The following is a 144,179-nucleotide window of genomic DNA, read 5'->3' as shown; positions in this document are numbered from 1 at the left end:
GATGAAGACAGGTGTGATAAATGCCGTAGGTTACCCAGATCTGCAAATGCACACCTTCTCCCTGGTGGGACTCCCAAACACGAGTAATGCAGCAAGACAGCAGCTCTGCGTTTGCACCACAGGATGGTTAGAGAGAACTGTTAAGGCGTTCTCTCCGCGGAGAAGCTTAAATCTACATGCAGAGCTTCCCTCATGCTTGAAAACAGTCCTGTAACTATTAAGACAAATCTGCTGCAAAACAACTGCATGAAATAATTCATATCTCAAATTTGTCATCCTCTAGCATTCTCATCCACATCCATCTTTGGACAGTATCTCAGGATCACAAAAAAGACCACCATCCTGTCTTTTTTTTTTTTTTCAATTATTCTCAATGCTGAAACATGACACTGAAACATGAGATATTATTAGCCTAATTTTTAAGGCATTGTATGGTGTTTTAGTCTTAAGGCGTTTTCACACTTGAAAGTCCGCAACAAGATCCGAACCAAAGTTCATGTTTTGATACATTTTATAGACCTTATGTAGCCCTGCCCCTTTTCAGCGCTGCGCTCGTTGTCTTTTGTCTTCAGGTCTGTATTTTCACAGCGTTCTTGCGTATTTATGAATGAATGGCTCGTTTTAAAATCTTCCCGGTCTACTGACATTTGTTAAGACATCTGCTTTAAACATTACAATCCTCACGATAACTTTCATGAACTTTACATTAAGTAAATCCACTTCAAAAGCTAATTACTCTTGGACAGCAATGCCATAGAAATATACAGAGCGACCGCAAAAATGGAAGTTCAAAGACAATATTCTAAAGATGGCTGTGCCCTTGTTTCTCTGGCGCATAAGGTCTATACATTTGCTAAGTTTCGATTTGGTTTCACATTGCAATTATGCGAGCGCACTAAAGCACTTTACATGACGTACTTGCGTCTTGTCGTCATCATCTATGTGGGCTGCATCTTGACATTGATTGGTTTGTAAACGGACGTGCGTCTGACGTCAGCGTGTTGTCAATTCGGTGGGTAACTTTGACAAGAATGAAAAAAATAAAATAAAACTTTGACAAGGATGAATGAACAGACGCATATCGTTGCTATACTCTTATTATTACGGTATTACTCCCTGCAGCACCAACTATACGCGAGGCTAGTTCAAATTCGCCAAATGAACGTCCAAGTTGTGCGAACATTTTATGGTCTCCGGCAGGAGAGGAGGAGAAGACGGCAAGCAATCCTGCGGGAACCACCGGAACTTCCTGTAAATGGTCTGAAAGTCCAAACCAAACAGAAAATGCTTTCACACTAGAAACGAACCAAACCTTTGCTCAGTTAGATCCGGACCGAGACTACCTCTTTTCGTCTGACCAAATTTCGTCTGTTTGGTCCGGGGGAGGTTTCACACCTGTAATTTTGATTCGGATCAAACTGAAAAGTCAGAAAATCCGGACCAAACAAGGTAGGTGTGAAAGGGCCCTTTAGAATAGCATTGCCTTCACTTCTTAAATGCATTACAGTGATTATGTACCTAGAAATTCTTAATTTTATCTTATGTATCAGTGACATTCAAAATTCTTTACAGTTTTAAGGTTAATAAACAATATTTTATGCATATTAATCATTATGATTTTTTACATTGTTAGGGATGTGAACTACAAGGAACTGAATGATTCTAGCACTTTTCAGGATTAAATACTGATTAAGCGTTTCTGATTCCAATAAAAATAACTGGTTCACTTGAGTAATTCATTCAGGAATCTGACTATACTGGTCATCATGTATGTTTCAAAAACCATTAAAGGAGCCAAATTATCTATTTGACTATTTCTCTTGACTTTAATTGTGTTACAAATGTTCATATTATCACAGAAGTACTGGAATAAGTTCATAGTTTGGATAAAAACACTGATGTCTGCGGTAGCGATCAAAATACAGCAAATCACCATTTGAAAGTAACTTGGTGCTTTAAATAATGATTAAAACGATGGCAACCAGATGGCAACAAGTGACTGTTAAAAAATGTATTTGTCATTGAATCCTTCATTCAAGAGATTCGTTCAAAAATGCTGATTGATCCAGTAATGAAACAAGTGAAGTATTTATGAGTGAATCAAACCCATTTTTTTTTTTTTTTATAATTCAGATTAATAAAACATTTTAAATAGACTGCAGCAATTAACATTTTTGTCAGAAGCAATGGTAGATTACGTTATTTTGTTTAGTTGTTTGTTCAGAATCATGGGAGAATAGTGATCTCTGTTTGAAACAAAAAAATCGTGATTCTCAGTTTACACAGAATCGTGCAGCTCTCCTGCATAGAGGAATATAAGACAAGCATTGCTTGTAATATGTATCATTTACCATATGACAGCAGTTTATTTTGTATATTACCAAGGAAAATAGTATGTCTTATGAAAATGATGAGCTATCTGTGCATAATACATTCAAATCACTGATGCAGTTTAACACCGCAAAGTTAAAAAAACATCAGTGCTATCCCTTTTGACCAGAAAGGACTTGTAAACATGGTTGGGATAACAAAATACAAAAGAAATAGGCTTAATTTACAAAAAAAACAAGCTCTAACCTTCAAAACAAGAGACCTAGCACCTTTTTCCTCTAATGCTGTAGCTGCCATTACAAACTTACTGCACCAAATTCCTGCGACTTCCTTGCGTTTACCAGCATCGGCCCTGTGAGCGACACCGTCCACACACAACCTAACAGGAAAAGCCACTTCCTCTCTAGCAGACAGTACTCATAATACCATGACAACCATAACACATCTTCACAATATTATCTAGCACCTGCTATAATCGAAGCCGTAACAGTACACATATCATCAATGTCGGACTGCGACTGCGTTAGCCTGCATTTGTGGGCAACAGATGGGCACTGCAGCAGGTGAGAGCATGATGCTCATATTCAGCCATCAAATGCTTATTCTTCAATGAATTTCACAGATATCACTCCTTTCAAGGCACAATTTTTGATTGTTATGATGCCAAATGCTAATTTAAGCAGAAACAGCATGCATTAATCATGGAGCACAAAGGGAAACAGGCAGGAAGAATAACTCCCTGCGCAATATGGTTATGCCTCTCAACGCAGCAAGCAGATGCCGAGACAAGGAGACGAAAGACAAGGAGATTCCCTTTCGCCCGCACAGTACACGTACACACACACACACACACACACAGACTCACGCTTAAGTGGGGAGCAGGATGAGAAGGAGAGCGTCTTGTTGCTTGACTACCCACCTCTGCGATGCCTGATGCAGCGTGTCCTGCTCGGCGAGGCTGAAGAAGAGTTGGGTGTGTGCAGCCAGATTGCCTCCGCCGAGCGTCAGGAACGACTGCGAGAGAGAGAAGGAGGGGAGATGAGACGGGAATGGTGAGTGGGTTTATCCTCCACGCTACCCTGTCAATGTGTGTGCCTGTATGCCTGAGTGCATGAGTGTGCGCGTGAGAGGGGGCGGATGGAAAGGAGAGAGAGACCAAAGCAGCGAGTATGTGTGAGCAAGTCTCCCGAGACAATGCCGGAGAATAGAGACTGTGGAACACAGTAGATGCATTAAACGCAGGGTCCCTCCCTCTTACATCACTCGAACACAGCGCTCTGCACAGTCAGCGCAACATAACCATATGGAGGAACAACGGGTGCAAGGAGGAACAGAGAGAGAGAGAGAGAGAGAGAAGAAAGCAGACACAAACAAATTTAAGCTAGCATGTTTAAAATGTCTTCATATAAACCCACTGCTAAAATGTGTTTGGACAGGTAAAGGGTTCTGGAAATGGTTCTACACTCATTTCTTCACCATAATGTTGGACTTGATATTAGGTCGAAGGACACTGACTTCTCTCGAAAAAAAATTCAAAAGATAACATTAAACAGCATTTACAATGCATTTAGCTTCCATAATCGGAAATGTATCCTTGTGAAACAGAATTTGTTGGGAAAGAACATACAGTGGGACATTATTTTCTCATTAAAACTCATTATTTTAAACGCTTTTTGTAATTTTGACAGATTAAAAAAAATGGTTGTTAATTAAAATAAAAGGCATGATTTCACAGACAGGGCTTAGATTAAGCCAGGATTAGGCCTTAGTTTAATTAGGACATTTATAAGGGTGGGAATCTCTAGGCACCTCACGATTCGATTACGATTCAGAGGGCAATGAGATGACAAACGATTTTTTTCTATACAGATTTTTTTTCTTCTCACTGTGTGTGACTACTTGCTACTTTTAAAGCAAAGAATTTGTAATGATCCATAATGAATTTACTTCCAATATATTTTATTGATCAAACAAATGGAAGTGATTTGGCAATAAATGTTGCGATAGTTTGTAATTCGCTTAGCCTTTTCCGAGTTGGTTGGAAGCTTTAAAGGTTATCCTGGTTTCCACGTCAGCGCTGTTTGATCTGACATGTGTGGTTTATAACAAAATTCTGTGCCGAATTTGAATGCTCCAAATTGGATCTTGCTGCGATGTTATTAATTCTGCTGTGAATTCAAACGCTTTCACACTGGATCTCCCAGGGCTGTGTAATAACAGTGTTGTGTGATTGAGATCGGCCCACGAGTAAACCTGTTCTGAGCTCGCGTTGCGCTAAAAGTTCTGCGCAGCTCAAACGAATAGGGCGGTTTCGTTTCACTTTAGTTTCGTTAGCCGTTTGATGTTTCTCGTATGTAACAGAAGTTGCAGCTCTTATCAATTGGACAAAGTGGTGTCTCTTGTCACCCATTTGGTTGCAGTTGGGAGCCCTACTTGCATAAAGTGTGGCTCTCGTCCAGGTCCTTTTTCCCTTCAACTTCATAGTCAAAGTTACGCTAGATATTAATGCAGAGGGTGCCGGTCGGGTTTCTCGCTCAACCATCATGCGTCTCTGTTATGTGCACAGAAGATGCATGCCACAGACTGTCCAGGCACCTTTTGCGTTCTGTCAACATTACATTATCAATTAACATTTCAAAAAAATGATTTTTTAAATTTGTGATTCGATTCAGAATTGTCCACATCGCGATGCATCTAAGAATCGATTTTTCCCCCACCCCTAGACATTTAAGTAGCTTTTATAAATGTGCAATAGAAAAAAGTCAAATACTGGTGTGCATCTCGAGACAAAACAATGGCACTGACATATTTTTAGATATGTCAGTGCAAGTTGCGTTCAGTTAAAACAGCTCAAACATGCTTAAGCCTTGTCTGTGAAACCAGGGGAATTTTTTTAAACCATCCCTATTACTACTATAGCATGAAATCCCTTATAAAAATAGACTGTATCCAATGGTCCTGCCTTTCCTTTATTTCAGTTTCTGCACTATAGATAATCATCTCATTTTCCACACAGATTGTATTAGCACATGCTTTATTATGAGACGCTTGCCCGGAGCCTTGGGGACTGCAGCAACTCTAGCATTGCAAACTACTGTGTCGCTGGTCCTTGGCTCACGTCCAGTTTATTCATACTACAGCAGATCTCTATGCCACCTTTCTATTCCCATCTTTGCAGCTTGGAGACCATAAGGAAAGGAAACACCTCAACATTTAGCCGAAGCACTATGAGTGCTACGTAGAAGAGTGTAAGAATAAATGCATTCTTGAAGAAGAACACAGTAGTCTATTAAACATTCACAAATGTATGTGTATATTTTGTGTATATTTAGAATGGCCTTTTATTGTGGCCAGCCTAAGGCACACCTGTGCAATAATCATGCTGTCTAATCAGCATCTTGATATGCCACATCTGAGAGGTGGATGGATTATCTCGGCAATGGAGAAGTGCTTACTAACACAGATTTAGACAGATTTGTGAACAATATTTGAGGGAAATAGGCCTTTTGTGTACAAAGATCTTTGAGTTTAGCTCAAGCAAAATGGGGGCAAAAACAAAAGTGTTGTGTTTATAATTTTGTTCAGTGTATAAATTCAATGCTTGGTGGACAAGTTATAACATTAAAAACCAATGAGGTTTCCTTTTAAATAGAAATCCATTAGCCATCATTTTAATAGGTCCACAGGCAAAACAGCTCAAGAGGTTGTCTTCAGCCACATCAGGAAAGGAATAAATCCTTTCAAATAATTGAAATCTTTTGTTTAGTATTTTTTTTTTTTGCAATAGAACCACCACAGAAAATTCTGTAGGTTTTCCTGAAAACTATCTTTTCAGTTATACATGTGATGGAAACTTCCTTTGCCTCAGAATGTCACAAAAAAAACCCCAGCTACAATTACAACATGGGACAAGAACAAAGCTTACACATGAATGCCCTGAAGCATTTGTCAATACATTTCTCAAATAATAGCACATTGAACAACTTACACTGTTCTTTCCCTGACTCGTAGATTAAAGAGCACTTAGAAAAAGCAATAAATTGTCACAGCACCAAGCAACATCCACAGCCTTCCCACTGGGATGTGCACTGGCATTCTCGTGATGAAAAGAGATGTAGGCCTATTTCAATTCCTGCAGGACTGTGTCCATTTCTCAGCTGGAAACCAATAGTTTGAGAAAGAAATGAAGCAGGTGAGCTCATTTTCAGCAAATTGCTGTAATTCTAAGAAAGATGTTTAACACAACCTTGACCTTGAAAGGTACAACAGTAAAGTGCATGCTGGGAACGACCAAGTCATTTTTGCCCGTTATGTGTAGAGTGTTCAAAGTCCAAGTCCCTCTAGCAATAGAAATATTGGAACTAAATTTGCACAGCTAATATACAATTGCACAGCTATTATAATGATGATCATCTTACCATCTGACAGGTTTCTAATTAACCCCTGCAATTGAAAATGTCACGGAGATAAAATATGACAAATTACAGCAATCAACTATCCATAATATTTCAGAAAACACTGGATATCACATCACTCTAGGAAGCTCTACGCACATTAAGGGCATCACAAGGACAGGTGAGAGAGTATCAATGTCCCTTACACTAAGTAAAAAAAAAAAAAAAAAAAAAGTAATTTACTCTGAAGTAGCACAAACATGCTCCTTTGCTCACGCTTTGAGACACCATTAAAATAAAACCATTACACTGGATAAGTGTTTCCTATTAACTATTTAATTTCTGAAAAGAGGGTTTTATGTTTCTGAGAAGGAATAGTCAAACTATTAAACGTGTAAAATGCTGAAACCTCAAGTTTTTGTTCTATTTGGAAATCTAAAGGCACATTCACACCAAAAACAATAACTATAAAGATAAGTATAACGATAATTCCATTAGCATCCGCACCAATTCATGCTAAAGTTGTATATTCGAAGCGCGCTGCAGTTTTGTCGTCTGCTGCTTTAAATGCTCGAGCTCTTTAATGTTGAGTGGACTCTGATTGGCTGTCAGTGTTTATCAGCTGAAAAAAAAAATTCTGAAAGTGATTCCAGCGATATAGTTCCTCTGTGTTGTTAACGTCATAGTTGTTTGGACTTTCCTATTCTCAAAGAATTAGAAAGATCATTAAACTGTATAGTTATCATCCTTGATGTGAATAAGCCTTAAAGGGATAGTTCACCCAAAAGTGAAAATTCTATCATTCGGCAGACGCTTTTATCCAAAGTGACTTACATTGCATTTCAAGGTACACATTTACATTCTTATCAGTTCTTGCTTTCCCTGCTTCCCTGCGTTGCAAGCACCAACGCTCAACTGTCTGAGCTACAGGAAAGCCTAAATTTACTAATTTACTCACATAGTATGGAGAAAATAATACTATGGAAATCAACTGTTTGGTTTCCAAAATTCTTCAAAATATCTTCTTTTGTGTTCAGCAGAAGACAGAAATTCATACAGGTTTGGAACAACAAGGGTGAGTATGACACAATTAACATTTCTGAGTGAACTATCCTTTTAAGTGCTGGGCTCGTCCTAACCAACGGATATGGTTAAAAGGGAAGATCCAATCAGGGAAGTCAGTAAACGCTCCCATAATTGCATCACTGAACCAATGAATGACTCAGTCTGGCTATTAGCGCCACTCTTTGCCAGAGTCTAGCCGCCAGCTCTGTACTGTACAGCTACTCAAGCAGGAAAATGTGCCGCAAAATATGCTAATTTTCCAGAAATATCTTTGAGGAAGAGAGTGGAATTAAATGTCCATCTTTTCTAGATGAATTCACATTATTACAATGCCTCCATCATGCATTCTTCAAGGGCAATCCTCAACAATGCCAACTATGCAAGCTATTATATATCACAAACACTGTGGTACCAGCAATACTCTTTGTGCTGGATTGGTGTGCAATGTTACTCTTTTGTTTGGATGACTCCTGGCAGTACTCTCGTCCCAAATGCAGCTTGTTAAAAGATGAGTAAGACAGTGGTTTCTATTTATACACTGGTTTGCAGCGCTGCAGTGGAACGGAGCAGAGGCCCGCAAAAAAAAAAAAAAAAAGAAAGAAAAAAAAAAAGAAAAAGATGCACTTTCATGCAGCCTGTGAGGAGAACTCTTGCCTCTTTACTCACCTTCCTGTTCCTGCACTCGAGTTGAGAAAAGCACATTCACATGTGGCTTGAGGGGCGGTCTCAAATAACTGCAGCCCAGCTGAAGTGTGAAAGCAGGGGAAGCCAGTTTTAAATACTTTTTTGACAGAGCAAGTGCATTTCTCTGCCTGCCAAACAGTTTGGACTGATTGCAGTATTTTTGAAAATTAAATAAAAAAAAAAAGTGAGAATGTTCTAACTCTATACAGCATTCTATTGTAGCACCTTAAAAAAGGTTAAATTATAACTTCTAATTATATTCATCCAACCTGTGTAAAGACCATTTTCACACTACACTACCAGCAACAAAATGACCAGAACACATTCACTTTATGATTTGACTTTTCTAACTTTAGTTAGTGTGTAATGTTGCTGTTTGAGCATAAACAACATCTGCAAAGTTACAACACTCAAAGTTCAAAGCAAAGGGAGAGATTTTCTTTTTAAAAATCGCTTTTTAAGGACTACAACAAACGGCTGGTAGAGACTACACCACATTCCTCCCGGGTTAGTGACATCACTAACCCTAAAATTTACATAAACCCCGTCCCCGGAACACGATTTATAGATTATGAAGACAGAATATGCTAATCAATGACTAGAAGATTAGACATAAGCTACATAAATTCATCAACTAACCATTCAGAAATGTCCTGTTGCTTCTACATGTTGTCACTTCTTCTTGAGTCTCTCCATCATTGTCTGACTTCGGTTTGAACATAAAAGGCTAAAAGTTTTTGAAACTTAAAAGGACACAAGCTGTTGAGGCTCCGCCCCCTGTGCTGGGAGCAGCAGCTCATTTGCATTTAAAGGGACAGACACAAAAACAGTGCGTTTTTGCTCACCCTCAAAAAGAGACAATTTTAACATGCTAGATAAAAATATCTGTGAAGTATTTTGAGCTAAAACTTCACATACACACTCTGGGGACATCAGAGACTTATTTTACATTTTGTGAATAGGACATTATACCACCCCTTTAAAAGAAAGCTTCTAGCAGAATATGAGCAACTATTGCAGACAGGATGTGGCCGAATCCAGAAACTCGAAGAAAAGTAATTTTATATGCAAATTGTCAAAATGCAGAGCATCTTGTTCCAGCAACTACCAATGAGAGTGATGACATCCTTGTTGTGTGAGCGTTTGCAATCTTTTAGTATGCATTACTTCACCGCAGAATCCAACTGCATCAGGCATTGCTAGTCACCACATTATGTTGGCTGCTCATTAGCATAAAGTTGCATTTGCATAACTGTCACATCACCAGTGTCAATAATGAATCCTTATTGCAAATTCTTAATTCTCACTGAAAATTATTGATGTCTGCTTGGGTTGCTGCAAATCTCTGTCAGTGTGAACGTCTCGAGTGCATTTCAGAAAGCTTAATTCAAGTCTGCTCAAAAATCCAGGTATATCACGTAAGCAAATGCGCAAAACTCTCCTCAATATCCTTGAATGCATTCCTATAGTTCAAAACAGTAGCGTTAGACACCAAGGTCATTGGTTCGATTCCTAGGGAAGGCATGCATCCTTGAATGTAATCTAGGCCCAAGTCACTTTGTACAAAAGCCGGCAAATGTATAAATGTAGCCTAAATGGTTAATATGTGCATATGTTTTCTAATGCAGTTCCCTCATACAAAAAACAAACAAACACCATGATAACCATAATTTCCACCAAAACACCATAACACAGTGTTTGTTATTTTAATTAAACTAACTTTAGCCAATTATATTATTATTATCATCATAATATTATTAGCCTATTGACTATTAGCCAATGACATCGAACATAAAAAATGAACTAAATTAAATATTCTAACGCTATAATGTTTTACAGTAGTAACAGTAAAAAAGGTGTTTTAGAGTAAACTATAGTAACCATGGTAAATACTGGTAAAGGGTGATGCGAAGGATATTCTACAAAACCCATTTCTACTTCGAGTATAAATCACATTTAAAAGATGGTAAACAAAAAGCTGGCATGTTTTTAGTATTGTTATTATTATTATTATAATATGGAAGCAGATGCTGATCCCGCAGATCCCAGATGCTGTTCATCAAAATCAAAACCAAAATCAAACCTCTCTGAGACGATACACCAGCTAAATAGAAGGCGAATAGTAAAATAGGCTACAACAGAAAGTATCGTTTCCGAACTTTATAAGCTGTAGCCTGACATAAAGTCCTCATATAAGTTACATGCATAGATAACGGCAGTTTAACGTCATGAAACATTCAGCGATTTACCGCAGCAAAAAAGTATCTAGTCGTGATTTTTCTTGCATAACAGACGTTAAACATGGATATCATATCTTATTCTTACCTTGCAGAGGGATAAGGGTTCATTAAATGTGCCGTTTTTTCGATTTTCACCTTTAAAAACTGCTTTTTATGGGATGTCGCGCGTTCGTTCAGTCAGAGTGACGTTGGTCAAGATGCAACGAATGACTTTTTTTTCCTGCCGCTTTCACAATCTCGCCACGCGCTACAAAAGAAACACTCGCGCTGCGCAAGGACGCTCCTATTGGCTGGTTGAGACGCACCGCGACAAGACAGCGGCGGTTGATTGGTTGGCCTTGCAGTACGTCACTGGAAATATGTTACAAGCGACCAATAGTTATGAAGGCCTGATCAATACACTATCCTCAAACTATGCGGTGCATTAAAGACGAATAGATTAAATATTTTAATATTTTTTAAAAAAAATGCACACACACACACACACACATATATCTTAGCTGTTGTGGCGTCAAAACACTCAAGATTTTAACAGGCAACATAGATCTATTAATGTTAAATGTAGAAGTTGAGACTTCGTGAGTTTAATGCACTATCCTTTATTCTGGTACAGAAGTTTACAAGTGCAAAGCAAGAAAACTAGGAATCTGACAGAAAGCTCCAAAAAATTTTTTACTTTAATTGCCATTTAGATAATCTATGGCCAATCTCCAATAATTCTCTTCAAATATGTTTGTTTAAGCAATTTCATTAAATATTAATTTTTCTATGCATCAGAAAAAAAAAAAAAAAATCACATCCTAAGCCAATTAAAGTAAACTCCCTTTCATATTGGCAGAGCAGCACAATTGTAAAAGCAACTTTAAACAGTGCGGATCTTCACAGTCTGATGATTAGTCTTTCAGGATGAGCGGGGCTTTGACTTGGGCAGCGACGTCTGCACCCATGAGCTCCTCCACTATAGTCAAGGCAAACTCAAAGCTGGTGCCTGGCCCTCTGCTGGTGATCACGTTTCCATCCTTCTGAACTCGAGCCTCTGAATATTTATAATGATCTAGAAGAAGAACACAAAATAATTCATATGGCTAAAGATATCACCACAGTCTACAAGTACAAACTTTGTTCTCCTGCTGCAAAATACTTTGGCTGTTTGTCTGCATGAGATGCCATACTACTTTTACATTGAATATAGTTTGTAAACTGTGCACTGTTTTAAGTATGCACAGAAATCCTGGATGACCAACAGCATTTATAGATATATGCAGTAGCCTACATAATATTATATAGGCTACATATCACAATGCAATAAACTGTTTGCCCATAGATTTCCAGTAAGATGATCAGTGCATATTATGCATTAAGTTCACCCACTGTTACTTAACTTATAATTTTCCAACACTTGTCATTGTGCGGTTCCCTACAGCACCCTCTGTTGGATGTTGATCTTGTGATCTTTTCCATGACATGCCTTTCCAAGTATGCACGTTTCCATCACTGACATCAATGCTTGTGAGAAAATGACTAGGTATACATAGAGACATTACCTCCAGCCATCATCTTGTCCTTGGCACCTGGATGAGTGGTAACTGTGCTGCCATATGCAATACCGTGAGCCAAAAGTGCCGTCGGGCCTGCAACAGGTCAAAAAATGATAAAAAGTTAGATAATCACTACAGTTTTCTCTTAAAAGTGGGAAATAATGAAGTAAATAATTATCCTGTTATTCTTATTTTGATTTTGATTTGATGTGATTTTTTTTTTTTTTTTTTTTTTGGGTGGTGTTGCTGAAAATCTGTCTGAAGTCATGATTTAGTGTTCAGTGCCTGTGAGGGGCAAAGTGACTTTAACATGGTGTTCATCATACCACCATCAGCCAAACATCAAAATATTATTATCCAAAATTAACCAGGTATACAATTTCCATCTAATTCTGCAATCCGCAATGGAAGAACGAACGGAAGGAAGTAAAAATAGGGTCTAAAAATAACAACAGCCGAATTTGCAGCCCTGACTGTGCACTAAGCTCATCTGAACATTAATGAAAAGAGAGCTCTTAACTATTGATTGTGCACTTTGGCAGACGCCCAGTGCGGTCTAGTGATTACACTTTCTCTGGCAGGACGTCTGCTGACCGATCTGACCCTGGCATCTACTGTTACAGGTCTTGCTTGTCAGAAGCTCAGTGCACAAAAGGAAATAAAAGACAGGCAGGTATAATAGACCTTTATGTCCCAATCACAGTCTCAAAGGCTATCAAAGCCTCACTACATGGAACATACAGCATTTGAATAGTCAAAATGTCACGTTCAGGGTTATTATCGTTAACTAAAGCTAAAATCATATTATATTTTTATAATACACTTATAATCATAAAAATATTTTTCATTCCTTGAATGAAAAAGATCCATCAAATAAAATAATCCATCAAATAAAATAAAAAAAAATGAAGAAAAAAAACAAACCACTGGGCATTTATGGCATTGCAACATAATATATTTTTGTTCCCAAAATATAAAAAAAGGACGAAGAGCCTATGTCCTCGAAACGTTACCACTTGTGTGTGTGTCTATCATTACATTTTTCATATTTTTTGAGCAGTGGTGTGCTGACTTTTTTTCCTTTTTTATTAATTTCCTTGTTGAGCACCAAATTTGAGCAACATATTGCTTTGCTGTGGATGTGCGTGCTTTGGATCTGATTTTACTTTGTTCCCAACATATAACAATCATTTATGTGGATATATGTGTGTGTGTGTGTGTGTGTGTAATATAGAAGTTTAGTTTGCCAACTATTAGGAGTACACTAGCATACAGTATATAAAGGTTACACAGATGGACTGAAGCTAACAAACTTGGATGCAGATTTCAAATTAGACAGAGTAATTACCAGAGAAATTGTGTCTGCTAATTTAATCTTGACAACGTAATCATGCATTCTGAATTCCCGAATATATAGACTCCATTTTAAAGGTATTCCACGGCACTAAAAGAAGCCGTTTCCTGTTCAGTACAGATCTCTTCAGGGACATCTGCCGTTTTCTGGGACGCCTTCCACTCTCCTGCGCTCTCTACGGCCACATGGGCTCACTGTCCTCATTCACCACGTCCTTCACAAGCCCTTGAACAGCCGATAGCACACGTCTCGGTGTTCAATACGCTTCCAAATGAAGATGGACGTGCTTAATACCGCCAATTATTACAACTCATTATCCTCATAATTTGTATTTCAGATTTTTAGTTTTACAGATCGGCAGTCATAATTATAATCCACTGAGCTGTGAGCATCATATTGACATAGATATGTGGCACAGAAATCTTCCAGAAATTATCCAGACGGTTCAGGTGTACAAACGGGGGCAAAGGCCCTCAGGGAAATTCACACTGGAGGGAAAGGGTAATATACGACTTCTCTTCCCGACATTTTGCATAATGGAGCAGCACTGAAACAGTTGAAATAAATGATGTTAATTCAGGGAAAGGTTAATGTGCGCACAGAGGTCACGATGTGAAGATTACCTGCACAGATTGCAGCGATCAGACCCTTCCTGCCCTCCTGGTCCTTCAACACCTCTTTCACAGCGGGAGACTACAAAACACGCACGCACACACACACATAACATGCATTACTGAAATCACTGTCACACTGTCACAACACCTCTTGAATTTACATGATTATGCAATGTTTGCATTTCACAATACGTCCGCATTTCTAACCTCAGCAGATGACTCAAAGATGTTATCTGTTTATTTGAGGGACACGGCATAATGTCATGCAAGATGTGCATGGCGTAAAACTCTCCTATGGAATCCGTTCAACCGTTAAATACACATAATTAAAATGTATTTGTACCTCAGAAAGGTTCTGAGCTCCAAGCAAACCTCCAGGCAGAAGCACGACATCATATGGACCCTGTCAGAAAAATGACATGCATCTGCATTAGGCGGAAAACCAGGAACGTTTTCCTTATCAAGATTTTGTTATATAGCTGATGTGCATTTGTACATGTCAAGGGTAAACTGAAAATGTTTTAAGAAAGTCTAGTTTAAATCAAGTTATAACAATTTAAATTAAATTTGAATGGTAACCAGTGGTATGGTTTTACTGGCAATGCATTATTTATCCAGTAGATGGAGACAACACTCCATTCATCTTCTTCTTCATCTTCATCTTCAACTTCATTCAGCCCAAATCAGTTCACAGAAGAATAGAGATTCAGACTGATATTGAATTTAGAAGAACAGCAGCTACTTATGATGATCTCTAGCCAACTTTGAAGTTATGGGGACCAAGCTAAAGCCGAACCTGTTTGCGGGCGTCCTCCAGACTGGAGTCGGGACAGATCATGACCTCACGGCTGCATTGCACTGGCTCTTTACCCGCCAGACCTGCCACAGTAACAGCAATCTGAGAGAGAGAGATGAGGGCATATCTGTGTAATAGCTGGCAGTTGACAAAATCATACATCTAAAGCCAAACCTAATTGTGAAATTTGTTTAAGATTGAATGATGTATAAATAAGAGATTTTATGTCTCAGCTTTTCTTAATCAGTATATTTTTACATTTGAAACTAATGTGAAACTTTTTCTTTGTTATAATATAATATGCAAGTTTACAGGCATATTTAGTTTCTTCTAGAATGATCATTTTTATAAAGCTTGTATATTTAAGTTCAGTAATTTCACTTAAATGACAATTAATAGGTAATTTGCAATGCCATTTAAGTGAAATTACTGAACTTAAATATACAAGCTTGATAAAAATGAGCATTCTAGAAGAAAATTTCAGATGGCACTTAGAGGCTTTTGCATCTGAACTCTTCATATTATATATATATATATATATATATATATACACACACACAAATATACATAGATAGATAGATAGATAGATAGATAGATAGATAGATAGATAGATAGATAGATAGATAGATAGATAGATAGATAGATAGATAGATAGATAGATATGAAATAGTGTTTAAAATGTAATTTATTCCTGTGATCAAAGCATTTTTTTATGCAATTTTAGCATCATTACTCCAGTCTTCAGTGCATAGGCGTAATTCTATGGGGGGACAGGGGGACACGTCCCCCCCAATATTCAAAGAAGGACAATTTGTCCCCCCCAATATTTGATCATACTGTATGATTATGCGGGCGATATCGATGTGACTGCAAATACGTCTTTCTTTCGAGCTCCGAAAATATAAAATCCCGGCCGGTCCATTTCCCAAATTCATTCGACTGGCCTTACACTATACATTAACAAAACCTATTTCTCCTGAAATCCATGTCATGTTTTCCCTATACCTTTAGTAGCTCGTGCACCGTCAGTGATTTAGGAAAAACCAAACAGAAGAAGAGTTAGGAGCGCGAAATCTGACAGACATTTGGCCATACCTGTCAACACTCCCGTTTTTCCCGGGTTTCTCCCGTTTTTTAGCCCTATCTCCCGGACCCCTCCCGGTTTGTTATTTCTCCCGGGAAACTCCCATAATTTGCATGGCCCAAACTGAGTAAAGCCTCTGTTTAGGCTATTAAGGAAATATAATTTTGGCAAAAGAAGAACTTTTATTTTAAATAAATGTTCATTTTAAATCAGCCTATGTCAGTGTGATATGTTACCATATTATCAGAGCCCGCCATATTAGACATTCTCTGATATTATCATGCTTAACACTAAGAATTTGAATAATTGTAATGTGATGATCAGATGCAGATATCTAAATCAGAGAATATCATAGGTTCGGGCGGTTTGCGGGTGGATTATTTATTTTTAACAGTGGATTCGGGTGACTCAAAGTGCACCAGATTAATGAACTTACCTTTAAAATGTACAAAATTTTCTTCCGGGGGAGCAAGCCCCCGGTCCCCCCTAGAAGTACCAAGTACACTTAACAGCATGACTGTTGTATGCTGGTAAGTGTTCGGACTCTGACTTTTATTTTATTTTGATTAAAAAAATGTGTGCATGGGCCAACACAAAAAGTCCCACAGCTGTCCCCCCCAATGTGTGATTGACAATTTCGCCCTTGCTTCAGTGTCACATGATCCTTCAGAAACATTCTAATATGATGATTTGCTGCTCAAGAAACACTTCTGATTATTATTAATGTTAAAAACAGTTATGCTGCTTAATATATTTGAGCAAACTATGATATGTTTTTTCCAGGATTCTTGAAAAAGTTCAAAAGAACAGCTTTTTTTTTTTTTAAATAAAAATCTTGTCTAACATAACAAATGTCTTTACTGTCAGTCTTGATCAATGTAATGCATCCTTGCATTAAGTTTCACCTTCTACCAAAAAAGTACTTATAAAATCTGATTATGTAATAATGTCACAGTCCAGCTGACTCTCTGCAAACTTTGGCATTTACACAGTGGCAGCTCAGAGTCTGGCAGCTGTGTGTGTGTGTGTGTGTGTGTGTGTGTGTGTGTGTGTGTGTGTGACCATATACAGTTGCACATGAGCAATATCCATGCAAAAGAAACACCTGATCACTGCATTCGCTCAACAAAGAACACCGCAAAAAATGAAGAGCATGCATAATATATAACTAGATGCCCACAGACATGCATTCAGTGGCACTCAATATAACATGTGTGTGTTTGTGTGTGTTGTACAGACCCCCGCTCTGCGCATGACATCCACCGGGATCACCGTCTCCATCTCCTCCGCTCCCTTCGCCAGAATCACTAGAGCTCTTTTCCCGGCCATTGCTGTGAGTCCGAGGGCCTGTGTCTGTCTGCAATGCAATATAACCCCACTCACGTATCACACATTTATTATAAAATGTGTTTCCGGGTCTAGTTCCTTGTGGGGAACTACCAGGCAAAATAAAAGTCCTCTTATATTCTTCTTGAATATACAGTTAGTGCATTCATTTATTATATTCTTACGTTTAATCATGTACTTTATATTATTGTCAAAATAGAATCATGCGTATTAAATCACAAAGAAAAAAAAGCTTTATTTATTTTTATTTTACAATAAAAGAGTAATTATAACAAAATAGAATGTATCAGCATCTGAGGGGTGAAAATCAATTTTATTAGAAAAAGTCACCATATAGATGGATGAAAATGTAGGCCCATTAACCTAAATATACCCTAAAATGCATAGTGTTCACTACAGATATATTTTCAGTTATGGAAGGAAAACTAGAACAATAACGACAGATCAATAGTACCTGAATAAAAGGGTTCCTTGTGTATTTTATATCTGTTTGGATCTCCTGGGAAAAAAATATAGAGGTGGATATTCTTAACTTTTTAACTACAGGGGACTATATCACAGTAATGTTACATTTGAAGAGTTTCACTTGGGTTAAAGGGTTAGTTCAACCAAAAATGAAAATTTGTCATTACTTAGCCTACTCTCCCTCAAGTTGTTCCAAACCTGTATGAATTTCTTTCTTCTGCTGAACACACAAAGAAAAAGATACTTTGAATAATGTTGACAGTTTACAGCACTCATTGACTTCCATAGTATGGGAAAAAAATACCATGAAGTCTTTGGGTGCCGTAAACCATCCCTTTAATGTTTGTTTATTTATTTAAACTTAAAATAGCATAAGTAAATGTTATTTGCTTTTAAAATGGTAAAACATCACTGTTAAAAGCCAGTGCATGTATTTTTTGGAGAAATGCAGCTCTTGAGCCACTAGAGGACGCTATAGACCATTGTATTTGTGACTGCATTCAGTGTCATCATCACCTATGAGCAACAAAAATGTTGACACCAGATGCAAATTTCCAATCATTTCAAAAGAATTGTATCATGAATGTGTTGATTTTAATGAGATGTAGATGAAGGTTGGACTGTTCCAACGCCCAGTGCAAAAATATCTAAATCCTACACCCTAAAAAGAAGTACAAGTCTCAAGCTGTTACAGAAAAAGCATCTGGAGATTCATATTTGGACCATGATATATAATGCATCAGTCAGAAGGACACACACACTGCGCAGGGTCCTGGCTGAGGCCTGTTTGTTGCGTGCCTGTGTGCAAATCCAGCAGGCAGTGGTGATTACCAGCATATGCAACTGGGATCAACTGAGCTCACCCTACATAGTAGCACTAGCTTATTTTCCCTCTTTATTTAATTATTTCCCCAGCTCTTTACCCAAGATGTGTATAGTGTGCCTGTGCTGTAAATACAAAATGGCAATTAAAGTTGTTTGTAAAGCAGGTGACCCTGGTATCCTGAGGGATTAGGCTTTGAAACACTGGCGATGTGGAGTCTCCCGCTGAACCATCTGTGCACAATCCTCAACATACTCTCTGCTGGCAGCCGCTCGCGCTGGTTAAGATGCACTGACACATTCTCAAGACAAAAGAGAACATCCTTGAGTTTGGACTCAACACAGCTTCTGCTGTCGCCTTGTAAAAGCGGCCTAGCAGAGTTATGCGTGCTTATGCTGGGTTTGGAGTTTAATTGTTCTCCCTGAAAATAAGGGTTATTGCACCAAAACAGTCTTAATTTAGTGTCCATGACTACTTTCAATCTCTCTGATTTTACAGTTAAGACTTCTATATGTAAATGACATCTGTTATGACTGGCTCCTCATACCGGTCGAGCTTCTCATCCAGAGTTGATAATGCTTTTATTCAGCAAGGACGCATTAAATTGATCAAAAGTGACAGTAAAGACATTTATAATGTTACAAAAGATTTCTGTTTCAAATAAATGCTGTTCTTTTTAACCTTAAAAATATTCTTGAAAAAAAAATAGTTTCTACAAAACACTGATAATGATGAAAAAAAAAAAAAAAAAAAAAAAAAAAAAAAAAAATATATATATATATATATATATATATATATATATATATATATATATATATATATTTATTTATTTATTTATTTATTTATTTATTTATTTTTTTTCTTGAGCAGCAAATCAGCATATTAGAAAAATTTCTGAAGGATCATGTGACACTGAAGACTGGAATAATGCTAGCTTTGATTACAGGAATAAATTACATTTCAAAATATATTAAAATAGAAAGTTGTTATTTTAAATTGTTATAATATTTCACAATATTACTGTTTTTGATCAAGTAAATGCAGCATTGGCGAGATTTCTTTCAAATACAGTAAAAAATCCAACTGACCCCAAACTTTTGAACCATATGTGTTTATGTTTCAATAACTATTCAAAAGTGTGTTTCAGTGATAATTAGCCAATTCTTGCTTTCAAAATATGGACTGGAGAGAAAGTTTTGAAATTAAACATTCATGTCAGAGTGATTTTATTTACAACAATTTGCAACAAAACTACATTTCCCATCAGTCTCTGTGGCAGCAGGGGAAGGATGAAATACAATCATCTAAAATATCAATTAAACACCTAATCATATTTACATTTAGTCATTTAGCAGACGCTTTTATCCAAAGCGACTTACAAATTAGGACTAAATTAAGCGAGTCATCATGAAGAGGCAAAAACAACGCAAGAAGTGCTCAAAATACAAAGTTCGGGCATTATTCAGAGTAGCAGAAGCCCGCCCGATAAGTGAGGTTTTAAAGGGAAAGGGAAGGTTTTTTTATATACTTTGCTCTTCATTATGGTGGCACTAATGCTAAAAAAACGTTCTGTGTTGGTCAGCAAGTGAAAAAAGAGAGAATCAAATATAAAATTACACAGGACAGAAACCAAAAAATAGAGGCCTTGGTGATGTCAGCAGAAAAGGAAAGTCTCTTCAGACTTTTCTTCGGCATCACATGCATATGAATCGTGCAGTAAAGTCCAAGAACACACATTTAGAAAGCAGAGCCAGTTTAATGTTGACTTTTAGTTTAACGCATAATCTGTTTAAACAACTCTGCTTTTCTCTTCTCTGATTTACAACTCAACAAGCATGTCATCAGGCTGCAAAGACGTAACTTTTCAATCGAGGTTCAGTCAAGGAGCAGAAAGGAAATGTGAGCAGATTAAAACTTCCACATTCAGTCTGTTTCCAGTTAGCCGTGTGTGGACTTCAGGAAGAAGTCGAGGAAGCTCGAAATGGTGCGTCGCTGGCACTCTCGAAAACCTCCCAGAGTCATGTCCCACAAACACACAGCTTAAGAGGAGTAATGCAAAACACATTTACTGTAGAACAAGGGATGAGAACAAGTGTGCTGGGCCTTTCATCTGGGTTTGGCAGCAAACACAGCTCTTCTGATATAGCGGTCTGATACGTTCCTACTCATCTGCGATGAGATCGTCTGACTGACGCAGGAGCGTAAGGGCCCTTCGTGCAATTAAAGGAACATGCTTTATTATCTGCCAGACCCTCTGCAGACTGAAGCTTTATCTAACGCTGCGCAGAGGTTCCCGCTCAAACCTCAGGGGCTTCTGGAATGTTCCCACTGGGGATTCTTTAATACTGAGGATTTTTTCTTCCTTTAAAGAAGGCAACCAACAGATGCAAGAAGTCAGGGAATCCCACAAATTCTTGTTTGTCACTGAGTAATCCTGTTACCAGCCCTGTGAATATGAAACGGTGTAAACATGAAAATAAACACTTTCTTTTTTGCCTTTTTATTTATTTATTTATTTATTTATTCCAGAGGGGTGAGCATGCACAAGAAGACCGTGCTTCTATAGGAGACAGACCTGTGTGACATCTGCATCAGACGGCGGAGGAATACACACAATGTTAGCTTATCTCAGGCTGCTAAAGTGCACGTAACTTTTCAATTGCATATCATAAGTACATATTTACATGTTCATATTTACAGATCAAAATAGCTCACTCATTTTCCTGAACATTTTTACTCATTGCAACCAATGCTTGGGCATCCATACACATCCTAATGGCCCAGGTTTATATACAGTACATGAGTAAATATTTACATTTTCTTAACATATTTTCTCATCCCAACCATAAGCACATATTTTAAAAATAGATTTACTCAATGCAACCATAATGATAGTGTGTACTGGGTGGTTACCAGGGCATTGCTGCACAAATGTTTTTATGACGTTCTGGCTCGATTTGGGGAATCATGCATAACACAAATGCTTCAAAGTTAAAAACTTTAATATTAAACCATTTTAATCCTATAGGCTTTTCATTTAAGGATGTTGAGGTCTGCACAGACACCAGACAATAAAATGTGATTTGGTAACATGCATGTAACTTTTTTACGCGCAGATGTTTTACATCATTACTTCTTGAGGTATATGTCATTGATTTTTTTTATTAGTGATGATTGACTTACAAACACTGCAAACTTTTCTGTCATATCTACCAGGTGAATGATTTAATTTGCAGTAATCATAATGAACAATAATGTTGTCAGTCTAAAAGATGCACACAATAATTTGTGACATTCATTGCCATTTACCATTAAGAGCTTTGAGTCCATTTTTCTTCAAAGCAGTCAAAGTCAGCTTAGATAAAGTGCATTGCATTAACACCTGGTATCTTAGTTGTCTGTCCGTCCCATGCATATATGTTAATATGCCTTTCTAACACACACACACATGACATGATTTCAAATGCATGTGCTGCTCCCAGGCCATGGGTGCACGGAGATACGTGCGCGGCCTGTAGACTGCAATACTCCCAGTGGGATTTGAAGGTTCCACTCTCCTTTTGCTTTCATTAGCTCATAATAACACACAGGGCCTATCTTCAAACACAGCACGCTGATGACATGCAGACCTGAAGCAGGGCCCTATGGGGGCCAGCGCTCCGAGGTGGGTGTAACAAATACGGGGATTATTAGAGTGTAGAGCGGCTGGCGCTGGTGCCCACCAGCTGAGCCCATCCTCGGCTTATCTTCACAAACGTGGCCCTCCGGTTCAGACAGCTTGAGGTGTAGAATATGCCAGGGCTTTTGCTTGAGCACCTATTTAATGATTTTCTATTGATTTTTAGGGGCAATAGTGAGTGGGATAATCCACAGCTACGGGGAGAACATGCCACTAATTGCACAAGAGTACATATCTATAAGTCGCCAGGAACGTTTCTGTGATTTGTCACTTCATTAAAAAAGTTTTATTGAAAAATGTACAGCTAGGGAAATGCAAATGAGATATTTTTTTGAAATTTAAAACGGAATTTGGCTTCAGTGTGGCCTCTTGAGAAAAACACCTGATCTCTCCTCTGGAGTCTCGAAAAGAGCTCAGATAAACTCAGTATGACATGAGATCTCAATACAAACAGCAAAATATTCAGACTTCATTATCTGAGCTTTTCCATCCACATCAATAAGCTAAAACGTGCATTGCTATTGATCACACTTCTAAGACATTGTTGAGAATATCATATTTAACTTTTGTGGCTCATATGATACAGGAGGAGAATATGAATCTCATACTTGAGGAGGAAAAAACAGCTTAGCTTTATTCAGAGGCCCAAACTGAGCAAAAATATGCAATTTGGTGCTTATGCTGATATTTATAAGACCAAAAAGTAAGATGAAATTCTGATCGCTTGTAATGTACTGTAACTCAGTGTGTATAGCAGTATAACAGACTGCTAACATAAAATGCATATAAATATCAGATGCTATCCTTCGGTTTCACAGGCGAGGTTTAAGCCTAGTCTCAAGAAGACTAAAATGCATGTTTAACTGAAAGTAACACTGGCATATCTTAAAATATGTCACTGCCATTGTTTTGTCACAAGATACACACATTTCTAAGGTACAATTATAAAAGCTACTTAAATGTCCTAATTGAATAAGGCCTAATCCTGGTTTATTAAAACCAGACCCATTTATAGTCAGGAGGTCAAAACTGATATTAAAACTTTGTCGGACACTTTTTCAACCTATCCAGTATTAATATTTAACCCCTCAACATGTGTTCTAGCCAGGTTGTCAGCTTAGAAAATGTTTTTTTGTCCATTTTAACACTATATTCTTAATAAAAGCGGATTTTTCCCCCAAAGTGCTTCCATTTTCTTCCATGTTACCTACTGTAATTTTGGGTAAATGTGCAATATAATCCAATTTATGTGCAAGCATGATCATTAAAAAATAATAATCAATAAATACCACAAGAGTATCTTGCACTGTTGTGTCAGCACAGCTGTGATTTTATATTGTGATATTATCCCAATATTATATCTTAGCAAGATTATATTTATGTGTAAATTTCAGCAGTTTTTGTGTGAGGTCAAAATGCCCCCAGACATCACCGATTGTGTAAAAATGTGTACATGCATTATCAAAACTCTGTAACACGAGATGTGCATGTCTATGACTTCTTCTAATAAATACAATTAGCATATTTTTCAGATGTCAAAGTTGCTTTGGGGTCTTAAGTTTTAGTGTGGGGGGCAAAACCAATACAATGATGATTGAGATTCAAAGCAAAAAGACACTTCAGCCTGAAGGGAGAGGTTTTTACAATTAAAGGCCTCATCCTACATGGTTTGAGTTCTGTCATGTTGTGCTGTGGTGCTCGTGTGGGTGATGCAGGTTCGAGTCTGGTGTGCGTTGGTTTCCGATCTAGAATTTCCTGCCAACAATCCACTCTCTAAACAATAAAAATGGCACGAGGTCAAAAACAAAGACGCAGCCGTCGATGTGCTTGGGACGGGTTGGAGACAGCTGTGTACGGGATGTGGCAGGTGAGGCGAGCAGCTGTGTCCTGAAACCAAGTGTGTGACAGATCATGACATCACCCTCCCACACACAGACGCCCATCACACGGTAGCTGTCTTCAGCCATGTAACATGCTGGCTCCTCTTGCTTTATGTTGTGCTAAGACTGATATAATTTGCTGTAAAACTCCCAACCTAAACACATATGGTGTGTATCAGCGGCCGCCCTCAACGTGGCATTTCTTTCAGACTAAAATCTGTTGCCGTTTTCTTTCAGTCACGCTGATCTGATGGGGTGAGATACGAGAGGATGGACAGAAATCATTCTGTTAATACTGGGCTATATTTACATGTTCATTCACAGCTGATTATATGGCGGAGAGACCTAGTTTCCTCCACTTGTCTATCTTAAAATATAACCGTTGCTGTGGTTTAAGGCCTATATGTACAATCAAAAATAAATAGATAGGTTAAAAAAAACTTTATTTAGATCAGTGGTTCATATCCTTTTTGACTCAAAGGCCACTCTTCAAAAAGAAAGCTTATTATTTTCAAACTTTTTTGCTGATATACTGTACCGAATTAATAACACAGCTAGTTATTTACATATTAAATTAATAAACCATGTTTAATTTTGTGATCAGAAGTTATGCTCTGTATTACAGATCTGTATGTTCTTCAATAAAACAGCATTTAAATATTTTTTAATATGGTTTAATATTAACCATGGTTTTCTTGTAATGAAGCCCTATGTGATACCATTACTGTACCATGGTACACCAAAGTACTTTTTTGTTAAGTACATTTTTTTTTCATTTAAATTCAATGCACTATATAAAAAAGGGCATTTGCACAGATTTTCATATTGCACCATATTGTCACCACAATAAACATTTAATTAAACAGTATGTTTCTAAAATCCTCATCTATTATCCTCTAATTCTAATCCAAACGCTTTAAACTGGGTTGTAATGTATGTAGGTCTATAATTAACGCTTCAGGGCTAAAACTTAACTTTAGGCCTGGGGTATTAAATATTCCCTCGATCACATACATATGCACACACAATATAGCGGATATCTTAATTATGTCTTCAAAAAGTAGAAAAGAAGAAAGAAAAACGACTCTATATTTGGATTTCCACTTTAAAGACACGGACGATGCAAGTCCTCGATTGGAAATGTTCAATGCGGCGACAGAAGCCGGCTCACTGTCTCGAGCAGATAAGAGAACTGAACCATCAGAACTCTAAAAAATAAACTCAGATGATCAGTGTCCTCCTCAAGCACACAGTGGGAGTGGATCAGAAACAAATGGAAGTCTTTGAATCTCGCTCTCTTTAATATCTCCCGCACTGTAACATCAGTAAGGTGACATTTCAGCGGCGCCATCAAGATCCAACACCGGCCCCGACGCTTCAGAAATCAATTCTCCGTGCATAATAGCCTGTGTGTATGACATGAATCAGGCCAGACCAGCCCTCTTCTCCACCCTCCTTTAAAGAGGAGGACATCATTTATTCTGAAAAAAAAAGAAAAGGGTCTGATAAGGCAGAAAGCAGGGAACTCTGGTAAAGAGTGGACAGATATCAAAACTCTTTCTTTACCTTCCTTTATGAAATAAGTGCAAGTACTGTAAAATAAAGTGCAACCCAATCTATTTCCAATTTGAACCCCACAGGAATGTTTTTGAAAGAAGTCTTTTCTGCTCACCAAGGCTGACTTTATTTGATCAAGTTAAAACAGCAATATTGTGAAATATTATTACAGTTTAAAATAACAGTTTTCTATTTGAATGTATTGTAAAATGTAATTTATTCCTGTGATCAAAGCTGAATTTTCAGCATCATTACTCCAGTCTTCAGTGTCACATGATCCTTCAGAAATTATGATTTGCTGCTAAAAAACCCATTTCTGATTATTATCAAAGTAGAAATCAGTTGTGCTGCTTCATATATTTCCATACCATTTTTGCTGAATTGAAAGTTCAAAAGAACAGCATTTATTTGAAATATTTTTCTTTACTGTATGTCTTTACTGTCATCTATTTTTTAACCATCCTTGATGAATAAAATTATTAATTTATTAAAAAAAATCTTCATGACCCCTGCTTTTGAATGGTAGTACTTATAAGAGTGTACATGGTTAATATAAGGTAACTACATAGGTTTATGGATAGGTTCAGGGTTATTACCAAGTTATTAATAATAAGTACATAGTACATGTACATGGACTGTAAAATAAAATCTTTAACGATCTGAAGTTCTGGTATTTTGATTGTCCACTTTAAACATTCTTAGAGACGTGCTGTGCTTTCTAAATGCTTTCTTACATGTCATATGATTTTTATACGGTTGACTTGCTGGTCAGGTGAATTATGTCAAGGAGCGAGGAATACCAACCATCTACCAGCGGCATGTTTAACAAACAGAGCCACTCTTCCTCCTTATTTCCATCTGTATACTATCGCAGGGCTGTCAGCACACGGATTGGCCTGCGGTTCAGCGGATGAAAGGGGAAAGATCCTGTTGAGTGAATAATCTCGGCAGTTTACAGAGAGAGGAGCTGGTGTCAGCTTGACAGAGTCTGGGTTGCACACAGGTTTGAGGATTCACACACAATCCCGTCGTCTCTTTAAGTTTGGACGGGGGAATGTGAAATCAATGGTACATCCATGTCAGAGATTGTTTGTGTGGGACTCACTGGCTCAGAAATGGAATAAAACTCACATTTTTCGGAGGGTTGAACTTGCTTTTTTTTTTTTTTTTGTACAAACTTGCATGGATCTCTGTATTGATTTGACATTTATGAAGTTTAACAGCTCTTGATGTCATAGGTTTACTAAAGGAATGTAAAACAACAAATAGTAGTTTAAAATAGTATTTTAAGGGATTACACTGTGAATTTGCAACACTTTTCAGAAAACATAATTTTTTGGGGGAAATCAGGCAATTTTAAAATATATTAATTTAAAGAGTCTCAAATCAAAATCCCAATTTCAAGCATGCATAGCATTAATAATGACTTATTATTAGACTAACTAATTAGGGTGAGATTCGTTGATTGACCTGCAGGTGGCACTATTACAAAATGTCAAGTTTAAAATCTAAGGGATAATTAAATGAGTAACATTTTAAGATTGCATTTGTGCTAACAATAAGCTTGGCTATCACTTCAGGACAACAATTAAAAATATGATTTGATGTTAACATGACGCTGAGCTAACAATGTGATATATAAAAATACAGTCCATTTGAAGACTAAACTTTCTATTGATAGCATAACCAAACAAAAACCATACTGTAAACGCATGAATAAATAAATAAATAAATAAATATTAGGCCTAATAAAACAATATAATTCTAAAATATAAATCAATTCTATTAAATCAATTATTGCAAGATTTCTTGACAAGCAGCGCCTCAAACGGCCTCTATAATGAAACTTCTCCGTTAGACACGCCTGTCACACGTATTGCGCAATGATCTGCGTGTTGTAAGTCTATTGACACCCTGGTGTGTGAAAGCAGAGTTCTAGAAGAGCTCAGAGCATCTCTCTCTCTCAGTAGGGTAGCAGTTTAAGCTTGGCTTCTCATAGCCTGCCTCCACTTCATATGCAAAGGAGAGAGAAAGGCGCTACAGTCTTTGGCTAAAGCACTTTCCTCTTCATATAACCTAAAGTGACAACAGCGGCAGGATCCGGGCCAAGTGCGTGGTGCCACTCGCTGATGGATAATGCATTTAGCCTCCTCTGTGGCCTTGATTGTGCGCATTATCCAACAGGCGGCAAAACAAATGTTACTTTTCATTCTGTTTTACATAGTGGGAAAACACAAGTCTTTTAAGTTGCCTCTCTCTCTCTCTCTCTCTCTTTCTTTCCGTGCGTCTGTCTATCTGTTCACAGAGAGGTGAATGAACAGAGGAGATTAAACCTGGTAAACATAGACAAACTGAGCTACTTCCGAATATAGTGTCCCTACAATGTGTTTGGACTAGTGTAGACATTATGCGCCAGAGAAACAAGAATTTTTGTGTTTGAACTTTCATTTTTGCGGTATTGTATATTTCTATGGCATTAAAGTTAGTAATTAACTTATGAAGTAGATTTTCTTGTAGAGTAATGAAAGTTATCATGAGCATTGTCATGTTTGAAGCAGATGTCATCACAAATATCAGTAGATTGAGAAGATTTTAAAACAAGTGATTCATTCATAAATCCGTAAGATCTTACTTTCAAGCTGTGGAAATACAAACAGGAAGACACAGCGCTGAAAAGGGGCGGGGCTACATAAGTCCTACACATAAAACTATTTAAAAAATTTTTGTTAATTCAAATAAAGTTGAAATAAGTTCAAATAAAATATAGGTATTAGATGAAAAACAAACTAAGCGAAATTAGAAATAATTTTAAGGGGCCGTTACACATCACTATTTTCTGTGGAAGCTTGTTTCCGCCACAGAATAAAACATTTTAAAAGATAATTGCGACTTTTTATCTCACAATTGCGAGTTTACATCTCGCAATTCTGACTTTATTTCTCAGAATTGCGAGATATAAAGTCAGAATTGCGTGAAATAAAGTCGCAATTGCGTGTTATTAAGTCAGAATTGCGTGAAATAAAGTCGCAATTGCGTGTTATAAAGTCAGAATTGCGTGTTATAAAGTCAGAATTGCGAGATATAAATTCAGAATTGCGTTATAAAGTCAGAATTCTGACTTTTTTTCTCGCAATTGCAACTTTATATCATGCAATTCTGACTTTATATCTCGCAATTGCGACTTTATTTCTCAGAATTGCGACTATATATCTCGCAATTGCGACTTTATTTCTCAGAATTGCGACTATATATCTCGCAATTGCAACTTTATTTCTCAGAATTGCAACTATATATCTCACAATTGCGACTTTATTTCTCAGAATTGTGACTTTATTTCTCACAATTCTGACTTCATATCTTGCAATTCTGAGAAAAAAGTCACAATTCTGACTTGATATATCGCAATTGTGAGAAAAAAAAGTCAGAATTGTGAGATAAAAAGTCGCAATTATTATTATTTATTTATTATTCAGTGGCGGAAACAAGCTTCCATAATTTTCAACTAAAAACAGAAAACTTTTTGGCCATTCATTTACACAGCAATGGCGTTTTGGGGGCCTGAAAACGCAAACTTTTAAAAACGGATATTCGAAGTGCAAGCTTTTAAAAACGATACCGTTATCGTATCCGTGTAAACTACAAAAACATGAATTTGTGAAAAAAATTATGTCATGCTCATGCGTGTTACATGTTCAGTCTATAGACGTGTAGTGTTTCTTTACAAAATCACATCGCCATCTACTGGCCTGGCAGCAGAATACAGTGTTTTTAGTCATTTTTGTGGATCCGTGTGAACAGGGATCGTTTTGACAACGCAAAGGAAAAACTTTTTCAGTTTTTAGTACATTGTTGACGTGTAAGAGTACCCTAAAAACCATACCATTATCGTCTCCGTGTTAATTATTTACATTGTCGTCTATACAAGTAACTTTCCAAAAACAAAAAGGAGAGATTTTTAGTGGCTTATATTTTTGTCATGTAAACGCACCCTTAAATGGAGCTAAAACTAAAACTGAAATAAAAAATAAATTAAACAAAAAACTTTATATTTAAAAAAAAGAAAGCTAATTCAAAACTATAAACAATACTAAAACAATTTAAGCTGCTCCTAAAATCATGAACGTTATTGCATTATTAGACAACAAAATATCAAACAAAGTGTTCTATATTTGTCTTTTTATTATTTTATCATTTCAAACCTTTATTGAATTGTTTTTAAGTCGGCATGAACCAGAAGTTGCGACTGTCTTTCTTCCCTATTGTGACGTATATCTGAGTTAAACAGCTTCTCAAATGAGGAGAAATGAAGGGCGGGACTTGATTTTGTCAATGGGGAATTGATTGGATGTTTGTGGTTTGCTATTGGTGGATCTGATGTGAGTGACAGGTTGCCCCGCCCACATCATCAGAGAAGAGATGTGACTGCAAGAGGCAGGGGAAGTTATTTTAATTAAAGATTACGATCACATGAAAAATCATTTGTAATAAACACTGCAATATTCCATAAAGACATTTGATTTGAATATTTTTTATCTAATGCAATGAAAATCAGATAGATTTAAGTCTGAGTTTAATGGCCACCATACACTGTCCGTATATATCTTTGATCTAATGTGATGGATCATTCCTTATATCAATCCGGGACAGAACGCCCCTCACCAGTGGCTTTCCACACGCAGGACGTCCCGCCCTCGGAGCGTCTCTTATTAAATAAGCACCGCTGAAGGCCTGCAGGTAGCTCCCAGGACCACGCCAATTTAGGGCCTGTTTGGTTTGAGTCTTTTTTATTAGAGTGGATCGAGACTTAAGCTCCATAACGGTGCCGTAGTGATTCTCCCAGACAGAGGCCCCCGTTCCCCCGCACAACAGACCCTCGACCAGCCCATATCAAAACACTGGCCCCTTTCAATCCCACAGCCAGAGCTCTCTGTCTCTCCCGCCTTTATCCCACAATAGGAGTCCACTATCTTGGAATTCAGTCATTTCCTTTATTAATAAGTGCGTTTAGCCATTTTTATGATTGCTGAACCAATAGATCTTCATTTTCTGAATTAAAAGTGGAGGTTTTTGCCTATGCAAGGGTGTTCTGGGTGGCTCTATTATATTCCCTCCTCACTTTTATCATGTAAAGATGATCTAAAAGTCTAGGGTTGGTAAGATTGTTTAATGTTTTTATTGTCTTCTGCTCACCAAGGCTGCATTTATGTGATCAAAAATACAGTAAAAACCGCAGTATTGTGAAATAGTACTAAAATAACTGTTTTCTATGTTGATATATTTTAAAATGTAATTTATTCCTGTGATCAAAGCTGAATTTTCAGCATCATTACTCCAGTCTTCAGTGTCACATGATCCTTCAGAAATACTTTAATAGAATGAAACATTTCTGGTCATTATCAATGTTGAATCAGTTGTACTGCTTCATATTTTTTAAGGAAACTGAGATACATTCTATTTGCAGGAATTTTTGATGAACAGAATGTTCAAAAGAACAGCATTTATTTGAGTTAGAAATTAGAAAACATTATAAATTCCAAATACTTTGATCAATTTAATGAATCCTTGCTGCATAAAATTATTAATTACAATACATATACATATACTTATACATGCAAAAAGCATCATTCATTTCTGTAGCACAAACTTGCTAACTATGAGGCATAATAACAGTGATTCTTGATTTAGCACTAATAATTATTACTACACACACACACACACACACACACACAAGAATGCGCAATAACATGCCTATGATTCGGGCCATGGGAGCTCATTGGGAACGGGCGGCGTTCCAGAAAGATCTGTGTGGCCGCCCACTTCTTACATCACCGTGCCATTCTCATCACACTCACTAATGCTCTCAGCTGCCCCTCTATGACATCATTTCCTGCCCCAGCTGGGTCTGCGCGGTGACATAAACCTACAGCAAAACTTCCCTCTCTCGTATAGCTTTGGATCAGGCTTTTATGGCAGGAACGGCGGGCATGCACAAGGGTTGTGGGAAAACACAACATGCCACGGATAAAGAAAGTAGGAAACTGAAAGATCCAGCTGTTAGATTTAAAACATCATGGGAAAATGCTTGTTCTCTTCGCTTCTCATGTCAATGTAATTTTACAGATTCCAAACAAAAATACATTTCAGATTTATATAATCAGTTCCTGTTTATATCATGAGGTGTGACATCAAAAGTTCATTTCATTCTCCAAAACAAATAGGGCACTGAAAAAAAAATCTAAAACAATATATTTGTTGGCATCAAACATGTATTATATATAGGCCTACTCTAATGCTCAACATGTTTTTGAAAGTCTGCTCACCAAAAATATATATTTTTTTTAATATAAATTGAATTTATTATTAACTTATTACTTCAGTCTTCAGTGTCACATGATCCTTCATAAATCATTCTAATATGATTATTATCAATGTTGAAAACAGTTGTGCTGCTTCATATTTTTCAAGATTCTTTAGGTTCAAAAGCAAAGCATTCATTTGAAAATGAAAAAATGTCTTTACTGTCGCTTTTGATTGTTTGAATGCATCCTTGTTGAATTAAAGTATTCATTTCATAACTGAACCATGTTCACCAGCCAAACCTTGACCTCTTGGTGTTTCTGATATAAAGTGAGACTTTTTTTGGTAATAGGATAAAGTTTCAGTAAGGGAATCATGGTCAGAAGTCACTCCTTTCCTTTCAAAACAAATATTTATCTTTTGAATGGAAGTCCTTTAATTTGAGACCCAGCTATAACACATTCTCATCTCAGGCATGTTATGCAGCTCAGATAAACTAGTTGCCTCTTGATAGAACACAATTACCATCCAAGACAGACAAGTCGGCCACTTCAGCCGAAGTTGGTAAACTTCACAATTTCCTTATTGTTCCACGGCATGAAAATAACTCCCTAACAGCCATACGTTTTCATTCTCCTGCCTCTGCGAAGGACTCGAAAATGAGACTTTATGTTTCATACACGCCGCATCTCAGTGGCTTCAATAATCCTGCAAATGAAATCGATTCTCTCTCTCCCTCTCACCAATTCAGATCCCAGCTGGGTTTCCCATATGTGGCCGTAATGAGGAACGGCAAAGTCAATCCCTTATATCGGCATACCTGCTAAAGCTCGGCCTCAGCAGAACATCCAATCCTTCTGTAATTACCCATAATGCAAACAGACGCACTGTGTCAGCCCCATATTTTTTATTTTGAATAACGTCGTCTGTATTTCCATAAATATTGACGCATGGATTTAATGCAGTTCATTACATGCTTCTCAGAGGTGTGCTGTGTGTTATTCTGAAAAGAAAAGAAAAAGGTAGTGAATCCAAACAGTGTAGAAAGTAAACGAATAAACATGCAGAAATGATTTGTTTCATCTCAAAATTCTAAGTGTAAATCTCAAGATATAGTCAATAATGATATTTCAAATTGTTAATGGTGGTCTCTGAATTGGGAAAGAAACGGATTTTCTTCACAATTATCAGCGAGGTCTCCCTAGAAATGGCTCGTTTCATGTGTATTCCGCCAGCTGTGAACAACTGTGTCATTTTTTGGCCGCTCCGTCCACCCAAATTAGATTATGCCGGCCAGCCCACACTTCAGCATCATACAGATCTAAACTCCAGGAACAGACGTCTGCATGAAAACACTTCCCACTCGTTCATGTTCTCATCTCTGGGCTTTCGGCAGGTGGAAGTGCAGGTCAAACGCTCCAGAACATGTCTTTTGCTTATATTATAAAGATCTGATCTTCAGTATTAAGTGTTTTAATGTGAATATTACCTTGAAAAGTGAATTATGTGTTGCTGATTATTAAAATATTACTCTAAAAGATCAAATCCCCTCATTTAACTTTTTTTGTTTTGTTTTTGGTAGCACTTTACAGTAAAGTCCCAATAGTTAATATTACTGTAGCTAATGCATTTACTGTGTTTGCTGATCAATGTTTATATGTCAATAAAAGCCTAAATTCTCTTTGTTCATCATATAAAGCGTTTGAGTATCTTCAGAAAATTTGGAGTAAACCGCTCAATTCATATGGATTAGTTTTACGATCTCTTTAGGAACTTTAGGAAGCATCAAAGTGTCAGATGCATGTCAATCGAAGGACAGAAAGATTTCATCAAAAAGATCTTCATTTGTGTTCTGAAGATGAGTGAAAGTCTTACGGGTTTGGAACAACATGAGGGTGAGTTATTAAAGGGGTGAAATAATTTTTGAATTTGGAGCTTTCTAGACTGAGAAAATCCAGAAAATGTATTTTTGGCTTATGTGGATGAAAGACAACAACTCCCAGAATGCACTTGCTTCACTGCCCTAGGAAGCCACTCCCAAGCCACGCCCACCAGTAAGAGAGCGCAGTAGTTAAACAACAAGGCTAGGCTACTAGTGAGACCTAGTGACGAGTTTGCCCGGGATTTCGAGATCGCCCAAAATGTCCGGGATTCGGCTTTTGCGTTCTACAGTCGCCATTCATCATGTTTACTGTGGCGAGCAGGACGAGGCTGAGGGCCGCGGGAGAACGGCGCGAGGCCGGTGGCGTGATTACTGATGAGCGACACCTGTGAGACGCACCGGTCTCGTATCTCTCTCGGAGGAGCGGGAATTTTCTTAGCAATGTTAAAACGCACATCAACCGATCACTTGTTTAGCGTTCATGTAAACACTACATTCAGATTCACCAATCGGAATGAATTCATTAAGACTGAAACAAAAGGTGTGCATGTAAACAATGAATGCCGACTGCAGAAAGCAAAAGCTGAATACCGGACATTTTGGACGATCTCGACGGCCGGACATCTCCGGGAAAAAGAGGATGGTAACCCCTATACTCAGCTTTCTCCTACTACTCAGCTTTCTCCACAGAACAAGAGCCTGCTAGCTTAGCTTCCAAAAAAAGACGGCTGACACTATGTGTACATTCTGTGAGTGAGATCCCACCCTCTATGGGCGGGTTGAAAACATGCGGGACATCTCCTCCTACTGGCTGTAGTCTTTAGCCTCTGGCCAAAAAATCCTCCGATGACGTTAAATGACGATTTTTGCGTCATCGGAAGATTTTTTCCAGACAAAAAAATACATAAATCTCTTGTCTCAGGGGGATATGAGGGTAGAAAGCACGGTAATTCGAAAATACTACAGGTTTTCTACTAATACAAAGCTTAATGCTAAATCCTGAAGTAACCCTTTAATGACAGAATTTTCATTTTTGGGTGAACTAACCCTTTAATATGTCAACAAAATGAAACAACATTTTTGTCCAATGTTTGGATTTATGTCCTGGAAATAAATGCAAATGAGTGCATATTTAATTAGATAATGCATAATTTGCATATTTAAATATAACATTTCAGAAAACTTAGATTTGATTAATTAACTGTGAAGTATGGTGATATCCATAAGGAAAGATTTTAGTGTCTTGCCTGATCAATTGCTTTTATCAATTGTTTTTAATTAAAGGTAGCTGAACTCTTTCTAGTGAAAGGTGTGTGTGTGTGTGTGTGTGTGTGTGTGTGTGTGTGTGTGTGTGTGTGTGTGTGTGTGTGTGTGTGTGTGTGTGTGTGTGTGTGTGTGTGTGTGTGTGTTTATTTTAGTAGGCTTTGGCAGTCAGTCACCTCAGGTGTCTCAGGTGTTTGTTATCTCTGTGATCGTCCTCCACTCATCATGTGCTCGATCCGTTAAACGTCCCGTTGCTGGATTCTGCTTTAAGAGGGCAAATCGATTATTCGACCCCCTGTACATTTCACAGCGCATTTTAAACACGATCGGGTCAATTAAAGCCTGCCAGTGAAGACCACTCTAAATGCATTTCCCACGATAACCGACCGCCATCGCGCCGCAACACTAACTGGCACTTCTTCCCTTCCCAGCGCTAAAGACGCGGCTAATGTGCTTCTCGGTGACAGGGTGAACATTCCCTGTCCACTGCAGCCGGCGTCCTGACAGCAGGGATGTGACAGGCCTAATGGAAGATGATTACCGGGAGGCATCTATTAATTTAGCCCTAATCACAACAAAGAGAGAGGCAGCACTTAACAGCTGTGAAATGGCAGCCGCTGTTCGGAAATGAAGCCCGGGGAAAGGCAGAGGACAGGGGTTAGCGCTGGTGCTGTTATTACCTGCTGCTATTGTGCGGATCGCCAGCCTGGCTTAGCCGTCCGTAACTCTATAGGTTACATTCGCCATCCACTTTAACAGCGAGCTCTCGGTAAGCTGAGGGACGGTGGGAAAAAAGAACATAAAGGCGATTGGTTTGCATGCGGAGTGCCGGAGAGATTGTGATCCAGGTGAAAAGCTGACAGTAACAGGTTTAAGCTCTCTGGCTTTATTTGTGGAGGAGAAGGGATTGTCGCTCTGACCCGATTGCGAGTGCTCGACTTCCTATCAGTTTAGTTTGAGAACAAAGTATCCAGATGACCTTTGCCTAGCGAGGATAAAGACAAGAAAACACTTTTAACAAGCACATGCCAAGCCTCCTCTTCACATGACCAACTTAGAGTTCACCTACAAATGAAAATTCTGTGCTCGTGTTGCTTAAAACCGACACTTCTTCTGTTTTTGTTGCTCTTTAGTTATCTGCATAATACAAATGCAGTGATACAAAAGAACAACAAAGCATGATAAATCATCATATTTGCATTCTAAATCTTCAGTTTTCACATAATAGCTGGCAGCATGTACTTAATTATAATTGCAATAACTGGATAATAACTAGGGACTGACCTAAACCTAACCATAACCCATTACCTTATATTAACCAGTACTTTCTTAGGTAAGTACATGTAAGTGCACGTACTGTAAAATAAAGTGCAACCTAATAGCTTTGCACAAGGAAACAGTTTGAAATTAAAGTCGGTTTACAAATATAATTTAGGCCTACATACATTTCAATTACTGTTGCCATTGCCAAGATGCATTGCACCAGGTCTTACATCAATATTGGCAAATTATGGATAATTTGGCCAGATCTGGACATTAATATGACTAAATAAATTAACAGAATTTTCATGTTTAGATGAACTATTTCATTAAATTCCAAGATGGGCTAAAAAGATTTTTTTTTAATGTTTGTGAAATGTCACCTTATACTCATCAAGACGTTTCTATGATCAAAATTACCAAAAAATCTGTAATATTGTGAAATATTATTAGAATTTAAAATAACTGTTTTCTTTTGGAATTTACTTTAAAATGTAATTTACTCCTGTGATCAAAGCTGAATTTTCAGCATCATTACTCCAGTCTTCAGTCTCACATGATCCTTCAGGAATCACTCTAATATGATGATTGATGCTCAAGAAAAATTTCTTATCATTATTAATGTTGAAAATGGTTGTGCTGTTTAATATATTTTATGGAAAACATGATACATTGTTGTTTTCAAGATTCTTTGATGAATAGAAGAATCCTGTCACTTTCGCATTAATTGAATGCGTCCTTTGCTGAAGAAAAAATATTTTCTTTCAAACTTTTGGACACTGTAGACCAGCTTGACCAGTGAAAACCTGACTGGAAGCTCATTAAATACTAGCAATATCATGTTATCCAATATTTTGTTTAAGTCTCACACTAACCCTAACCCTAACCCTAACCCAACCCTAACCCTAACCCACACAAAAAAAGGTTCCAAAAAGTTTTTTGTTTTTTTTTGCAGTAATGCCATTTATTGAACCATTTATGGTTCCCCAAAGAACATTTCAGTCAACAGTTCTAAAAGGAACCATGTTTTTCTTAGTGTGAACAGCACTTTAATCATCTAAAGAACCCTTTTCTACTATAAAGAACCTTTTGTGGAATGGAAAGGTTCCATGGATGTTAAAGGTTCTTCATGGAACCATTGATAAAGAATCTTTATTTTTAAGAGTCAGCATTGAGGAATGTATAAGTGACATTTGTTGTGCCAATGTCGTGCGTACTCCAGCCCATCCCTAAAGGACATTTCCACAATTCGGGATCACAGGACATCTCTTCCGCTGTGTTTGTATCATGCAGACACTGTAATACACTGGCTAATAGGTTTTACGGGGCCTTTGGGAGCCCTCTTGTGCCAGCTATTGTGGAAGTCATGAGTTGTATGATCTTGCAATTATAAAAATACACTAAACCAGCACAAGGCGGATTTCCCTTTCTCCTAATTATCTTCCTATTGTGTGTCGCTTGGCCAAGGAGGGGCACTGATGCCATAAGCTGGAGAAAGAGAGAAAGAGACAGAGACATCCATAGCCAGATTTGGCTTGTTGGCAGCGGCTTCCAGCCAGAGCACAGTTACCTTTTATTATAGTCATAATTAGAAACTCACGCTGCCAGCATCATGAAAAGAGGCTTTTGAAGTCATGCGCTCGCAGGGTGTCGGCTGGAACCAACCGGAGGCCCACAAACTGTTCAATTAACACAGGGAGCCAGAGCTCTGGGCAGCAATAATATGACAAACAAGCCAGAACATTCCGTTTGGCGTCATATGAATTAATCAGTCAAACAGCGGTGGACATGTTGGGCTTACAGACGTTTGATTCATTCCTGGGGACTGATGAGGCCCGTGATTAAATTAGGGAGCTCTTAACCAGCCCGTCTGAGGGGGGCAACAGAGAGGTGTTTGAGGGAGTTCAATACAGGCTGACAGGCAGATCCACTGAAGGGTTCAGACCCCACTCAGAACCCCACTAATTACCTAATTACTGACACACATGAACAGCTGCATCTGCTTGACCACACACACACACACACACACACACACACACACACACACACACACACACACACACACACACACACACACATTCTTGTACATCTATCTATATGAGGACATTCATTGACACAATACAATCTCTAGCCGCTTACCCTAACCTTACCCATCACAACTAAGTGCCTAACCCGAACCCTGACCCTAAACCGACCCTTATCCTAACTATAACCTTATCCCTAAAACCAAGTCTTGACCCTCAAACAAGCCTTTAAAGGGCTCTCAGAAAGTCAGGACCGGCCAAAATGTCCTCACTTTACTCTCTTTGTCCTCACTCCAGTGGTCTAAAACTCAAACTGGTTCTCACAAAGATAGTAGTACACACACACACACACACACACACACACACACACACACACACACACACACACACACACACACACACACACACACACACACACACACACACACACACACACACACACACACACACACACACACACACACACACACACGCATTAAGGTAAACACAATATATATTTGAAACTCATTTGGTGTTTATTTGGTGATGACCTCATGCATTTAAAGGGATAGTGCACTTAAAACATGAAAATTCTGTCATCATTTACTCACCTTCGTGTTGTTTCAAACCTGTATGAGTTTCTTCTGTTTCTTTGTCTATCTTGACTAACCAGGTTTATAATCGTTAACTAAAATAATTAAAACAGTTGTGTTAACTAAATAAAGATGAAATAATATTATTAAACATTTGATGACAAACTAAATGAAAATTAGAAATATTGCCTTTGGTAACTTTTCCATGTTTCTTTTACATTTTGACTGACCATGGTTATTATCGTTACCTAAAACTTGTTAATTAAAATAAAGAGGAAATAATACATTATTCTAAAACTAATGTAAATATTAGACTAAACAAAAATCTGATATGTTACATTGGTAACCAAGTGAAATAGGTTTAAGTTCAAGCACTAAAATTATTAAACGGACATGAAAGTGATAATATTTTAAAATTAAAATAAATAAATAAATAAATATATACATAAATAAAATTACAAAAGCTCATAATGAAATTTATTAAAATATAAACTAAAATGAAAATTTAAACTGAAAAATAAATAAATAAATAAAAGCTAATTCAAAATCTTGATTATAAACTATAGTATAAATAACACTAAAATAACAGTGTTATTCTAAGGAAAAGATTGTGAATGATCTGAAGAGATCCCTTGGGATACTTGACAAATCACTGACCCTGATGTAAATGCAAGTAATATATTTCGTTACCCAACAAAAATCAATAAATGAGGAAAAGTGATCTTGGTTGAAATATGAGCTCCTCCCAGTCCAAAGGGCAAGTTCATTATTCAGCTCATTTACATTAATTATGCATGTTTTCATTCAGCACTGCTCAATTATGATTCTAAACATCATTGGTGTCATTTTGGAATAATTTTACCTGACCGTATCTAATTTCCTAACATCCCAGATCAATATTAGCCAAAAGAAGAAATTGCAACCATTAACAATATGGAGTGTGTCATTATATTTCTAATGCATGATTTGTCCCAATGTATGTATCTCAATATATCATAAAAAAGTGACTAAGATCAAATATCAGTACTATCCAAAATGAAATGACAGTCCTTAATAATACCTTAAATATATGGAAATGAATTTTAATATATTAAGGACTGTCATTCCAGCCCTTCAGCTGAGAATATATTCACAATATAAATATTTACATCAGTATTTAAATATGACGTAATAATGGAGCAGTAAACGTTTGGTGTGGTAAATATTGTGTACACACTATCTATTTACAATGCCATTCTTGCGGATCCTGCTAACAAACACACTTTTGCCATCTCTAATTGAACATGGGGCAAATTTAAATAATAATTAACGTGATGATTTTTGCAGTTCGAGGGCCTTTTGCCGTCACACACACACTTATGTGCTCACAAACACACACACGTAGTGATTTACCTTCATGTGATGCTCCAAGCTCACTTGAGCGACCAATAAGCCACTTAAGCCTGGTTTCCATGGCAACCGCACACAGGCTTTTAACAGGCTGTTGCTTCACCATCCGTGTCTACTGTATTAATGAGATAATTACACGAGCATACATCCCGACTGCTGTTTAGAAACACTGGATAACGATGCCTATTTACATAAGTTAATTACGACAAACTGAGAAGTCAATGCCTCAGTTAGTTTGTGCCTTTGTAAAGCGCTCAGCCTGAGTGGAGCCGAGAGTCTTGAATATTGAACGGCTGATGCATTTAATGCAGCTCTGATAAAGGACTGTTAAGCATCTAAATGGGAAATTTGCCCTTTTGAATTGTCATTTTAAATGTTGCTTTTTTTAGAATTATAAAATGAAGAGTTCCAGTTCTAAACTCTGATTGGATGAAGCAAGATAGACAGTGTTTCTAAACAGGAAATACACACACACACACCTGTGATCAGTCAAAGAAAAACATCCCGTGCACTACTGGTCAAAAAAGTTTGGATTTATTACCAAATTTAATAAATTTAAGTTTTAATTTATTCCTGTGATCAAAGCTGAATTTTCAGCATCATTACTCCAGTCTTCAGTGTCACATGATGCTTCAGAAATCATTCTAATGTGATGATTTGCTGCTCAAGAAACATTTCTGATTATCATCAATGTTGAAAAGAGTTGTGCTGCTTCATATATTACCATGGTTTCATTCAAAAGTTCATTCACCATGGTTATTTCTCATATAGGCTAAAGGCACAGCTGTGTTGCATGGCCTCCTGTGTCTTACTGCTTTATAGGATTTGCTTTTCTAAATGCAGATTTTTTTCTAAATGCAGATGGAGTTTTTCCAATCAAAAAAGGTAGAGAAGGAATCTATATGGTCTATATCAGAAACAGACTAGAGCAGGGGGTCGAGGAACCTTCCCATGATGCCCCCATGCTGTGCACCCAAGCACTGCATCTACAGCGGCGAGAGACGCTCCCCTGCTAAGTTTGAAAAGACCAATTTTCGGCTAATACGGAGGTCGTGACAGCGGCATAAAGGGCCTGGTAGGACATTATAGCGGCGAAATTGTAAATATTAGTTAGAGACAGACACAAATGGAGGGGCAGGCTGTGGGAAATTTCCATACGGCGCACTGTGGCACCACTGGTGGCCCACCGCGGCGGAATAGATTTTCCATTCTAGTGTGTCACATTAGATTTTCGGAGGTGCTGGGTGGCAGGTACATATCATTAGTAACACTTTAGCGTGGTAATGAACCTTTTTATTTATCCTCCACTCTCCTCATGAATGCATAAGGAGTCTCTCTGCCGCTACCCCCCAGAGAGAGAGAGAGAGAGAGAGAGAGAGAGAGAGAGAGAGAGAGAGAGACAGCATGGCCTTCTGAGTGACTGTTTATAGTGAGCCAGTTGGGAACAGCTGAAGAGCTGCTAAAACACACAAATAACATACACTACATGCCATCACACACTTCTCGGCCTTCATGCATAAAGCACAAACGCTGCAAGATGAGTTACACACCAAATTTTAAAGTTCCCCAATTATGCTTTTTCGAATATTACCTTTCATGCAGTGTGTAATATAGCTGATTGTGAATGTAAAAGGTCTGCAGAGTATCAAAGATCAAAGTGCACTATAAATAAAGTTATTGTCTCCTAAAAGAAAGAATCGATTCTGAGCTGCCGAAACAGGTCGTCAGTATTGCAGTTTCATTTCCTGTTACATACCAACATAACAATGTAACATTTGCATAATGGTTGTAGCTGAGACTGGAAGAGTTTGTTTTGTGTTGTCCTCATGTCGAGAAGACGCTGTTCAAAAGGATGAGGACTCACGCTGGAATCGATACAAAAAATCCGACGCCATTGTTACTGTTCGTATCACTGTGTATCAAGTGCTGAGGAAGATCTGGAGCTGAAGTTCAGATATGGTAATAAGCAATTCATTTTGAAGCGGTCTTGGTAGGTCAATCACAGCAGACTGTGCCATCTGACCAATCAGAGCAGAGTAGACCAATCACAACAGACTGGGCCATCTGACCAATCAGAGCAGAGTAGACCAATCACAACAGACTGGGTCATCTGACCAATCAGAGCAGAGTAGACCAATCACAACAGACTGGGCCGTTTTACCAATCAGAGCAGAGTAGACCAATCAGAACAGACTGGGCCGTTTGACCAATCAGAGCAGAGTAGACCAATCAGAACAGACTGGGCCGTTTGACCAATCAGAGCAGAGTAGACCAATCACAACAGACTGGGCTGTTTGACCAATCAGAGAAGAGTAGACCAATCACAACTGACTGGGCCATCTGACCAATCAGAGCAGAGTAGACCAATCACAACAGACTGGGCCATCTGACCAATCAGAGCAGAGTAGACCAATCACAACAGACTGGGCCATCTGACCAATCAGAGCAGAGTAGACCAATGACAACAGGCTGGGCCGTTTGACCAATCAGAGAAGAGTAGACCAATCACAACTGACTGGGCCATCTGACCAATCAGAGAAGAGTAGACCAATCACAACAGACTGGGCTGTTTGACCAATCAGAGAAGAGTAGACCAATCACAACAGACTGGGCCGTTTGACCAATCAGAGAAGAGTAGACCAATCACAACAGACTGGGCCGTTTGACCAATCAGAGAAGAGTAGACCAATCACAACTGACTCGGCCGTTTGACCAATCAGAGCACAGTAGGCTTGCAGAAACAAGGGGTTTAGAGAGACTGAATCTTCGAACGACTCTTCGAATGAAAAATTAGATGATGTGCAATGTATATTATGAGAAAATTAAAGTGTTTTTTGACCTTGAATGCATATAAACGTCATCCAAAACTACATAGGAACTTATATAATAGCATAATAGGGGCACTTTAGTAATTACACTGTAAAGAAAGGTTGTAAATAAAAAATATTATTAGAGCATATATACTATATACTATATTAGAGCAAGAATATACTAATTCAGTCTTTCTACTTTTCTTCAGTCTGTTACTTGCGTTTCTATGTAATTAATTGTGAAATGTACTAGCAATTTCTGACTGATTGTAAGGATTTGTCAAAATCAAATCAATGACCTTAAATTGAAATCTTATATATAAAGGTTACAAAAGGACGTTTTCGTATAGCAAAGCAACAGAAGAACCATTTTGGGTATCAAAAAGAACCTTTCAGTCAACAATTATTAAAAGAACCATTATTTTTCTTTTTGTGAAGAATATTTTAATAATCTAAAGAACCTTTTTGTACTATATAGAATCTTTTGTGTAATGCAATGTTTCCATGGATGTTAAAGGTTCTTCATGGAACCATCGATGCCAACATCACTCTTACAAACACCGGTTCTTTGTTGGCATCGATGGTTCCATTAAGAACATTTAACATTGCACAAAATATTCACAAAACCTTTATCTTTAAGAGTGTAGGGTCATTTTGGTTTCTGATTTTTGTTTTGATGTGGACTTGAGAGTTCCTTGGTAAGCTATAATTGTAAAGTAGCTCCCCAACACTGTTAACAACCACTGAAGCAATTTCAGCTTCAGATCCAGTAAAAGCACCCCAAAACAACCCGGCCACAAGCAATCAACTGACCTCATTGTTGTGGGCAGATCACTGGCTAAATGCCCCCTGACAGCACTCAGAGGACTGATGACCCCCTCCGTGAGGGTTTAAACGTGTGAATAGATCCCCTGCCTCAGCATCTCTGGAGAATCAGGCATATCACAGCCGTTACATGAGAGTCTGTCTGCCAGCAGCTACACACACACACACACACACACACACACACACACACACACTCTCTCTCTCTCTCTCTCTCTAAAGACATTTCACAATGACAATTGAAATTAAAGATATATATAACTGACAAAATTTATAACAAGAAAGGATATATCCATATTGAAGGGCCTTTTAATAAGCATTTGTTTTGGTCAGGACAAAAAAAAAAAAAACATATCATCTTAAAATAAAATAAAATTAGGGGAAAAGTTCATAATCTACATGTTACAGAAACATTCAATCTCTTTAAATACTTTCAGTTGTTCAGTCTCAAAAAAATAAATTAAAAAAATCATGACTTATAGAGGCCTAACTGAATTGAAAGCACAGTGATAAACAGTAATATTTAAATATGTATTTCAAAATAAAGAGAAAAAATAAAATGCTATGAATGAACACTATTGAGGGATGACTCACATGTTCAATGATGAAGGGTTAGTTCTGTTATTAATTACTCACCCTCATGTTGTTCCAAACCCGTAAGACTTTTGTTCATCTTCGGAACACAAATGAAGATCTTTTTGATGAAATCCGAGATCTTTCTGTCCCTCCATTGACAAGCCCTAGAAAGGCAGTAATGACATCATTAAAGTAATCCATGTGACTCCAGTGGTTTAACCTCGATTTAATGAAGCGACATGAGTGCTTTGTTTGCTTTGTCATTTTGTCAAGCATACAAACTAATGCCACAAAACAGCGCACAATACATCATATCCATGCTGATACTACTGATTTTTTGTTGTTGATGTTTCCCCTCCAGAATGATGTCACTTCCTGGATGATGATGTCTTATTTTTTTTATTTTTTATTTTTTATTTTTTATTATGGCTTAAACAACATATACAGAACAATACAACAGACAATATAAAGCCAGGGAAAAAAAACATGCAAGACCTTTACATTACTCAAATATTTTGAAGACAGAACATAAATGGACAGTTTTAATAGCCTTTCTATTAGTGCTACTTTGAATAGTACAAAAGTAACTTTCCAATTCTTTAAAAAAACACTGTAAAACAGGGTTTTCTGTTATAAAATTTACACTTATGGATGTGAAACTTAACTAGAAGAATAAACAGATTAATAACAAAAGCTTCGTTATTCACATTATCCTGAGTAAAATATCCAAAAACTACATTTTCAAAAAGCAAAATTAAATTAGAGAGCACCTTTTCTTTGATAAACACAGAGACGTCATACCACAACTTTTTAACAAAACTACAGTGCCAAAAGACGTGAGATACAGTTTCCAATTGCAAAGAGCAAAAAGAGCAGATAACATCAATATCCTTCTTAAATTTACTAGGAACTGTGTTTATGTTAAAGGAATACTACTAAAGACTAAAAGGATGACAATTTATATTGTCAGGAAATTTATATTATATTAAATACAGTTATTAGCAATTCAATATACATTTTGATTAGAGTAAAGGAAAATTTGAAGAAACCCCTGAAATACAGTATTTTTTAAAGGTACGCTATGTAACCTTTTCATTCACAATTAACAACATTTAAATAATGAGTCAATACACCATACATTTTTCTTCCAAAACTTGTTTTTGTCTTACCCTGATTCACTATGGTACTATGGTGACGTCACTCGCCCGTGTGTGTCTCGTCATATCTATAAATAAAGAAAAGTTGCTCCGGCTGCTTTGATGCGTGTCTGGTGTGTTTGTGTGTGTGTGTGTGTGTGTGTGTGTGTGTCTGGTGTGAGAGGTCAGAAGTAAGTGTCACAAGGAGCGAGAAAGGGTTGACATGGAGCAGTGAAATCTCCAACCTCCGGAGAATCACCCATTTTAAACAAACACTGAACAGAGGAGAGTCTGCTGGAGAAAAGAGATCGAGACAAAGCTCGTAGTTAAAAAAGAATCAACATCGGCTTGGCTTTTCAGAAATGGAGAACTGAGGGATCTGAAGTGTTGTAAAAGTGACGTGAGATGATGGTGTTTTATTCCTCAACAGGAGAGTGTTTTATTTTTATTTGTTTATTGAACAGATAAACTGTCATATGTATCTCTCTAACAGAGTTCATTAAGCATTATTTATTGTGAAGGCTCATTCATTTTCTGTGCTGGAGTTTATTTTCAAGGAATTATTGTCTATTAATGGGTAAAGCGACAGTAATGTCTTCAGCAAGTCAACTTGAGATCCTTTCCATCTAAACTGGTTCGCCTAGTAGTGAATGTTTTATGAGCAGAAGGATAATAATATTCATTCAAAATTCAAGCACAACCAAAACAATGTTCTTCCTCAAAATGCATGCAGTTTTGTTTTTAACCTCTAGAGGGTAATAAAATGCCTTTAACTTTTTTCATGTGAGAAATTAATGCAGCACTTGGTGACATGATAAAATGACAACATCCATTCGATTTACAAACAAAAATACTAAAAGATGTCAATTCACCCCTATATTGTAGTAAAAAAAACTATTATTGAAAAAGAGATTTTACCCAATATATTAAGGCACACATGACCTTGACTTGAAAATGCACTTCACACTAGTAGTAGTTCCTCCGCAACACTGGTTGTTATAGTGTCTCCATCCTGAGGTGTGTTACCCTGCTGTGGCTCTAAAGGCCTCTCCGTGTCTCTGTCCTGTCCTGATGTTAGCAGGTCAACACCCTGAGCCACGAGTGCACTGGAGCGGCTCGGACTGCACTTCTCCGTCACCCCAGCGTCCCGCCTGTTCATTTCCCTTTCATCTTCAGTGTGAAATTGTTGCCGGTGCGGCGCTGACCCCGGGCATTAAGAGGTCAGCTATTGAAATCTGATGTGCACCTCTGGACGACAGAATCTCCTTCACAAGGAGAAAAGAGGAGGGAGGGAGCGGAGCAGGGTTTAATGGGCCCGCTGTCCACATCACTGTCAGAGCTTTAGTCCATTTTGTCCAAGCATGTGATAAGGAAGAAGGGGAGACAGAAGCTTCTGGAGATTCAGCGCAGGGGTGACTGGAGAAGCAATCTACTTCAATGGTTTCCTACTGCTTGTTTTCTTTCTTTCTTTCTTTCTTTCTTTCTTTCTTTCTTTTAAATATAAAAAATACACTCAATAAATACAAAAGCACTAAAGAATAATATAATAATTCTCACTCATATTGTTTCAACCTATAGAGGAACACAAATGGAAATATTGAGAAGAATGTTTTATGCCACAGCTAATAAAATTCATTTATATTTCTGCATTGTTAAACTTGTTGCAACGTGATTAGTCACCTTCATTTATGTAGCGCTTTTAACAATATGGATTGTTTCAAAGCAGCTTTACAGTGATAATAGGAAATGAAAGTAACAGAGATTGTTTTGGTTTAACAGCACCTCTAGAATAAAGTTATTGTCCAGCTACAGTTAGTTTTGATTGATTCACTTCCGTTGCAATCATTAGTTATTAAAGGTGCTCTAAGCGATGTTGGGTGACGTCACTTCTTGTTGACGTTCAAAGTATTGTCAAACAAAACGGAGGCTAGCTCGACCCTCCCTCCCCTTCCCTCCCGTGCTTCCTGAAACAGTCATGAACCATTTAAAAAAACCAAACTGGATTTACCCTGTCCAGCAAAAACAAAGCCTCCTGAATGTCAGATCGGAAGCTCTTCTGCCGGCTGAGTTCTCGCCACCTTCTGAACACTTTTCCGATGTAAATTCGAGACTTTGCGTTCCTTCTCCTTTTCCCTATTCTTTGTTATTTGTTCATCGGAACGTCGTCTCTTTGGTCGTGTCGTCCATATCAAAATTCTCAAGAATATACCATTTTAATGTTAGTCGTTGTTAGGACATCTCTCCTCTAGCTAACTTCCCTCTTCATGCTTCTCTCTCCTCCACTCCCCACACCCCCCTTCATGTGCACGCGCACTAACCCCCCACCCCCCACCGCAACATCATTCTTGTCGGTTATTGGCTGGAACACTGTTTGTTATGTTTCATGGTCCAGGCTGGGCCAGTTTGTTTTTCTTGCCGTTTGTGGAGACTGAGCTGTCTACAGAGACCGCGATTTTTTACAGTGTGTTCAGGGGACAGGCAGCTAACGGATAGTGAGGAGATGTTTGCCGGATGTGACAAAAACATTTTGGCCTAAAAAACGCGTGACATCGCTTAGAGCACCGACACCATTCTAACAGAAAACCCTTAACGCGCTCCGGCCCGCTCATTCGCACAACAACAGTGCCTGGCGGCTCGAGAACGCAAACCTTGAAAAATAGGTTCCAAGGAGCAAATTTTTTTCTCTGCACAAGCTTTAAAAGCACAAACCTATGAAAACTCTGACGGCGTGCACATGCGTATTACGTGTTTAGTCTAATGGTATATGCACATTTGAATATATATGTGCGCAGGCGTGTAGTCTTTCTTAACATATTGACCACAACAAATTACTTGTCTGGCCTTAAAAATTTATAATACAGAATTATTTATCGCTTTTGCGTAGCCATGTGAGCCGGAACTATTTTGACAACGTTTTATCTGTACAGAGGATTAGTTACAAGTCATCGGATCTTAAGGGTCAGGGTTTGGCTGGTTAACCCCAGCTGGTAGATTCTTGTAACTACATCATCTGGAAAAAGCATATTTTTATCCATTGATGGACATTCACAAATAATATTTTATTTATGTATTTATTTATTTATTTATTTATTTTTAAGCCTACACAAGCACAAATATTCGAGAGCTTCTGCATTGACTCTTTTGAATTGAATTCTTTATTGTTATTGATGGTTCCATGAAGAACCTTTAACATTCATGGACTCGGTGGAAAAGTTTTTTTTAGATTATTAAAATTATATTTTCACTAAGAAAGTTCTATGGCATCGCTGTGAAAAGCCCCTTTTGGAACCTTTATTTTTGAGTAAACTTAAATTTAAGTCTGTTTCTCACACAGCTAACGCGTGGATTGTCATATAGTAGCCTACACAATGTCTGTTTTATGATGACTTTTATTATGTTTTTGTTTGTTTGTTTGTTTTTTTGCTTGTATATGGAAAACAGCAACATAAACATTCTTAGTTTTTTTCCCACTAAAACAAAAAACTCATATGAGTTTGAAATGACATGAGGGTTAATAAATGAAGACAAAATGTATTTGATTAACCATATAAACCAGGATGATGATGATGATGATGATGATGATGATGATGATGATGATGATAATGTGTGCCTTCCTGTATGGTTTTTGACTGAATTTCACAAAACATGTTTAAAATTCTGAAAGGGGGAAAAAAATGAACTGAAGATGTTAGATAACGAACAAACATGAAGCACACACTAACAAATAAAAGAAAAAGAGAGAAAGAAAACGAGGCAGCAAGAAAGAGATCTTGCGATGTTGGCCCTGTTACAGATCTGCCTGGAGCGTACAGAAACTTATCTGCCGTCATCTGAAAGAACCTCTAAAGTTCAAAATCCAGGGAAAAGTCTGGCTCTCCTCCACAATTATTTATTTTCCAAAAGGCTGTCCCTAATCACAAATAAATAAGTGCTCAGACAGAGAGAATGAGATATCGGGAGGAGAGGGTGTCTATCATAGTGGCAGATAACTGCTAGATATGATTGCCTTGATAAGAAACCATAATTTGGCTTTTAGAGATAGCCACAGGGGTTGCAGAGCACCGATTCAGTGTGTGTGTGTGTGTGTGTGTGTGTGTGTGTGTTTGCCTACACATTTTATCTTCCCCGTTGAAGAGCTTTTTATCTCTGATGATTTTCTCTCCTTTTTTATGTGTTTTTTTTTTTTTTTTTTTTCTCCGCCAGAAGGTAAGATCACATACCCACAGAAGCCAAGAGTGGCATGTTTTAAAGCGATGGACAAAATACAAATATTTGAAAATGTATTTCATGGCAATTATGTCAAGTTTCATGGCCCCGGCGCTGCACTGAGCCACAGCCTGGATGCCTTAATTTGTATAGAAATTGTAATCATTTGTTCATTTCAAGGTGAAAATTGCATTTTTTAATTTAAATTGTATCCTGCGTGATAGGCTATTATCTAGAAAAATTGTCTCTGTGTATTGCGCTCTATGCCCAGGCGTTACGGCTGTTAGCAGCCCTCTTACGTTCAGAAGAGGCTTATGTGTGAATCCCCAACAAAACCCCGGTTTGTTCTTCCGTAAGGGCCTCCTCTGTCTCAGCTCATTTGCATTTTAGTTATTAATATTAATTAGTCTGCGAGCCAAGCTCACGCAGATTTTTATATGTAAATCGAACCTGGCTTCACAGCGGCGTTATCTCGGCGAACCATCTCTCAGATTCCCAACTTCAGTGGCCCTTTATTCTCACGCTAACCGCTTATCTACAGAGGAGAGAGGTGTGTGAGCGCGCGTGCTTGTGTGATGCCATCCGTGTGAAGAACAGAATGGGAAAAATAAACAATTCCGACGTGAAGATGCGCCACGTTCCTCTCTGAACTCGAGGTGAGACGTGCTCGCGAGAAGTGGAGAACTTCTTCAAGCTCTGCTTTAGAAGTTGAAGATGCACTCGACTTCAACGAGGGGACAAAGTAAGACAGCGGCTGGTCTCCCGAAGACTTATCCCAATCCGGCCCGAGATGACAATGACACATTCAAAACGAATCGACTTGAAATATCTTAATTCGACTTGCTTTTGCAAATTTAAGGCCTTACATAAAAAGGCAATATTGGAAGATGTTCTTTCGGAGATCTCCCGCTGCCAAAGATGAGACTGAAATCCCAGCTTACAGAGGCCTCTGTCTGCGCAAAGCTGGAGTCAAAGTAGGACGTCAGACAGGCCGCGGCGCAGGTACATTATGTATCGTGGAATAATTACGGGATTTAGAGAATTAAGGGTCTCCGTAAGTGCTTTCACTGTGACAGCCATGACAGTCGGAAACAGCGCAGCTCTCTTAAGACACATAAGCCTCGGAGAAGAACACCTCCAGTGTAATCTGACTGGATCAGGTCCTCTGTGGCTCTTTAAAACCTCATTTTCTTACATGTAGATATAAAAAAGGCTCTCTGCCAAGATGTGTTCAAATGAAATCATGCCGATTTGTTGTTTTGTTTGCATCCATAGGCCTAGGTTAAAAAAAAATCACATATGAGATCTCTTTACTATCCTAATTGTGTCGCCTAAATGGGAATGAGATTGAATGGAGAGCATATGGAGAGTTTCAGAAAGGTCTCAAAGGCCACATTTACACTGCAGGTCTTGATGCCCAATTCTGATTTGCTGACTATATCCGATTTTTTCGTCGACCAGCTTACTTTTCTTTTAAAAGTGACCCATATCTGCATTTACACTGGCGAAACAAACTAAGGTAGACGTGCTGACCCTGAAAAGCTTCCAAAAAGGAAGTAAAAATGGCGCTATTTGCAATGGACTCAGACGAAATGATAATACAAGCTTTTCCTTTGTTGCAGCCTGGTCGAATCATTCGCCCGTCGCCTTTTCAATGACGTACGACTCGCATTGATGGGAATATCCGATCTGTCCACTTACATGGCAGAAAATCTGATCTGATTCATATCAGGTTTATTTTCACATATGAATGAGTCCTGAAACTGATCTGAGAACATCGGAATCCATATACTTTTTTCCTGCTTAGACGTTCGTGGGTCGTATCCGATCTGTGCCACATACTGTAGGAGGAAAAAATCGGAATTTGGTCACTTGAACCATGTAATGTAAATGCGGCCTTAATTGTGCTCATATTTGACAACACCAACCTGAAAGATAACACTGTAAAAACAATACACTGCCCTGATTTACTCAAAAAATATAGGCAACGTGTTTGGCAAATTCGACTTTACCTGTTTTCGACATGCATCTTTAAATAAAGCAAACACAATCCAACTCAACTGGGGAAAAACGAAGACAAAGTTCATACTTAAATGAAACTTAACTGAGAACTCAAGTCATCATGAAATTTTGGAAAGTCAGAGATTTTACTATGAACTCAAATCAAACTCTTCCAAGACGTAATGTTTTATACTAATCGGAGAGAAAGTAACTTGAATGAAAGTCTATGTGCTACATGAGCAACCTCTGAAATGTGTTTGCTGTTGTTCGGCTCTTTTTTTCTCCAGAACTCTGAAAGTGGGGCAATAATGGCTTCATTAAACTGTCCTTCACTCAGTTTGTTGACTCTCGCTGGGCCAGGTCCATCAACCTCCTCATTCTCCATGCCTGTCCAGTCCTGCTTCCTCACCGCTAGCTTTCCTGAGCCCTCGCTCTCTTAAATGAGATCCAAATCTATCAGCCGTCCTCTCCCCGAGCGGCCAGCTCAGTCTATGCAGATGCCTCTCGCTGTGGGGCCTGCGTCCTGGGAGATAGGAGTCCACCGGCATGCTCCTCTCCGCGGCTCAAGAGTTTCATTTCCATCCCTCTGATCTAAACAAGCCCATTACCGGCAGGACACAAACCCGGGCCCCTGGAGAAAGCTCGCGGCTAAGCCACCGTGGCTCATAGCCACCTTCAATGGCCATACGTCTGGTGTAGGGACCACATATACGGGCCGGCACTTTATCAGAACCTCTCCAGAGAAGCGAGGGGAATTGGCTCTTGTGGGTCTCGTTGAATCCTCCTCCTGTAGTCAATCAATTACAGGATCAAAAGGGGAGAGAGGAGAGGGTAACAAAGACGAGGACACACGGTCGACTGGGCGGTGCCTCGTGGAGGAAGAGAATTGCAGAAAGAGCAGTGACGGAGAGGTCTGAGGATCGGTGTTAGAGCTGACGGGACAGCCAGAACACATGCTTTAGCTTAATCCAGAAGAGACTTGAAACATCTCACACATGCATCCAAGGGAAGTTGACGATGAAAACACAAAGCGTTTGGGATAAAGAGCTCATTGAAAGACCGTAACATAATCATATGTGGCTGTCAAGAGGTTAAAACTCCAGCTCAACCTATAGATTTATGCTCTGCAAAGCCATTGAAATGAATCACTGTATGGCACTAGCAACGCCAAGGTCATGGGTTCGATTCCAAGGGAATGCATGAACTGATCAAATGTATACCTTGGATGCAATGTATGATGCTTTGGATAAAAGTGTCTGCCAAATGCATGAAATGTCAAATGAATCACTGAGGTATGATGTTCTAGAAGGTACTTTCACTCAAAAATTGCACAATTATTCACAAAGAAACACACTGAATTAAACATTACATTTTTGAAGTAGAAAGGCTGAAATTGTATTTTTGTTTTATTTGTAATCTAAAAAAACAAAAAACATTTTTTTACAGTGTACGTGCCAACTTTGTCAATGGTTACAGAGAAAAAAACTGATGCCCATTCACTAAACAGCTGAGAATCACACTCTACCCGACTCTTCAAGCCGTTCCGAAAACAACAAACTCATTCATAAACTTACTAGAAGACCCATGAAAAATGAAAACAATATGTATTTTAAAATCAGCTCAAAATATCAAACGTGTTTCATATCCTCTGACTGGATGGAATCATAGTCTGAAGCTAATTTTTTAAATTCTGTACCCATCATAAACTACGTGTGTAAAATCCTCAGACTGGTTTGAACTAGTTGTGTAGTGTATTCCAGCCTTTACTAGGAAAGGGCCGAGTTCGGCTTCAGCTTAATGGTTTGAGAGGAATGCATACTTGCATTTTATTAAATAAAAATGAATCATTGTATAAAATATATGAATGTTCAATGTATCTTATGCATTTTTTTTTTGCCAACATGCAAATGGGAAACATCATTGGAATCAACTATGAGCACTTGAGTCTCATAAAGATCACGAAAGGAGAGTGTTTTGTTGAGCTTTATCAATCTGTCACTTATGGGTGCAATTACAGTAGATATTTCCAAATCGTTAGCCTCATAGCATAATTGCCTAAGTCATATTTAAAAAAAAATTGACTTAGGCAATTATGCTATGAGGCTAACGAAATATTTTAGATATGATACTGTCCTTGAAATTGGCTGCTTATGAAAGTTTTAGAAATTAGCTATAGGCCTTAATCGGAGCAATTCTTTTTTGACAGGAATGAAAATGAGGCTGTGACTTACAGTCTTTACAATGGCAAGCACTAAGGATCCCAGATCACATCATTTTCACAACTCATAACTTTCAAAACTGTTTAATGGAGTTTTTGTCTACTGATTTCTTTTTCCAGAAGGCATTTCGTAAGATGAGCAATCGATATGTTGTTAAAAAACAGTAGAATCAACTGTAAGTCTATCCCTCACAGTCTCGTTTTCACTCCTGTCAAAAATGAATGGTGACTAACCTTAACTAAGTTCTGTCATGTGAAACTCTATAAATATTCAAAACGGCATTATTTTTGAAGTTTATCAGAAAGCAACAATGGATGCATTGAGCGATCATCAACATGATAAATTGAAATCACCTACAGTGTGTGTAAAATCGGTGTTAGGACGGCAGCAGCTGGTTTTGGTATCATGCGGTTTGGAATCGGCATCCATGCCATCAGCATACCAGCAGTTCCTATGTGACAGCGTCTCCAACATTCATTCTGCAGAACCTGCCACATGAGTCCAGGCCAAACCAGACTACAGACAGACTGACAGACGTCCGGGAGGAATGTCATAACTGGACAATGAATGAATGACTTCCTACAGCTGTGCATATACTGTAACTTGGGTTCCAGAGTCTATTCATGTGCACAAAGAACCTATTGAGAAAAAAAGATTTTAAATCATTTTAAGGGATGTTCTTGATGCACGTGCTTTAATGCAAATGCACATACTTGATTTTTGATGCACATGCACATGCATTTTTTTTTTTTTTTACCAATTCTAAGTATAATATGTACAGTATAGGTGGCATCCACCGAAGGAAAACTAACAAGCTCTGACAGACCATAGATGATTTAAAGAACAGATCTAGGGGAACCTGATACTCTGATATTTTCTGGAAGGAATGGAGTAATCTTATAGTTTCTAGAAAGAACAAAGGGTGCAAACCTCATCAATTCAATGTGACGTCACACCCTGGGAATGCCCACATGGAGAGCAAAACCACTAAGTGAAAGAGTGATGTTAAAAGATCAAGTTAAATATACACCTTATTGAAGATGGATATGCAGGTAAGCAGACAAACCCAGAATATAAACGCAACGCACAAAGTTTCATGTTAAGTGTTTCTGAGACCCAGGCATAGACTGTTGTCCTCTGGACATTATTTGACCATCCAGTACATGTCACAGATTTAGCTCTGGATGTGCTGTAAATGTTTGGAGGTTTCACCACAACTCCCTCTCTATGGTCTTTAAAAATGACTGACATTGACTGAATGATCACATTTAGAACTCTTATGGAATTATGATAATATTTTGTAATTATCATTTCAATCTGACTTTTTTTTTTTTGTTGAACAAACTGTATGTCATAAATAAAAAGGAAAAGGAAAACGTTATGGGGTTTAAAATAAGAATATGACTTTCCATTACGAAACAGGGCATCGATTTCAACATGCTGGAAGTCCTTGGACTTACACAGAATATTTATCAGGCATTTTGGGGAGATATGTGAATCTGGAAAGAAAATATATATTAATATTTCTATGAAATTTCTATGAAAAAATGTTGCCAAGTTATTACTCCCATTTTTATGTACACTTCTTTTTTCAGTACACGTTGCCCCAAGAACACATTAATATGCAACTGTAAAAATATTAAAAACTTAAAAAAGTAAGGGTTCATGCTGCCTTAAAAGTTTAAGTTTAGACAAATTGAAATGAGAAGTTGTACCAAGTGACAACTTGTATATTTAAGTTGACTAAACGTAAAATTTTAAGGCAGCACAAACACATCTTTTTAAGTTGAATTTTTAATTTTTTTTACAGTGATATGTAGTATAGAATGGGACTGCCCATTTATAACCATGTTTACACACATATTGAATTAAGTAAAATAGTATATCAAATAATTTTTCATAACTTTCATAACATAGTTGAGTATCATCTTTATAGAAAGTTTGGTTAAAAAGTAGCCTGCAACCTAAACATTTATTAAATAATAAATATGAATAAAACATGTTTTTGCCTATACATGTCTTTTACATTTTTAAAAAAAAGAGTTTTAGGTGATTGAAATATGGCTGTTGGTGATGTATATGGATCACAAGTGCCCAAAACTTGCATTTTATTTTTTGAGGAATATTCTTCTAAATATTCATTGCTTGAAACAGATGGAAATTGAGTAATGTGACTGAAAACTATTATGAATTACTTCCAGCCTCTGTATCAAAGTTGATCATTATTATTCATCTACTCTTCAGCTGGACGAAACGTAGAACCTTAACATATAAAAAAATAATGTATGTTAACATTGTGCATAGACATCTTCAGTTCCAACAACAAAATTTCTTTGCATTCTTTAAACCACAGAAAAACATGGAAATATGCATAAAAATACAATCTAAAACCATTTAAATTTTTGTAAAAGAAAACTCAATATACTTTATACCAAAGACAAACTCTGAAAACGGAACGTTTGATCCTTATTTCAGTTTTAGATCTTTAATTGATAACATTTACGCCAGTGTTACAGTAAAGACACCAACAGGCTGAAGGTAGTAAATACCAAATACAAGGTTCCCACTAAAGCTACTACTTCATACAGCAGAATAAATTATACCATGGTAACGTACACACATGCTGAAAGGAAATGGGAGGAAAGCATAAACACAAATGCTAACGAAAGCAGGTCCCCAGTTTGACGTCCCAGAGGGGCATGATGGATCATATTTTTAATATCCAAATGTTGATTAACAAAGGTGTTAGCCATGGATGCTCTATACTAGAAGTGATTTGAGTTTCATTGCTCGTTTGATGAAGATATCGACAGCTGAAAGTGAAGGGGACGGGGTTTTGGGTCAGGTGGATTCATTAAGAGTTCTGGTTCGCTCGAGGATTGGTTGAGTCAGAAGCAGTCAGTTAGCACCAAACACTGCTGTGTTTCCCACAGTCCATTAAAATGAGCCATCGGTCACTTCCATTGCAAAGTTTCAGCTTCCAAACGGTTCGAATGTCAATATTTCATCTTGGATCCACAAATGTGCTCTTCCTCAAGCAGAGAAAATCTGAAGCACAGAATCATAAGCAATACGATTCACATTCCATTCAGTTTTAAGTGTGAATGTCTTTTATCGAGAGCTTCTCACATACACTTTGAATCCTAAGAAAAATGATACATAATAACTATTGAAAGCAAAGAAACCAAAGCAGTAAATATAAACACAAAATTACAATATAAGACTTACAGATATCCCCTGCTTCATCTACCACACAACACCTTTTCTGTTTTAGTATAAAACATATTCTTTATAAACAAACAATAAACGATCTGCTTCATCTACTGTACAATTCCATTTATGTGTCAAAATGTCACCTGCGAGTGCTACACGAATGTCGAACGTTCACAACTTTTTTTTGTACAAACTTGTGAATGCAAGAGATCTTAATTACAGGAGCCCTGGGTGTGTTTTTGTATCAGTTTGTAACATAAAAAAAAAAGAGAAAAAAGGAAAACCGGAGAGAAAAAGAGTAGCCAAGAAAGAGGTTAAGGAATGTTGTCAAAATTATACACTACCATTCAAAACTTTGGGGCCAGTTAGACTGTTTTGGGTTGTTTTTGATAGAAAGTAATCATTTTATTCAGCAAAGATGCAATAAATTGATCAAAAGTGACAGTAGACATTTATAGTCTTAGTTTAGTTTCCTATTCATCAAAGAATCCTGAAAACAAAATGTATCATTGATATAAAAGGAAATCAGCAGATAAGAATGATTTCTGAAGGATCATGTGACACTGAAGACTGGAAGCTTTGATCACAGGAATAAATTACATTCTAAAATATATTCAAATAGAAAACAGTTATTTGAAATCGTAATAACATTTATTGTTTTTACGGATCACATCAATGCATTTTTGGTGAGCATAAGAGACTTCTTTCAAAAACACCCAAACTTTTGATAGTGTACTTGGTCTAAAACGGTAGTGTACTTGGTCTAAAAACCACTTGTGCATTTTAAGCATTCTACATAGTTAATAAATTGTTTGCATCGCTTAACTCAAAATCATAATATGCATTTTTGAAATAGTATCTCTTGACTTGATTTTTTTTTGTCTTCTATAGTTCGAGGACAAAGTGTTGCTTCTCTCTAGAAAATTCAAGAATAAAATTCACAATTGTTTTCCAAACAATGCTGTTTTCTCCCCCCCCCCCCCCTTCCCAGATGATCACTATGGACAAAACGGGCTTTTGAGCGAGAGATAAACGCCTGGTCCTCTAAAAGCACTGCTAATTCCCGGCAGAATGCCTAAAGCCAGACTTCCCACAGAGTGGCCAGGTTTGCATGGAATGTCAAGTGAAAAATGAAGGCGGAGAAGGTCAAACCGCTCGGGAACGTTACGGCTCTCGGGGTGAGGGGAACCTGGAAAGCGGAAAACCAGCAGTCACACTTTCAACACACACTAGCCCACTGCTAGCATTTCACGTAAAAAAAACCCCCATTGTGATCAAATGATTAAAAAATGCTACGTGTGGATCTTGAAACAACGAAACGAAAACAATAGTTACGATAATCATAATTACAACAACTGTAAGGGCAATCGTAATAACAATACCGATAGAAAACAAGCGAGATTATCCGTTGTAATGACACTGATTCATACACAACTATGCACAGCAAGGTGAAAGTACGTTTTGGAAAATGGCTGGGAATGCGTTCTTGCTGTCCGTCGAACTGGTCCTCTTGTCCGAGTTAGAGGTCCATGACGAGCCCAGGATCACGAGAAGGTCACGTCAAATGGAATGGCAAGAGTCTTGTCTTGGAGATCTGAGAAAAACCTCTCGCACGCTTGTGCCGGCTGACGCGGTGAAGAGCTCCAGCTGGTCTCAGGAGGTGTGTGAAGGTGTGTGAAGGTGTGTTTGACTCAGTAAGCCTGTCCTGTCTCCACCTGGAGGAGTCCCAGCACTGCCGAATGATCACCCAGCTTCATCCTTCTCTGAGTCGACAGACTCACATTCTTGGCCAGATAGTCCACAGCGGCTGTAGGACACACACACACACACTGGCATGAGCAGGAGTTCCACATAAAAGCAATCTCACACCAATTTATGCATTAATAAAACACCACTAGCATTCGGAAGGCCTTCATTCTGCTTCCTTCAAATGGTTTGTTTCAACGAACCGGTTCAAAAACTGTCCATTGTTAAAAACATGCAGTTGTTGTTTTATAAAATGGACAGTGCTTTTCATTTTTCGTTATATTGGTTGTTTTTACCGTAAAAGACCAAATTATGCTCACAAAATGAAAAACAAAACAGTGCCAAATTATGCTATTTAACATGTTTTAATACCAAGCACTCATTTTTACCTTACACTCTAAAATGCTGGGTTGTTTCAACACAAATTTGGGTCAAATATGGACAAACCCAGCCACTGGGTTACATTTTTTAACTACATTTTTTAACCCAATGTTTGAGTTTGTCCATATTTGACCTAAAATTGGGTTAAAACAACCCAGCGAGTGTATGCTTCGTGAATCCAGTGTTTTAATAGTTAAAATTTTAGTAATTTTGTTGTGCCTTAGTTTTTCAGATTTATATTTAGGTTTATTTTTATTTGATTTGTTTTAGTTTTAGTAATTGTATTACTTCAACTTATTTCAGTTGATGAGTACAAGTCTTCAAACTACAAGTTTTTTAAGGTTTTCATTTAATATTTTTATTTTATTTTATTTTGTTTCAGCTTTATTTCTATTATTGAAAGCCATTTTTAATAGTTTTAGTTTTAGTAAATAACAACACTGGTTCAACCAAATCGTTCAAATAGAACCGACTCATCATATGAATGACTCATTTGTGATTCAAACATCACATCACCGACACAATCCACCACATGTGTAGAACAACATTACACGTTTAATACCGTCATCGGTTTTAAACCTCTGACCAGAGTGTTTACTCAAATGAAGAGTAATGAAAGATAATGCACACACTAAATTGAGCATATAGCCATTCAAGGGCCAAAGAGACCGAGAAGGTCTGGTGTCATTCATTCAGCTCTCTCTCTCTCTCTCTCTCTCTCTCTCTCTCTCTCTCTCTCTCTGTGTGTGTGTGTGTATATGTCAGTCTTTATTACACTAAGCGTTTGAGATTTCATGCTTCATACTCGCCTCATTTTCAGAAGCTCTCTCATCTGACTCATTAAACAGATCAGTCCTCTCAATCTCACTCATAATTAACCTGACATTCGCTCGTCAGATCTCTTCAATCAAGCCTTCTGCACCTTCTGATGGACCTGACACTACTTCACACACACACACATTTATCTGAAGGCAACCCATAGACCTCTGTTGTTCGTCCCTCATTATAATGACTCCAGACAGACTAACCCAAACTACACCTTAAGAGAAAACTGCATGCATTTTTAACCATTTTTACCATTGAAGAGAGTCCTTAGAGACTCCCTTAAAGAGAGTTTTGCTAGATTTAGATAACCTCCACACTACCATTCAAAAGTTTGAACACAATTGCTCAAGTTTATGTTGGACATATACTTAACGAAACACACAACACACACATCTAATGGTGGTGGTAGAAGCCAGTGACTTCTGTGACAACATCAGCCTCTGATTATGTTAATTCAATCAATCAATTCTTTCCTGTCCTGAAGCTTGTGTGTGTGTGTGTGTGTGTGTGTGTGAGGTGACTAAAAGGACATTAGGACCCTAGGGGTGTAAAGTGGGCTTTGAAGGGCCCGTTTCCCAGTCGAGGAGAGAGTGCTGTGACTAACAGAGGAGCCCGGGGCCGATGCCGGGGTCTTTATCAGGAGCATGTGTGTGTGATGGGCACAGGGGTCAGAGTGTCCTGAGATGGTCAGTGTCGGGCACTGCTCAGATCAACTCAGATGGGCATCAGTGTGATAAAACAACAATGGCTTCCCTACTGAAAAGTTCAGCATGTGTTGTGCTCCAAAATACAGTAAAAACAGCAATACTGTGAAATATTATTACAATTACAAATAACTGATTTGAACTCTATTTGAATATATTGTCAAATGTAATATATCAAAGCTAAATTTTCAGCATCATTACTCCAGTCTTCAGTGTCACATGATCCTTCTAAAAATGATGATTTGATGCTTAACATTATAAATGGCTCAATGACCAATTCCGTGCAGAATTAAAGTTTCAATTTCTTTCAAAAATAAAGAATAAATACAGAGGCAGTTTACGGAAAACAAGTAGCTTGACTTTATTAAGCTGAATCTCAAATGTGCTACATGGCTTTTGCACCAAACACAAGCTATAGACTAAACTATAGTTTTCATTACTTTATCACAACAATCTAAAACAAAAACCCTAAACACTTAATGGTCTTAAAAGTTAAAAAGTTGGGGGTCAATAAGATATTTTTGACAGAATCTAAAACATTTATTCATTAAGGTGACAGTAAACACAATTATAATGTTACAAAATATTTAAATATTTGTATGCTGTTCTTTTAAACTTTCTATTCATCCAAGAATCCTGAAAAACAAATGTATCACGGGCCCAACAAAAAAAAAAAAAAAAAAAGCAGCACAACTGATTTCAACATTGATAATAATCAGAAAAGTTTCTTGAGAAGCAAATCATAATTTTAGAATGATTTCTGAAGGATCATGTGACACTGAAGACTGGAGTAATGATGCTGAACATTCAGCTTTGATCACAGGAATAAATTATATTTTACAATACATTCAGAATAGAAGACTATGGAAGCTTGTTTCTGCCATGGAATAAAAAAAAAAAAGTAATGTAAAAAGTCACTTTTTAATTTTTTATTCAGTGGCGTAAACACGCTTCCATAAGACTGTTACTTTAATATTTCACAACATTACTGTTTTTACTGTATTTTTGATCAAATAAACCCAGGCTTTGTGAGCAGAAGAGACTTTCGAAAACATTTTAAAATCTTACCGGCATTTACAACATTAGACATTGAGTCATATATACAGAGTGTTTGATGGCGGGACAGTACGTACTCTGGCCGTACTGGCTGTACTGGTATCCAGCAGTGACGGGGTCCACGCTGTAGCTGGTGGCGCTGTATGTGGGGGGACAGTAGGACTGGGACGAGGCCAGACTGTCCACACTCTTGATGGTGTCTGAACGCTGGCTACAGCTCGCTGAGATCGAGTTAGACGCCTCCAGACCACCGTGGAGAGGAGAGATGGAGAAATCGTGCTGAGACTGGGACGGGACGGCACTGGGGTTACTCAAAATACTCATCACCTAGAGAGAGACACAGAGACAGAGGCGGGAGTTTAGAGACGGATCCGCAGGTTTGCATCTAATTCTGCCCAACACTCTTAGAAATAAAGGTTCATTATTCTCATGGTTCTATGAAGAATATTTGTGCATACACATTTCTATATAACAATAGGGTGCTTTAGTGGAAAAAGGTTCCATAGATTATTAAAATTCTTCACAGTAAGAAAAACTAAATGTTCCCATAAGGCAACAACGTCAACAACTCCGTAGCGTAAAGGTTGAGAAGTGCCTGGACTTCTATTGCTATTTTCCATGGTCATGGAGTTAGTTTGTGGAGTGAGTAAACTGTGTGTTGATGGCTTCTCTGGTGCTCTTCGCGTGCCGGTCAAAAATGACAGATTTTTTATTTTATTTCAATGAAATGAATGTACTATATTTTAGTTCAATAATGTTTTTTATTTAATATTTTGTATTTTTAGGGGATTTTATGGTACTAAATGATATGTATGCTGTATTTATAATCCATTTATTAACTTTTTGAGGATATACCTGAAAATAAAATTTCCAACTTAAACTGAATATAATTAAATTTTGAATGCTTCAGAGCACAGACTTTATTGCTGAAGTGAAAAAAGTTTAAAAAAGTGAACTTAAAAAAGTTATTAATTTTATGTTTATTGTTATGAAAAATGCACAAAAATACTATTTTAAATTTTTATATGAAATATGTATTTTTAAAAACAGAAAATCAAAAAGAAAATCAAAGCCATTCATCTAAAAAAGTTTGAGGTTGATATATCAAAAAATGAGCTTTCAGTTAGATTTTGTTAGGCCGCAGTACCAAAAGTTTTCACTAGATGAAATTCGTCTCCCATTCATTTCCAATATTTTTTTTTTGTGTGTGTGTTCACATAGCAAGTGGCAAAACCTTTACCAAGTTTCGTACCATTCCGATGAAGTAATAAATTCTAAAAAAACAAAACGTAAAAACGTTTTGGTCAAAAATGACTGAAAAGCACCAGAGAGTTGAAAATGGCAGGTCCCCGTGTTTCAGCCAATCAACGTACACACACATCACTGGTAGTTCCTGTTGTGCTGGGTTAGACCATATGAGCTAATTTAGTCCCCCCAAAAGGCTTCAAAGAGTGGGTACCTCTGCCAGTAGTTATAGGAACTATGAAAACGCCCCCCCTCGTGTAAAATGACCAATAAACCACAGTTGGCTTTTCTGCAGCCATTAGACAGGAGAATATATAGTAGTGCTCAAGAATATGAGGTCATTCTTTGAGTGCAAACGGAGGGAAGGGACAGAGAGTGAAGCACAGAGTGATTCGAAACGGCCAGAGAGAGTGATCCAGCAAAAGAAAGAGACGGGGAGCGAGGCCAGACCCATCAGACCCCTGTACCGAGGCCTCCAGCACAACAAGCACTGAGGGAGAAGATAATTCCGCCCCCAGGCTCCAGAAACACCCCCACGCTCATGAATAATAATGAGCAGCGGTCTGAACAGAGCCAAGTACGTGATCTCCCATCCCGAACACACAGGCCCGGCTCTTAAACTAACACTGATGTGAGCTCAAGCTGTTTGTTTATCTGTTTGTGAATTGAGAAACAATGGCTATTACAAATGCTGGGTTGTTTCAACCCATGTTTGGGTCAAATATATACAAACCCAACAGTTGGTTTACATTTTATTAAATTTTAAACCCAACGGTTGGTTTTGTCCATATTTGACCCAAACATGTGTATTATTCATTGGCAAACTCAATCAATGACTAAGTTTGACCTATTTTGACCTACTAAATTCACCAAAATGTGCATAACATCAGAATATATTGTATTCCACAATGCAATGCACCTGACTTGACCCTCCATTCCTAGTGTCAGGGAATGAACCGGAATCGATAACAACCATGATTTTCACGTTTAATTATTTCTACAATCATTATTACACTTCCAAACGGCATTAACTAAACATGCATATTAGTAAGATTCAACAACAACTATTATAAAGTATACAATTTCACACAATTTATGGCATGCATGAAACACAAACCACATTTTGTGTCAATCGTCCATGAAGCCATTGGTACATAAAAACCATACACAGGAGTGATTTTATCAGCAATTATCACATAATAAATAAATAAATGTTTTTATTCTAGGTTTTTATCACATAATATCCATTATATATATATATATATATATATATATATATATATATATATATATATATATATATATAATACACCTTTAGTAGGTCCCAAAAAAAAAAAAAAAACATTTAAATGTAAAAATAGCAAAATATTTCAAACATATGGTGATGCATACAAAATAAAAGCCCAAAATAAAATATATATTTTTTTTAATTTAAATGTAAAAAATAGCTAAATATTAAAAAAATATGATGATGCATATACAGTATGCAGGAAACAGTGTGCCGTAAACTAGTATTTCATTGCAAAGTGGTCAATTTAGTCAATTATATTCTAGCTATGTTGCTCTACAACATAGAAAAAGGGTCTGGTCAAAAGATCATGCAAACGTATCATGTAAAAAAAAGCATAAGAGAGAAAGCTGAAATAGTGTTTGGGGCTGGAGAAGTGTTTTCCAGGAAGCCTCACACATGGTCTTCCCTCTAAGGCGACAGAAAGCATCCTTCCCAGCATCAGGTTCACGTTGCGTCTCGATACGCTACGCTGCCCTTTGACTCCCTTTGGCTGCTAAACCAATTAGACCATCACGGAGCTGGTTAAACACACACAGACGTGACACACACAAACCCATACATGTGTGAGTTTAAACGCAGTTCACATCAGCTAACCCAAAAAAAAAAAAAAATCAACCTGCAAAACAACCGCTTGTGCTCGGTGACGACGCGGCACACGCAAGCGGACCGGGAACATTAATCACATTAAATATTCCCAAAATGTCTTGCAGGAAATATGGAAGACTTGAGGCACATCGGACGCATAACTCTGGTTAGTGGTTTCCTCAAGCTAATTCTATCAGTATGGAAACCCCTTCCACGCACATGTGACATGCATCCACATAAGTGGGAGATTCATTGCCGTGTCTTTATAAGAGACACATGAGATGTGGCCATATGGCTGGAAGATTCATACGTTTCCTGATTATAGCAGATTAGTGAATGGAAAGCACAAGTAGCCCTTGTTGGTGGCCACACGAGGGGGCCGTGACGGCAGCTGCAGGGGTGGGACAGATTTAGTCAACGGTTAATTGAAGCTTGATTACACTGCTTCCTTCTTTATATGCACATTAAATTAAAGCGGCAGACAATCAGGACTGACTCCTCTATCAGCGCTTCTAATTATAAAGCACCAAATTCCAGCAGCGCTTCCTCAACAGAGCCGCATTGACCTCCTTTAGAGAGCGAATGAAGGGAAATCTCTGGACCTTTGCTGGAAAGATAGAGCTGTTATTTTCTTCACATTTTGTAATGTTACACTCCTCATTTACATAAGATAAAATACTGGTATAGTGCTGCATTCACATTGTAGAAAGCATCCTAAACGGGGTTACAATTCACATCAACAAAAAAAGTATGCTTTCTCAACAAATGCACTGTTGGTTTCAGTTTATATATTTAATCTGCTTTCCCTGGTGAATTTGTGAACTATGTTGTGAAGCAAACTGTCTGCCACCACACACTCTGATTTTGCTATGGATCAGTCCTCAATGTCACATTTTTTAGGATTTCAAACATAGTGCAACAGGCATGCTATAAAAATGGCTGTATACTTGATTCCAAAGGAGAATCCTAACATTAGCATATCGCTAAGCTAATAGCAACACTTTAAACTGATCAATATCTTAGAAAGCTGCACAAATAAACTTTTGGACTAGTCTTACCTAGTCTGTCTAGGTAGGCAGCTCATTATTCAGTCATCTTTTTTTGTATGTGATATGTGTGAATGTTTATGATATGATAGTAAAAACTGCAAAAAGTAATATTTTTGGCATTATCTTCACAGCTAAGCTGTGTGTTTATTGCATTAAGAGCTCTCCAAAAAGGTCTCTGGCAAAACATCTATAACATACTGAAATATTTATCGGTTTATAAGTCGTATTTAGTGACGGCTACTTTTGAATGGACATCAGTGAGGAAAGGCCTAGTTCTGGCATATACCAACGGGACTATGCTAACCAGCCAAACCTTGACCTCTATAGGACTCATTCAAAGCACAAGGGTAAATTAAGAGACATTGGATGCATCATTATTTAAACTGACCAAAACATTTCCTTTGTGTTGTTCTGTGTTCAACTGCTTTTTAAACTGTTCTACACATTGGGAAACTGTGACCTTGACGCACCTTGACCAGAAGAGGCGTAACCGCTGAACTTCGCTGCAGGGGAAAGATTAAGCTCAGCTGAGATTGTATTACAAATCTACCCAACCCAGAACATTAACGCAGCTAAATAAACAAAAATCAATATCATTCAGACTATTAATCTGATATGGGAGTGTGTGACATATCAGACTCCATGGCAAAACAAGCACCTCCGGCAAACGCCGCCTGTAGTTCACCAACTAAATAAACCCTCATTTCACATACTTGAATCCCCCACCCCTCCCAAGTAGACTATACATTTCTTTCCTTTGTTTCTCTATTGGACTATATCTTCCGCAGCGCTTTTCTGGTTTGTTGTGCGTCGTGTGCGCGGCAGATAATGGAAGTCAGGGCTCCAGTGTTTAAAGGACACAGCCCACAGGCAATGCCTTCCTCTCTCCAAATAGATTACTCCATAAATAATAATAAAAAACTAATTAATTCTCCAACTTCTGAGACCCTCCAGCCTGAGGCGGCGCAAACCCAGAATTGTAAATTGATACAATGTGCATCCTTTCAGATAAACAAATAGTGCATGTGCAACACACTAAAAGGGATTCTTTCATACCACTCTAATTTCCTTAACAGTCAAATTATACTTTTTTTTTTGTCTGCTTAAATGTACGACGAGTCCTTTCGTGTTTAGTCAAGCTCTGGAGAAACAGCTCGACAACTGCGGAGCTAAAAGGAATCTGTCTGGTGCAGATGACAATGTTTCAAGAGGCAATTTTCCCAAAAGCCAAACATTAAGCTCGCGCTACAACTGCACATGCACTCAATTTTACATGTTCACCAGAAGAAAAGAAATAGCACTGGAAACGAATCTGTATTGGAAAACGGGACTCTTACTTCCTCTATATTAACGTTATAGTTATTCATTTGTCCTTACTAGAACCTTTTTGGCATGAAGTGTTCTTTAAAACTGAGTCAAGAACCCTAAAGTTCTATATAGAACCCCATTTGCACTTCCGCAACATCCAGCAATAACTAAAACGATATAACAAATGTCTTTTAGTGTCTCTTTCTGACCTCTGTTGTGTTGCCTTATGCTCTTTCAAGAGCTTGTTGTACAAGTCAAATTAAATATGGCATCTACTTAGACTAAATCTGATCACCGAGCTAAAAAACAGATGTACTACATTTCAAAATGAAACATACTAAATATACTAAAGATAAATGAAGCAGCAGATCCGAAGAGGGAAACGCAGGGATGGCAGACAGATAGAGAGGATTTGAGGAGGGGGTTTGGAGAGACAGGGTTTTTTTTTTAAGAGTACAAAGACTCCAGTAGGACTGAGTTTGCCTTAGGGCCAGCCTGCCAACAGAGCAGATAGCACAGGCCTCTGCACCCTCGCCAGGCTCTCGGCCAACACACACACACACACTACTCTTAATCTAGCCCAGAGTGGATTAGAGAGTTCCTCTCACCACTAACTTCCCCCAACCCTAATGCCCTCCAGTGGTACCTTCAAGTTTAGTACAGGTCAGGAGGGCAGACGGAGGGGAATAAGCCCACTCAGTGTGTGTAAGTTATCTGAGACTGACAGAATATCATCTCTTCCCTTCACAGATCTGTGCGACTGATAGTCGCCTGCACTGGAAATCGTGAGCGGTTTTTCACACTCCTGCTGTCAATTGTTTGTCTGTGTTTCAAAGGACAGTCCTGGGGCCAAGATTATGGCAAATAACGCTTTCTGCAATTTATCAACCCCTTCGACTGACACCCATTCAGGATTACTGCAGAGTAATGTAAAATACAGAATCTTGGGAAATAATTCAGCAATCAATTTAGTGAAATTATGAAACATGTTTCAGGCAAACCAATGTCAATATTTAGTTTAATACTGCAATTGATTTAGACCAACATATTGGTCAGTTAGACCAATTCATTGTTCAATATTTGGCAATTTTTTATATTTTCGTCGTCAGCCAATACTCGCGACTTGGTCATTTAACAGAAATGTTAATTCTTACTCGCGTCTGTTACGAAATTCACCAAGAGCCGTATCAAATGACATCTAAAAAAAATAATATTTAAAAACAAAATTTTTATTAAGTTTAAATAAGTACTGAGTAATATTTGTAATAAATATAATTACAAAAAATATTAAAATTTTTTTTATACTTTATTGTAAATATATATTGAGTAACATAAATAATAAATACAACTTTTATTGAGTTATAAGACATTAACATTGTTTAAAAAATAAATGCTAAAAACATTTGTTTTTATTAAATATTAAAATGCTTTTTAATATAAAATATTTATATTGGCCACCCTGTTTTTATAGATATTTAAAAACAATTAATCATGGCCAATTAAAGTAATATAAATTATTTGGGGGGGGGGGGGGGGGGGGGCATTTAGAAAGAAAAAATATATATAATATATAAAAAGCAATATATATAAGCAATATATATATATATATATATATATATATATATATATATATATATATATATATATATATATATATATATATATATATATATATATATATATATATATATATATATATATATATATAACACACGGATTGGCTTTTTAACAAGACTATGGTTTAACCGCTCTCCTACACTTCCCATAGTGGTGCTCATCTGAGACAAAATGACTATTTAAAAATAACAGTGGTTGCATAAATTCAATTAGAGGCTTTTGGTCACGGTGGAAGGGGAGCGAGGGCCAATTAAGCAGCCTGGGAGCCCTGAGCCAGCCTGACTGCTGACACAGAACAGATGACGGGGCCGCTCGCTGTTCACAGGCGTAATTGGCCAAAGCACATTAATCAAAACTGAAAAGAGGCTTCTGAATAGAGGAGGGAAGGAGAGAGATACGAGGAAGAGAAAGAGGGGACAGAAATTGGGGAGTGGGGGTGAAAGTGAAATGAGAAAGATAGAGAGAGGTGAGAAAATGAAGGAGTTGAATACAGACATGCGATATGACACAACTAGAACGTTCCTGTTACAATAAACTAAGCATTCTAGCTTTTGCATTGCAGAAACAGTAGCTCTGTACGTAGCGCATCCTAAAGAGTCAGTAGCGTAACCAAAACGGAACATAACAAGTGACTGATTTGGAACACTCTACAATTGACTTTCAATAGAGTTTAACATTAGCATTTTTCTAAGGCTCAGTGTGGCACGTTCTTCTCACAGCAAGGTTCAAGTCCCGGCTGAGTCTTCTGTGTGGAGTTTGCATGTTCTCCCAGTGTCTGTATAGGTTTTCTCCCAGTGCTCTGGTTTCCCAAACAAAACCCCCAAAAAATGCAGTATAGGTTTGAATTGGATTTGAATTGGAGATGCTAAATTATCCATAAGTGTGAATGCGTGAGTGTGAGTCCCAAGCCATGTAATGGGGAGTGTTGGGGAAAGACCTGGTGACCTACCCCGGAAAAAACATCGCCAAGAAATTCATGGATGGCCCAACGTTATCTCACGACCAATTCGAACGAATTCGTACGAGTGATTAAAAGGTGGCTAATTCGTACGAATTCGTAAGACCTCACTCGTACGGTTTGTCTAAACTCACGTGATGGGTGTGTTTAGGGGCGGGATCAAGGGTAGGTCATTCGTACAAATTCATACGAACTCGTAAAATACGTACGATTTAGCAAAAATCTTATGAATTCGTTCGAGTGAGGTCATATGAATTGGTACGAATTAGCCATCTCGTAAAATTCGCCCAGAGAATCACCAAGAGTCGGATCGGATGGGACTGAATGAATGATGATGATTTTACAGATTCCCCCTTGGATGATTGTTTCCACAGTGCATTCTGGGATTGCTGACTTTGTTTTTTTTTTGTAAGTCTTTATACTCATGATTCCTTCAAATGCTGTCTAGGTAGGAGCTAGTTTGAACCAGGGCGGGAGGTCCTCTGGAGGAGAAGGGAGCGTGTGATAATCCTGCTCAATTACACTCTGATTGACACTGACAGAATCTGGGCTCTGACATACAGGACACAGATGAAAGCCATTATCGGCTGCTGAAACAAGCTGTCAGTCCTCAGAGGATGTTTACTGTACTAAATAGTGTGCATATGCTCTCTACCTCTCTCCTCTGGTCAGTCACACCTCACGTCAGCAAACACACTGACAGCCGCAGACAAACACTGCTCAGAGAGGCATCTAATGCATGATATACTGGCGATCACATCATATCGGCCAGGATTAGCGCTTTAACATTGGAAGCATACAAAAACAGGACTTATTTCAATTCAGTCAGCACACTATTTTTTTATATGTAAACATAAGCATGAATTTGTTTTTCTACTGTACATTATAATATTTTGATACTTAGTATGTACCAGTAAAATTCCAGATAGGATCCTTAGTGTTCATTTACAGACAAATTAATTTTTACATCATTATTGGTTATCGTGACATAATCTGTTATCAATATTGCACCAAATTTCTATATTTCTACATGGGTGCATCCATCTCTGGTCAGATAAATTCAAAAACTGATCAATAAAATAAACTTGTGTAATATTTGGCAAAATCATATTAAATTTTTGCATATTGTATTGCCCAGAATTTATATATTTCTACAATGGTGCGTCTATAATCTGTCGCTGTACATATAAATAAAATAATAAAAAAAACGGACCAATAACTGATCATTCATAAACTGAAAATAGGCTATAAACTTGCATAATATTGGCCAAAACAAAAATTAAAATAATTCAGCATATTGTATAACCCAGAATTTCTATATTTCTACATCTCTGTTCTATCTCTAAGCATGTTTTCATAGAGATAAGCAAGAGATAAGCAGATAAATTCAATAACTGATAGAATGCCAGAATAAGATGCGTTTATATTTACAGTATAAATAAAATAATAATAATAATAAAAATTATTATTTTTGCACATTGTATCACCCAAAAGTCCTATTTGAGTGCATCTATAATTTAAAAAAGCATTGAGTCAGTGTTTTTTTATACTGACCTTATACTTTTTTATTCTGACCTTATACCGTATTTTAAATATCCCCACAGATCATGACCGCAGTCTATCAGCTAACCGAAGGTTAATATGCCTTCTGTTTGGATGCACTGCAACGTGTGGAGTCACAATAGTCTATTCTTCTCCACTGATATGCTTGAGTGAGTATGGGATGGATTCAGCCACCAGGAACAAGCCAAACCACACACACACACACACACACAGAAACGCACACCAAAGCTCTCTCAGAGAGAGAGAGAGAGAGAGAGAGAGAGAGAGAGAGAGAGAGAGAGGCAGGAGGTTTGTTTGCTAAAATCAGCAGGGGATCAGCACAGTGAAAAATGTCAGGTCAAATTGTTCTTGACAGTGTTAATATCTGCACCTCACAGCAATAATTACATGTAAATAAATAGCGAAATAGTGCTCAGCTGGAGTCTAAGAGGAAAGAACTGCTCGTGTGAGATAGCCAGCTGAGACTCCAACCGCTTACAGGCTCATTTTACAGAAACTGAGCCAACATGAGAGGAAAAATAGACAAACTCAACTGAACTTGGGGTTTGCTAAGACAAGCATCACTTTATTATTGCTTATACTTCTGAACAAGCCCTAAATACTAAATATTAACCCTATAAAGCCTACTGTATCATATGTGATATGTGAATTTCTAAAGCCTCTAATTAATCAACATGGTCAAAACTTTGCTTTAAAACCTGTTGCACACAATCTACGGCATGCCTTCTGTCGTCTGATTGATAGTTTATACATTTTTAGCAAGGAAAAGGCGTTTTAGTGTAATTGTAAAAGAGCATTCCCTCCCTCTCCCTTCGGCTTGTGGTTCTCGAGTCTTTTTGCTGTGAAATCTGCACTGATTTTTGTCAAATGAAAGAATAACTTTCATATTGTTAGTAATATTTCAAGATGAACACCTACTGGACTGAAGCAACTTAGGTTTACTTGAATATCAAAACATAATTTAAATTATATATATATTATGTTTTGCCACCCACAATAAAAACTAGAGCTTTGATCATAAAAATAATTATAATAAGACATATTATTGGGATATAAAGAGTGACAACATATTTATATATTCATTTTGTGTAAGTAGTCTGTTATATTGTTATTAAGATCTCCCTGATTTACAAGCTATAGAAATGTCATCTTATTTTTTGACCATAAAACTTTCAGTATCTGCATCAAAAAAATCTTTTCTGTTTTCCTCCTCAACCATGAGCTCAATATTCTCACTATATCATACTATATGAGTCATAAAAGCCTGATGCATCAAACATGATGGGCAACATAAAACACATTTTTTTAATACTTTGTCTAATACTGTTCCATTAAAAACAAAAGTCTTTCACTGTTATTTCACATGTCAGGTTGTACATGGTTAAACTCAGGTGCGTAACTGTTTGTGCTGAATCATCACAGTTCAAATCATTTTCCCAAACCACTTTTTCATGATCACACGCACACCTTTCATCTGGCAGATGATAAAATGGGTGAAAAACAACTTTCATTGAATGAGTGAGACCAGAGCATGGAGACGACAGCTGTCCCATGATGCTGCCAGAGTCCCGGCTCAGCGAGGGTCAGTGCGAAGGCAACCCGAGAGGGTGCCGGTGTTTGGGTGTGTGTGGTTGGCATGGCGGGTGTGAGTTCGGTACACTGCTCATTGGAGTATTAATCACACCGGTGCACCTGTCAGAGTGGCATGTGGAACTAACACAACGCACATTTCACTAAGACGACATCCAAAAAACCAAGGGATACCGAGCGAGGCTTATCTATGTCTGTTTAACCCCACGGTGACCCTGCAAAACCTCACCGGGCAAAGGTTACCTGGCAAAAAACGCCTTCACCTGCTAATAGGTGTTAAAATCCACTTTTACAACAGTGACAATAAATTGTAGCGGCAGCAACCAAAAAGATACCGAACGTGCCTCTGAACTTGATACGTCTAAGCATCGTAAATAGTGTTTTACTTGTAGCTACAAACGTTTTTGGACACTTGAGCCACCCTTAGAAATGTCTGAATGTTAATGCATTGAATATCAGGGATCATTTCTCTTCACTAACATTATTTTTCGTCATAATCAGCTGGTGTTTTGGTGATTTTTAGTGGATGTATGAAGTCAGTTCTCCTCGAGTTCACACAGATGTAGTTCAGCACATTAGCTATCAACATAATCCACGAACCACAAACAAACACAGTCACACAATACTGACTGTCTTCATATTAGACACTACACCAGCTGTTTTAGCATTTCAGATCTTTTTTATCTAATGCAATGACATTCAGACATTGAAAGAGTGACTTTAATGTTCAAATACTTCGTTGGGTCACTATATTAAATGCTGGGTTGTTTCAACCCATGTTTGGGTCAAATATGTACAAACTCAACCGTTGGGTTAAAAAAATATTTTTTATTTTATTTAAACCAATGGGTTGGTTTGTCCATATTTGACCCAAACATGGGTTGAAACAACCCAGCATTTGTTAGAGTGTAACAAATCCAAAAAACTTCAATTACACTATATGAAATAATATATTTGGCCTCTACTAAAACAATAAATATAAGTCGTTCAGCATGTTGTGGTCTCTAAGTAATTGACATAAAAGATACGATCGGTGCATGTGTGTGTGTGTGTGTGTGTGTATGTGGCTATATGCTCTCCATTCTCCATATTATGGGCATTTCCAGTTGCGTGGGACACACGGCATATGAATTGGTCTCAGTCGTTCCCTCCTTTAAATCCCTATCTCCTAGGATTTGCTGAAATTTATATTGGCTGCCTCTGCAAGATAAATGTAAATCGCATTCCCTTATATTTGCTATTTATCAGGATGCGGCAGCTCACTTTCGGCAGGGGAAAATATCTCTCACCCGCATACAAACAGCCTTGCATTTAAATAGCATTTTTATTGTCCGCCGTAGCCTTTCATCTGAACGGCGGGAAAAGCGTCTTCCTCTCCAGGGGAAGGAGAGGGAGGGAAAAAGAGAGACCAACACAGAGTTGTCTTGAGCAGCCTTGAAGGAAGCAAACGGGGAGGAAAAAGTGCAGAGAAATAAATAAATAAAGAGCAGAACTCTTTTTCTTTGAGATGAGAGAGTATGGCAGTATTGGACTCAACGGGTGACTGCTAGAAAGCCAAAGATGGAGGTTAAAGAACACAGACAGGCGTGACCTGAACTCATGAGAATGACCACCTCTGAAAACACCTGACCGATATATTCTTCTGAACTAGACTCTTCAATTAGACACTTATTCTTTTTTGCATTTTATATATACTGTAGTAAATGTGAGTGGTTTTGTGTAAACCCACCGTCACGATGCTAGAGTTTTGTGAGCGGCTCCCAGTTTATAAGATGCTGGTTTCTTTCTGGTCAAAACTCAAAAGTCAACCCTCAAGTCTCCATGACATTCAGGTGCCTCCTTCAATGTAAATCTAATGGATTTTTTTTTCAACCACCAAGCAAAAATTTTAAGCTCAGTCATTTTTTTTTTTTTTTTTTTTATAAATCTCTTATGCCCACAAAAGCTGCATTTATTTGATCAAAAATACAGTAAAACAGTAACGGTGTGAAACATATTTACAATTTAAAAGAGCAGTTTCTATGTGAATATATTGTAAAATGTAATTTATTCCTGTGATCAAAGCTGAATTTTCAGCATCATTACTCCAGTCTTGATCATGATCCTTCAGATCCTTCATGATCCTTCAGAAATCACTCTAATATGATGATTTACTGCTCAAGAAACATTTCTGATTATTATCAATGATGAAAAATGTTGTGCTGCTTAATATTTTTGTGGAAACTGTGATAGGCCTACCTTGCTTGCAGGATTCATTGACGAATAGAAAGTTCAAAAGAAAAACATATATTTGAAATATAAAACTTTTGTAACATTATAAATGTCTTTACTGTCACTTTTAATCAATACAATGCATCCCTGCTGAATCAAAGTATTAATTTCTTGAAATAAATAAATAACCTGACCCCAAACTTTTGAATAGTAGCATATGTGCCAAAGTGTACTTAAAATGTATGATCTGCAAAAATCAGTGCTAAGTTTGAGAAACAGAATAAGTTACCCGAATCTTAGAAAAGAACGCTAAAAGTTTCGTTTGGAACCTAAAAGAGTTTTACTCAGAACTTTTTTAGCTTCCACAAAGACACTTCTAATGTACTGATGCTTTAAAGAACCCAGAAACCATCAGACCAACCTGAAGAACCTTTACAGTACAATGAAACATTAACAGCGTTTGTAATTACAAAAGAAAGGTTCAAGGGCCCTCAAACCAGTGTCCAAGAAAAGATATTAGCCATCATGGTTTGACATTGGCACAATCACTTTCCATTGTCATCAGGCCTAAGACTACACTTACACGTAATGTCTTCTTCAGAGCCGTAAGCCTGACACCAAAACTACAGCTTTTGTTTTTTTGCCTGTGGCGATGATTTTGGCTGTCTGATGTTCTTGGCAGCTGCCAAGCAGGTCTTGTTTTTTTTTTTTTTTTTTTTTTTTTGGAAAGCCTCTTATAGGTCTTTTCCATTACTGCCAAATATAAACAGTATCTGGGCTTCTAATTATTAAGTATCAATTCCCCCTCTCGCAGCGAGCGCGCGCGGGGTGCGGATGAATGCCGCGCGCTCATCCGCTTTGATTCGTTCGTCGGGAGAGCGTGCCAGCTGACACGGTGCCCAGTCTAAGGCTTAATGCACAAGTTTTTAATAATGTGTGGGACTACATGCGTCTCAGCGGCTCATTGATATTCACGTGCCTAATGTCTTGTCAAAACTGCGAGGCGAGGGAGCCGGCAAGAGAAGCGAGCACTTTAAATTTCTGAGGTAGGTTTCTTTCCTTTTTAGTCAACGCCAGCACAGGGTTCTTAAACGTAATTCATCCCCTTTTTTCCAAGAAGGACTAATGGAAGAGGGAGAGGGTTGAAGCTTCTGCGCGCTTATCTCTGTCTGACAGTCGCGAGCAGCGGTTGGCGAGGGCTGGTGTTAGCGCGATGCTGTGCGGTGCGGTGCGGGCGAGCAGGCCCGGGGACAGGGATCAAAGAGAGGCTCGGGTGAGCGCAGTTTCTCTCTCTGATCCCTCCGGTGCCGAGACTCAACCCCGCTCGTGCGCTGCCGTACGCACTCACTCACTCACTCACTCACCCATCCGTCCGTCCGTGAGCAGAACCTCATTCCACAGCACAAACACACTCCCACGGCTCTCATTTACACACGCACGCACACACCTACCCCTAAACCCACCCATCACAGAAAACTTTCTGCATTTTAGATTTTCAAAAAACCTCATTCTCAACCTCATTCCACACAAGGACAAGGATTTTGGAGGATTTTGTCCCTAAAACATAGGGTAGGCTACACATGAATCATGCACACACACACACACACACATACACACCGATCGTATCTTCTATGTCAATTACTTAGAGACCACAACATGCTGAACGACTTATATTTATTGTTTTAGTAGAGGCCAAATCTATTATTTCATATAGTGTAATTGAAGTTTTTTAGATTTGTAAAATGCTGGGTTGTTTCAACCCATGTTTGGGTCAAATATGGACAAACCAAGCCATTGGTTTAAACCAATAAATTGGTTTCCATGTTTAATGGGAACATAGTAGGTAATGATTTTTATACTGGATATATTATCTTCCCCTACACTAACCCTATCCCTAAACCTAGCCATCACAGAAAACCTTTTGCATTTTTACATTTTCAAAACACTATATTTATGATTTATAAGCTGTTTTCCTTAAAAAAATTAAAAATAAATAAAAAGTCCCCATGAGGTCAAAATTAACTGGTATTACTATCCTTGTGGGGACATTTGGTCCCCATAACATTGCGAATACCAGGTACACACACACTGCCACTTCTGCTTCCTACTGTTGATACACACACAAAAAGTATTATACTTACGATGTGATCGTTATGATATGATATTAAAAATTCTCTCTGCAACAACCTTTTCAATCTCTCAACACTATGTACTACTGATAGAAACTGTACTAAAAACTACTGATTAAAGTAATCCCAGTATTATGATATTGCCATGGCATTTTTTATTAGATGTATTTACATGTAGGCCTACCTTTGTAAATGAATATGGTCATTCTGTAATTTTGTGTCAAATTGTCAAAAAGTCAAAGAAAGCCTATGTTAAATATTCTACTTTTATTTTGTAAGCATCCCTCTTACCCCCAATAAAATACATTTTGAAATTCAATGTAATTTTCATAGGGAAATAATGGCTTCCCAGCGGAGTCTGCAGATGCTGTTTCCCTCTCTCTCCCAGCAGGTGTCCCTGTCCGGCAGAGCAGTGGAATCCACCTCAGACGTCTCTGCCAACGAACACATTTCCCAGGACCCCTCTTAAAATCCCATTTAGAGAGGCATAATAGCCAGCATGAGCACCTGACATCATGATGTTCAGCGTGGTCTCTCCGGCGCTACTGTTCTCTGTGTAGAAACAGGAAACTTCTGCCTTATTTTCTCTAGATAACATCAATTAGAGATTTTCTGCTTGGTTACGGGACACTGAGGCATATTAGTCATATCAGTATGGATATTTGAAGGGTCATCGGGAGAAAATATAACATGTTTGTAAAATAAACACAGCTTTTTTGTCTATTGGAAACTTGTTTTCCAGCATCTTCACATACTTTTGCATGTCTTCTACCCAAAGGAAGGGGGGAAAAGCGTGTTTTCCCTGACATCTCCCAGAGCACATGTTCTTATCCATCGCCTGCTGTGCGACAAAATGAAATGGGGCGATATGGCTCACCTCAACCCAAAAGCATACCTGTGGGCCAGCCAACTAATGCCTAATAGACCCCATCTGACACTGCATCACTCCCAGAGCCTAAACTTCTAATCAAGGACTACGACAACAACAACCGCTGGTGGATGGCTTTTCCACTGGCCTGTAATGGGAAAATGTGCGCTGTCTGGATGGGTTACAACAAGACCTGTGCTGAGATCAGCAGGGGTCCATTACCGCCCGCCACTCGGCCACCACAACCCATTTACAGCCAATCGCCACATTTTGGTCAATCTGTACCAGCAACCAGTAGCCCATCAAAAGCAGACGTTAGGAGAAATAGGTCTTTGGTCTGAGCACATGCGCCTATCTCCGCCAGACAGGTGTTGTCTGCAAACTTCCAATATCAGGGAGTTATCTTTCATCGAAAAAATAAACGCATTTTATTTAAAAAATACGCTTTTTTGACATTGTCACAGGAGGCAATGACATCTGATGTTTTGGAAAGAGAAAAGGTTACCGGCAGTAACAGATCCACTTTCTTTTTATTGAACAACCAGCTTTATTTTACTAAACAACTACTGACATACGACCTCAAGTGCCTTAGTGCGTTAAAAACATGGTGGCAAGAGAATAAAAGACACCAAAGTTCAATAAATAGTTCAATTAAATATTATTAATAATATTGAATACAATTCTTCCACCTATTATTTGAACTAATGGGATCATGAACTAATAATGAATAGTTTAATAAATGTTAAAGAATAATGTAACAAATGTATTGCTTACAGTAAAAAGTCAAAATCAGTTGACTTAACTTAAAAAGTGAGGAAACCCATCGCCTTAAAATGATTAATTAAATAATCTTCATGTAATTGAAAAAATTAAGTTATGTGAACTTGACAATTCCACATGACTTTTTTTTTTTTTTGCAATTACGCATGAAGTTTATTTAAGAATTTTAAGGCACCGGGTTTCCTCACTTTTCTTAAGTTAAGTCAACTGATCACTTTTTACAGTGAATGCATTTCTAATGGGAACTTACAGTGTTACCTATATATTATATTACATATTATTGGAACTGTGAACTGAGAATGAATGAAGATTAGGGTCAGGTTAAGTGATGCCTGATATGACCTCAGCAGATGCTCTTGCACCTTGTGAAACAGAGATGAGGATTTTCCATGTGAAAGCTACGCTTGTGCAGACAGTTTGAGTTGTGCCTGAACTCTGCCTCTCCTGTCAGAAACTGCATTTATCTCCTTACAATGAGAGCTTGATGACTCTCCCATATGGACGAGAGATGCACAGAGAGAGAGAGAGAGAGAGAGAGAGAGAGAGAGAGGGGTCCCAGATCAGAAAAATTAAGAAATTTAAAGTGAATAATTAAATTAGAAATAATTAAAAAGCTATTTGTTTTGATAAGGACCATTGACGTACAAATGAGGGCATCCTTAAAAATATTATAATATACACTACTATTCAAACGTTTGAAGTTTGAACAACTCATTCTTAATTATTTTCCATTAAAATAATTGAAATTATATTAAAAACAAGATTATTCCTGTTAATTAAAAAAAAATTATTATATATTTACAAAATGTTAATATATAACACTGTGTCCCCTTTACTATCTATTGAAATTCATACATTTTTTAAATAAAACCAAAATAAACATACAGGTCAAATTTATATGAATCTATAAAACTATCAGTAACACTTTGCAATAAGGTCTAATTGGTTAACATTAAGTAATCCATTAACTAATTAGCAATATATTTTTACAGCATAAGGTTATAAAAATGTTCTTGTTCTTATAGTTCACAGTACATTAACTATTGTTGACAGATGCCACTTCTGATCTTAAAAAATGTATTAGTAAATGTTGAGATTAACATTAGCTAAGATTAGTAAATTCTGTAAAGCATTGATCATTGTTAGTTCATGTTAACTAATGTTAGCAATTGAAAACTTATTGTAAAGCATTACCACACTATATCAAGCGATCAAAACAAGCATTGAAACTTTTGAGTGTTAGTATACAGAAATATAGTGTTAAAACATTCAAAACATGGCCATTGTAGAAAACTTAAATCTATTTAAATCCTGCAGACCTGATCCACAGCATTAGGCAAGAAACATGTACTATTTAGTAAGAGAAAGTGTTTAAGAGCAGCTGAGAAGGAAGCGAGAGCAAGCGTCTCCATCGCCTGTGTTAAATGCTCCCATTAATAGAAAAAAGACCTCCATGTCTGCTGGTATTTACGGAGGTTTGGAGCGAAGGCATTAGAGCTCAAAGCCCCTGTGCCACGATTAACAATCTCTCTCACTGTAAGACGCCCATGTTATCCTTCCGACGTTGTAGTTACGAGGGGAAAAGCTCTTTTTTGTCACCAAATCCTTAATTCTTTCTTCTCTGGAAAAAAGAGGGTAATACAGAGAATGTTTCTCAATCTGCTTTGAGAGAGCAGCGAAGAGAAAAGGAAACCCCCAATAAAACATGTGTGAACGAAAGGGTAATTGTGGACAAATGCAGCATTGAAATTCATTTTCAACTCTTTACACACCATTTCAATCTTATTTTATGCTTGTTAGCCACATCTTGTTGGTGAGGGTCGGCAAGACTGCCCAGTATTGATGGATAATTGTGTATAATTCACTCCTTACATGCGATTTGCATCAATACACATTATTTTTTAATGCCGGGGTATTTAAGACAGAACCGTTTCTGGAGAAAGTCAGCCTATAATACTCATTAATGGGGACCAAAGAGGATAAGTGGGAAATTCTTGCAGAAACAGAACCACAGCAACAACAATCCAGACACGACACAACAAGAGATCCGCAAAACAAAGCAATTCGTGTCAAATTGCTCTCATGCACAAAAACACATATTCTCCAATGCTTTAGAGGAATAACAACTGAGTATGACGTTAATGAATAAAGCAACATAGATTTCACCCAAACAATGTCTTTAGATTTAAATGTTTAAACAGTCGATTTTCTCTTCAAGTCAACATGACCATATTTACTTTCTTTTTGGCACATAAGCCGCACAGGGATAAATGTTGTCCAATAGCGAAATTGCTATTGTTTTAGCGCACTTGATGATTCCCATCAAGTCCCATCTTCCTGTACTTCACATAATGAAAGTAAAATGAAAGCCATTTCATGCTGACTTTGAAGACTGATATAAAAAATGGCAAAGATTTGGGAATGATTATGATAAAGTTTATGCATGACTCAGGTGCTCTCTTTTTAAAAGCTGACTTTAAAGTGCCTGAAAAAGAAACTAAGCAAACTTCACAGGGTTTGTGCTTTGGTTTCTCTATATCAGAGCAAAAATGATCTGTTTCCACACAAGAAGCTGATGCTAGCTTAATTCTGCAGCGCTCTTGATCTCTGAAGCATGCTGGCGTTCATTCATCGCTCTGGAAAGAGGCCTCTGCACTAACCTGTGGCGAAAGGCCGTTGCTCACGGGATTCATGTGGTTGCTTGAAGCTGAAGGGCTCATGAACGTGTCTGAATAGCTGGAGAAGGAGTGCCGGTTGGAGGAGAGCCCGTAGGCAGAGCTGGTGTCCGCCGAAAGCCCACCCTGATGCATGGAGGATGGAGGCAGAGGCTGTGGCCGGTGTAAAGTACTGCTGCCATCTGAGACACACACACACACACACCATGAGACAGGAACAGCTATTCTACAGTATACTTACTGTGTACCTATACGAAAATACAGGGTAACACAAGGTAACTACATGGATTAAGGTCCTTGCACGCTGAGTCCGAAATTTTCGCATGCGTTTTTTCGTATTCGTGATTCGGTGGCTCTGAATTGTCTAAACACCATTCAAAATGCTTGCTACGGATGCGAAAAACGCAGAAAATCGAACCCGATCCAAAAAATTTTATGACGGACGAAAGTTTCGGAGGCAGTGTGCAAGCGTGATTGACATAACGTGAGGTCGTATTTATTTTTTAACGTGCGAAAATTTCGGATGCGAATTTCGGACTCAGTGTGCAAGGGCCTTCAAGGTTAGGTTTAGGGGTAGGTTCAGAGTTATTACCTATTACCCAGTTATTGTCATTACTATAATAAGTTCATAGTATGTACATGCGACTGTAAAATAAAGTGCTACCGCTATTTGTGTTTAACATTAAGTATCAAAATGATAGTAGAATATTTTTGGACCTCTATGGTAAAAAACATATTAATGCAGATATGCACCATTGTATTGAAATTAATAGGGTAAACATTTAGTATAATATGAAACCATAGTGACAAAATTTGTGAAAGCACGTTGTATTTGCAGGGTTATACACCACCTTATTTTGGAAGAAATCTCTTGTACTCACTAAGCCTGCATTTATTTGATCAAAAATGTTTTATTGTGAAATATTATTACAATTTAAACTATATTATATTATATTATATTATATTATATTATATTACATTACATTACATTACATTACATTACATTACATTATTATATTATATTATATCAATATGTCACCTATTCCTGTGATCAAAGCTGAATTTTCAGCATCTTTTGTAACAATTTCTTTGCTGTCACTTTTGATCAATTTAATGCATCCTTGCAAAAAATAGCCTATAAATAAAACTCTTACTGTCCACAAACTTTTAAACGATAGTGTGTATCTACAGGGGGTTATGGACTACTGTGCATTACCTTGCGAGAGAGTGGTGCCTGGATACGTTGACTCTGGAAGCTGATAGGTCGATAAGGTTGGCATGCCGGTGGGCGGAAACCCTCCGGGCAACAAATGGTTAAAAGCTGCCAGCTGATTTGCTCCTGCTTGTTTGCGCCACCTTGCTCTTCGGTTGCTAAACCAGACCTAATAAAAGAAGATGGAAGTACAATTTAGAAGAATAACCAAGACAGACAGTTGTGCAAAGACGAATACTAATCGTTTTAAACAAGATTTCATCCACATAACCTGTAGTGTTCCAGACAGGTTCATGTGCATGTGTGTGGCAGAGAGCGCGTCCTCATGGGAAACCGTCTCTTAGCTCATGGCGAGGTCCCTGTTGTTCTAGTTAAGTGGCTAAAGCTGTGATCTGTATAAACAGGCCGCTTTGAGCTCGAGAGGTCATATACGGGTCAGAGGTAGCCCACACATCTCCTCCACAGACATCTTGAGTATGTTTACCTACCTGTCAGACACTTTAAAGACTTTTCCTGCAGCAGTGTTGTCTGAAACACACATGGACGAGTACACACACATCTTTCACATTTCACATTCATAATCAAGCTACTACTGTGGATGAACTGTTTCGCTTTAATTAATGCAGACCAAGTAAATGAACAGTCATGATTTTGAGCTTCCCAAAAAAGCACTCTATGAACAAAACTACAAGTTTGAGACTTTTTCTCATTTAGTGTCATGAATGTGAACGCAAAGTTGTGACACCTCAGTGTGTTTTGGTAAGGATGTAGAAATGTTCTCCCTATGATGCAGTCAAATTGACATCCCAATGGTTTCCATGAGATTCAACAAAAATCTAAATTGAATATTCTATATGTATATTAGTAAATATCTACTGCAGTAACTATATTATCATCCTGCTCTTTATGGATATGCATGTATGTCTAACTTTATCTGCATATATACATACAGTATATTCATGATATATACAATATTGCATATCTCAACTGCTTGATTTATATTGTTGCAAAATGTGAACTATATTATCGTCCAGCTTTGCTAAATGTGACTATAAATCAGATTTTATAAACATTAACATAAGGATTTTCTGCAAAGCTTTGAAACAATGTGTATTGTGAAAAGTGCTATTTTATTTGATTGATGTGACTTTATTGTAGTTTGTCAAATATGAAATCTATATTTTATAATTTGCAGTCAATTTGAACCCAAACGGACGATATATTTTAATCACCAGAGGCACTTGAATGGCCCAAAAAAGAAGATTTTATCCAAACAATTAAGAAGAAAATTTGAGTGGTGCTTGCCCATGCATTATTTGCCAATTCAAGTCGATCCAACAGATCCAAACAAATGTTTATAAAGCCCCAGAGAGTCAGAGTGTTTACATTAGTCAGGAAGTAAGTCTTCAAATGCTTTACTCATAGTTGTGCACATTAAACAAGAAATTATTTTAACATTGACAAAATTACACACTTTGAGTCAGACCAAACTAACCTTCCATTTCAACCAGACTGACTTCAGACAGTTGTCTTGAAACGAGGACGATTTGCACATTTTAAACAGCTTCTCCTCCATCAAAACATGAATATAATTAGTGTCTCTGAAAGCAGCCCGCTCTATTTCACAGGGACAAGACCGCGGCCCTGCGTATGTGAAAGGTTGGAGGACATTGATCTATGCCATGCACTGGCAATTCATCCGCGTTTAATACACTGTCAGGGCAGTTCATCTACCGTTGTGTTTAAAACGGGCCGGTCCATTGTGCGTCCAGATGAAAGGTGGGGACAAAGGCCTCTCAATACACCAGGCTGAAAAGTGTCCACAAAGAGTGGGCGTCCCTTTTTAAACGTGCCTTTAAGAGCTCCACTTTCATGGTACGCACACAAGGACACACTCTATTCTGATGCAACGACACCGTAGACACACTCTACAAAACACACTGGCCCTTTCTTACAAAGCGTTGCTTACATTGTCCATGTGCAAAACTGTCAGGCCACTAACAGCTAGCATCTCATTCAGATGACTTCAATGGCTCGCCAACGTTTGATGCCACTAAAGATGACTCTTACCCATCTGTCATGCGTCGGATTCGAATATTTCTTTTTTTACGTGAAACCCCCACCCGACCGTCACCCTCGTTTCGGAGGGTTTAGGAGGAGACGCTTCACCCCCTCTGTCCGCCTTGAGCCTAAACCTGGTGTTCCAGACAGATAAAAGATGGTCTCGGGTCTTGAAGAAACTCGGGAATTGTGCTGGGATTCAAACGGATCTCCTAGTGGGAATCGGAGGAATGGTTTACGAAGAATGGAAGAACGCTGTGGCCTTCCCCCACAAATGCAAAAGTTTCCCGTTCTTCTGTGCCTCCTGACCCATGACCTCTGAACCCCACGCTCAAACCCTTCATCCTTTGATGGCCTCTTCCTTCTTTCTTCTGCCGCAAAGTGCAGACACTCTCTCCTGTGACATGAGCGAGGAACATTTAATCGTTCATAGCATTGTTTTTTTCATGCACTGGTCCGTTTTGAGATTTTGCTTCCTTAAACTCATCCTGTAGTCAATCATTTTATCCCTTAAAACTCATCTTTGATCACCAAATTTCATATTTTTTCCTTGAAAAACAAAGTCTTCATGCCTTAAAATAGCTTGAATGTTACTCTACACCCTTGCCTCATTTAGTATACGCGGTTCTATGAATATGCAAATGAGCCCCGCCTCCACTCACTCAGCTCAGAGATCCACTCGTTGACAATCACACGTTGATCTGATTGATTACAAAGTAGTTTGTGACGTCAGAAACACCAGTGATTTCAAAGTGTGTTTTTGAGACTGTCTTTGGTTCACTGCAGTTTTAAGGAGAAAATACTTAGCAATGGTGTCGACTTATGAATTTACACGTGGTTTGTCTTAAAGCATATTAAAAGATAGACATAGACATAAACAAAATTAAAAGCTTGATTTTCACATCAGGGGGACTTTAACTTGTTCTCTTTTAGACAAGTGGAACGAAAACATCCAAATGTACATTTTCTATCTATTTGCGTCAGTAGATTTCAATTACATTACATGTCTTTCTGACTCATTTCTCAAAATGAGTCAGAAATCTCATCTATTTTACGGACTGATTTATATAACATTTTATTCCTATAAACATAGTGATTTTTCTTCTGGTTGTTGACAATATTTTCTGATTTATGGAGTGATAAAAAGAGAAATCCAAAAGCCTCTATGTAAAAACCCATGAACATCTGCTGAGAAAGTCAATTCAATCATGTTGACTTTAAGCAAAAGGTCATTTAATCTCATCAAAGTCAAAGAGGTTTTGTTTTCTGCAGGAATATGTCAAAGCAAACTTTTATCGCCTTAAAATAGTGGTTTGTTTCTTCTCGGCTTTATGTTCGATCTCTTTCCTCCACATTCATCCTCACACATAAACTAATCTCTGCACATGCAAGACCACACAATCTGTAAGATGCATAATGCTTTGACAATTCATAAAGAGATTTCGGATCCATCGTTGTAAGTGATCCGCCTGCATCCCTGTGTCAGAGCGTTTATGACAGCCAGCAGATCTTGTGGCTTTACCATGTGCTCTGCAAAGACTCCCGTCTGCCTTAATCACACCAGCAGCCTGTGAAGCATTTCTGTCTAAGTGAATTTGCTTTTGAAAACAACCTGGCGTCACAGAGGTACACAAGTTAACTCTTATCAAGTTAAACATTGAGCCCAATATGCCTAAATAAATACAGTTCTGTTTTATAGCAGGGAGAGATGCGTCACCGTAGTGCCTGACCCGAGATTATGTGCGAGTGTGTTTTCTGGGTCGCTCCAGTCGTACCCTCTGAGCTGGATTTGGAACCCATCACAAAGTCACCTTGAACAGTCCCAGATTCCCCTTCTCGCTGTCTGCAATCCAGCCTAATTCCTCCACTGAGACGGTTTTCATCCAACCCACACCAAAACCACATGAGGAAGAGTTTCAGCGGCGTCCGCTGACAGCGGGTCTTAGCGTGAGATGACGGGCGAGAGGGAGAATGCTCAAACAATGCGGCTGATATAGGATAAACAGTTTATAATAACGATAAATAAATGAACAGGTTTGGTTTATGCATATGAATACATTTGCACAAGCATTCATTTAGAAGGATAGTTCACCAAAAATGAAAATTATGTCTTTTATTCACACTTATTTTCATTCTAATGACTAATGACTGTCATTTCTGTGAACACAAAAGAAGATATTTTGAAATAATGTCTCATGTTTATATAGCACTTTATACAATATAGATCATTTCAAAGCAGCCTCACATTAATAAATAATAGTGTTAATTTAGTTAAATTCACCAAAAATAATTTCAGCTGTACAAGTCACATTGTTCAGCTCAGTTTAGTTCAGTGTTGTTTAAGTTCAGTTCAATAATAGTGTCAGTGTTGCAAAGTTCATCAATTCTGAAACAAATTCAGTATATTCAGTAGAATTTACCAAAAAGTATTAAAAAAATTCAATTTCAGCCGTTAAGCAGCTCTACAGAAGGCAATGGCGTCAGCATTCAGCTCAAGTCAGCTCAATGTTAATTCAGTTCAGTTCAATAACTGAATGTCAATGTTGCAAAGTTAGTGTCATTATCCAGAGCAATCCAGTTTTGTTGCAGTTAAACTGATAATATTACTGAATATTCATTGTCTTTTAAACTCCAATATCAATGAAAGTCAATGCCAGCATTCTTTAAAAAAAACTTCTTTCGGTTGTGCAGAAGAAAGTAAGTAACAGAGGTTTGAAATTAAATGTGGGCAAGTAAATGATGACAGAATTTACATTTTTGAGTGCACTACTCCTTTAATCAATCACTCAGCTTCTCACACACTTCGAGATTTGAGGTGTGCCGAAGTGATGTGTGTCTGGCTGGTCGTGTGTACATTTGTTTTGATCATTACGGTCTATAAACCCAAAGACAGAGCAGCGTCTGGGCTCAACGCTGTCCCTGTGTCCAATGCGGGTGTCTGTGGAGATTTGTGTTTACTGCACACACCTGTCACGGATAAACGGGATAAACCTGTGTGCACACGCACAATGTTTCTTATTCCTGTCTTTTATAGGATGTTTCCCTTGTTTGACCACTGTGTACACCAAAACACACACAAACACCTGTGCACTCCATAAGTCACTGTCACAGTCGCCCGTAAATCCAGGATAGACTTGGACACGACAACAGTCTCCTCTGAAATCTGTTTCTTCTTTAGGAAAATTTTGTTAAGGGAAGCTTTTAAAAGGTTTCAGGCCGATCACCTCGTGTTTCAAAGGAATAAACATTAAACATGGGCGACATCTGTTTTTATACCAACAAATGCGATTCAGTCTAACAAGCAATGTGTTGACTACATCAAACAATCATTTTTTTCTCTTTCTTCTGTGGCCTGCTTGAATTCTCTCGCTCTCTTTCTCTCTGTCTGGCGCTATGCTAATTAACATTACTGGGAACGCGAATTGCAAAAAGGAGACTGGGATTACTTAGATAAGAATCAACGAACACAAAGCGGCTAAAAGAAAGTAATTTAAATTCTAATAATGCGAAACTGTTAGAACATTCTCACTGATGCATTGCAACAATTTTACTCTTTACAGTCTTCATAAATCCTATTTATTCTTTTATGGTGCACAAGCTAAGACTCTCAGGAACAGAGTTGCCTGTTGGGCTGGATGGGATTTTCTTGCTCACATTTTCCTGGTCTTAGGGTGCAAGGAATTGCTGGAATAATATATGGAATAAGTTTGCATGCAGTATGTATTATAAAAACTGTAGAGGAACCATAAAGAGAAAACATAATGCCTTTACAAAGTGCACTAATAATACATTTTTACTATCTTCCCCATCTTTTTATTTTTGATTAATACATTCTATGCACTTTAAATGCTAAATATATTTAGCTATATCCTGGCCAACACCTCAGACTACACAGCCTCCCCTTCATAGCCTAGCAGTTAGCATTAAAACGCTAGCAATAAAACCGAAAACTTCCAGGTAGAGAATCAACCTCCTGCCAAATTGATTTCTACGCTTCATAAAAGGAAATGCTTAGACCTTATTAGATTCTACTAACTATAATGGCTGCATGGAAAATGCGCACTGCTTGTGAAAGGGGGATCTATGTCAGAAAGCAGGAGCTAGCAGCGTGGCTCTCTTATGACTGCTAACTTACTAACTTCAGACTGAATTAGAACAGAATTCACTTAATCGTATATGATTTATAACAATCACCAGCCTTTCTGCCTCTCCATAGCTGGTTGAAAATTCTCCCTTTGTTTCACCAAGCTTACACTGAGAATGGCCTGTAAAATCGTCTCCTTCTGCTAATGGTCTGAGCAGTGGCTTGGCTTCCTCAGATGTCACATGGCATTAATGTGGTGCTCATTCACCTCATGGAAGTAAAGCAGCAGGACTGTGAAGCCACAGGGAGAAAGATTCTGCTAGGCTACATAACCCTGTCACAACCCTTTAACAACCCGCTTCCATCAAACCAAACTGAAACCGAACCGGGAGAGATATGGTCTGGATTACCTGATTTGTCAGATAAAACCACAGAGGATCTGAGGAAGGTTGGGGTAGCTGGATGTGCTAAGGTCTCAATGAAGATGGACAGGATGGAGATCTTAAAATCTCAATTGGTGCAGTTATTTATCATAACTATCTGATTATCTGTTGTTAGCTTTTTAGAACAATTTAGGAATGACATTCACCAATACAACAAAAATGTTAGCTAAAACTAAACTGATGATCAAACATGATCAATTTATATTCTATATACTCTTTAAAATACAGAGTTGAGCAAAATTCGGAATTGTAGAACTGACTTCCTTTAAATTCATGAGTGTGCATTTGAATTGAATTGGGCACATCCCACAGGAAGTTGGAATGACAGGAAGAGAAATGTATTCAATTGCAATTCAAAGAAATTCAAAACAGGACACACTGGTCAAATTAATTTGGTTTATATAAACTAAATACAATTTAGATCTATAGATCTAACATTCAAACCTTCAAATTTCAAGGCATTTTAACCATTTTCGAAACTTTCAATCACGGCTTTGAAAAGCAAATGTTTAAAGTCTAGTTAATGTAGTACTAGTTAAACCTACTTCCTTACATTCAAATTTAAATTGGAATTCTGTATCCTGTTTGCTACCTCAATTCAAATTTTGGAATTTAAAAGGCATTCTTAGTTTAATTCTGAATGGTGCACAACCATGCTCTTCATTTTACTTTCCATGCATATCGTTGCCTCAAGCCTGCAGAAGGAGGGTTTTCTAACACGCTCTGGAGTTGATGATCCAGGGGTGGAGAGGCCCCTCTTTTGGCCCCTGTCTCACCCCAATGCCCTCTTCTCCACTACACTGACATCTGCCAGATGGGTCTGCACAGCTGTGGCGGAGCAGGTCACCAGCCGGGCCAAAGGTCTGATCTCACTCTGGCCTGGAAGGAATCTCTATACAGAAACCTGCCGACATACCCGAAGCCAAACCAGTGGGAACTGTGCGAAACCCCCCTAATGGTAACTGCATGAAGAAGACTGCATTCTTGCCATGAAACAGCATGTCATATTTTATTAGAACACTTGAAAAAGTCTCTGCCAATGCAGCTGGCATAACTTGGCATGTACTAGTGGTGGAATGTCTTGTTGGGTCTCGTGCCAAACTCGCACACCTCACTGAATTAGTGTTTTGGGTGGGTTAAACGCATCAAGCGCCCTTTATTGTCAGTCCAATGGGAGGTCAAAGTGTGAGCTGTGATGAACTGCACTTTTATGAGTAAATCTACATGAGTACTCCACCAGACTGACTCTTTTAACAGTTAAACGTCAGTGGCAAAACCACATGAAATCCCCATTTGGAGGGGGGCAGATTTGGGGAGGGCAAGAACATTTACAATAGACTCCACAGAGAAATGGCACAATCCCCCCTAAACACTGGACCAAGCGCCGAACAACATTGAAGACCTATGGCTGTTATTTACTGTGCTTAACCAGAGTCACTTTCTTAGGGTGACCTTTTTGGAAGATTCAGTTTGAGTTGACCTTTGGAGATTTTCAAAGTGTTCCAGAATTAGATTATGAGAAAAATTACATTAACAAATTATATCCATGACTCGAATACCTCAGCTTTTCACATGATATCCCTTTAACCCTATTATGTGGGAGGGGGAGATATGTCCTTTTCGTTATTATGCCTTGTTCAAGGTTTTCTTCTGGTTGTATCTCTTGTCATTTATATCAGTTACCATAAATACACCAAGCACCCCCGGGGATTCTTGCGGGCCAAGAAATGCACAATTGACCTACAAATATGGCTCATTCTTTGCCATAACATGCTGGAACAGAAGACGCCTGTCTTTGACAACCATGTGGCTTTTCATTGACCAATTAGAGGTGTTTTTTCACACTCTTGGTCATACGCTCATTATCATCACTGCTAATACGGATCTACCATCCATGTTAGCAGTGATGATAATGAACATAAGACCAAGAAGTCTAGTATTTTAACTCGGGACTTTCCCATTTCACCCTTTAGAAATCCCCAAGACGCCACAATCTTTTGCAATGCTGTTTAAGTAATAATAAATGCTTTTACATACACCAGAGCTTAGCAGACATAAACCTACAATCAATGCAAATCGGTCCCCTAAACACATCATGTGTGAAATATTGCAAGAAAACAGGCATAGCATAAATCTCTCAAAATTCTCCCAAGAGTGTGGAAGCAACCATTTAGACACATATGTCTTCTTTCTTGAATGCTAAGAGACAGACAAAGACATATGTTGAATCAGTTACCCTGCCTATGTGTACGTCCTGGTGAGGAACCTAAGGATAGATTGTCGAGATCTACGGAGGACGACATGATTCGGGGTGAGTTTGGACAAACCTAGACCACCGACCCCCACCTTGCAGAGTCTTTTACAAGCGCTTGATTGATTAATGTTGTTGTCAGGGAACAGAGTCCCCAGAGTAAACCAGAGGGATCCTTTCTGATATGTAGAGGGATTTACAAGTAGCGGCCAGCTTTCAAGTGCTGGGAAGCGATCGCCGGCCAAGGGAAGAGATGAGAAATCCATCAGGAATGCATTTTGTCTGTTCCTCTTTCTTCCCTTCTCTTTTTCCCCCATCCCTCTTTTTGTCTCCCACTAGTTCGGAGTGCAGCTGCTGCTATAATTCTACTGTATTTGCTTTGCGATGTTACATAAAACTATAGGGTTCACAAACTGTCAGGAAGCGTCCCAAAGACTCGGAGTGAAAGTAATCGGGCTCCAACTGACATCTGACCAAGAGTGATGTACTCCCGGAGGTCAAACAATTAGTCTCTGCAGAATAAATAAATATAACAAACACCGCCAGTAGACAGAGCCATGTGGATGACAAGAGAAGAAACGACTCCAACAGGAGGTAAAACAAATGTGATAGTACTCAAACCTAATACATTCAAGGTCAATTGCAAAACTGTTCAGGGGAAATACAACTATCTGTGCAAGTGGGCGTATCTCACCTGTACACGAGCCTCGGTCAGTTTGGTCCTCTGTGCCAGCTCCTCTCTGGTGTAGATGTCGGGGTAGTGTGTCCTCTCGAAGGCCTTCTCGAGCTCCTCCAGCTGCTCCGCCGTGAAGGTGGTACGGCTGCGTCTTTGTTTCCGCTTCAGAGGCAGGTCTGGCTCCGACTCTATATCTGAACCCTCGTCCGTACGATTACCTGTGTGCACAGTTTGGAAATAAGTCTTTGAGTGGCTTCGAATATCAGCACGAGCTTTAAAAAAAATACCACGTTATTCCAAAAAATTTGATGCATACAGCAATTAAAAACCTCAGCTGTCATCCTTAAGCGGCAGTATACCGGCACATTTGTCGACGGAAAACGACCGGCTATCACGACGATATTAATGCTTCCGTTATCTCGACATGTCAATGGAGAGCTAGATACCGTTTTATTGGGTCTTATTCATATGGGAGAAGTCTTCAGACACATAATCCTGCCACTGAGCCCTGGAGAGGCCTGGGGGACGTAACTGTGAGGGTTAGGGTAATCTACACCAGACACCTTGCTCTAGCACGTCCGCCTTATTCTCTCTTCAGCGGCCTGGGGCTAACTCCTAAGAGCAAGTGTTTGAAATAAGAATGTATGAGACTTCTGGGCCATTGAATCCCTCCCTTTGTGTTTCAAGCTAGTGTTCAAAATATATTACAACATATTTTACATTACTTTTTTTTTCCAGACATGCAGTCAAAGACAAGTGCAGATCGCAGTTGGCAGTTTGCATTTTAGCCAGAGGAGAATTTCCCCGGCACAAAGACGAACACTACTACGACCGAGCCAAGAGGAGCGTTTGTAAGGAGAGATATGGAGTGTGTTAAGATATATTACTGAAATACATTACCATGATAATTGATTCTAAAATTGCATCATACTTTATTTGTGAGCCACCTCTGTATATCTATTCACGGCAGCAGAAAGCTTGTGAAAGGTCCTGTCACAAAAATCACACTTCTACATTTGCTTTCTTAAAACGCATGAGTGCTAACAAGCAGCGTAGCTTGAGTCTTGCTCCAGGCCCTTTGGTCTTGCATCATCCATGGGGGAAAGACAGAAAAGAAGGGCTTCGAGCTCCTTCCCCCGCAACGCCACAGCTGCCACGACGGAGACAAATCTCCTTTGAGCCATCGTGCGCGCTCTCTGCCCACTGCTGATCAGCAGGTTCCTGCACCCTGGACCACTTCACACGAGTTTTCCTGCATCTCTGTTTCCTTCTGCCAGACCAGAGCCTGATCATCTCTCCCAAACCCCCATCTGCCAGGCCTCTTCTATGGCTGATAGGCTGCCAGGAAAAGAGGTTACAAAAAGGCCTGTGGGAGTGCGAAAGTGTGTGTATATTAGTATGTGCATGGGCGTGCGAGTGTGTCCGTGCGTATCGGCGAATGCATTCTTCTCGGTGCATGTGCAAGTATTGAGTGCACTTGAAACTGACAATAGAGGAAAAACAACCACCTAACACAATGCAACCATAAGAATAAAAAGAACCAAACTGCAGGCGTACAAGTGATTTGGTGCATGCTTGCGTATCCATGCATGCATTCTTCTTGGTGCATGTCAGTTTAGGTGAACTAAATACTTACACAATAGAAGAAGCTACATTTATAATTATCAACAAAACTCTGCAAGTACAAGTATGTTAGTGCATACTTGTGTATCAAGAAATGCATTCTTTCTGGTACAAGTGGATGCACATGGAAATAATAAATATATAAGACAAAACAATCTAGGGTTCTGTGTATTCACTAATGCATTCTTCTTGGTGTATATGGTGCAACGACATCAACAACAGAAGGAAAAAAACCTTCCGCAATGCAACCGCTTCAAGACGAACCAAACTGCTGCATTCTCCAGACCGGCTCTGGAGTTTAATTAAACAAGGAATTAGCGGATTATATGGAGACTATCATTACAGACCACTCGAGCAGTCTTCACAGAATGTCTTTTTGTCTCCCCAAGCTCTGGCTCAATGATTCTCAATGGATTACATGCGACCGCAGGACATGAGTCCGCATTCATTAAATCAATTCCTCCATCTTCCCCCATTTAATAAAGATTGATTTTTTTACAACACTGCCTGGCACTCCAGCACACGGAAAAAAAAAATCTTGAATATACAAAGTTGAATATGTACATATCCTGGATATCCCTTTGTTGGTTTTCATGAGGATGCGCCAGAGCGATTTGTTGCTAACACACCATGACAACACTTGAGACTGGCGCAGTGGTCTACGGATCACTTTCCAAAGTCACCTCGGCATCCTGAGGGGGAGGGAGAGACGTGCCGCTGTGATTTTTGTTTCACTGCACAGTTTCGCCACATGATTCATGAGGCAAGATTCTGTCAGCGTACCCTGTCCTCACGCCTCTTTGTTTTCTTTCTGTCCACACGTTGGACACATCAAAGACTTTTTGCTTTAACTTACAAACATACTGTAACCGTATCAAATCCCACCGCACGTCTTTTGTACTGAAATATTTTTTCAAAACACATGTAATCAAGGGGCAAAACTCAGAAACAAAACTCAGGTTGTTGTTGCCGTCTCACAAGCTCTAGCTCAGCCGTCTTGCGAGCCCAAGACTGAAGGTCAACAGGCCCCCTGACAACAGCAAAGGATTATGGTAATGAAACAGATGCTGGCAGAGATAGAGCAGTGAGAGGGGCACGATACAGGCCTCATCTCTGTCCCGAAGTGATCCACTGATTGGGATGCTAGCTTTTATCAAGGGAACAGAAGCCCCAAATGGGTTCAGATAGGTTATGGCAGTCATGTAATGTACTACAAGCATATGGTCTCTCTTAGCTGCTAATGTAAGCGTGGAGGATGACTGTTCAAGTGCAAAATGAGATGGCTGAATGTATATGAAAGTTTGAACTCTATTATTATAAACTAAATTATCACCATTACTTCATAATATATTTGGCTTTCATTCCTTGTTTAAAATGCACAATAACCACCGTAATCAGGGGACCAAAAAAAGCAGCAGTTAATTTGCACTTTAAGCCCAAGAAGATGTGAGGTCAATTCACAAGAACTCTTCCCTGTTTTAAAACAATAAGGTACATCCTGACTAATCCTCCACACAATAACCGAGCTGTAATTCTATTTGAGGGTTCTGGGGATATTGATAAAGTCCTCTGCTCATTTATCAGCCAATTAAAGCCTAATTATGTTCCATTCATTCTGTGCTACAGCCTGAATGTTTTTCCTCCAGGGCCCAACGTGATCTTTAACGAAATGTTGACTTTGTGCCGAGTATTTAATTTGCAACAAAATCAGGTGCGTACAGATTGCTCTGACGAATTTTAGATTGTATTTCATTTAAAAACCAAACCCTTTTGGAGCAGAGGGCTAGAAGAAGATAAATCGCTACGAGAAGCCTCTCTGCTTCTTGGATGCATGAATTACTAAAGCCAAATCTTATCCATTTAGGGCCAATTATCTGCAACATGTTAAGCCAACATACACATTTAGCTCAACCGTTTACGTTGGCTTAAAGGGATAGTTCACCCAAAACTTAAAATACTGTCATCATTTGCTCACCCTCATGTTCCAAACTAGTGTGCATTTCTTTCCTCTGAGGAACGCAAACGATATTTTAAAGAACATTTGGTTTTAAACAACATTGAAGTCTTTTGTGTGCAGAGAGTTTTTTAACATTTTGTGTGAACTATCCCTTTAACAGTAATGTGACCATATCACAAAAGTCCTATTTAACTGTTGAATAAAAGACTACTGTATGAAATCATCTTGTGTATTGATTTATTTGTGCTTATATTTCCCATTTTAAGTAGCTTGCATACACTTTTAAAAAAGTGCTAAATGGAGGTTTTTGCAGCATTGTCACATAGAAGAACCATTTTGCGTTCTCAACGAATCGTTCAATGAACAGTGCTTAAAATAACCATTTTGATCATCTAAAGAATCATTTTCCACTATAAAGAAGCTTTTGTCCAATGGAAAGCTTCCATGAACGTTTAAGGTCCATCATGGAACCATCAATGCCAATAAAGAACCTTAAATAGCCACAAGACATTCCTTCTCTTCTCTAAGGGCTTTTAAAAAAGTAATCAGTGAGTTAAAGGGATAGTTCACCAAAAAAATGACATTAGCCATTGACTTCCATAGTAGGGAAAAAAATACTATGGAAGCTAATGGCTACCGTCAACTGTCTGGTTACCAACATTCTTCAAAATATCTTCTTTTGTGTTCAATCAACAGAATAGAGACACTCATTCAGGTTTGGAACAACATGAGGGTGAGTAAATGATGACAGAATTTTAATTTCTGGGTGAACTATCCTTTTAATACAACAAATCTGATAAACTCCACAAAGAGGCCTGACCGAATGGCTAAATCAAAATACAAAAATTTACTCATTTAGTAGGATGGTCTGATACACCACCATGCTATATGCCACAGTATCTTTTTGTACGTGAAACACATTCATGGATAACTAAATCCCAGCTAAAAACAGTCTCTTTGTCCTCATGATCTATCTATGTCGTTTTAATTATATCACCCAACAGCATCAAAAGTGATTTGCGCAGCTCATCTGAAAATAGAGTGCGATATATCATTACCAAACCTAAGATCCTAAAAGGATGTCAAAGATCCTTATAGGAAAAAAAAAAAGACAATTGAAAAGCACGATTGAGCCAGAATTCAAAGTGCAGCTTTTGACATCATCAGAATCCCAGGAATTAGTCAGGGATGGCGGATAATAAAAAGCCTCCATGACACAGTGAGAAGGAGGTAGAGGCGTCTCCAACCTCATCTGCTAAGATTGCCTTTGAATCAGTATTAGCTCAACATTACGGCAAAATTCTATGCAGCCTTTTTTTTTTAATACCGTAACCAATGTCCTCAATATCAGCTGTACCTTGCAAACTACCCAAGACAGAGTGACAAAAACAGACAGGGCTTTTTGCAGTGCGGCATTAGCTCATAATGGCTCATTTTGAAAAGCATATTAGTTCCAGCATAATTACAATCAAGTCTTACGCTTGCTATTTTACAGGCATTCAATAGGACCAGCCTCGGAGCTGCAAATGACACCAGTTGAGTGTAACTGACAACACATCTTCCCCCTTTTCTTCCTTCGGCATCTTCCTAAACCCCCCACATTCCCACAGGACAAAAATAACAGCGTCCCTGCTTAATTTTTGTTTACATGTTTATTTTGTACATGCCTTTGTGAGAGTCACTGGAGCAATTATACTTTTTGTCACTCCAGGAGGAGGAGAGGGGAATCATAATGCCGAACAGCCCGTAATGAGCCGAGTTTTCGCCGTGCGATCTGATTTGATATCTCTGACATCCATCTGCCTCTCTTTGCAATCTCTCTGGCTCGCGGCCTGAATATAAAACTCTGCGTGTTTCCTCAGGTCTGTTTAGGGATTGAACCTTTGATACTGGTATGCCTACGGTGCAGAGGGAGGTGGAGAAGCAGCGAGATCAAATAACTGACAGAAAAATTTGCATTGTTGAAGACGGAGCTTGAACGTACTTTTCCGGTCCTGCCCCCACAGGGTTAAGGCAATCTGACGAAATGTTCAAACAGCAACATTTTTTTTTTAAAAAAGGCCATGAAAAGACTTGGATTAACAAATACATATACATATATATACACTATGATGACATATTGCATGCTCACAATGAAAAGAGAATCCCTAAAGGAAGGTTGCTCATTCTTAGTTCAGTTAGCAATCACTTCACTTCAAGTTTCTCCCAAAATGCACGACTTTAAAAAATCCATGCAAATGAGAGAATTGTTGAGATACATCGAGTAAAAGTGGATGGCAGCTCAGATCATTTGGCGTTGGAAAAATGAACGAGAAATGCTCATATTGAGATCTCTGGCCTTGATTGCAGGCTTTTGAACAGCATTGCTGAGATTTCTTCTAAAACTACAAGAGCTTTTTCTTCAGGAGAACTGTAGGAGAAGCAGGAGATGTCTGCATTTGCCCTCCAATCGATCTCATCTTTTCAACAATTCAGATACTAAAGACATATATGTGAGTTTGCTTTCCTACAGACAATACTGGAAAGAAACAATGCCAATGCCATCAAGCTGTTTACATGCATTATTTTTAATGCGTTTACATGCATTATCATTACACAAGTATTTTAAAATGTAATGTACTGTAAAGTGCAAGTTAGACTGATAGACTTAGATAATGCACTTGCTTTTAAAATACAAATGAAAGTATTTGACCACTCAAAAACGAGTAAACATACTGAGTTGCTCTAATGCATTATTAGGTCAAACATAACTCTTGTTAACAATCCAATTTTCAGTTGCATATGCAGCCCTGTTCCTAATGCTAAAGAGAATTTATACTTTATCAGGCAGTCGAAAGTTGCTTCAAACTTCTGCTATCGGAGTTAAAAGTTAATATTTATACAAGGTAGCCAATGAAAGTCAACGATTCCAATGCGAGCTTTAGTTGAACAGTCTCTTGTGTCTCATTGCCATTGTCAAAAGCAGTCTCACAGGAACGTTCCTCTTTTGCTTCCCTTTTCACAACATTCGGGATAAAAATCACATCCTTTAGAAATGACGAGAGCGGCGGAGAGAAAGACGAGCCCAAAGAAAATAGACGAAAGGGAAAAGGAGCAAAAGGAGGGGAGGGTCTATAATCTTTGGCTCCCACAACAAACAATTAGAGCTTTTTTTCTTTCAGAGAGGTTGAAAAAAGAGGTTTAAGAGAGGCGCAGAAGAAGCAGCTAAGGCGTTGGTCTTTTATAGCTCTTGTCATGTGGGTGAAGGCGCAGGGCGGCCATAGGAACACACGCCTAACGTCCAACAACAGGCTGGGCCCCGGGCCCCTTCGCGCTTTCAGCCTGCATAGACGCTGCACCTCAGGGGGCCATTAGAGCCTGAATAGGGCCCTGACAACCCCGCGTAGCTCAGTGGGGTATCGATAAATGCTGACATATTGACTCCCTATGCCCCAGTGCCAGGGGACAGGCGTGCCGAAATATGAGCGTGAAGGACTTGAACGGCAGGATTTTATACATAAAACATCGATACAAATATACAGTGGAGTCCAAAAGACCGATAAAGAAACCTATACTCTTTTAGTTTTTTTCACTGCAAAATCATATTATCAGGATAAAAATTTCAGTGAGGAGTCACATCATCTGTTTTACTTTTTTTAAGTTGTAAATAAAGCAACGATTAGTAGAGTATTTAAAATACTAGCTCTTTCTAGCTTAAAATTTCACATTTAATTCAACTGCAGTTCCTTTGTAATTATTTGTGAAATTTACTAGTTTCAAAGTTCATCCTACACCATTATTTTTTCAGTGTAGTGCAAAATGTCTTCTTTAAAACAACTTTTCTTTGTTTTAGAAACTTTCCTAAAACTAAAATCTCTGTCCTAAAAATATTTTCAGTGCCCCTTTAAAACAACTATTCTTGCAAACATCGTCTTAGTTTTCATATCATTTTAGCGGTTGACGTCCTAATTCCATTTTGATTCAGTTCACCTGTGGGGAGAAAAATTCACAGAAAAAGCCATTTTTCATTATATACACAATCTCAGGAAAGCAACTACATATTTTCCAGTTTATGGGCCCATACGAGTCACAAATACTAAGAAATGTAAATTACTACATAAAACACAGAATTCCCCTAAATGTTGTCCCAACTAGTCAAACACAGTTGTCTGAGCAAACAAAAGTTTAAACTGAACAAAACAAAAGAGTTTGCGAGTTCCAAGCATGCATTGCAGCATGAATAAACATATAAATTATGAATAATATAAGATTATTGTTTTGCCGTTTGCTGACTTTTCAAAACTGTTATTAAACTATTAAAAAAAAATTTGGTGAACAGGAAAGTTGCCTTGTAGGATTTATTGGCTGAATGCGGCATTTTGTATTTAGTGAATGGACAAATTCAAATGGACAAAACAAAGTAGTGTTACTAGAACAATTTTTTTAAGACAATATTTGAGAGAACCTAGAAATCTGAAGTTGCATAGATTTTCTCGAAAATTCAGTTTTGACAGTGCACACGCACAGTCCGAGCAGGAAAATTTCGAACAGAGTCCTTTTGAATTCCTGTCACCACAGGGAGCGAGAGAAATGAGAAATGGAGGATGCTTCCCCGAGTCGTTTTCTTGAGGGTCACCCTACCTACCTCTGTTCCGAGGGAGCGAGGCTTAGTTTTCTCTACATTCTTCCTTTTTTGCCAAAATGGGATTTTGTTTCCTGGGGTTAGGTCCCTGCTAATTAAGGTCACAGCTAAAGTAATGAAATTAAGAAGGACCACAAAGCAAAAAAGGGAACCCAAGGGGTCCGTGGCGTGCCAATAGTGCAGAAGCCCCTTCAGACAGCTGTGAAGGGAAAAAGCAATGCAGGAAATCAAATACTAACTCTGAGCTCTGAGAAGCGCCTGTTTATTTTATCCAGAATGTAAAAGGATGGAGTTTAGGTAGGAGACAGAATGCACTCAAGGATTGAGATATGTGCCTGAAGGACGGCTTCTGAGTCAAGGCATATAATTCTTTCATCATAAAGTGGTTATATAGTACAGTCAAAACTCAGTGTGAGTTCACTCTGGAGGAGAATATCACCAAAAAAAAATTCTCCCAAAAGATATTATGGGTAAAAAAATCTAATTTCCATACCAATTGTTAATCTATCCTTATCAAAAGATGCTATTCCTGTAAGGTATGAAACTTGCATGGATGACCCATAGGTTGCTCTTTCAAAGCTCAAGAGATGTACTGGAAATGTTATGTTTCATCTATGTATGCTAAAATTTCTCTTAAAAATCTCCTGAAGAAAAAAAAAATCAATTTTAACCATATTTTCCAGAAATAAAATGTTATTTAAATCAGGGGAATGTCATGTGAACAAACTCCTCTGTAAAAACCTTCAGAATATAGATCAGAATAAAACTAAGGTTTGGTTTTCTGACAGCTTTTAAAGATATGAATTGTAAATTGAAATCTACTGGTGCAAATAGATAATGTATGTGTAATCAAATAAACACAAAAGGGATGGTTCACCCAAAAATGCGAATTCTGTCATCATTTACTCACCCTCAAACCTGTATGAATTACTTTCGTCTGCTGAACAAAAGAAGAAGAATATGGGTAACCAGACAGTTGATGGACCCCAGTCTTCATTTTTGGGTGAACTATCCCTTTAAGTGTTTATTTCAGATGTTTTCTTTCCAGTAGCCTGAAATAAGACATGTTGTTGAAGCCCAAAATCTCAAATTTGAGCAATGCATGGAAAAAAAACAGTGTTTTTACCTACCAATTTAATGAGAAATGTTCATATCGAGATCTTTTTACATTTGATTTCAGACTTTTTCTGATACAAAACATCTGAGAAGCAGCAGACTACAGCAAAGGTCTCACATTTCTCTCACTCCTGTTTAACACTATTGAGGTAGTAAATAAATGTAATTTAATGATTAAAAACTTGTTTTTTGGGGGGGGTGTCTGCTTTCAAACATCAATCCCTAGCCTTTTCCTTTTTCCGCTTTTGATTCAATGCATACTAGCCTACATGAAATTCCCAATACATTCTTCAGGACATAAGGAGGTCTTTAATATTTCCTGTTTTTTGAGTTTACATCCGCGAACAGTCACAGAAGCTGATGGTAAAGTCAGAGATCAGCACTCTATATTGCGTCTTTGGACCGTAAGGGCATTTCAAAATGAGAGTGTACAGGAAGGGTACGACAGGGGACGCCTTAAATAAACCCATTAGTTAAAAATGGAAGGCTTGGCTTTTTTCCTTTGAAGTTACAGGGATTGCTCGCTCTTCACCGCTCGCTGTCTCTAAGCTCACCGGTCCACGCTGGCGTATTTTTTAACTTGGTGGAAAGAAGAAACACATTTCTGATTTGCAACACTCTAGGAACGTGTTTATTGTCTTTCTGCACAGCCTTAAAAAACGAGCGGCCACACGTTACATGAAAATAATGAAGAATCCATTTGCGAAGCAGGTCAAAAGCATAAAATGGGCGATGTTATGGCCGTAAGTAGCATGAGCTAATGGTGATTTTAAAGCAGTCGAGCATGGTGTGAATGGCTCTAATTCATCAGCTCTGCGACTGGGCACACGGCTCGAAACTTAATTAGTGTTGCACATTATGTGGGGCATTTTCTCCATTGTAATAAAATTAGAGAGAATGCTTGCTGTACTTTCTAACACGCCTTGCTGTAACGGGGGATGACAATAATCTGCCGGTGTCCGTGCCAACTGTCAAAAACTTTGACATCTATGGCAGACGGGGAGAAACACAGGGGGGGTTTAGACATAGACATTTTTTTAGGCATTTAGCTCTATTATGATCCTGTGTTTTCTTCTAACATGGGTAGTGAAGAAAACAGAAACTCTTTAACACAGAATAACCAGTGTTATGTCTGTCACTGAACATGGCATGCATTTCAAGCGAATCCCCTCTGATATATCAGTCAAGAAATCACAACGTGCCGAATGTTTTCACAAGCAGTGGTTGAATATAAATATACCACAAATATAATAGACCACACAGATCTTAAGAGACACCAGATCCAATCAAAACAAAGCCAACTATTTAAATCTGCTGCTTTGTTTATAAGGGTAAAAACGATCTGATGTTGACAGATGGAGGATGGGTGAAAAGATCTTAGATGTTCTTGGTCTAGTTTTCTAAAAATACAGGACACTGATACATTTATCATTTTTTTGCAGACTTATTTACGCTGTTTGGTATGAGTAGATGCTTCATTGTTTTAATAATACAGCAAATTTCAAAGACTTTTAGTGCATTGAAACTTACTTTCAATTATAAGGTCTATAATGTGCATGAAGTCATGCTTTCAAATCACACCAGACTATGCCAATAAATGACCAAGTTTTGAAAATTACACATTATGCTTTCAGATGCATTATTACAAAACAATGAGAAAATGTCTCTTTTTGTGAAAACAATGAACATCATGCATTGTATCATCTGTGATGAATGTAAAGCTCTGCGTTCAGTATCATTACATCCAACAAGAAGCATTTTTTCGAGCCAGACAATTCAATCACAATCCTCACAATGTGCTTCACATAAAACCCTGGAGAAAACAAGAGACACTTTTCCTTTCTATTTGTTTTCGGAGAGCTATCCTGAGTGTGTGACAAGAAAGGAGTCTAAAACAACCAATTAAAGCAAAATTGCCTTCACTCTAGGAAAAACATCGAGTCAAAGCCCCATGGGAACTACTATAGAGCGCTGAGCACTCTTGTCCTTCCCAATGGCACGGTCAAGATCCACCAGACTAGCACAGATAGATAGATAGATAGGAAGATAGATAAATGACTTTTGGAAACATAGTTTTTCTTGTCAACACAAGCACTTACATGAGAATGCAACCCTGATGTCAACTCATTCCTTAACCAATATCTCCTCCCGCCTTTGAGTAAAACCTTTGTAAAATGAAACAACACTTTCTTGACACCGACCGAGACCGATCGCCCCTATGATTACAGAATTTCTCCAATCTTAAAGTTTTCAAAAAGTCCTGTGCTCTACAAAAATTGCCATTGCAGTAGGGTGAATACACAATAGGAATAGGAAAAATATGAGATCTCTTTAATATGTTGTCGGTTGTTTTTCCTAGACAGCAATTAGATTACATGGACAGCTAATAGAAACCCTAGTGAAAAATAAACATACTAAAATGTATTTGAAATACATTTATTTTACCCCAAGTATACTACATATACATTTACATATTTATGTACTTAAATACCCTGCAATTTGTTGGTGTACTAGATTGATATACTTTAAGTCTGCTAAATTGGAAGTAAAGTAATTTTGTACTTAATGCACTTTAGTTATCCTGAAATAGTGCTGAAGTTCAACTAAAGATATACTTTTGATTGTGCTAAAGTGAAACTATTGCAAGTACACTTTTGGTACACTTTAAATATCGTGCATTTAAAGACTGATATTATACAGAGATCATATACTAATAGTGATATTAAAACACATTTTAGGCTTAATATTAAGAAATGTGCATTGTGAAATAAAGAAGTACTCCAAATAACGTTTAATTATAATATTTATATCAGTAAGTCTCAAGCCATATGTCAGCAAATATGTTAATGGGTTTGTAGTATCGTAGTAGTATCGTTTTTCCACTAGGGAATTTCAGTATGAACTCATTTTCTCATCACATTTTTTTCTCAGGAATAAATTACATGAGCTTCTATTCACATTTATTTTATAGTTCTCTTACTGTAAATTGACTTCTTTGTGTATATTATAGAGAAACTAAGTTAACTGAGAATGTTTCTGAGCTATGAAAGAGCAAACTCTGAAAAAAAAAAAAAAAATGTATTCAAGTGTTATAAACGTGCGTTCAAATAATCAGCTGAATATATCAAATATGATTTGCGCCCAAATTGGATTGTCAATAACAATAATATCAAGAACTACATCTCTAATGAGAATGAAAAAAATAATAATAAAAAAGAAAAAATGGGTACTTGAGATCCATCATAGCTTAGCCTAGAAAACTAACACATTATTGATCTTTTCTTGGGTTTCTTTCTCTCCGCTGTTTGTTTAGAAAAGCCTCATCCCCACTAATAGCTGTCTCAAAGCATAATCTCCCTCCTCCCCTCCGTAACCTCTTCACGCTCCTCTTTTCACACAGTTAAAGTTAGCCGCCTCGCTGCGGTGATTGTGTTGCTAATGTTGACACCTGCCAGAGCGAGGGCTGTTTGTGCTTCACTGCAGTCTGATGCAGATCATCTCTACACTGGGATCTCTTTACCAGTGCCAACCACACACTTAACTCTACAGTCAGATAGAGAAAGAAATTAAGTAAAATAATCTTGCTTCTAATAAAGCATAAGATGTTCTTAGGAAAATCTCAACTAATACTGGAGAACAAGATCATCAGGTTTTCTAATGCTCTGAATGCTGCCACAGAAAATAAGTATAACTCGTACAAATAGTGCGCATTTTCACTAGTAGTCTCAGACTTCATGAATAGCTTTCTTTGTCATCATGACATAAACATGTATGCATCATAAGACTGTAACGCTCAAAATAATTAATTGCTTTGAGTAGAGCCAACTCAAATTAAACATATTATTTTTATGAGCATGTAGAACTTTCTTTTTCTTTTGAGTTCACAAAACTGACACATTTTTAGTAATCTGAATTGTTTCCTTGTTTTGAGTTTTATGAACTTAAATTTAACTGACACTGGGCTGGGATTTCTATTTCCCAGCATGCTTTGCCATGACACTCAAAAGGGAGAGTAAATGCAAAAAATAAGTGTTATATAATGTTTTTGGTACATGATTAATGTTAAATGGGAGATTTAGTAGTGTTTAATGTTTTGTTGTGCTAGTTTAGAAGAGTGTCTGTTAAGTTGGTTCTTTGTAGGGTTACCATCAACGGTGACGAGTGGATAAAGTTTTACTCATTTAGAAAGCGCTCTGCTATGCTAATGATATCAAAGCATTGTGCTACAAATTAGCAAGGTGGCATTTATTGAATTAGCTTCTTAAGTACTAAAAATATTTAAGTTGAGATTACATGATAATTTTAAGCTAAACGTATGAATGAGCTTACTCAAATATTTCAAGTTACAAGTACAAAATAAAAATCAGCAAGTTCTGCTAACTTGATTGTTTTTTTTTTTGAGTAAAAAATGAACATGAACCAAAATTGATCAGTACAACAAATGTAACCATCAGAAAACATCTATGACATTTAAGACATTTATGACTTTACTCACACTGAAATAAAAGGTATAGCAGCAAAACATTCCCTGGACGAGGCCTGGAAGGAAAAACAGCTCTTGGTGGCTTCCATCTCAGTGTGTTGGAGTGGGGATTCACCCCCAGTCCCTACAGATGTACATTAATGCAGACAACACACTGAGCTCGTCTCTTCCACAAGCCCTCTTCACCAAACAGGCTGCTGTCCAGCCCCATCGTGTCAGTTTGAAGCCCCCATTCAAAAGTATTCATGCATCTGCCTTCGAGGCACAATGGCCGCTAGTTTATAAACTGTCTGCCTGCGAACCCAAAAGCTTTAGTCCACATTGTTTTCATACCCTTAATAAACTTTTTGAAGGAGTTCATCAACTGGCCTGAATAGCCTGTGCACTGAATCTCAAGACAGAAAATAACAGAGATCTTTTTTTCTTCTGCTCTTTTCTTTCTTTCTTTCCTTTTTAGGAGCAGTTTCTCTGACAATGGAGAGAGAAGGCTGTTAGACTTCAGAGGAGTCTTAGGCCCAACACACACAAAAAGAAGAAGGCAGCATTCAATTAAAAGAACAAAATGCTTTCCATAAAGGGGAAGGAGACAATTGATTTTTTTTTTCCTCCATTCAAAAGTGAGAGGATGATCCGAGCATCACTTCATATCTTATTCCAAAAGAGAAAAACACACATTCAAATGCACACAAAGTGTGAGAATGCAAACAGAGAGTAAATATGTTCACAATGCACAAATAGCAGACTTGAGTTCATTTCAAATCAACCTGCGATATTTGAACAGAGATCATTTCAAATTTCATTAGGCTATAAAAAAATATTAAAAAGGATGCATAAACCATTACTTGCTTAATTTCATTCTAAGCTTGAGGAATCTGTTTTATTTGTTCATTTTTTGTTCAGTGCTTCCTGTGACACCCGTTAGACAGGCAGGACAAATTTCAAAGAGGCAATAAATTTCAGCATTGGCTATAAGCCATTAATCCATTCTCATACCTTTAAAATGTGTGGAAAACTTAAAGGTCTTAAATGGGTGTCTTCTCTAATGAATTTCATCCCCAATTAAAACGGATCGCCAGAGTCCAAGTTGCGTCTCGCCGTTTCGCCTGTGGGGTCCGGAACGACTCCAAAAAACTCACAAACTTGCTAAATGAACAGGGCGAACAACCATAAAAAATAAGGCGGAAATCTGCTGTCTATACTCCACCTTTCGTGCTTCACTAGTAAAATAAATAATTATATTTATTAATAATAATAATCATCATTCATAATAAAAATATTACTAAAGTATAGTAGCCTATAACAATAAATGCATTCACATATATAGGAATAATAATAGCATGATAATAATAATAATACAGGAGAGAAAATAAAATACTCAAATACATAATCGTTCGTGTCTGTTAGTGAAGGAAGCGTTAAATTAGATTTAACAAGTTCAACGCGTTTGTTTCGGTCTCTCTGAAAGCCTGGTCAAACAGTGTGCCGACTTCAGGTTATCAAATAATAATAATAATTATTATTATTATTATTATTATTATTATAAAGCAATGTATTACACAATATGGTAACACTTTATTTGAATGTGCCCTTGTTACACGTGTTACATGTATTTACTATATAATACCTATAAATTATGCATAATTACATGCAACCAACCCTAAACCAAGCCCTAACTCTATAATTACATGAATAATTACTCTGTAACAGGGACACATTACAATAAAGTAACCTACAATATATTAATAATGAACATGAAAAATGTATTAATATTTCTTATTTGGACATATATGTTGCAGCGGCTTCATTTAAACCGAACGATTATTCAGTAATCGTTCTGCAAATAACTATGCTCATCAATCAGTGCGATTTGACTTTCGGATGTAGAACTCTATGAGTTCAGCGCATCACTTGTTGCTGAATGACTTTCTCAGCGGTGATCCTGAGCTCTATCCGCTGCGCGTACTGAAGCGCGATGACCTGCCCGAGTGTGAGAGAGGTCACCGGTCACTGCCATTTACCGCATCCCGGGATCCTCCATTGTTCCTGAAATCCACTTGAACGGATCTCTAAAACACCGACCAACGGGACTGAAACGCTCCATTAGTTAAATCCACACGCGCGCGCTGGAAAAGAGTGCGTAAATGATTGCTAAGACAAATGCGTAAAATACAACGGAACAGATCACGTTTCTGCCATATTAACGATCCAGACTATTGAACAATTATTGCACTATTTTATATTCTCGAATGCATAAACAAAAATATAATACATGTTTTAATGATAATCCTAAAACTAACATGCCTTTCATCGATGTGGGCATTCAATTATATCCTCAGCAGGCATGTCTTCTGACACACCATTTGGCATAAAGACCTTATTTTTATCACATAAATAAGCATTTTTACACTGCGCATAAGAATGTTGCGCTCTGATTCTGGAACACAAAACTATTGTGTGTTCTGAAGCACAATCCATATAATTTCCATGAGCTATTGACAACAATACAACTGCAAAGAAATAAAATATCTCTGTGAAATATTTTAGCAACGCACGAATCTTAATGATTCATTTGTTCAAAACGACAGCAAAATTAACACGATTGCGCACTATAAGTTTTGGATTCATCTTCAGGCCCCCTCCTCTCTCTCACTCACACACACACACACACACACACACACACACACACACACACACTTTAATGAGGCATGCTCTCATCTGTATCGCAGCTTGTGTGTGTCAAGTGTGACCCGCCCTCGCAAATCAAATGGCTAAAACGGAAATGACAATTTACATGTCAGAATCAATTGTGTATTTAAGCCCCCATTACAAACATTAACCAGATACGAACGCACCAAATACAATATCCATTAGAATTGCTCGAACGAAGAGGGAATTACGCACAAAGATCCAAGCAGATACAGTATTATGTGCGATTCATGTAGACCTATTACATTTGGGGTTCAAAGCACTTAAAAAGTTGAAAAATGAAATCCTCTCTGGTTATTAGCACGAGCAGATAATAGCGTTTATGCGCGTAAAGTCTTCTGCGCGCTCCAGAATAGCCCCGTTAACAACGGAGGAGTGAAAACAGCACCATTACAAGACTTCTCTCAGATATAAGAGAATGATATTCTCCATAACATCTGCGCAGAGATTTGCACTGTCCCAGATGGCAAACCGCATTTAATGAACAGTCAGGCAGACTTGTCAAGCAGTAATGTGAAGTCGCTTTGTACTGCAGTAGTCTCAAGTGTTTCTGATAAGCAAAAGACATCCACGGATCAAAGATCATAAGCTTCTCAATTTCCCTTGAACTGCCTGAGCCCTCATTCACATCATCTTTACCCACGTTTGGTTATTTTAAAACATCAACACATCAAAACTCACGCCCTGTCTGGAGTTCACAGGTCACCGGCAATCTAAAAACGACATTGTTAACTGGTCTATAATCCCTGTATGGAGACCAATTACAGCGGAGTCAATAAAAGACACATTAAAATACCAGCCATGTTTGCATTTTTTCCATTCAACAGTAGCTGGATCACTAGCAAGAATAATTAAGGACTGTATATTGTTCATTTCCTCGCATCTCGTTAAATTTATAGCCGTGCCATGCAGTGATAAGGTCAGTGCTCTGAATTGTTAAAGGGGTTTGTAAACTGTTACCTTCCCAAATACTGCAATCAATCCAAAGCCTCAAGACAAGGCTTTCAAATAGAAACAATTACATTAAAGATAATAGGTTACACTTTATTTTAAGGTGTCATTGTTACAAAGTAATTATATATTTAAGTACTGAGTAATATTAAGTACTTCATGTACTTCCGGGTTAGGGTAATTAGGGTTTGGTTGAGGGTTTGTTGCATGTAATTATGCATAATTTTCTGTCATTACTATAATAAGTACATGTAACGTGTAACAATGACACTGTGAAACAAAGTGTTTCCAGATAATATATTAAGAAACGGTTACACATTTTTTAATGTGTCGCTGTTACAGTGTAATTATACATGTAACTACTGAGTAAAAATAATTAACTACATACTTACTATAGGGTTAAGGTAGGATTAGGGTTTGGTTTAGGGTTAGGTGCATGTAATTATGCTAATTTATAAATAACGTGTAACAAGGACACATTAAAATAAAGTGTTACCCAAGAGAAACAATATACGATAATCAGATATGAATGGTTGTTGTAATTATTATTAGTTATATTAGTAGTAGTAGTAGCCTATGTCAAATTAATAACTAAATAATTATAAAATTCAAACATCTAATGCCTAATAAAATTCAAACATCTAATGTAAAAAAAAAAAAAAAAAAAAAAAAATGATGTCACCATCACAAATGCTCGAATCCAAATCGTAGTCAATTGCATCTGGTTCGGTACATTTTTCGCAATTAGAACTGCCTTTATCTGAATTTTAAGTAATGAGCAGCACTGTAATGGCGAAATCAGCTGCAGTGTAATATTATTATGAGCTTATATCTGTTCTTATTAATACGCCTGTCAACAAAAAGTGGTTAATACCAGAGTATCACACGCGCGCGCGCGCGCACACACACACACACACACACCCTCGTGATATATATATATATATATATATATATATATATATATATATATATATATATATATATATATATATAGGCCTATGAAACCCTGGAGTCTATACACTAAAGAAAATCCCTCGCCAGTCAAATTCTCGAGCTGTGTTGAGACAGGGTGACGGGAGAGAAGAGGTTAATCCGTGTTTAATGCAGTGATGGTCCACACTCTGATGGTTATGTTATCTCTGCCCAACATTTGGGTCTCCTACAATTTCAGCCCAGCCAAAATAGCTGCAAGAAAGTGCAGATGGAGTCACTCTCGACGCCTGAGGAGAAAAAATATTAATAGCTAAATAACTTCCGCTTACTTTCACTTAATCTTCCTCTCTCGCTCTGTGTCCCTGTAACATATTCTATTCCAGATGGATTTGTTTAAAATGTCTCCCTATGCTTCTCTTTCAGCGCGGCTTTAGGCTCGAAAGTATCTGCTTTATTTTCATATAAATGTGAAGCAAGAAAGAAAATGCCCTGCTGGTGCGCGTGTAGGGCGCATAAACCGAAACTATGTGAAACCGCTCTTTTCCAGAATATTCTCGCCGTGCTTTAGCATAGGAAAATGTTGCATTTTAAAAATATTTTTTTCTGTTTTCTTCTAAATATCGCTGAGTTCGTGCACACTGTCTAGCCTACAATAGGCATCAGACTGAGTGAGTCCCCGGCATCAGACTGCGCAACGCTCACAGCCATCTCGCCTACAGGTTTTTGATCACCATTATCCCATAACAACACTCCTAAACCCCTGACTGAAGTCTGTTTGATTAGTCTGAAAACCTCAGGTAATCCACAGATTTGCTGAAGTGTCCAGTGCCACTCTCACAAATGGACGCGCGCTCGCGTTTAACTGATGCTCCTCCAGACAAAAAGAGCACCAGGTGAGCTGTCAGACGCGGGGCTGTAACCCATTAAAGACTAATTAAGTTTGGCAGGTTTGTGCTAACTCTGCTGTCGCTCATCATATTTTTTTATTTCCGTAACGAGGATGGCAGGTGCACAAGATTATTATTATTGTAATAGCCACTAAACCAAATGTGGAAGTCATGGTTAAGGCTATTAAGGTTAGGCACTTGGAGATCTGCTCAGGGTGGAGGCAATTTAGACAAAATAAATAAATAAATAAAATAGACAAAATATGTTTGTTTTTTTAAAGTTTGTCATATGGCAAAAAAAAAAAAAAAACAATCCTACAAGATTTTTTAACTAACTAGCCTACTGCGTAATCAAACTAACGCATAATAAACACAAGCCACTATATAAGTAAATAAAAAGTTTCATGTATTTTATATGCACCAAAAAGTCAAATAAAATAAAAAAATGCGAGTTCTGACTTTTTTGATTAACTAGATTGTCCAATGCATAATTAATTTAAGACCCTATAACGCATGAAATAAATAAATAAATAATGTATATTGTATACACCAACATGTTTACGAGATTCCATCAATGTAATAATATTTGCATGCATTTTGTATGCCAAAAATGTCAGCAAAAATGAAAAATTTGAGTCTGACTTTTTCTATTTAGTCTGTGTAATCAATTTAACACCTTATAAATGAATGAATAAATAATGTATTTTGTACACCCAGAAATGTTTACAAGAACCTATCAATGTAAACATGAAACATAAATAAATAAATAAATAAACAAACAAATAAACAAACAAACAAATAAATAAATGTTTGCATCTATTATGTATGCCACAAATGTCAACAAAAATAAAAAATGTGAAAAAAGTTTGCAAGAATCCATCAATGTAAATAAATAAATACCAGATCATATAAAATAAACACAAAATCTCCTGAATTTACGCCCTGGGCGAGTCACTGTGAGCCGTTTAGAGATGAAAGTGAAAAGAAATAAAGGGGCTCAGTTTAATCAGGGCTTAAAAGCTCTTCTACATTAGGGTTTGTGCGCGAAGAGCTGCTGGAGGATCAGTGTGTTTCTCACCGGTGCCTGCGAGCTCTTACACTCCTCAGCGACACAGACGCCCATTCAACACACCGCAGCTCTAATAAGTCTTAACATTATTAAATGTTATCCGGATGGTAAACTTAAAGAATCCCTTCAAAGAATTTAACAGTGAATTCAGTGTTTGTGCCGAAGATGAGACACTGGAAATGACAGATTTATGGAATCATTAACCCAGAGATGACGCACTCACAGCATTCCCAACAAATTAACAACTACAACCAGTGGACAGCAAAAGAAACATCGGAGTTGGTGTTCATGCATTTGTTTAAAAACGAATACCAGTTTCGCCCTGTGTATAAACGCATAAAAATATGTATGATTGAAGTATAACTTTGTCATAATTAAGATCATGCAATTAGGAGAAAACAGAAATAATCCGATAAATATTTGTATTTAACAAATTAATTGATTGATCATTCTATAGCAATTAAAGAAACTCAATCCGTCAGATATGTGCAAACGAAGCTTTACTTTGTCTTAAACCAACTGCGCAGTTACGCGCAACTAAACCCGCACAAAAGCCGTCGTTTTGCACCATGAAATGTTGAGCTTACAATTCTAAACGCTCCTTCATATTACAAAACTATCTAACAGCAGGGAGCACTGAATAATTTATCTGCCTTTCTTTTCTTATGCCCTTTGTACAAAGTTTTCCCCTCTTTTCTGGGATCTTTGAATGGGGGGTCACCGGTCCAGTTACTCTTTTTGCTGCCCGGCTCCAGTGCTTTTTCTCTTTTTGTATCTCAGTCTAAAGGTTACAAAGGCTTAAAACGAGATTGTTCATAACCACGTTTAGGGGGGAAAAAAAGGCAAAAGCGTATTGTGACCTGTTATAAATATAATATTAAATACATTAGTGCACTATTAGTACAAATATGTCCTTTTAGAATTATAATATTATATTTAGAATTAAAATAGTATGTTTAATTATAGCTACATATATTAAATATATGGACTAAAAATAAAATATAAATATAATATTATAGTAATATGTCCTAAAATATTAAGTCTATAATATATTTTCAGTTTGCTATAGTTGTGCAATTCAATTAAAATGTTTTCAAATAAATATTTTCAATTCACAATATGAAGGTCATGATATAATATAATATAATATAATATAATATAATATAATATAATATAATTCGTATAAATTCAAAATGTTGCCAAAACAAGTCCCTCCATGGCTCCACCGGGTCCACATGTCCCGCGTAATGTAGTTGCTTAAACTGACATCGATTCTCAAATGGGTCAAACTGTCAGTTGTCGTTTAGGGGGTCGTTAAAACGCAAGGGAAATGGAATGTGCCACACAAATTAATTTACCAGGCTAAATACCTGACGTCAGGGCTCACATAAATAATTGAGTAAGTACTGAACAGCTAGCAGCATGAATAATGAGAGCTATTTGTGCCTTTTTTTTCCAAGGGGGCGCACAGATTCCCCCTGGCGAGAATGAAGGACTGCAGCATCTGTCCCTTTCAAATAACTACTTAATGAAATATCAATTGCAACAGCAGCACCAATTATAGCACCAGTCCATCATGATCTGTCAGTACAACTGATCCACACCTCAAAAAGCAGAGTTCGAGTTTTAATACACAACTTTTACGCACCACGTTTCCTCGCATATGTTCACACACAATGAGAAATTTAAAGGCCTCTGACCTTTGTCCCCGAGAATCCCATCGATGCTGTGTTTGGTTTTCTTTTCTCCGTCTTCATCTTTTTTATCACAGTCGTCATCATCATCTTTCTTGCCAAAACGAGCTCTCAAAACCCGACTAATGGAGCTAACTATAAAGAGAGATAATAATCACTGTAACGCCGTGTAACAATCATAACACTAATATTGTGATCTCATTTTTTTTTTTAAATTTATGTATTAAAGCACACTAAAATCCGAAATCCAAAATTACAAATTCAATCAGAACCGAATATACAGAATGTTCCATTATTTAAACATGCAGTGAAGTGCGTAAAGTGCCTCTAAATGTCCGTAAGAAGGAAATGGTGCTTACCGGAAGAGGCCTCACCTGAAGGAACCGTGCCTCTGTCACACACCCCGTCCTTCAGCAACTTATCCCGGATTTCCCAGCTGAACATCCCTGGATTCTCGCGTTTGTATTCCTCGATTCTCTTTTCAACGTCGGGTGTTGCAACTTGCTTTAGTATAGAACAAAAAAAAATTGTGGAGGCGGAGAAAACACAGGGAGAAGAAAGAAATGCGCATTCTGTTTACTATAAATCCTTCGTTTCCATTTAGATTTGAGAACTTTTTTAATAAACTCTCCATTTCGAAATGTTTTAGGGAAGCATTTGTTTTGGTGAAATCGTTCACTCACCCTGGGTTTGCTTCCACCTATTGCTCCCGGACGAATGGAGCCGGTCTCCTGGTACCGACAGAGGATTTTGGACACGCAGCCGTGTGAGACACGCAGTTGTCTGGAAATCACGCAGGGTCGGATGCCGTGATGCGCCATTTCCACTATTTTGTGTCGGATATGATTCGGCAGTGGCCTTCCGTTGATGAAAACTCCACCGAGCTGGTTCACTCGACCTTGACCCAGAGGCGTTGAGACTGCGGGAAAACATTCAGGCCCAAAAAGGGCGATTGAAAGAAGGAAACAATAGCATACTCTGTAAGTTAAAGAAAGTTACACTTTACAATACCCGTGTTAACTGTGCAATTAAATTTGTGATATTGATTACCCAAAACTAATTTTTGTTGAAAATATTACAATTACGCATTAGTTTTGTGCAACGTAAAATTACACGTAATGTTGTCAAAACACAATAGTAGGCTACTTGTGGATCTATTTATCTCAGAGTTTTGAAAATAAACTTACAAATTCTGTGAGTCAGCCAGGATTTGCACCGAATTTATCACAAAAACATCTACATGCTGTCATTCTGATTAATCATATCATATCAGCTAATATAATTTATCACGTAATCGTGCGTATCGCCTTGTGTTTATTGGAAGATGCGAATAACGATTAATCAAAGCCTGCAGAATCAATCCAAAAAAAATATCTCATTCTCACACATTTTCTTTCCTGAAAGAATCCTTCTATACTATCAGCCTATCTGATGTTAGGAGAGGATGTAACACTTGAGGACACTAATTGCCATTCAAGAGGCACTAAAGATGTGCCACTTTAAACCTCGATTATTCCCAGTCATGCAACACAAATATTAGTGTGATGCTTTGAGCCAGTTTTATTTCCCTTCACTGCTGCGAGATACTTCTGCAAATCCCACAGATTGCAGGATTCGTGGGTTAGAAGGCTTTCGTCAAACTGCTCTTAAGCACGAATTCACTCGATCTAGGAAAGACGTTCCCATTTAATGCGCGAGCTGCGCATGGAAATCATATGTCCAGACTGGAGCATTTTACTCACAATGCTGCGAGAAAAATCTCTTTGTCAATTATTAAATCACTGATTTAAAAAAAATAAAAAAAAATCTTTTTTCGGTTTCTTATTTCGTTTCTTTAATTGTATCACTATCGCGTAAAAGAGTGCTTGACATACCTTTTTTTTATTCTAAAAAACCTAAAACGTATTTTAAAATTACAAATATGTGATTTTTTAAAAAATAAAAGTTTATTAATAATAATAATAAGTAGTAGTAGTTTTCGTACCTTCTAATGGGAATCCGGTTCTGGGGTAGTTCTGGCCTGGAGCTGGCCGCATCATTCGAGGAACTGTTCCTGGTAAAGTAGCCATTCCAGCTACTCCCAAAACTATTGAAACTCTCACTAATAAATGAAAGAAATCAATCACACAGAAAGCTCCAGTGTTGTTTGCGCCGTGGAAACTGTAACGGATCCAAATAATTTAAAAAGAAATCCAAACACACACACACACACGCACCAGTGGACAATGCCCAGGGTGCAGAAGAAAAAGTCAGATTTGTTCTTACAGTGAATACCCAAAAACAAGAGCAGAGTAAAGCATGCAATGTGCTCTGAAGCAACTGTGAGTAAATATCAGTGAGAGGATCTGCTAGTTTTGATTACAGCTGCTGTTTGCTGCCTGAGAGGAGTTTAAGTGGCCAACTTTGGCGCACATAGTGGGAGGAGGAAGCGCGCGCTGCCATAGGCTCTTCGGCACTCTTTTACAGCATGGAGAGGAAGGGTAATGCCCGAGATCTGCCGTCCAATCGGGAGGAACTTTGCAGAAAACACACAAGCACACTGCCCTCCCACTCCCTCTCTAAATCAACACAGGAAATGTTACAATGAGTTTTCATTCATCTCTCATTTGAACTGAAACGTCAGTTCAACGCGTTCGACTCTCTCTGTACTAGAGACAGACACACACACACACACACACACACACACACACACACACACACACACACACACACACACACACACACACGCACACATACACAAACAATATAATATAATATAATATAATATAATATAATATAATATAATATAATTTAATATAATATAATACAAAAAAATACTCTTGTACAGGAAAACGATTGTAATCGTGTATTTTAGCTTGACTTTTGTGAATATATCATAACTTACTATTTTTATCAATAGATTCATAGAGTTATGTTTATCAGCATTATTATCTAAGAGAAAGTGATTTGGAGTAGACAAGGGGAAAAGAGAAACACGGCAGATATCCATCAATTTGCAGTGTTATCATGAAGAATCTGATTCTAATGCTATTGTTTTGTGTGAATAAAGAACAGAAGGAACAAGAGTGTTTTGAAAACTTCAGCACACTTACCTGAGGTCAGAGAGGGTCATGATGATGCAAAATAACTGATGAAGATGAAGAAACATTTGACATATTCAATATAGATAGAATAGCCCACTGAATAGTTAATAATAATACATATGCTATATTAGAAAAATAAAAGGTAAGACAAGAATACCTTTTACCTGGATAGAGTTGTTGAGTTGACTGTATGGTTCTTTAGAGATTGAAAAAGTTGGTTACACTTTATTTAAGGTGTCTGTGTAACAGTGTAATAATACATTTAAGTACTGAGTAATATTAATTAACGATATGCACTTATATGGTTAGGAATAGGGTTTCGTTTAGGGTTAGTTTAAACAGTTTAAAGTAATTACTACAGAAATTAAATGTAACTTGTGTAACAAGGACACTGTTAAATTTAAGTGTTACCAATATTTCAAAGGTTCTTCCGTACAGATGCTTTTTCTGAACAACTAGAAAACGTTCATTATGATCGAAAAACCCTCGTGACTCTAGCTGAAACTTCATTTTAAGAGTGTGAGTCACTTCACCTGTTTTTCTGCGAGACCTGGGAGTCGTATAACAGCACATATGATAAAATCCTCCAGAATCTTTAGGTTGAATGGCTGTGCGCGTGTCCGGCTCCGTGGGGCCGCCGCGCGCTGAGATTGTGTGGAAATTGCCGTGGCGAACACTCCTGGTGGAAAGCAATTTCACAAATAATTTTTACAACAATTAGGGAGTGTGGCGGGGTGAAATGGCGATTTCACATGCAGATGTTCCGGTAGGGAAGGACCTGGTGCCCGGCAGCGGAGCTCTAACCCTCAGTGTCCGGCTCTGGTGAGCAGCGCGCGGGTCAGAGACGCACCGGTGATAATAGGTAACTATCAAAACAGAACTTTAGGATTTAGTCAGAAAAAGAAAAAAAATCTTTTCACCATTACTCAACTGCACACTAACCTTTCTCTACCCATACATCATTTTGTTACAACATTGACTTTCCAAAGTGCATATAATTAAAGGTGTTCATAAATTGATTATTGAGTTTTTAGTGTGTGCACTCAAATTTGTTAAAAATCATCTATTTTATTTCTTTACACTGTGTAGATCTTAAGATCGTTCTGCAAACAAGTTAGAATAAAAGGACATGCCGGAGAAAAAAAAAAAAATGCTCAGATTTCTTTCCAGAGACACTCAAAAGTGATGTCATGGATAATGTTATGAAAACATGAAACTTTAAAGTTAATATCCGGCTGACTTGAGCGTGGATAATTTATAGGTTACCTTTGAGTCGATTATTTATAGAGCATATATTTCAGCTTTAAATGTCTGTTTTTTATTTAAACATATTTGTCTAACTACCATCCTGCAATATCGTCTAAAATTGTTCGTTTAAAAGTGTACAAAAAAGTTTTTTCTCCATCTGAACATTTAAAAACCAGCGTTATCTAATGAGTGCATGAACTGGTTTCAAAATCAGTATCAAAAAATTAATATCAATTTAAGTAGATTGAGTCATTGCAAATAAGTCCAAAGACGAACAATGTTAATTTAAAGAAAAATAATGTATGAAAAATAAAATAATGTCCAACACATCTCATTGCAATCGCATGGAGAGTATTGCCACTAGAACTAAAGCCTAAAGAATATATGGATTAATAGTGCATTAATTATTTAATTATTCAAAACCTGAAATAAAGCAAAAACACCTGCACAATATTCTTACAGCCCTTGACAATATTGAAGAGGAATTCACTCCATGTGTAAATGAATGTGTGTCCACTAGCAGGCGATATAGGTTAACTATGCCACATAAGATGTTGTAAATCGGGTTTTACATCCTTCTTGCAATGGAAACATTTTATAAGAACAACACATGAAGCATGATACTATTAGTGCACTGGTTACTGGTGCATTAGACGTTCCTTGAACGTAAAACCCCTTTCTTAAAGGGACAGTTCACCCAAAAATGACAATTCTGTCATCATTTACTATCCCTCATGTTTTTCCAAACCGGTTGAAGAAAAGAAGATATTTTGAAGATTATTGGTAATCAGACAGCTGATGGACACCATTGACTTCCATATAGGAAGAAAAAAAAATACTATGGAAGTCAATGGCTGCAGTCAACTTTTTGATTACCAACATTCTTTATGATATCTTCTTTTGTAAATCAAACAAATTGAGGGTGAGTGAGTGATGACAACATTTTCATTTGTGTGTGAACTGTCCCTTTAAAGGCAAAATAAATGTGGGAAAGAATTGTGGCTCTAGTTTACTTTACTTAACAGTGTAAACTGTTTTGTAATCATTTTCTCAATCCCAGTAATATTTGGTCTTTGTTAAAATTGGGTAACCTGCTGGATCTGTAGTGTGTGTGTGTGTGTGTATAGACACTGGACGAGCTCCAGACTTTGCTGGCAGGATTGAGAAACGCTGGGGAACCCGGTACACAAACCACAGCCTGGTAGGCCTCTTCCTCTCTCCTTCACGCTGTCCACACTCCCCACGGACTCTTGTTAACTTGCTAAGGCATGTTCACATCTGCTGAGAATTATCACAATATGTTATTGCTTACCAAGCAGAATTATTTTATCAGACGGAGAGAGTGGAAGTGTGTTGAGTTGCGTGTGTGAACAGGGTCGCTGCTCGTTTAACTTCACAGTTTCTCTCGCTATGAGAAATGACACGTGACATGCACGTGGAAATATTCAAATCTTACAGAGATAACTATATCAAAAAACTAAACTCAATCTCAACTTGTGCTACCCACCCCACTCCAGTGTTTTCAAAAACAGCTATTTCTACTGGTTATACCTTGGATTTAATACTGTAAATTTACTGATCGCTACCAATGCTGAATAAAAAAAATCCACTTTAAGCAAAGCAAAGTAGAGAGAGAGTGGACCAAAAGGGTGTGTTAAACTGCAATTTAAACACAAAACTGCTTCAGTTGATAATGCATAACCTAAAAAAATATATAAAAATAAATAAAAAAAAGAGTAGATTTTTCAAAATACAATTAGAATTTTCTGTAAAAATTTGTATGCTTGGCCATGCAAAACCATGCTAATTTATGGCTGATATGGGCTGCGTCTGAAATCACAAACTCTCTTGAGTATGCACTATTATTGCTTCATGGCTAAAAAAAAGTATGTTCTATATAGTATGAATTTAATCCGGACACTCACCGTGTTGTCACTGTCATGTGTCACTTCACTACCTTTCACAAATCCTCTCCCCTGGCCTCATGGGATACTAAAGTGTCCATCGTATGCACACTCAGAATATTTCCAGAAGTAGTAGGTACTTTTTGCCTACTCTTTTATGAGCACTGTAAATTCAGACATACTCTTGTCACATACTGATTTTTTGCCAACTATATAGTAGGGAAGTATGTGGTATTTCGGATGCAGCCATGGTCTCTTGATAAGTCCCTCCTTCAATCTAAGTATTTTTTTACCCATGCATGTTTTCATCCACCATAAGTTTGCTCACTTCTTGGTGAAAGGTGAAATCAAAACCAAAAATTGTGAAACCTTTTGTGTTGCAACATGCATTCATCGCATCTCATGTTCACATCGTTTTGAAGTTTCACTTTTCCCAAGTGAAGTTTTGAAAAGTAGATGTTGCAATTCCTGTATATGGAAGGCACTAGTATACACTCATGCCTGGAAGCACATGCATCTGGAGACTCCCCCCTCTGACAGGCTTTAGAGGAGCGCAGTAGGAGGCCTGCTGGATTGCAGAGATGGATTGGAGTGGAGGAGAAGAACCCCTCGTGTTTGAGGGGACTCCTTAAGGAACACAGGAATGTGGGGGCCGATCAAGGCGAGCTGCAGACGTCTTAGACACTTATTGGTAAACAGCAGTTGAAAAGATAGTCCTCTGCATTGCCAAAATGCCTTATCACCTAAACGCAGACGTGTCACCTGTCTTTGTCATTTAAATACAAAGATATTTCAAACGAATCTTGCTTTAATATGTATAAATATGAATGGAATGTCATGGCGCTTCTTTAGACCATGATTAGAGTGAGCAATGAAAAAGTAGCATCATTTTGCTATAAGTGATTGTAGAAATTCACCCGCAGAATCCAATATGGCTTTAAAAAGTCAAGAAGCCAATGCCCTGCACTAATAATCCTCAAAATGTGCTAAGACATGAAGCGCAGATATTGACCTATTGGCCCATGGCAACATTAAACTCTATCAAAAGCAACTTCCATTACCAGAAGTGCCCAACAGAAGAACAATTTAGCTTTGTCTGGTAGCTTCTTTTCTTCTTCTTTTTTTTTTTTTGTAATATCATTCATCAGGTTATTTTTTAAATAATATTTACACTGACTAAAATGACCTGAGATCAACCCAAGTGCATGTTTCAATTACAACATGCTCATGAATATTTTAATTACATTTTATCTTGCAAATGAAGAGCCAATTATGAATTCTGTCAAACACATATTTCAGTGCCAGAGAGAAACTAACAATATGAAAAGCATGAAACATTTGGTTCAGTTTCATTCATTCATTAACATTGCATCCGACTCTTGGTGATTCTATAAGCCATCTCTTGCCATGAGAGATTGTCCATGAATTTTCTTGGCGATGATTTTTCCGGGGTAGGTCGGCAGGAATTTCCCTGACCCTTCCCATTACATAGCTTGGGACTCACACACACACACACGTGTTCACACCTACGGACAATTTAGTGTCTCCAATTCACCTATACTGCATGTTTTTTGGTTTTTATGTGGGAAACCGGAGCACCGGGAGAAAACCCATGCAGACACAGGGAGAACATGCAAACTCCACACAGAAAGGAAATATTTCTTTGAATACAGCAATCTAAATCTATCTAAAGTTAGTCTTTAGGGTTAGAAAAACATATTTCAGCATGCAGGCAAATCCTCTGTAAAGGAGTCATTGCTCTGCCCAGAACACCATGGACATTAAACTCATATCAAGATCTATTGACCCAAATTAAGATCCTGCTGTGCTCCTGATTACCCCTTTTGACATCCTTGAGGTGGGATAAAATTGCAATTTTCTTAAAAATGAGCCCATTCTGTTCAGTTTCTTTATTTTTAACAACAACAACAAACAAAACAAAATCAGATAAGAACACTGTTGTGTCACATATATAAAAATCTAAGATTCAAAATTCAAATAAAAAAAAATCAAAATCAAGTTTTAGAATTTCTAAATAAGAAATGTTATAAATGAATAGATTTAATTCAGTTAAAAAAAAAATCCTGCTGTATTTGAAGTTTACTACTGAAAAAAGCACATTTGTGACATTACAAAGAAAAACCCATACATAAAAAAATTATTCATAAACAGCCTTAAAAAATAAAGGTTCCTAAAGGTGGTTTTCGCAGCGATGCCATAGAAGAACCATTGTTTCAGTCAACCGTTCTTAAAATAACCATTTTTTCTTAGTGTGAATATAATTTGAACAATCTAAAGAACCTTTTGTGGAATGGAAAGGTTCCATGGAAGGTTCATGAACGCAGACAAAGAACCTTTATTTTCAAGAACGTAGATGCTCTTTTCAACTTTTTTATCATGGTAGTTTATTTGTCATTCAAATGTGAAGAATGTCTCAGATGTATTGCACTCCATTCGCTAGATTTATGTATGTTTTTGAAGAATACGACCTTGGTTTTCTACAAAACTGTCTTTGTGATCTCAGGGAAACTTCAGACGAACAGACACATATCCTCTTGCGTCCTGCAAACTGAGGTCTGACCTCTTGAACTTGCGCGCTCAAACAGGGTCTGGACACTCCAGAGTGTGATCAGGTCGCGACCCAGCAGGGAGGTCACAGTGAGTTAAGTATCTTTCTTAAACGTAGGGGTGAGAGCTCTTATCTTTAATGAAGTGTGACTATCCTGCGCTGCCACTGTCTGGCCTGACCGCCCTCTCGGCTAAAGGCACGCCATGAAGAGGAGACGAAATCTCATCTAATCTGCCCAACTCAAAAAAAAAAGAAGGCTTTTACATCCATAAAGCCCTTCAATGGGAATGATTTGTTTCCATCATCCTCCAGGACAAATCTACGTATATAAGGCCACTCAAACTGATCTGATCGTGGCATCTCTGGAAACGTTCTCTCATTTTTTTCATTTACAGAAGCCACATTTACATGCAAATTAGATGAAGGCCATTTACTAAAGTTTTTATTAAGATAAATGTAAGATTACATCAAGAAACAAAGAGAAATGGTTTGAAGTCGCAATGCTACAACTCTTGGATTGTTGCCATTTGTGTGAATAATAGAATAGAACCTAATATTTTACTTATAATTGCAATAAATTTAAATGGTTTGACAGTGGTTTGCTAAATAAACTTGCATATGCATAAATGTAATATCAATGTCGATGTTTGGTTTACATGCCATTAATGCATATTTAATATTTACTTACCCAATTAAGAGTTTTGAAAAATGCGCTATAACAGTTTCTGTTTACACCCTCTGATATAGAATCCTGTAAATCAAACATTCATTTAAAGTTGTATAAGCTTACGCTTTGCTCTTAAATAAAAGAGTCATGAGACTCTTCCAAACCTTAATAACATGTGATAAACATACCGAGATGTCTTAATCAGTTAAGACATCCCTCTTTTCACCAGAATGAAGGAAACTCTCTGTTTACCCATGATGAAAGTGGCAGGATCCATTTTGCATGCAGTCCGAATTAGTTTCAGTGAATCCGTCCACAAGCCCATGACAGATAAAGCAGATCATTTGATCCATGACTCTCTTCACCCTATAAGATAACAGATCACATGCTCACACGTAAAACAGTCAAATCTGGAAAACAGACGGTGAATGAAGGTATATAATATCAGTTATGTTAATGAGGAGCGCCACAACAGTTCCCTATCTGGATATCCTTAGTTTGAATCAAAGCAAATGTCCAAAGAAGGCCTTCAAAATAAGTATCAAGCTACTGAACATGTTGGTCCATATGTGACAACTTGCCCCATGTAGCTGGTCTCTTGTGTAGAAACACAATTATGAAACACAGCAACTCATGAAACAGCAAAAATAAGAAAGCTTGCATAAAAAAATAAAATAATCCATTGTTTTGGATGACAGATATTGTAAGTATTAATTGTATAAAATTGCAAGAAAACACATGACAACTTGCCCCAACCAGACCTTGTCAGTTCAATCATTTGTTTAAAATCTATCTTCATTATACAGTACTGTTACAGTACATTGATTTAATGTATGTCAATGTGGTTACTACTATATTAGCACAAACATGATTGAATCCAACATTTAAAACAGCTACTAAACAACAAAAAGTTACCAATGCTTGAGTCAAAATCTTATCGTTACCAAAATATAGTCCATAACCAGCTTCTGTCTCCACCACAACATAATGTTAAAAAAGCAGATTAAAACCATTACGATGAAATGGTGGCATATAATAAGTCAATCATCTTCAGTTTGGATTGTATTCGTGATGATGGGCATAATAAATTAAATAGGTGGATTTGGTTATTTTCTACTCATTCTGGGGTTTATTTTTCACTTAAATAAATATTAAATTGATATTTGGTACAGGAACAGTGGATTAAAGTTGGCTTGAAAACTAAAACTGAAGGTCTAACATTTATTTATACATTATCAGCCGATTTAAGATGCATGCACAGTTTCCATCTCTGCGGTGGATTATTAAATTGAACAAATCACTTATCCATAATTACAAAACTCAGCCACTTATCATATAAACATAGTAGTAGAGGGAATATCAAAATCTTGTTTCCTGCTTGTTGTTTTAAACAGACCTTGTCCTTAAGTGAGGAATTCTCTTTTTCCTGGTGCGTTATCTGGTCACCCGAACAAGCTGGAAAGGACAGTCACGGATGATTACGGCCTTAAAAGCTTGTCTTATGGTCCACAGGAGCATGAGATCTTCACAAGAGCATCAGCCACACGTGAAAAGAATGGGAGTTTTCAGCTCAACTTTCTCTGCTGATCCACCATAAAAGATGCATTTGGTTTGCCCTGCATCTGTATCTGTTCATTCACTATTTATTCATCTAAATACTTACTTCAACTTTCCAGGGCAAGTTTAATGATGATGAACTTTATAAACCAGTGATGTGGCAGTACACCAACTTAGAGCTGGGCTTTTCCATGCTGGTGTGATGCTTCTTTAGTTGTCTGGCAGCCAAAATAATATACAGTACCGGTCAAAATTTTATTGTTTTTATTAATTATTTATCTTATGCTCATTCAGCCTGCATTTATTTGATCAAAAATACAGATACTATTGTGAAATATTATTAAAATAATGGTTTTCTTGTTTAATACACTTTAAAATATAATTTATTCCTGTGATCAAAGCTGAATTTTCAGCATCATTACTCCAGTCTTCAGTGTCACATGATCCTTCAGAAATCATTCTAATATGATGATTTATTATCAATGTTGAAACAGTTGTGCTGCCTAATATTTTTTTTATAACCTGTGAAACCTACTTTTTTTCAGGATTCATTGATGAATAAAAAGTTCAAAGAACATCATTTATTCAAAAGAGAAATTTTTTGTAACAATACACTGTTCAAAAGTTTGGGGTCAGTCATTTTTTTCTTTCTTTTTTGAAAGAAATTAATATTTTTATTCAGCAAAGATGTGTTAAATTGATTTTGTAAAAAGATTTGAAAAAAGATTGAAAAAGATTTATGTTAGAAAATATTTCTATTTTGAATAAATGCTGTTCTTATTCATCAATTAATCCTGAAAAAAGTATCACAGGTTCCAAATAAAATAAAAAAAGCAGCACTTAATGTTTCCAACATTGATAATAAATCATCATATTAGAATGATTTCTGGAGGAGTAATGATGCTGAAAATTCTGCTTTGATCACAGAGTAGCCTGTATTAAAATGGAAAATTATATTTATAATAATATTCAATTTAATATTTATAATAATATTTTTTCCTGTATTTTGATCAAATAAACTTATGAGCATAAAATATTTATTTTAAAACATTAAAAATAGTAATGTTTCCAAACCTTTGACCGTCTGAATCATAGGTCTAAATAAATAAACTATTTGCTAATTCGTGTTTTCAAAAAGCAAAACAGCTCTTCGTAGAACAATACCGCCACCTAGTGTCTATACTTATCACATTACACCGACGCAGCGTAGAAACATGAATATTAATGACGTTACGCTGCGGTTGCATTATTACTTGAACGTACTGACGTCACGTAACGTACTTAATATTCATAAGCAAAGCCTTTGAAACACTTCCGGTCCGCAAGAAAAACATGTCGGCGCCCTTGCGAATGTCATGTTGTTGACTGTCTTGATTTTGTATGTGTTCAAGCGCTACCACAAACACGTTAAGCTTATATTTCATAATATTACAGACGTTTCTACATGCAGTTACCGGATTTATAAGGTATGTGGGGACAACCGGTTCATATAACGCATGCTCTCAATTATTTTAATAAGTTGGTCAAATGGTATTTTATAAATATGTTCTATACTTACTATCTTTTGTTGTCAACAGGGAATCTGTCAATCATGGTCCATTTGTGTAAGTACTGTTAATGCTATGACTCTCTATTTTTGGTCCTGGAGACTCACGTTTGGGATGTTTCCCTAATCTAATGCTGCCTTCTCGTGCTGTCGGAAATATCCCACTTCGCACTTCTGAAGTCGTGATCTTATCGCACTCAAATTTTGACTTGAGAGGGCGTTCGTGTCCTATTTATTACTAGTATTTACGATAATTCCGATAACATGTGAAGGCAGCTTAACATTCAAGATTCAACTTAACATCTGAAGTTGAGACTCCATATTCTGAAATGTGTGTCAAATAAAAAAGGCACCTAAAATGTAGCATCAAGGACCAGGAGTCTTACTACTTCAGAATTAAAGCCTCATGTTTCTGATACAAATCACTGACGAGTAAAAATAAATAGCATAAAATAAATGTATTTCAAATTAATTTTGGTGTAAGTATTCCAGAAATACATTTTCATATTTACGTACTTAATATAAATACCCTGCAATCGTACTAAATTGATATACTTAAAGTCTGCTAAATTGGAACAACTAATTTTGTACTTAAAGGGACATTGTAGCAAAAAATGAAAATGATCCCATGATTTACTCATCCTCAAGCCATCCTAGGTGTATATGACTTTCTTCTTTCAGCCAAACACAATCTGAGTTATATTAAAAAAATATCCTGGCTCTTCCAAGCTTTGTAATGGGAGTGAATGGTAAAACAAATTTGAAGCCCAAAAAAAAAAAAAAACGCATCCATCGATCATAAAAGAAATCCATACGGCTCCAGGGGTTAATAAAGGCCTTCTAAAGCTGAAGTACTTTAGTAAGAAAAATATCGATATTTATTACAACTTCATAAACTATAGTAACTGGCTTCCGGTAACAGCCGTATGCGAGTCTAGTTGAGTCTTCTGGCGGAAGAGTGACCCGACGCATGACGAGTGACCTCTGACCCGACGCATGACGAGTGACCTCTGACCCGACGCATGACGTACGATGTAAGATAGAGCTGGGCAACAAACTCAAGCTTCTCCAACATTTCTCTTAAAAAAAATTCTCGTTCTAGACTTCTAATACATGACGATATCTTTTTTTGCTATATCCTCTGCACTTCCGTGTTCGTCAATACGTAATGCGTCGGGTCAGAGGTCACTCTTCCGCCGGAACTAGACTCGCGTTTGTCCGTTATCGGAAGCCAGTGATTACAGTTTATAAAGTTATAAATTTGGACATTTTTCTTACAAAAAAACGCATCGCTTCTCTTCAGAAGGCCTTTATTAACCCCTGGAGCCGTATGGATTACTTTAATGATGGATGGATGCGCTTTTTGGAACTTCATTACCATTCACTCCCATTATAAATCTTGGAAGAGCCAGGATATTTTTTTAATATAACTCTGATTGTGTTCGGCTGAAAGAAGAAAGACATTCACCTAGGATGGCTTGAGGGTGAGTAAATTATGGGATAATTTTCATTTTTGGGTGAACTATCCCTTTAAGTACAAAATTAGTTGTTCCAATTTTTTTACATCTTATCCCCATGTAACTATCCCTTTAAAGGGATACTCCACTTTTTTTGGAAATAGGCTCATTTTACAACTCCCCCAGAGTTAAAGTTTTACCGTTTTCGAATCCATTCAGCCGAACTCCGGGTCTGGCGGTACCACTTTTAGCATAGCTTAGCATAGATCATTGAATCGGACAAGACCATTAGCATCTCTCTCAAAAAAATGACCAAAGAGTTTCGATATTTTTCTTATTTAAAACTTGACTCTTCTGTAGTTACATTGTGTAAAGACCGACGGAAAATGTTCTAGGCTGATATGGCTAGGAACTATACTCTCATTCCTGCGTAATAATCAAGAAACTTTGCTGCCGTACCATGAGTCCAGCAGGCGTAATGATATGACGCACTAATAGGTTAGACAAACTTAGTCCCGGTCATGTTGGAAGTTACCGAGCTGGGGACTATTTTCAGGCGCTGCGTCATATCCTTACGCCTGCTGGACTCATGGAGTTTCTTGATTATTACGCAGGAATGAGAGTATAGTTCCTAGCCATATCAGCCTAGAAAATCACAACTTTACATTTTCCGTCGGTCTCAGTACACGATGTAACTACAGAAGAGTCAAGTTTTAAATAGGAAAAATATCGAAACTCTTTGGTCATTTTTTTGAGAGAGATGCTAATGGTCTTGTCCGATTCAATGATCTATGCTAAGCTATGCTAAAAGTGGTACCGCCAGACCCGGAGTTCGGCTGAATGGATTCGAAAACGGTAAAACTTTAACTCTGGGGGAGTTGTAAAATGAGCCTAAAAAAAAGTGGAGTATCCCTTTAAGGCAAAAATAGTACTGAGGTCCAACTAAAGATATACTTGAGTATATTTGATTGTGCCAAAGTGGAACTATTGCAAGTATAGTTTAGGTACACTTTAAATATCGTGCATTTAAAGACTGATATTATACAGTGATCATACTACTCTTATACTAATAGTGGTATTAAAACATTTTAAATAGGCTTAATATTAACAAATGTGCATTGTGCAGTAAAGAAGTTCTCCAAATAAAGTTTAATTATAATATTTATACCAGTTAGTCTCAAGCAATATGTTAGATATGTTAATGAATTTGTAGTATACTTAGTATGAAGTAATATTTTAAATATATTTTTTCACTAGGGTGTTTATGCATTGTCTTCTGTCTTAGCATCGTTCCTGCTCAAGAAATATCACGGTGGGCATGTGGTCATCAGGCTGGCATTAGGAGGCGTCACTAACAGACCTTTCTACCGCATTGTGGCCGCTTATAATAAACGGGCGAGAGACGGTAAATATATCGAGCAGCTGGGCTCATATGACCCTCTCCCGAACATTCATAATGAAAAACTTGTCGCCTTCAATTACGAAAGGATCAAGTACTGGATTGGATGCGGCGCCCATACGACAACACCAGTGGCCAAACTTCTAGGTAAGGAGAATTCTTCCTTATTATTTAATTTAAAAACAATGCTTAGTGATTACAGCAAAAGCCAAGTCACCTGATAACCGCATTTCCTTCGAGTAGGATTGGCTGGATTTTTCCCACTGCATCCAATGACAATAACGGAAGCAGAGCGGAGACAGAAAGCCGCTTCGACAGAAGAAGTTAAAACAGACAGTCAAGACCAAGTGGAGCAGTAAAACCAAAATAAAGTGTTAATGATTGCTTTGCATTACAGTAGTGATGCACAGTAGTAGTGCTTTTTGTTAATATTCACATGATTCAAATTTCCTTGTAACCCAATAAAACCTAAATGTTTGGAAGATAAGAGACTGAAAGTGAATTCTGTAATCATTAAACAGTTGTAAACACTTTCTCTCGTCACTGAGAACCGATGATCAGTCAACAAAAGAAATTAATAAATGATCTGGCCCGGGGAAACTAAACTGAAAGTTGAAACGAACATTGTTCTTTGTTTCATTTCAGGTCAACTGATCTGAACCTATAAATGTCTACACACAATTGTGTAACTCCTTTATAGCAAGCCGTGTACTGATGTACGTAACTGTATACACCCATGTACTGCTATTAAATCATTTTTATAATTTGTCAGAGGGCACAAATTCTTTCTGAGGTCAGCTTATTAAATACAAGAGTAATAAATATAAGCTATAAGCCCAGCAATTGCATTATGAGCTGAGGGATGCTGGACGGTGCTTGTTAAAGGACACACACGCCCGGCTCTTACACTCTGTACGTGCTTTTTAATGAGTCATCTGACGTAGTCTGCTCATTCTTCTGCCATATACTATCTTAGTGAACATTTTTGAGTTATATTTTTACACTCCAATGACTTTAAATATGTAAATGGTTTAGAAGAACATTCTGTTGAGATCTATGTGTCATTTGGGTTTCAGTGTGAATGAATCTGATTTCTGTTGGAAAGATAAGATGCAATACTGTTTGATTACTATTTTCTTATCTTTTATGATGGTTGTAAAACGCTTGTATAGTGTAATTCAGTTTACCAATTGTGTGGCGAATAAAAAAATCAAAAGATTTTATGAATGGCTGTGTATTCTGGCTTGCCAGCATGAGTAAAACAGCTGAAATAGAATAGTGTTTTATTTTTATAGAGTCTGAATGTAATAGTATTATCTGAGACTCTATTGCAGCCGCAGCTCTACTCTGCTGGCAAGCCAGAATACATACGTTACACAAATGAATTAGATTGTTCTCTTTAGAAATGCACAATTGTTATTTTTATTTTTTAATTTAGTGTTGCCTATAATAGAGCATTAGACAGAAGGTTAAAATGTGAAAACTATCAAAAAAAAAAGATTTTCTTCAATCTTGGACACTCAGTTGTTGTTACCTAAAACAAAAAAAGATTTCTTTATTGAAATAAAGTTGAAGTCAAATGATGAAAATCTTAAACAAAAACTTTTATTAAAAAATAAGATAAGTTGAAGTACTAAAATTAACTACAACTGGGATAAAAACAGCTAAATAGAAATATATTTAAAAGAACAAAATGAATGTAAAAAAAGACAAAAGCACATCACTAAATCAAACTAAAATGAAATATAATATATAAAAATAAAAGCTAATTCAAATAAATTCATAAATACTATAATAGTATAGCTCTAAGAACATAACTCCAAGGCACTCGAATGATGTTGAAAAAAGTTAAAAAGCCTTTATTTTATTCATGTTGGTGACAGATACACCTACGCGTTGCGGCTTTACATGCCTATAATAGTATATAAATCATTGTAAAATAACACTGGTATTGGCCAAGCATGGAAAGTGATAAGAACCCCTGTCAGTGAATACAAAATACTCTTTAAAAAGCAAGAAACATAAAGGTGAGTCCACACCCTGAGATAGACCACACAACGTGTCCACATGGAACGAGGAAACGTGAATCAGGTTTACCTATGTCAATCTGCCGATTTTTACAGCCATTGATGTCAGCTTGTCTTACTCAATATTTATACACAATTTTGTTACTTATTGCTGCAGTCTTAAATATAAATATCTCGTAATCATAACAGTTCTCAATTCATCAGCCACACGATGCAAACTACAAATTAAATGAATCGCACTACTTCAAAAATACATTCATATAAATGTAAGGAATTATTATTTATTCCAAAAAGATTATTTAAATTATTTTTAAAAAATGTCTGGGAGATTTAAGCAAGGCTTGACTTCAATTGAAATGTAAAATTAAAATTGTATCAAACTATTTGTATGTATAATCATAAACTGGAGTTAAAAGAAGAAGAAGAAAAAAGAAAGCCTGTGACAAAAAAAGGACGTGGGAAACAATACACTTTCTACAAACTCCTTAAATAAATTTAAATCTACAAATCTGTAACTAAAATAAGCACAGTACTGAAACTTACACAAGAACATCAGTCAGTTTGATCCAACCATCCCTGTGGTTCAGGGCTTTGCTCAGGCCAGTCTAGCTCTTCCACACAGACCAAACTGTTCTTGCCACTGTCGCTTTTGTCTTGCGTAATTGAGGACACTTTCCCCCGGTTTCACAGACAAGGCTTAAGTCTAGTCCTATGTTTGAGCTGTGTCAACTGAAAGTAACTTGCACAGATATATCTTAAAACATGTCAGTGCCATTGTTTTCTCTTACACACCTGTAATGTATTTTTTTTCACACAGTTGTTTCAAAGTTGTTTCAAACCTGTAAGAATTTCTTTTTTTCTGCTGAACACAAAAGAAGATATTTTGAAAAATGTCAGTAACCAAACAGTTGATGGACCCCATTGATTAACATAATTTTGTTTTTTTTTCCTACTATGGAAGTCAATGGGGTCCATCAACTGTTTGGTTACAGACATTTTTCAAAATATCTTCTTTTGTGTTCAGCAGAAAAAAAAGAAATTCTTACAGGTTTGAAACAACTTGAGGGTGAGTAAATGATGACAGAATTTTCATTTTTGGGTGAACTATCCCTTTAAGGTCTAATCCTAATATTCAGATATGGTATAATCCTAATATATGACTTCAGAGCTGCTTTATAGATGAATTGAACTTATTCCATAATTGATTAACTTTACGCAGTTACAGAACCAAACTGAATAATGACTGACCATTGTCCATTGTCTTTCTCAGAGCTGCTTTACAGCAGAATTGAATCCTGTTTGCATCATTTAATCATTATTTTTCTGTTTATCACTGTAAAGCTTTGAAACAATCTTGGTTGCATTTCCCAAAAGCAGACTCAGACTGGGAACCAGTTGACTGCTCAGCTAAACACCAGTTTGGCCAGGCTAGGAGAACATCTTAAACCAGCTACGACTAGCAATCCAGCTGAGACTGGTAAAAGCAGGGTGTGTGTGTGTGGGTGTGGGTGTGTGTGTGTGTGTGTGTGTGTGTGTGTGTGTGTGTGTGTGTGTGTGTGTGTGTGTGTGTGTGTGTTAAATATGTTTTTGTATTTCTTGAAAATGATTACAGTTCAAATTGACTGAGAATCCCGAACGCTTTAATCCATTGTTTGAGCTCACCTCCCGTGTGATGGACAGACAATGTGATGTCTCTAAACCATCAATTATAGCACTCTAATGCAGTGCAGATTTAAAGGTGTTTCCTCTGGTATCTGTTTGTCATTTCCGTGGAAATGGCCTTTGGTTTTATGCAATATGACTAAGGATATTCTCAATGACTCAAAAACGTTTTTAGATAGCAAATAGGTGTGGAAGACATGAGCATAGGTCAAGGACCTCCACATACTGTAGTCATTCATTGTTTTCCAGTGGTTGCCATGAGAAATTGATAATCACAAAGTGAATGTTGCTATTTATAGAATGTCACAAGGAGGAAGGAACCAATGTTACCAACATCAAGAATTACATTTCACGCATAACTCATCCTACACTTTTTGTGCGATAGACATAAATTATATTTGAATCATGTGGCTGGTTGAGGAGAGGTGTTGCAAATTTATGACTTAATTTTTTTTGGCAGACGATAAAACGGGTGGAAAAAATCACTGAAGGACTGACGTAAGCCATATTTATGCACAGCCTAGCAACCTCATATCAACTTCTCAAGTTAACTGTTAAACTGATTAGTTTCTGAAGAGTGTAACATGATAATGTGAAACGGTCATTCAACCTTCGGTTGCCTATAAGGCTATAACAAAAATTGTTGAATGTAAAACAAAGCATCAACTCAAAAGACAGCTTCCAGTCCACTATATCTCCTGTCCGATTAGTTTTGGGAAACAATTCATTTGGATCTTTGAATGCCAAACTTTCAGGTAATCTTTGGCTCTGTTTAGAGTGATTATATTCACTTTAGTATTTATTATTCACCTTAAAGGATTTATAATGACCGACACAATGTTAAATAACTAAGGTTGTTTTAAACTGAATTGCAATGTGTGAACTGAACTACACTTCATCTTACCATCTTATGAAATTCCCTTCCCCAGTCTCTCTGCTGCATTAATAATATTTCTGAATTCAAATTCAAATCCTAACTCAAAACCCATTTATTTTCTGAATGTATTCTTAATTTGTGTTCTGTATTTCTTTGTGCATGATTATCTGCTGCTGTGCGCTACCCTGTCTACGTAATGCCCTTTTACTATCTCTATTATCTATTATCTCTTTAATTATTATCTATTATCTTTAATCTTCTATTTGTAATATTCTTCTCTGCGTACTACTGTCTGTCATTATTATCTGTAGTCTGTTATCTTTTTCTCATTGCATCTACTTTATAAAGCGTACTTGAGCAATGCAAAGGCACTATATAAATAAAACATTATTATTATTATTATTATTAATATTACCATGTGTTTTAACAGTTTCTCTTGTCTTTAAGTGTATATAAAAGGAAACAAGTACAATTGAGAACAAAATACAATATTTAAAAAGATACACAAATGTAAAGGAGAAAGTTTCGTTTTTCTCCTCCTGAGAATTTCTTGGAAAGGGCTTAGCAGGTGAAGGTCATATGGCTGTTCGAGCATTTCAAAAGCACACGCGCTCCCAATCAGTGCGGTTTACATAAGGCGTGAACTTACCTTTTTTAACACAAAAGTGCCCATACCTGATGACATTTATTGCTTGCAGGGAACACGCACACATCATCTTCATCAGGCTGATGGTGAAAATTTAACTGACACTGATGGCAAGTGCATTTGGCTGACAATTTTCACATGAATTTTGCTGGATACAGCAAACCTCAAAGCAGAGATATTTTATAAATATTTATTCATTTTAAACCAACAACCGTATCACAGAAACTATCTCAACATGACTTTCTGGAAAAACGCTTTCTTTGCTGCCTCAATCCTGCTGGTATATTTCAGCCTTGGAGCAACATCAGGTAAGTTTCAAAAGCCTCTCATAATTGTTTTTCTTTATTTAACTAAATTGATTGATTAAAACCAAAATGTTGTAATTTTAGTGGGGGGAAAAGAAGCTAGAAAAAACTATGGAAGCTTGTTTCCACCACGGGATAAAACAATTTAAAAGATAATTGTGACTTTTTAATCTCACATTTCTGACTTTTTTCCTCACAATTGTGGGGAAAAAAGTTTTGCAATTCGGACTTTTTTTCTCGCAATTCTGACTTTATACCTCACAATTCTGATTTTTTTTCTTGCAATTCTGAATTTTTTTCTCGCAATTCTGATTTTTTTTCTTGCAATTCTGAATTTTTTTTTCTTGCCATTACGAATTTATATCTCACAATTCTGACAATTCTTTTCACAGTATTGTGAATTTGCGCAATTGCGAGTTATAAAATCCAATTCTGAAAAAAAAGATGTGTTATAAAGTCTGAATTGTGAAGATATAAAAGTCAGAATTGTGAGTTTATATCTCGCAATTCAGACTTTATAACCCACAATTGCGACTTTATATCATGCAATTCTGACTTTATAACGTGCAGTTGCGAGTTCATATCTCACAATTCTGACTTTATAACTTGCAATTGCGAGTTTTATACCACACAATTCAGAATTTCGAGATGTAAACTCGCAATTGTGAAAAAAAAAGTTTTTTTTTAATTTATTTTAAGTTTTATTTTTTATTCAGTGGCGGAAGCAAGCTTCAATTATAGGCGGCTGCATATATGGAAAAAAAACACATAACCCTAAAAACAAAAGGTTCTAACAAAAGGTTTCTCAGTATTAGGTGTCCTTATTAACATACTAAAAGTTTACCAAAGTTTGACCTCTAGAAAGGTGTAATTTTCAAGATGGCGTCCAAGATGGGCTGAAGCCCTTAAAATGTCCTAACTCCTTCATTATTTGACCTAGCCAAGTAATCTTGGTAACTAACTCCATGTTTTCTGGGTCTATGAATCCACTGGACTTGTCTAAATTGCACTGACATGATTACATACTTATGGAATACATGATTTTGTGAGATTACTGTAAGGTTTTATCTTTGTCTGGGGTGAACCAGAGATGTAAACGATTTAGCCTATGTCATGTAACTCCTACTCAGTACGTGTTTTTGGACACATACGCTTTTTTTGCTAAAACACAGACTTGACATTCAATGTAAAAGTTATTGCACCCAATTGGAGTTGTATAACTTTGATCATAAACAACTCTGAATTAGCCCAAACAGAGGCCTGTGTGTGAACCCTCTAAAATGGTCACTTATTTCAATTTGAATAAGGTAATACATATAATGCATCCTCTATAGATGTTTTCGAGTATAAAGGTGGCATTACACTAAACCTCAGATTAAGTAAAATTCAGGTAAACCTTCAGACTTGAACCACGGTTTCTTCAGCCGCTACTTCCTCGTCCCAAAGAAGGATGGGGTCTGCGCCCCATTTTGGACCTGCGTCGTCTGAATTTTTCCCTTTACAAAGAGAACTTCAAGATGCTGACATTGAAAACTATCCTGCCGATTCAAAAGAATGGTTATGAACCACAGAAACCACCAACACTAGGCAAAACGATATGAGAAAGGAGAAATATGCAATTACTTAAGAGAAATTGTACTTATTTTTCGCATAAATATGCTTTGTAACCAATTGCTTTAATATATAATTGTACTTGTAATCACTTATCCATCATGCAAATATGCTAATTAGAATATTACATGGCCCAAACATGTATCAGGCACCAGTATTCCTGGTCTAGAAGGAATACAAAGGAGTAATGGTCAATTTAAGAACCTGACGGCCGCCATTTTGAAAATGGGGCCTTTCTTGGAGTCAAACTTTAATCAACTTTTAGTATGTTTTTAAGTACATCTGATACTACTGTAAACCACAGAGAAACCTTTTGTTAGAATTTTTTTGGGGTCAAGCCATATTTGCAGCTGACTAATATAAATGTGTCTCTAATCAGCCGATTGAGAGACAAGTCTGAATAAGGGACTGTCTGCAAAGTGCAAATCCCAAAACTCTTCTGCACATTTTATTAAACATATTCAGCTTCACTGTGACACACTGTATGCCTACTGTCACCAAATTCAGTTCACACATCACTGCTCTCCTGCTGGTTATACTACAATACTTAGTTTGATAAAAATGCATAATTTTTATGATTATTTATTATGAAACAAAATCAATAACTTCACCCTTTTTAGAAAAAAATATTCAATAACTTCACACTGTTATACAGTGTAATGCCACCAAATTCAGTAAGCAAATATAATGCAAAAGCTATGGTTGTAACTTATGTCAGCTGCGTACGGTACCAATATAATTTGTGTAAAGAATAGGCCTACTTAGTTTTTATGTGCAATTACTTCCCAAACTAAGTGTTGTATAACCAACATTAGAGCAGTGATGTGTGAACTAAATTTGGTGTGTTACTGTGAAGTTATTGAATATTTTTCATGATATAAAATGTGAAAAAGCAGTGTAGTATGACCAGTGGGTCACCATTGATGTGTAAACTGAATTGGGTGGTACTACAGTTTGTAAAATTGAAGTTAATGACTATTTTTGTAGTCACGTTTTTTGAGTTACATTTGCACTTTGCAGACGGTCCCTTCCGTCTCTCAGCCGCCTGATCATAGAGATCCCTTTAGCCTATATTATAAAGCTCGTTTTGAGGGAAATTTTGTTGTAGCTTTACGTTACTGTGATTGTAAATAAGTATAATTTGTGTTTTAACAACATTTAGCTCACTAGTTATTGATCCGAGAAATTCGAATCTGTGAACACTCCACCTTGAGTTAACTCACCTTGAGTGTCTCAATTAACACTGTAAAAAATATGATCAATAAGTCATGACAACATATGTTTTTACTTCACTTTAACTCATCAAAATAAGTTAAGCAATTTTCAACTTTTTAAAATGGGTGTCCAATCCTGCTCTTGAAGGGCCAGTTTCACTCCAACACACTGGCCTGGAAGTTTCTAGTGAGTCTGAAGATATTGATTATAGTTCAGATGTGTTTAATTGGGGTTGGAGCTAAACAAGGAAAATGGCCCTCCAAGAGCAGGTTTGGTCACCCCTGATCTGAATATTTAAAATTTTGCCTCAAAAATTATTATATATTACATATTGCCAGTAATTTGTTAAATTTATAAGTTGATCAAGTTGGATGCATTTAAACTAGTACACAAATGCTGATGTTCATAGCAGTGGCGGCTGGTGATAATTATTTTTGGGGGGGCGCTTTTTTTTTTTCGGGGGGGGGGGGGGGGGGGGCGGGCAAAATACAAAGCAGAAACAAAAAAGCTATTTTGATCTCTTTTTATTTACATTTCAGACCAACAAAGTAGTAACAAAAAGCATGTTTCCTACTTGAACATAATGTTGCTCTCCTTTATATACACACCCTTTCCAAAAATTAGAATATCATGGAATAGTTAAATTATTTTAGAAATTCAACTTAAAATGTGAAACTAATTTTATAAAAAAGGCTGATTGCTTGCAAAGTGAGATATTTTAAGCCTTGATTTGTTATAATTTTGATGATTATGGCTTACAGCTTATGAAACCCACAAAATCAAAAATTTTGAAAATTAGAATAGCCTATTACATGAAATCACACTGTAGTAGTTACACAGTAATCCCATGGTCATTGAACCAGGTTTTGGTTATTTTGGCAGTGTGGGCACTGGGCAGGTGAAAATCCTGCTGAAAATCATCTTCATCTTCATAAAGCATCTTCATAAAGCTTTTCTGCTGAAGGAAGCATGAAGTGCTCTAAATGTCCTGGTAGACGGCTGCATTGACTCTGGACTTCCAGGACATTAGCCCATTCAGACCCTGCGTCCATTACAATGGACATCACATGTCAACCCCCCTTTTTTTACTTCTGGAGCATTTCACCTAGTTTAAAGCCTGCAGTCCATTAGATTGGACGCTTGTCATCCAATCAAATGGCAGTAAAGCTCTGCATGTAGTAATTATAAAAAAAACACTACTTTGAAGAGAAGCATGTCAGCACTTCACTCCAATCACAGAAGCAAGCAACATTTTCTATGGTTTTATTTACATTTTTTGATATGTTTGTCAGTATTTCATAGTTTGTATGTAAAATAGAAAGATTGAACTTATTAATTAAAGTTAAAAATCGATTGTAGAATTTCAAATTTTAAATCAGGATTTTTTCAAATGTGTCTGTCCATTAGAATGGTTCAAAAGCCTGTTACTGAAATCACATTCCAGTAATTGAAGTCCAGTAATGCTGATTGAAATTTCTTATATAAAAAATAGTTTTTGACCTTGAGAAAAAGCTTTAAGTATATACTAACAATTTTTATGTTTATTATTTAATTTTATGTTGGTACATTTTTGTGAAGTACACCTGCTTTGACCTGACGTCCATTGAAATGGACAAAAAAATTACAATTAAAGCGAAACAATTTTTTTTTTTTTTTGGTCTCATTTATAGAAGCCTCATGAGCTGGGAAAATGTACTTTTATATTTTTCAGAAACTTAAAACATAATTCAGGTCTGAAGGGGTTAGAGCACTTCATGCTTCCTTCAGCAGAAAAGCTTTATGAATTGCATGGCATCTACTTTGTATTCTTTATAAAGCAATGTTCTATGTATTTGTCCCTGTCAAATAAATATTAAATAAATAAAACTCATGCTAACTTAGTGTTTAGCTAACGTTAACTTAGTGAAGATTATTAGTACCAGACAAAAAGACGACGTCTAACGATATGTAAAAAAATTGCACATTGAAACATATGTTTGCGATGTCTGCCATCATATTCCTGTCTCTCTTCAACGTCTCGTAAGTTAGCATGTGTTTGTTGTAGAGAGTTCATCTGCTGTCAGTCAATCCTGCATCACCATGGCGCACACACTTACCATGCTTCGTCCTCTGACCTCTGTCACTTGCCTGCTGCTGGATGTGTAAATCTGGTTGTTCCGGTCCGAGATCCTTAATCTTTTTTTTTTTCTTCAAGCGAAAGTCTTGAGAAAGGGTTTTTTTTTTGTAAATAAATAACAGAATTTGGATTAACTGCTGCCATTGCGTAATAAAAAGTGAGTGATCAGTCTAGTAGCAAGCAAGGTTATTGGTTATTTCCCGCCGCGAACAGTTGAATGACAGGTGACGAGAACCAATCAGATTGGATAAAATAACATGTATCCAATTATGATTGGCCAGGGACGCAACGACTTGCGCCCCGAGGAGGATCTTTAAGAAACCAATCAGAGACCAGCTTCAGGTCACATGCTGCCCGAAAATTTGTGTACTCACATAAACACCCATGTGTCCGGCGTCCCACATAGTAAATAGTTAATCGATTAAAGACAGTTTTTATTAAATTCTGAGGCTCTTACTACCAGCCGGCACATGAGTAAACTATTATTTTTATTTTTTTTATTTCATTTTAATATAATGTTTTTACACATGTTAATTTCTGAAATGTTGATGGGGGCGGCGCCCCAGCGCCCCCTATGGACGAGCCGCCACTGGCATCCATGCTATTCTAACAGTGGTATGTAATGAATATACTTATTGACAAAGCTCTATAATGCAAATTTAGTATACATAAAGAAATGTTAGTCAATACAAAAAAACCTCTTGAAACATGAAGATTAAGAAAGACAATAGTTACAAACTATGTAAAAAAATGCATGCAAGACAAACCTTTTATGAAAATAATATTAAAATATTGCATTTAAAGACTAAAGGGCCTGTTTAAATATTGACGTTGAAATGCACTTTTTGTCTGATTCCCACTTTAGTATTAATAATACAAATAGCAAGTGAAAGCATATATAAACTTTTCATGAATACGGCCTTGATACAACCACAACTAAAAGTTTTTTAAAGTTTAATACATTCAAAGAAAAAATAAACATCCTAATCTTAAACAACATCTAGAAAAAATATTTCAGAATCAGAATCAGTTCATGTGCCAAATAATTATCTTGAATAAATTATCTTGAATTAATTAAAAATAAATAAAAAAATAATACTCTTTTCACAGGCAAACATAGACAAACAACACAATTAACATTTACAACTTCTTCATCCAACAGCTACCTCTCCATCATCACAATCCTCTATGACAGAGAGTACATCAGAATTGACTTCACCTACAACAGAAATATCGTCAGCTAGTGTAGAACAAACAACAAGCAAGCAGACACAAACCACTCCAGATACTTCTAGCACAGAAACAGAACCTACAACGACAGCTTACTCAACATTTACAACAGCTATGTCCCCTATGAGCACAACCACATTAGAATCATCTACAAGTGAAGGTGGTTCAACAATGGAAACTACAATATCCACAACAGGTACCTCTCCATCTTCTACAACAGAAAATACATCAGAATTGACTTCACCTACAACAGAAATATCTTCAGCTAGTGTAGAACAAACAACAAGCAAGCAGACACAAACCACTCCAGATACTTCTAGCACAGAAACAGAACCTACAACGACAGCTTACTCAACATTTACAACAGCTATGTCCCCTATGAGCACAACCACATTAGAATCATCTACAAGTGAAAGTGGTTCAACAATGGAAACTACAATGTCCTCAACAGGTACCTCTCCATCTTCACCATCTTCTACAACAGAAAGTACATCAGAATTGACTTCATCTACAACAGAAATATCTTCAGCTAGTGTAGAACAAACAACAAGCAAGCAGACACAAACCACTCCAGATACTTCTAGCACAGAAACAGAACCTACAACGACAGCTTACTCAACATTTACAACAGCTATGTCCCCTATGAGCACAACCACATTAGAATCATCTACAAGTGAAGGTGGTTCAACAATGGAAACTACAATATCCACAACAGGTACCTCTCCATCTTCTACAACAGAAAGTACATCAGAATTGACTTCATCTACAACAGAAATATCTTCAGCTACTGTAGAACAAACAACAAGCAAGCAGACACAAACCACTCCAGATACTTCTAGCACAGAAACAGAATCTACAACGACAGCTTACTCAACATTTACAACAGCTATGTCCCCTATGAGCACAACCACATTAGAATCATCTACAAGTGAAAGTGGATCAACAATGGAAACTACAATGTCCTCAACAGGTACCTCTCCATCTTCACCATCTTCTACAACAGAAAGTACATCAGAATTGATTTCATCTACTACAGAAATATCTTCAGCTAGTGTAGAACAAACAACAAGCAAGCAGACACAAACAACTCCAGATACTTCTAGCACAGAAACAGAACCTACAACGACAGCTTACTCAACATTTACAACAGCTATGTCCCCTATGAGCACAACCACATTAGAATCATCTACAAGTGAAGGTGGTTCAACAATGGAAACTACAATATCCACAACAGGTACCTCTCCATCTTCTACAACAGAAAGTACATCAGAATTGACTTCATCTACAACAGAAATATATTCAGCTACTGTAGAAAAAACAACAAGCAAGCAGACACAAACCACTCCAGATACTTCTAGCACAGAAACAGAACCTACAACGACAGCTTACTCAACATTTACAACAGCTATGTCCCCTATGAGCACAACCACATTAGAATCATCTACAAGTGAAGGTGGTTCAACAATGGAAACTACAATATCCACAACAGGTACCTCTCCATCTTCTACAACAGAAAGTACATCAGAATTGACTTCATCTACAACAGAAATATCTTCAGCTAGTGTAGAACAAACAACAAGCAAGCAGACACAAACCACTCCAGATACTTCTAGCACAGAAACAGAACCTACAACGACAGCTTACTCAACATTTACTACAGCTATGTCCCCTATGAGCACAACCACATTAGAATCATCTACAAGTGAAAGTGGTTCAACACTGGAAACTACAATATCCACAACAGGTACCTCTCCATCTTCACCATCTTCTACAACTGAAAATACATCAGAATTGACTTCATCTACAACAGAAATATCTTCAGCTACTGTAGAACAAACAACAAGCAAGCAGACACAAACCACTCCAGATACTTCTAGCACAGAAACAGAACCTACAACGACAGCTTACTCAACATTTACAACAGCTATGTCCCCTATGAGCACAACCACATTAGAATCATCTACAAGTGAAAGTGGTTCAACAATGGAAACTACAATGTCCTCAACAGGTACCTCTCCATCGTCTACAACAGAAAGTACATCAGAATTGACTTCATCTACTACAGAAATATCTTCAGCTGGTGTAGAACAAACAACAAGCAAGCAGACACAAACCACTCCAGATACTTCTAGCACAGAAACAGAACCTACAACGACAGCTTACTCAACATTTACAACAGCTATGTCCCCT

The 144,179-nt window shown here is 37.5% G+C and overlaps 4 protein-coding genes and 1 long non-coding RNA gene across 10 annotated transcripts in view; 1 reads left to right on the top strand and 4 right to left on the bottom strand.

The window, feature by feature from the left end:
- kcnab2a (potassium voltage-gated channel subfamily A regulatory beta subunit 2a) overlaps positions 1 to 10,983 on the bottom strand; it is a 91,678-nt gene extending 80,695 nt beyond the window's left edge. For 2 of the 4 annotated variants that reach the window (XM_079857051.1, XM_079857052.1), the window contains exons 1-2: positions 10,800 to 10,980; positions 3,251 to 3,345 (exon numbers count right to left, since the gene is read on the bottom strand). The gene's annotated coding sequence lies outside the window, so the exon portion shown is untranslated. Of the gene's footprint in view, positions 1 to 3,196; positions 3,346 to 10,799 lie in introns of all 4 variants that reach the window. The other 2 variants (XM_079857049.1, XM_079857050.1) reach the window with 2 other exon arrangements.
- Positions 10,984 to 11,293: 310 nt separating this feature from the next.
- Positions 11,294 to 17,538, bottom strand: park7 (parkinson protein 7). Its single transcript, XM_079858010.1, has 6 exons — positions 17,340 to 17,538; positions 15,017 to 15,118; positions 14,564 to 14,623; positions 14,230 to 14,299; positions 12,259 to 12,345; positions 11,294 to 11,768 (listed from the first exon to the last, which is right to left on the bottom strand). The coding sequence occupies exons 1-6, from the start codon at positions 17,427 to 17,429 to the stop codon at positions 11,608 to 11,610; spliced, it is 570 nt and encodes a 189-aa protein (XP_079714136.1). The 5' UTR covers positions 17,430 to 17,538; the 3' UTR covers positions 11,294 to 11,607.
- Positions 17,539 to 44,167: 26,629 nt separating this feature from the next.
- Positions 44,168 to 45,136, bottom strand: LOC307150793. The gene is made up of 3 exons (XR_013819778.1): positions 45,077 to 45,136; positions 44,807 to 44,910; positions 44,168 to 44,273 (listed from the first exon to the last, which is right to left on the bottom strand). It is a non-coding gene; the product is annotated as an uncharacterized lncRNA (long non-coding RNA).
- An 11,639-nt stretch (positions 45,137 to 56,775) lies between these two features.
- pax7a (paired box 7a) lies at positions 56,776 to 117,421 on the bottom strand. Of its 2 annotated transcripts, none has more exons than XM_079856860.1 (9): positions 116,855 to 117,421; positions 115,554 to 115,789; positions 115,245 to 115,374; positions 114,877 to 115,005; positions 92,849 to 93,048; positions 83,319 to 83,484; positions 82,088 to 82,284; positions 62,311 to 62,560; positions 56,776 to 59,328 (listed from the first exon to the last, which is right to left on the bottom strand). In XM_079856860.1, exons 1-9 carry the CDS (start codon positions 116,937 to 116,939, stop codon positions 59,213 to 59,215), a joined length of 1,509 nt encoding a protein of 502 aa, XP_079712986.1. In that variant the 5' UTR covers positions 116,940 to 117,421; the 3' UTR covers positions 56,776 to 59,212. The 2 variants fall into 2 exon arrangements, with proteins under 2 accessions (XP_079712986.1, XP_079712985.1); XM_079856859.1 differs by having other exon boundaries at positions 115,230 to 115,374; positions 116,855 to 117,420.
- Positions 117,422 to 127,188: 9,767 nt separating this feature from the next.
- Positions 127,189 to 131,071, top strand: mrps16 (mitochondrial ribosomal protein S16). 2 transcript variants are annotated; one of them, XM_079857927.1, is made up of 5 exons: positions 127,189 to 127,364; positions 127,476 to 127,502; positions 130,187 to 130,447; positions 130,544 to 130,671; positions 130,711 to 131,071. In XM_079857927.1, exons 2-4 carry the CDS (start codon positions 127,490 to 127,492, stop codon positions 130,657 to 130,659), a joined length of 390 nt encoding a protein of 129 aa, XP_079714053.1. In that variant the 5' UTR covers positions 127,189 to 127,364; positions 127,476 to 127,489; the 3' UTR covers positions 130,660 to 130,671; positions 130,711 to 131,071. The 2 variants fall into 2 exon arrangements, with proteins under 2 accessions (XP_079714053.1, XP_079714052.1); XM_079857926.1 differs by having other exon boundaries at positions 130,544 to 131,071.
- Positions 131,072 to 144,179: the final 13,108 nt, after the last annotated feature.

This window comes from Squalius cephalus (assembly GCF_949319135.1).
Source record: "Squalius cephalus genome assembly, chromosome: 22".
Lineage (NCBI taxonomy): Eukaryota > Metazoa > Chordata > Actinopteri > Cypriniformes > Leuciscidae > Squalius > Squalius cephalus.
Note: the sequence above shows the minus strand (reverse complement) of the source record. Positions and strands in the feature narration are given on the sequence as shown.

Coding starts and splice junctions, on each gene's coding strand:
- park7 (XM_079858010.1), bottom strand. CDS start 17,429: ATGGCCGGGAAAAGAGCTCTAGTGATTCTGGCGAAGGGAGCGGAGGAG. Junction 15,119..17,339: donor ATGTCATGCGCAGAGCGGGG/GTCTGTACAACA, acceptor TCTCTCTCTCAG/ATTGCTGTTACTGTGGCAGG. Junction 14,300..14,563: donor GAGCTCAGAACCTTTCTGAG/GTACAAATACAT, acceptor CGTGTTTTGTAG/TCTCCCGCTGTGAAAGAGGT.
- pax7a (XM_079856859.1), bottom strand. CDS start 116,939: ATGGCTACTTTACCAGGAACAGTTCCTCGAATGATGCGGCCAGCTCCA. Junction 115,375..115,553: donor TAGGTGGAAGCAAACCCAGG/GTGAGTGAACGA, acceptor TCTATACTAAAG/CAAGTTGCAACACCCGACGT. Junction 62,561..82,087: donor GCAACGGCCTTTCGCCACAG/GTTAGTGCAGAG, acceptor GTCTCTCTCTAG/GTGATGAGTATTTTGAGTAA.
- mrps16 (XM_079857927.1), top strand. Junction 130,448..130,543: donor ACCAGTGGCCAAACTTCTAG/GTAAGGAGAATT, acceptor TCCTTCGAGTAG/GATTGGCTGGATTTTTCCCA.